Below are 144,179 nucleotides of genomic sequence, written 5' to 3' on the forward strand. Positions count from 1 at the left end.
CTCTGCAGCGGTGGTTGCCCTTAGAGAAAAGTGAGCTGCTTTTCCCACTGCCACAGACACACATGGGGCACATGGGGGCGGGGCGGGGGGGGCAGTGTTAGGGGTGTCGCGTAGGGAACCTGCAGCTCACCAGTGCCAAGACCTGCTCCTGAGCTTACCACCTTCCCTTCAAGGCCGCCCAGAACCCTGCGTGTGGAACGCTGTGCGGAAGCAGGGCGGGTGGAACTGGGGAACAGGACCACCTCGATGATGAGTGAAGAACGAGGTGCGGCGCCTGCAAAGCACGGGGCGCTCCGGGCTCTGGGAAAGCCGTGCGGCTTCCTTGCTGGTTCCAGGCTCACTGTGGACCGTGCTTATGACACAGTGACCACGGAGCTCCATTCCTGCCTGGTATGTTCAAACATGACCTCCGGGGCAGGCAGCGACCCCACTCTTTTGGGTTTTATCACCTCGTAAATGTCAAAAAAACTTTTGGGAATTGACATATATGGTTATCAACTCTTACATCAGGTAAGGACAGTGAAAAAGACTAAAAACTATGATCGTGTCACTAAAACAGGGTTATTTCAATATTCAGGAAGGATAACTTCAGAATTTAAAAACTGCACACAGTGAACTTTAAAAACTCCCCTCCACTGCACGTGGCTGTCTCGCTTTCTGTGGACTGACCCGGGGTCTATCACCAGCTCATCTCTGCAAACCAAGGCTCCCAGGCCTTGAACACAAGGGCGGCCACCCACCTGCACATGTTAATTTCCTCAAAGAAGTGGTTTCAGGGTTTTAAGGGAGCCCTGTGGAATTCAAGTGCAAAAGCCTCTCAATATCTCGCCTCAGCTTCCAGGATTAACAACCGTGTTGAGTCTTGGCCGGTGGCTCGTTGGTTGGAGCAGCATCCCCTACACCAGAAGTTTCGGCTTCCATTCCAGGTCAGGGTGCATGTTTAGGTTGTGGGATCCATTTTCGGGGCACAGACATACAGGAGGCAACTGATGGACGTTTCTCACACCAGTTTTCTCTCTCAAGTACAAATCATATCCTCAGGTGTGGATTAGAAACAAAACAACGTGTGGAGTGCTAGCAGCCAGAAACTATCAGTGCTTTAAAGAGAAGTAAAAACGACATATTGTGGCAAATAGACGCACAAAACTAAACGTGGAAGGTTTTTCAGTAATGATCTCATCCCTGTGGTTTTCAAGCTAGTGCTCCATGGAGCCACAGAGATACTCCTCGAACCTAAAGAGCTCCATTTTAATTGCTTTAAATAGCTTCCAATTAAGTAGAGTTCAACTGCTTAAAAAAATGCTTGAATACCACTAATTCAGTCCCTCTCAAATATCAAGGGGAAACTGAGGCTGAGAGAAGCCCAAGGTTTGCCCGGGGCCACCTGTGTAATTGCCAGAACCTGGTGGCACAACAGTGAGTGGCAGGAAGGACTCGTGTTGTCACCTCAGTGACCTCCAACGTTTGCGATCTCCCACTGCTGCTCTGCCTGCTGGAGCCTTCCGACCGGTTTCTTCTCACACTGGGCCTGTGATAGCGATGACAGACAGACCTTTCGCTGGCAACTGCCGGAAAGTAATTCAAACTCCAGGCCTGTATGTTTGCTCCCATTCTGACTATTTCTGATGACAGTCTCTGTAATAGTATTTTATTATATTTGAAGAGTAGAGAGCTAATATCTTTATGGAATTTCATGATTGTCAGGTCATGTCCATGTACAAAATTTAAGGTATTTTATATTATGAAAGACACACTTTTATTAAAATGCCTCAACTCTACTATCTGTTCTATACACTGAGATGAAGAGGCCTCTATTTGCTTATCTGAGCTCCATGTACCACGGATCGCATGGGGCCGAGAACATTTATGGCAGGTCTAGCACACCGCACACACATTCACTTTGTAGCAAGCACCTGGGTGGTGAAATGTGGCAGATGATAAGTCGACACAACTCAGCTGCAAGTAGCAAAACAAAACAAAACACCCCCCACCCCAAAAAAACACTCTGAAGAAGAAAACTTTACATAACCTACAACAATGATTTTTCAAACTGTGGTTCTCAATCATTAGTGGGTCATGAAATGAATTTTGTGAGTTATGAGCGCACACACACACACACACACACACACACAAATCCATGCACAAGAGCCAAAAGTGCAATAGAGGAGAAAATGCCCAAGTATCCTGCATGCCTCAGGGTAAATATGATTTCATAAACCTTTCCCCTCAGTCATATGTCTGTATGAACACCTATCTCCTACTATGATGTAAAATACATTTCACAGCCCTCAACATTGCCCCAGCAAAAAACATACTCGGCTGCTCAGTCCCTGGAGGAGAGATTTCTTTCTGACTTTCTTTGGTCATTTCTGAGCAGCGGCTCCTCCTCCTGGGTCCTCTGAGGGCCTCTCCCCTCCATACAGTGACAGGGACCCCTGAGCACCACCGCTGCCCGGTTCACCGCCCTTTTCCGGGAACGCCCGCCAATCAGCCTGCGAGCTCAGTGCGGGAAGCTGCTACAGTGCATCTGAATGTGGTCAGAGAAGCTGCGGGTGTCTGCTGCCAGGTGCCAGCCCGGCCAGGCTTCACAGACAGGGTCCCCTCTGTCACCTGGAGCAGCGTCGTAGCTGGACCGCTGCAGCTCCTCGCACAGTCCACTCAGGGGCTGAGCGAATGCTTCCAATGAAGGAATTCAGCAATGAGCACATGCCATTGGGTGTACACAGTATAAGTTAAATCCAACAGGATATAAGTTTCCAATAAAATATTTACTCATTTCTTTATACTTAAGAAATACAAAAGTACTCTACAAAGCTTTACACTGATTAGGTCCTAGTAGTTATATGAAAAGTTGAGACAGTGACATCTGGGGCTAAGGTAATAATCATACTACTTCAGCATCCTATCTCATATGGTAAAGTTATACCTTAGCCCTTTGATTCTGAGCAGTTATAAACTTACTATTTTAACACAATACCACATATTCAGTTCTAGTAATCATTATCACCTAGCAGCGGTTCTCAACCTGTGGGTCGAGACCCCTTTGGGGGTTGAACGACCCTTTCACAGGGGTCGCCTAAGACCATCAGAAAACATATATAATTACATATTGTTTTTGTGATTAATCACTATGCTTTAATTATGTTCAATCATGAGGTCGCGGCATTAGGAAGGTTGAGAACCACTGAAAGTAATTTAACAACAGTAGACATGATACTGAGGGTAAAGGAAAACAGTTAACGTAATAATTTTCAAAATGTTAGTAAGAACATGTCAGTGTACACTTGATTTGGGCAGGGGGTGAACATAATCTGGCCTATGATTTAATGGGATCTGGGAGAGTAAACCAAAGCTTTTTAAACTAGAAGGACGCCCATCTTGATCAAATTCGACCCCTTCATCTTTCACATTGGGAACAGCTGTAGACCAGGTGAGTGACTGATCCAAAGTTACATAATGACTCAGCAAGAGAGATGCCCAGGTCTCCTGGTAAACACAGATTGTTTCTATTGCTTAAGAGGTTTACGGAATAAAATTAATTTTTATTCTATAAATAAAATTACATTTTATAATAAATCACATGAATAAAATCATAACTTTAAAAAGATCAAATAAGATATCAAGGAAAGCAAATACATGATAACATTTTTGACTTAAAAAATAACCCTAGAGCAAGAGTTTAATAAAAATAAATGTTGACAAGCGTGTTCAAGTTAACATAATGAGGCTGAAAGAGTGCTGTAAATGTTGATGGCAGAAATCTGTATGTTTATGTATTATTCTTGCGTTTTGGTTGTGTTTTCATCTGCATCACTTGAATGTACTTTTTTCCACAGAAAGTTCTCGTTTGATTTCCAAAGCGAAGTTTCTGGCTCCCCTGTCCTGGAGGGTGCAGCCAGGGGCACTTTTTCACACAGAGTCTCTATCACCGCCAAGTCGGTGAGTTTGCTGAGGCTGTCGTCATTCTGCTCATTCAGGATGTCCCAGAAATCTTTTGGTCTCTGTTTTGCTTTTTCCATGGGCCCTGAAAGAATTTTCCTTGGCAGTCGTGTGGGACTGTTCCCGTGACTTTTAAAGAGGTCATCAAGAATAGAGGTGTCACCCAGTAAGCCTACCACAGAAATCTTTTCTAACACTGGATTTTTTATCTTTTTGTTTTCCATTTTGAAAAGGGGTTCATTTCTTGAAATGCCCATTCTTGTGAGGCCCTGCTGGTCTTTCATAGTATTTTCTAACCTTCTCTCACATGCTTCAGACTCACTGCTCAGGGAACTGGACGCTGTGGGATCTTTGGATACTTGGCTGTGTTTTTCACTGTCAGTCCCTTGGGGAGAGCTCATAGGTAATTTCGGAGTTTCTGCATTGTTAGAAAGCAGCTCTTCTCTACAGAAACCATGACTTGGAGTCTTAACTGATTTTTCTGTATATCTTTTTGGCCTGCAAATTTGAGAATTTTTTTTGGTAGAATCTTTAAATGACAAAGTTTTGGAATTTGGCAGCTTTCCTTTTATAGAAGACTCTCTCTTTTCAGACTTATTCCTGCCTCTCTTTCCTGCCTCGTGGACAGGTTTAACGAGTTCTGCAGCAGAATCCACAAAAAAATCTTTGACCTCTGGATACTGAGAAGCATAAAAGTCTCTTAGCATTCTCTGTCGTTCTTCTGATGTGGCATTAGTTATATGTTGAGCAAATTCCTTTACAGAAGACAAATTAAAATACGAAGCCATTTCTTCAAATTGCTTTCTGAAGATTTAATGAACAAAACTAGTGGTTATTTTTATTACATTGTATTTCTAAAGAACTTGTCATCATGACATGAAATGTAGAAACAAAACAATCTTATTCCTTTAGTATATATTACCTTAATTCCATAATAAAAGTGCATCTTACACTAGCAGAATGTGACTTCTTTACACTAGTGAAAAAATGTTTTAGCTCATGAAATCACCAACTTTAAAAATTATTCTGATTTATACTATTAGGTATTTCCTGGGAATTATGAGATCCTGGCACGCTCTCTTCCAGTCAGCCAATTTATGACTGACATGAGAATAATAATTCATATAATCTGTATTTGAAAATCTATATTGCATTCAAGTTCCATAAAATAAAATTGTCAAAGAAGGGTCTTAATAAATAGAAAAGAAAACATTCTGAAAAATAAGAAAGGAATTTTTTACTTCCCTGTCCTTTTTCCCCTTCTTCCACACAAATACAACATGGAATTTCACACAACTTTTTGATGAGCCTAAACAAAAGTTCTAAACTTACAAACCTAGATTCTTTCTTCCCCTAATTGGCCCAATTTCAGTATAGACAGCTAAACTAAAAGGTGAGATGCTATTCTTTCCCCCACAGAACTAGGAACAAATAATCCTAAAATGTATATGGAGCCACAAAAGACACTGAATAGCCACAGGAATCTTGAGAAATAAGAACAAAGTTTGAGATATCGCATTACCCGATGACAAACTCTACTAGAAGGTCATAGTAATGAAAACAACATGTTACTAGCATAAAACAGACACATAGATAAATGGAAGAGAATTGAGAGCCCAGAAATGAACCCATGCCTCTATGGTCAATTCATATGTGACAAAGAAGGCAAGAATATACAATGGGGTAAAGACAGTCTATTCAATAAGTGGTGTTGGGAAAACTGGACAAATACATGCAAATAATGAAATGAGACCACTTTCTTATACTGTACACGGAAATAAACTCACAATGGATTGAACACTGAAATGTGATACCTGTAACCATCAAACTCCTAGAAGAAAGCATAGGCAGTAACTCTCTGACATCGCTCATGGCAATAGTTTTTTTGGATATGTCTCCTTGGGCAAGGGAAACAAAATAAAAAATAAACAAATAGAACTACATCAAACTCAAAAGTTTTGCAGAGCAAAGGAAACCATTAATAAAACAAAAAGACAACCTACTGAATGGAAGAAGATATTCGCCAATGATACATCTGATAGGAGTTAATATCCAATATTTATAAAAAACTCATACAACTCAACACCAAAAACCCCCAAATAATCCAATTAAAAATGGGCAGGAGACCCAAATAGATATTTCTCCAAAGAGGACATACAGATGGCAATAGACATATGAAAAGATGCTCAATGTCACTGATCATCAAAGAAATGCAAATTAAAACCACAATGAGCTATTACCTCACACCTGTCAGAATGGTTGTCATCAATAAAGCAACAACAAGTGTTGGTGAGGATATGGAGAAAAGGGAACCCTCCTTCACTGTTGTTGGGATTGCAAACTGGTGTAATCACTATGAAAAACAGTGTGGAGTTTCCTCAAAATATTAAAAAATAGAACTACCTTATGACCCAGCAATTTCACTTCTGGGTATTTATTTGAAGGAATACCAAACACTAATTTTAAGAAATATATGCATCCCTATGTGCACTGCAGCATCCTACATAATAAAAGGCTAATATGCAAATTGGCCAAACGGCAGAATGACCAGTTGCAATGACACGCACTGACCACCAGGGGTCAGATGCTGAATGCAGGAGCTGCCCCCTGGTAGTCAGTGCGCTCCCACAGGGGGAGCACCACTCAGCCAGAGGCTGGGCTCACGGCTGGCGGGTGCAGTGGTGGTGGTGGGAGCCTCTCCTGCCTCCGCAGCAGCGCTAAGGATGTCTGACTGACATCCCCCGAGGGCTCCCGGACTGTGAGAGGGCACAGGCCAGGGTGAGAGCCCCCCCACAAGTGCATGAATTTCATGCACCGGGCCTCTAGTTATTTATAATAGCTAAGATATGGAAGCAACCTAAGTATCCATCAATAGATAACTGGATAAAGAAGATGTGGTACATATAGACAATAGAATATTACTCAGCTATAAAAAAGAATGAAACCTTACCATCTGTAACAATATGGACGGACCTAGGAGGTATTATGCTAAGTGAAATAAGTCACACAGAGAAAGACACATACCAGATGACCTCACTTCTATGTGGAATCTAAAAAACAAAAACAGACAAAACAGAAACAGACTCATAGACACAGAGCACAAACTGATGGTTGCCAGATGGGAGAGGGGCTTTGGGGGCTGGGTGAAAAAGCTGGAGGGACTAAAAAGTACCGACTGGCAGGCACAAGAGTCACAGGGATGTAAAGTACAGCACAGGGAACAGAGTCAGTAACACTTAGGAACTGTGTACGGTGCCAGGTGGGTACTAGACGTACTGGAGATTTCACTTCATAAGTTCTATAAATGTCTAACACTATGCTGTCCACCTGAAACTAATATAATAGTGAATGTCAACTGTAATTGAAAAATAAACACACACACGCAACAATAAAAGTACATATGTCACTTCAAATATTCGGGAAAAATAGACTGGCACTGGGCAAGGCGGTGAGCTGCTATTTGAGGAAGCGAGCTTCACGCTTAGTGTAAGACACTAATTAAAGCTGCTACATGCATGTGTGGGAGATGGGCCTCTGGGGCCCTGGTGGGATGGAGGCGGAAAGGTTGTCTCAGACTCTGCTCCTTTCCCCAGGTGAGGGCGCTGTGGACTGAACTGTGTCTCCCCCCACCCCACAAGTCCTATGGTGAGGCCCGAAGCAGTCCTGTGTGAGTATATTTGGAGACAGAGCCTTTAGGAGGTAACTACGGTTAAATGAGGTCATAAGCAGTCACCAGAGAGCTCTCTGTGTCATGAGAAGACACAGTGAGGAGGTGGCTGCTGGAAGCCAGGAAGAGAGCCCTCACCAGGAACCAAATCAACTGGCACCTTGATCTTGGAGCTCCAAGAACAGAGAGAAATTTCTGCCATTTAAATTCCAGTCCGTGTTAATTTGTTAGGGCGTCCCGAGCAGACTAGGTATGACGGAGGGTATCGCTTTGCTGATGCGGAGTCTGGGCCATGCGTCAAGAGAGCCCAATGTTTGCAAACGTGCCTTTAAACAAAAGCCATAGATGGTATTGCAGCATGTGACTGAAAGTCCCCAAGTTTTAGAATTACATCTATATTTTATATATTATTCCTTAAAACATTCATTTATTCATTCAACAAATGTGTATAGAAGCCTCTGATGTGCCAGGCACTGGGGTAGGAACGTACAACAGCACAAGCCCTAGTTCCCTGTCGTCCAGGGCTTTCTGAAGGTCAAGCCCGAGCAGAGTGGGAAACCCCGTGGTGGGGCCAGTGCCGTGCCCAGAGGGGACCTAACCAGTGACTGGCAGTGGGCACGGCAGGGGGGAGGCTTCTCCGCTGTCCCCGGAGGGCCTTCCAGGGAGAGAGGCCCTGGTGCACAGAAGGGAACAAAGTGCCGAGGACCAGCTGGAAACCGCGAGGGGTCCCTACGCCACTTTCAGTTTGAATTCTGCACAGGACAGAGAATCCTGAGGGTAAGATTTTTAAAAAAATGTGTGTAAGTAGAGCTTATTTTTGCCACTCCCACAGGCTCTATAACGTTTGTTTCCTTTGATTTTAGGAGCAGTCCTCACTGCGCCTCATGGCTGTGGCCTCAGGTGAGCAGCGTGGTTCCATCCTCCCCACCCCGGGCCTTACTGTCCCAAACCCAGGTACGAACTCTGGCTGATCAGCAACCGTGCTCTCGGCCAACAGAATATTTAATAAATGAACATAAGCTTCCAAGTTTCTGCCCTGGAAACTGCTCATGTCCTTGCTGGAAAGCAACAGCATGTTCTTAAAAGGGTCCGGTTTTCACTTCACGTGAAGCAACCACGGTACTATCATTTTGTTTATTAATCGTCTCCAGATCCACTCTCACGGTCTTTCTAATATTTATGTGTGAAGACTGCTGTTTACCCAAGGCTTGGTGGTGCCTCAGCAGCTGCCCCAGGCCATCGCCTTGGCCGCTCGGCCCTCTGGGAGGAGGCTGCTGTGACCGGGATGCAGTCAGTTACGCTGACGGTGTTACTGGAATTGCTCTCAAACGGTGACTCTGCATCGCCCAGGAAGGCTAGTCCCACTAAGCTTGCTTTTCTGCTTTATGAATGATCTCTTTCACAACTTTCCTCTCCCTAAATCTCTCTCCCTCTGAACTGATGACTTTCATTGTCCTTTAACTGAGGAAATATCACTGCATGTGTGCCCATCTTAGCCTCTTCTCTGTTAAGGCCTGGCAAAGACTGCATTTGGCCAGTGGCCTAGATCCTGCCCTCTCCTGCCTCCAGCACTTCACTCTTTTCATTCACTCTGGCATGACCTCTCTTTTCCCGATTAGTCTGTTTCCTGGACACACACAGGTTCTATTATCTTACCAATTTAAAAAAACTTACCCTCGATCCCACAATGCCCTCCCGCTGCGGCTCCGCTTCATATTCCAACTTAAAGAGCTGCCGCGGGTCTGCCCACTCACTGTTTGCCCCCCTCATCCCAGCACTGTCTGCTCAGACTGCTCAGGTCCGAGCAGCCAGGGCGTTCTCTGCTGCCCACTCCAGGGGCGCTTCCCACAACATCTGATCCAGGTAAGAGCTCTCTCCTCTTCAAACTCACTTCTCTCGGACTTCCAGGCCTCACTGTGCCTCCTACTCAAAAGGCCGCCTGGGGCTCCTCCTCTCCTCCGTGCTCCCTTCCTGTGCTCTTCAGTCCCAGGGCTCCAAACACCATTTACAATCTCTACGCAGATTCTAAATTTAGATCCTAGTCTCAAGATCCCAGAAGAGCAATCCATCACCTGTTCAACACTTTCATAGGACCTCAAATGTAATATGAGCCAAAGAGAACTCCTGTTTTGTGTTTTGTTTTGTTTTAAACTCCAAACTTGTTTCTCTCTTAGTTTTCCCCGTTCAGTAAAACCAACTTGTTGCTCAAGACAGAAAGTTGGGAGTTATTCTGTCTTCTCCCTTTCCCAGCAACCAGTCCAACACGAAACACATTCATTTAGCTGTGTCTCCATGGCAACCACCCTATTGCAAACCACCATCACATGTCTAGTTAGTTCCTTCTGGTCTACCCTAGTCCATGCTGCCCTCTTCCACACAGAAGCTGGCACAATGTGTTAGAAACATACATCAGATCCTATCCTGCGTCAACAGCCTTCCACTGCATTTGGAACAAAATCCAAACCTTCCCCACAACCCACCACTCTGCACCCTCCAGCTCCATCTACATCTCTCCCTTCATCGCGTGCCACTCGCTCCTTGGTTTATCATGTACTGAGTGCACTGGTCTTCTCTCGGTTCCTCAACACATCAACCCTCTCCCCTCCGCAGGGATGTTCTAATTCTGGTTCTTGGCCCAGTTATCCCTCGGGTCTCATGGTACATGTCACTCGTGTAGTGCAGTCTTCCATGACCACCCAAGAGAAAGGTAGCTACACCCCTCCCGACCCCATTATTCTCCATCAAGGAGGCCTGACCCTTCCCGTCTCATAACAAGTGTACCATTATGCAATTCCTATGTTATTTTACTTTTGGAATTTATGCGTCAATGCCAACCCCCATCCCACTGAACTATAAACTTTGTCTTTTTTTTTTTTACACTGTAAATGCAGTACCCAGCACAATGCCTGGGTACATATGAGGTGTTCAACAGATATTAAATAAGCGAATGAATATAATGCACTTAAGTATTTCATTTACCTACATAAAGTGATTTCCTTTTTTTTTTTTTTTTTTTTATCAATTCAGAGATTAGCTTTCTAAAAACATCTAAAACATTTGCAATTTATTTTTTTAAATTGTACAAATTCAGATTTTTCTGAAATATTCAGATGCCAGGTATGGCTAACATTAAAATAGTTTGTTTTACTAAGAAGCTGTGTTTCCTTTGACAATCACTCTTAGAGTCCAGTGTTGTCATAGGCGACATACCTGCGAACCCCTCTTGGTGTTTCTCCCAGTATGAAGGTGGTCTGGTCTGTATGGTAGACTTTCTTCTTCTTCTGGCTCACGGGGTGTGCAATGTAAAGGGGACATGAAACGTCTCCTTCACTTGCTTGTTGAACTTCCTGAGCATGTGTCGATGTATCTGCCTTCATTTTGTCTTTATACGTCTGAAAAAAGGGAAGGAAGCAAAACCAAGTCTCAAAAATAGTCATTTTTGGTCAAATGAGGAGACTGTGTTGTTTTCAATAATCAAATATATCATATTCTCCAACTGACATTATTATCAGAAGATGCTAACATAGATATTTAAAAAGACACATCATCAAAACAGGAAAGTAATGGTAATACTATGATGTTTCCATTGTAGCTATGGTTTAAGATATATGTAAAGATATACCTTTCCTAAAGATAAAGTAAAAGTAATGGTAATAATATATTTCTATTGGCAAGACTGGGCATAATGATACACATAGCTGACATTCACTATCCTAAATAAGAATAAAAATTAGTGATTATATAAATAATGGCATAAAAATGGGATATTTAAAATTTTTAATTTGATAATTTTTCTCAAAATTATTAAGAAGACTTTCTCAGTTTTTATGTAATAGTGTAAGTAAGTAGTCAAATTGAAAAAATCATAATCTTTATGTGATAATTAAATAAGAAAACATTTTCACAAATCCCACTTTACCTACTGGGTTATAAAAATATTTAGTGACTTAAAGATGCTAACTACAGTTAATTGAAATTATAGATGGAATCATATTTATTTTACAGACTATGGGTTATTTCGTTAACATAATTGTTAAAAAGAGTGGGCCATTTAAACTATACGGCTGCAATTTCCCTGACGAGATGGTACAGTGAATATGTGGAAAGTTATCATCTTATTCCCCAGAAAGAAATACTGCATACAATTTGACAATAAAATTGTATTTGAGTTTAAAACTAAGAAAGGAAAATCTCTAGGTGCCCAAAACAAAGAAGTAAGATTAGAGTGGTGAGGGGGAGCTGAAGCTCAGTGGCCACCAGGGATAGAGTCTTAAGTTATAGTTTGCAGGACTCCATGTGTGGAGGGGAGATTAAAAAAAATGTTTTAATTCCCCGAATTAAAAAAAACAGCCATCCCAAAAAAATACAGTAGCAGTTAAAATTATATCCAATTTGCAAGTTAAAGCAAGAAAAGCCCAAACTGTAGACAGAGGATAGAAGCAGGCTACCTTCTTACTCTAGACAGAATCACTGGTGAAAAAATGAAATGCCAAGCCTGTGCCATTTGTGGAATCTGACTTTGTAGAACCTAGGTGATATGGAAAATCTAAGTTAAAAACTAACAAAGAAGTAGCCTAGAACCACTGAAAATCAAAAGATCTCAATGAGGAGTAAATACAAAAACATACCAGAGGAAGGCATCAATAATCTAGAGAATGCTTGTGATTCCAATTTAGGATCATGTAAAACCCACCATCATGTAAGTGGCAGATGCAACAAATGTGAGAATATATATCTGAGAAACTATAAGTAAAGCCATCTGAAAGACTTTAAATCATTAGCATGTCCACAAAGAAAAAGAATGAATCCATCAGCAAGAACTGTATATTATACTAGAGGCCCGGTGCATGGATTCATGCAGTGGTGGAGTCCCTTGGCCTGGCCTGTGGGGATCGGGCTGAAACCAGCTCTCTGACATCCACTGAGGGGTCCCAGATTGTGAGAGGGTGTTCTCGGGTGACGCACCCTGGAATTGGGCTCCCTCCTCTCTGGTTCCAGGTGTGTCACCTGAGAACTGCAGATGCCAAGTCACCACAGGTCGGCAGCTCCTGCATTGAGCGTCTTGCCCCCTGGTGGTCAGTGCACGTCATAGCTACAGATCAGACGGTCAAATGGTCACTTAGGCATATATATATATATATATATATATATATATATATATATATATATGCAGATTTGAGAAAGAACCAAATACAATCTCTAGAAAGGAAATATAGTTTTGAAATGAAAAATAAAGATAGAAACACACTCAAAATATGGGTTAAACAACAGACTAAACAGCCCTACTACCTACAATGATAGTTGATAAAATTGAAGAATAAAATTACTCAGAATACAGTACAGAGATTAAATAAGGAGAGAGAAAGAAATTAAGAGACAGAGGACATACCAGAGAGAACAGAGAAAATGGAAGAGAACTAAAGGCATGAATCCTCAAACCAAAAAAGGAGAATCCCTAGTAGAAAAAATAAGTCTGTATCTTATTATATCACAGATAAAAGGAGTATCTTTAAAGTACCAGAAAGAAAAGACAAGATATCCCACCAAGAAATGATAATCAAACTAAAGGCAGACTTCTTATTAACACCACTACCACCACCACCATCACTACCACCACCAGATGATAGAGATAATGCCATCAACACGTAGAGAGAAAAAACTGTCAATCTAGAACTCTATACCCAGTTAAACTATCATTTAAGAAATTTTCCAGACATACAAAAACGATAAGAGTTTACTAGACAAAGATTGTTGATGACATATTATTTTTCTTTTATGGGAGTTCAATGGAATTGAAGTGGCATATATCAATGAATGTGGGTAGGTAATGGCTTTTTTAATTTTACCAATATTTACTAAGTACCTGTTATGATCCTGTCACCATGCTCTGCAATTGAGAACAAAGGTATTTACAAATACAAAGGTACAAAATACCCTTACATAAACATACACAAAATAAGCTTAAGGGACTTAAAATTGACAAGCCTATTTTTTAAAAATATGTTTTTATTAATTTTTAGAGAGAGGAAGGGAGAGATAGAAACATCGACCAGTGCCTCCTGCATCCGCCCCCCCCTCCTCAACCCCCACTGGGGGTGTGTTTTACATCACAAGAAAACAAGAGCCTGCAAACCAGGAATGTGCCCTGACTGGGAATTGAACCAGAGACCTCTTGGTTCATGGGCTGATGCTCATCCACAGAACCACACTGGCTGGGCAACAAGCCTATTTTTTTAAATTTTTTTTTTTGAAGATGGCACATCTAGATTTTTCTTTTAAAAAGAAATCATTTATCTCTTTAACATCTGTTGAGGTTCATTTTACTGAAGTAAACTGAATATAAGACAAAACATCCTATATAATAAAAGCCCAATATGGTAAGTGTCCGACCATTCAACTGTTGACCAGTCGCTAGGATGCACACTGACCACCAGGGTGCAGATGCTCTGACTGGTGGGTTAGCTTGCTGCTGGGGTCCAGCCAATCGGGACTGGGTGAGACAGGCCGGACATGCCCTGGAGCCCTCCCATGATCCCTTCTGGGCCGGCCAACCTCCTGCCGCGGTCCCTCGTCAGCCAGCCGGCCCGATCAGGACTGGGCAAGATGGCCCTGATTAGCTCTGATTGGCCCCAATTGGGACTGGGTAAGATGGACTGGACACACCCTGGAGCCCTACCACAGTCCTTCCCCGGTACCAATTGTGCACCGGTGGGGTCCCTCCACCTGGCCTGTGCCCTCTTGCAATCCAGGACCCCTTGGGGGGTGTCAGAGAGCCGGTTTCGGCCTGATCCCCACAGGCCAGGCCGAGGGACCCCACCGGTGCACGAATCTGTGCACTGAGCCTCTAGTAAGACATAACTATCTGTCCTTTAACAGCAAATCATTTCTAATGAAAATAGATTTCTTTCAAAATCTACTGTGACTCACATGAACAAACACAATGTTGAAAGTACTTTTTCTAAATATAATTTATTAAATCTTTTTTTAATATATTTTATTGATTTTTTACAGAGAGGAAGGGAGAGGGACAGACAGCCAGAAACATCGATGATAGAGAAACACCGATCAGCCGCCTCCTGCACACCCCCCACTGGGGATGTGCCCGCAACCAAGGTACATGCCCTTGACCGGAATCGAACCCGGGACCCTTGAGTCCGCAGCCGACACTCTATCCACTGAGCCAAACTGGTCAGGGCTATAATTTATTAAATCTTAAAAAATTATTGATAAGGAGAGGAAAATGCTGATCTTTAAAGATAAGTTTGAAAGAGACTTGAAGCATTTATTTTACACCACAAGAAAAAAAGATGAATGTTAAAAGTTCCTCATAAAAAGACTCATTATCTTAGATGATCTCCAAGAAAAAATGTTTGCATGAGGATAAAGGGAGTAAACTGAAAGAGAAGGAACTGTGCCAACCAAGAACACTCCCTCCTCATATACTGCAATTTCCGAAGCCATGGAGAAATCATGCCAGGTAATGGCCATTTTTAGTTATTTACATGATTACAATGGGTCTTTTTGACTCTGGAAGCATTACAAAGCTCATATTTTGTGTAGATACATTTTTCATAAATTAATTTTATAGACTCCAGGAAAATTTAGCCTTTCTAACTATACCTATCAGACATGTGGATCTTTTTGTTTTGGCCTGATGCACGAATTTCATGCAAGGGGCTCGGCCCTCGCAGCCCCTTGTAGCCTTGGCCAGCCCTCGCAGCCCCTCGCAGCCCCTCACAGCCCCAGCTTCATCCAGAAGGTCATTCTGCTGTTTGGTCTAATTAGCGTATTAGCTCTTTATTATATAGGATTTTAAAACCTCATTATTTTACACAATAATAAAAAGGAAAAAGCATTCATCTCTCACATGAGCTCAATGGTTCAGATTTCCATTTTAGTAGGTACTTTAACACTTTACTGAAAGGAGGCTGTGAAACATTTTGTTCATCTAATAAACATTTAGTGCTCTTGATATAAAAGTTGGTTTCACTACTTTATAATAAAACTAGAGGCCTGGTGCACGAATTCGTGCACAGGTGGAGTCCCTTGGCCTGGCTGGCAATCAGGGCCGTCTCACCCAGTCCTGATCGGGGCTGTTGGGGGCCAGCCAGCCAGGGAGGAACCGTGGGAGGGCTCCAGGACATGTCTGGCCCTCTTGCCCAGTCCTAATCAGCCAGACCCCAGCAGCAAGCTAACCTACTGGTCAGAGCGTCTGCCCCTGGTGGTCAGTGTGCATCATAGTGACTGGTCAAGCGGTCGACCAAATGGTCAACCAATCTGTTGGACACTTAGCATATTACACTTTTATTATATAGGATAGTATCCTTTACAATGGTATCTATTACAACACAGATGCAATCCTTTATAATAGATTTCTTTACAATCCTTTAAAACTAATATAAGGAAAATAGTGCCATACTGCAATTGCAATTGTAGTGACAGTTGTAATTTATTATAAAGCAAAGCACAAGGCCTGTGGCCAACATGAAAAAATTCTGGTTTTGTGAACTGGACTCAAACTCATTCATTACTACGTATGTCAAAGCTGCAACACTATGATACTGAGGCAACAATATAATGTAGCAACAGCAGTGAAAACTCAAGCAACGAAAAATTCAGTAAAATGAGCTGGATTAGGTATTTAGAAGATGAGTTTGCTTGCTCAAGAAAGCAAAATAAATCTACTCCTCTTCCCCCCAGGGTATAAAATGGCCAAAATCTGGAACACTATGTCTATATTGATAGGAAATTCTGAAATTATAACATGAAGCAGAAATCCCAGTTTTTGCAAAAATCCCCTAATTGTTCTAACTTTTTCCTAAAAAGCTTCTTCAAAATTATCCATCAAGATTTGCCTTGAGAAAGTACCTCTATATTCTGTGATTCTGATGGTTTACTTCTTAAGATTTACAGTTTTAATAATAAGAAATTATGAATACAAGAACTTTGTACAGTATTTGTATAATATAAGTATTTCTGCTAATAAGTATTTTAGAAAGCTTAACACTGTTAGAGTCTAATTTAGTTATTGCTATGTTCATGATTATTTCCATAAGTTATTGGATATTGCTAGGTATTTCTACTATAGTATTTGTATAAAAAAATCAAATTCAACTTATGGAATCTTTATTAAAAAGAAAACAGTAAGTGTAGGAATGCAGTCATAATTTCTAGGTAATATAAACATACAGTTAAAAATTCCATTTGATGATGAGATTTATTTCATGGAAATGGGGGTTACTTACGAAGCTTATTTATCAGAGAATACTGAAGTAATAATTCTAATTTATGAGTAACACATCCTCCTCCTTTGGATATACACATAATATATAAAGCGGTCAGTTGTGAAGTCCATTGTCAAATAGGTCTAAAAGGGTAAAGGGTGGACTATGACCAATTATGTAAATCCTAATTTGACTTATCTAATTAAAAACAAGTATACAATATGTTATCTTTACAAAAGTAATCATTTGCTATTAAAGTAAAATCAGAATATAAAAATTGCTTAAATTAAAACATTAAATATATATTATTTCTATAATTGGTAATTGTTCCAATATATTTTGGCTGAAATAGTCTCCTCATCTACCCACAATTAAATGTTTAACTTGGAAATGGCTCACCTCAAAGACTTCATAAATATCTGCTTTGATTTAATTTTGATAAAGTTATAAAATTATTATTGATTTTTCTGATATATCTGTAAAATGTGTTTGAAAATATATCATAAAAATTACTATTTAAAACTGTATAATATATATTTTATAAAATAAAGCTATGATTATTTTAAGTAATAAAAGACATATAATAAGATTATAATAAATGAGAGGGCACTTTTATAGGAAAAAATTCCTCCTATAGTAGCCAAAGTGTATCCACACTAGACCTAATCAACTGTGCACAATTCTGTACAACTTATTTCTTTTTTTTTAAATTTCATTTTTAAATTACAGTTTACATTCAATAATGTATTAGTTTCAGGTATATAGCATAATAGATAGACAACCATATACTTTACAAAGTCTATTTCACGTACCCACCTGGCACCATATATAGTTACTGCAATATTATTGACTATATTCCCTATGCTGTACATTACATCCCATGACTATTTTCTAACTACCAATTTGTAGTTCTTAATCCTTTCACCTTTTTCACCCTGCTTCCCAACCCCTCCCCTGTATCTATGAGTCTATATACAACTTATTTCTTACTATCAAGTTTTAGGTTTATATTAGTTCTACCAGGAAAGTTTCTTATCTTCAGACCAATAGTATGAAACATTAAAATGATCTTTGATAATATACTTTCTTTTCCATTGATCCACTGTCTATATTTGAAGGCATCAGATCTAAACCTTACATTATTTTCATTGAACTCATCATTTTTGAAAGGCACACTTAAAAAAAGATAAGGTATATATAAATTTTCAATATGAAAGAGTGAGAAAAAATAAACTGACTTAAAAACTTGGCAGATAGTAATCTTTGATGTCAGTGTTCTGAGAAAATGTAAAAGTAAATATTCTTCCCTACCTCACAGCCATATGACTACATTAGCATTTTTCTACTTACTCTTCTATATATGAAATCTATCTTTATATACCAGGAAACTACACTGGGGTAATACAGAGAATGTTTAAGGAAAAGAAAAGCTCTTTCTATTAATAGTCTTTGAAGAAAAACATAATTTTGGAGGTAAATGACTGGAGAACTGTAGAGGACACCTACGTAGGAATAGCAAGGAAGTGAGAAAAGTTGATAGGGATCAATCTTTCCCATACCCACCCTCGCCATAAAACAGGGGGCAAGAAATATTGCAGTCAAGGAGAGTACATTTCAAAAGCAACCATGAACAGTCTCTAGTTCCATTTGGCAGGCGAAATACGACTGTAATCTCTGCCATCTTTCTCAACCTCCTCGAGGCTAATTCCTGGAGACCCATCAATAGCTGGTGTGGATTATGCTGATTTATTCTCTGCTCATCTGTCTCCCATGGAAGGGGGTGGGCTGGTGGGGGGGGGGGGGGAGGGCAGTGCACAATGAAGCAGAACAGCCCGATAGCATGGGCCAGCTGTCCACAGTCAGCTATCAGAAATTACTGAAATGTTTTATTAAGCAAATTTTGGAATGAATCTGTCTGCTGAGCTGGTTTTTCTAGGAAACACTTTACAGACAGAATACACAGAACAAAGGGCAGTGTATATGTAACAGTCATAGGGACTGTTTTCCCTTAACCATAGGACCAGGCTTGATCAGTTACTGAGAAGATTGGAAGCAGGAAGAATATTTTCAAAGGAATGATTAGAAGGTCCTCTGGCTCTGACCCACTGAGAAGCCGGAGTGGAAGGAGCAATGAAAGTTCGGTGCTGAGATCGCCAGAGGACCTGCCTGCCACAGGAAAGCTCTTGGATCAGCACCTTGCTCCTGAGAGTGGAACAGTCTCAGAAGCCACCCTGGGCATCCATGTGGCACAGGCCCTCACACTGATCACAGCAACGCTGCCACCACGCCTAAAAAAGGCAAGCACCCTTCCATTTGTTCCCCTTCATTAAGCCTTAATTAGTGAAGTCTGCAAGGCAGCGATGCTTTTGTTTACACATCTGTTCAAACAAAAAATTTAAAAAGCAGTGTTGGGTAAGGGCCAACACTGTAAACACATAAAAGTCAAACTTGCTTGTCTTTGCAAAGCAGGGAATCAGGGGTACTATACTAGTAAAAACATACAGCACATGCAAATAAATTTATTCAAATGGCATAGGAGAGTCTAACATGACAAAAACTTTTAAGGATCTGTGCACAAGTGTGAAGAAGCCCTTCCTCAAAGTAATCACTCAAGGTATCTGGCGGGAGGTGGGAAGTGTCTCCCAGGACTCAGCAAACCTAAGGCAGCCGAGAGCTGGCCCGGTTGTCTTCTCTCCTAGAGAAAAGCCAGCTGGTTAGAAGACCTACCACAAATATATACGAAAGTCAGGTTTTCTGTACAAGTTAAAAATCACATTCAAATCTGAAAAAAACAACACTTAAATTCAAATAAAAAATGTTTTTGGGGGGAATAGACGGATTAAAGTTTGTAACTATAGCTACAATCTATCTCTATATAGAGGGGTGGGCAAATGTCGGTTTTGAATAATAATCTATATAATATATTACATATATATGTATATGTATGTGTGTTCACATTCAAAGGCTGTTAAATCGCATTGTTTACCCATATCTTCAGAAAAATCACTTCTACTGTCGTGGTAAACAACGTGCTTCCCTATTTATAATGGTCTGGCCCTCTAACAACTTCAGTGCGAAATTATAGCTAATTTGCCTACAAACGTCAGGTGGTCATAATAATCTGCCCACTCAGTGTATATAAAAGCCTAAGTGACCACCCAACTGTCTGACCGTTTGCCCGGTAGCTATGAGGTGCAATGATCACCAGAGGGCAGACGCTTCGACCAGTAGAGGAGGGAGCTATGGGTTAGGTTGCTGCCAGGGCACTGTCGGCTCTGAATCTGCTTCACCTGCACCCCAAACCCAGAGATCAGTTTTGGCCCGATCCCTGCAGGCCAGGCTGAGGGACCCCCACCAGTGCACGAGACCATGTACCGGGCCTCTAGTTGTATTATAACTGTAAACCTACGTTTGCCCACCCCTCTATATTTAATACTACTTTGCTGTCTGAGTGAGCCATGAAAGGACAGCTGTATATTGACTGCCCTGAGCTTAGGTTCCTTTTTATCCACGACAGTCCATTTCTCATCATCCAAGAAGTTTCCCTATTTAAAAGGCAGACCGAAGTGACAGCCGTGGGAAGGACACACACTGCAAATAGAAATGTGTGAGCCCCATCTCCTTGGGACCTAACCTGTAGGCACTGCCATTCATGACCAGTGGTCAACCCGTGGGAAAGAGCCAGGTGAGGCAGTGTCAGTTGCCTTCACCAAAGCCCGCAGATGAGCAACGGGGAGGGTTCACTAATACCCCCAGTCCTCCACGGGCAGGAGGCCAGGGAGAAAAATCCCTCTAATATTCCTACAAAGGCGAGAGAAGGACCGGAGCTGTCTGAGGACTGGGGCGAGGCCTTACCCAGACACTTACTGTAAACCTTGGGGGAGGTTTTCTCTCTTTGAGCCCATCGGGATCCGGAGGGTAGGGGATTTGACCTGGACTCCCACTTGTCTCTTCCATTTTTAAGTCACAATTCTAGCAGTCTGTGAAGAATCTCCACTAAGTGGTAATGGGCAGGTCCTTAGCATCTTATAGCCCTGATCTCAACTCCAATCTTTGTATTGAGTTTTATTACTGTAAACTTTTCTCTAAAGACTCTTTGAAGGTCTTATATCACACTAGGGGCCCAGTGCATGAATTTGTGCACCTTGAAAGGAACTGTGGGCCTCGAGGCTGCAGTAGGCACAGGAGTGGGTCTCGGCCCATCCTCCGCGTCCCTGCCTGGCCCCTCCCGCTGCAGCCCCCGGTCCCCTGTCTGCCAGCAGCCCCGCTCCTGCCACCACTGCTCCTACACGCTGATGGCTCCGACCCCGCTCATGGCATGGAGCGATTGGGGCGGGCGCTGACAGGGGGTGCAAGCGGCAGCTGCTGGCCTGATCGCCCCTCAGGAGCAGGGGGAGGTGGAGAAGCCCTCAGGGGCGATCAGGACCAGCAGCCACCGCTCACACCCACTGATGGCCCCAAGTGACTGGGACCAGCACCGGGCACTGGCAGTGGGTGCGAGTGGTGGCTCTGGCGCTGGCTGTGGGTGCGAGCGGGGCCAGGGCCGGTGCCGGCAGCAGTGCGAGCACCGGGCTGGACCGTGGTGCATGGGAGCAAAGAATTTTCAGTAACCCCCAGAGGCTCGCCCCGATGACAGCGACCGGCGCTCCGCCTTGGTCTGGCGACCCTGCTCACCTGCTACAGTGCCAGGGGTCCTCAAACTACGGCCTGCGGGCCACATGTGGCCCGCCAAAAACATTTATCTCGCCCGCCGGGTGTTTTTGCCGCCGCTCTGTGCATAGGAATTTGTTCATAGTTTTTTTTTAAACTTTAGTCCAGCCCTCCAACGGTCTGAGGGACAGTGAACTGGCCCCCTGTTTAAAAAGTTTGAGTAGACTACACCATTCTGCCATGGCCAACGCCCACCATGTTCTGATCATGCCCCCTGGTGATCAGCGCATGTCATAGCGACCAGTTGTTCAATTGTTCTGTTGTTCCACCGTTTGGTCTATTTGCATATTAGCCTTTTATTATATAGGATAATACTTGTTATATGACAAGATCACAGAAGGGTGGTGCTGATGGGAAAAAAGTTAAAAAGCCTTTCTTGGCAGCACCCGCACCTGCTTGCCTTCCCAGTGGCTGGCACTTCCCACGAGGAGCCTAGCTCCCCATTCCCCTCCTCCATGGCCCCAGACAGAGTAAGTGTAGGCTGACTTGGTCACTAGGCTACCAATGGTTCTCCAGCGGCTAGGGGAGAACATTTCAAGCAACATGCCACAAATGACACTGAGATATTGCAAATAGCTGTGAGATAGAATATAGATTATTATTAGTAACAATAATTACTAATAATCAATAATAAAGCACTTACAACTCTGAATGATTCCCTATAACCACATTATTTCACTCTTCTTATTCTGATACTAGAGGCCCGGTGCATGAAATTCGTGCATGGGCAGGGGGTGTCCCTCAGCCTGGCCTGCACCCTCTCCAATTTGGGACCCCCTGGGGGATGTTCGACTGCCGGTTTAGGCTCGTATCGGGCCTAAACCGGCAGTCGGACATCTCTCTCACAATCTGGGACTGCTGGCTTCTAACTGCTCGCCTGTCTGCCTGCCTGATTCCCCCTAACCACTTCTGCCTGCCAGCCTGATCACCCCCTAACCGCTCCCCTGCCGGCCCGATCGCCCCCAACTGCCCTCCCCTGCAGGCCCGATCACCCCCAAATGCCCTCTCCTACAGGCCCAATCGCCCTCAACTGCCCTCCCCTGTAGGCCCGATTGCCCCCAATTGCCCTCTCCAGCCGGCCCGATCGCCCCCAACTACCCTCTCCTACAGGCCTGATCTCGCCCCCAACTGCCCTCCCCTGCCGGCCATCTTGTGGTGACCATCTTGTGGCAGCCATCTTGTGACAATGTCACGCAACGCCACCTAGGCTTTTATTAGATAGGATGCTTTCTTGAGTCACACAGGAGAGGAAGTAAACATTCACAGAGAAAGATCGCATGATCTGAAATAGCAGTTCTGAAACCTTTTGGTCTGTGGGGTGCAAGAAAACCCCAAAACTTTCCTCCCACCTTCTAATTTCTTCTAGCTAAACTAATAAATGAACAGAGAGAGATAAACAGGAGAACTTGACTAAAATTTATTTTATGGATATGGTACATTTGGGGGTACCATAAGATATGAGACCCAAAGACTCACTGGGCAGTTAAGGTTTGTTTATATGCCATTTTGACAAAGGAGAAGCTGGGCAAGGGTCTGGGATTGCAAAAGGGAAGTAGACAATTCACAGGTAGAGAGGAAAGAACAAGCATGAGGCAAAAAAAATTCTTGCCGGGCCACCCAGAAAGAATGGGGCAGAGAAGGCTTTGCTCCAATCCTTACATCTGCCACACTTGATTCAAATAGGCCAAGGTGAATGTGCTAAGAAGGTTCCCTTCCTGAAGCAGGTTTTTCTATCTGAATTACCTTTAGACAGGAAGGGGGAGGGTCAAAGGTTCTGAGTCTTTTGTTTCTTAATAACCAGCTTAAAATCAACAACCCAAAAGGCCCATTTGGGGTGGAAAAACTCTGGTCCTTCAGATATTAGAACACCATATACTTTAAAGATTATTGAGGACTCCAACGTACTCTCGTTTATGTGGGTTACAGCTATTAAACATTTAAAATCTTTATTAATTCATTAAAAAACAGGTCAAGCCCTGGCCGTGTGGTTCAGTTGGTTGGGTGGCGTCCCATGCACCGATAGGTTGCTGGTTCAATATCCAGTCAGGCCACATGCCTGGGTTGCAGGCTCAGTCCCTGGTAGGGGGCATGCAGCAGGCAGCCGATCCATGTTTTGCTCTTACATTGATGCTTCTCTCTCTCTTCCCTTCTCCCTTCCTTTCTCTCTTAAATGAGTTTTAAAAAAAGTAAATTACATGTTAACTTGATTTTAAAGAGAGAGGAAGGGAGAGAGAGAGAAAAAAAAAAACCCCACATCGATGTAGGAAACATTAGTTAGTTGCTGACCATATACACACCAACTAGGGCTCAAACCCCAACCTAATATGTGCCCTGAATGGGAACTGAACCCACAACCTTTTGGTAGGGACAATGCTCCAACTAACTGAGCCACCCAGCCAGGGCCTAAGTAACTTTTTAATAACAACAAGAAATTTCGTATTATCCAAAGCAAACAAAAAATGAGAGAAAAGAGTAGCTACGTTTTACTTTTTGCAAGCCTCTGTCTAAATAAAAGACAGCTGGATTCTCATATCTACTTCTGCATTCAATCTGTGGCTACAATGTTGTTTTGTTTGGAGCATATGAGGAAAACCAGTCTCGTACAGATATGTAGAAGCCATCAGAATATTTTAATAGCCTTCTCAGACAATTCCTTTCTGATACTATATCAAAACTCTAGGTTAATTCCATGTAAGATATGAAACTATAAAAAGGGGTTAGATGCTAAATCTGACAAGCTCAGGGGAGCCTCACAAACTTAAGAGACATGGGATGGTCTGAAGTGAAAACTTCCTAACTAAAAGCGAGTCATGGCGGGTAGCCATGTCACAGGGTGGTATTTTCCCCTAACAAAGGGCAATCTTCACCTTAACTGAGCCTGTCTGTGGTCTTTTTTTTCATCTACAATAACTTACTTTTGGCATATCAAAGCCATTTCCCCTTCTCTGGACCCCTGGGAGCACAACCATTGCACAGAGACCACAAATCCCCACTGTTACTGTTATCACGTTAATTGCTGACTATTAACTATCTAGCCTATACCCGCCAATGCAAAAGTATGTGTCTATTATTTTACTTTATTATACAATCCCAGAGATTTCCCTACTTTGCTTTCTCCCACCTCCTGATCTATCACCAATGGACTTCCTTATTCCTCCTCCTTTAATTGTAATGTATAAAATAAGGTGCACAACTGCTATTCTCTGGAGCATTTTCCCAATCTGGTGAGATTTTGCTTTGTGGCAATTGTCATGAGTTTGTCTCATATAAATTAAAAAAATATTCTTATAGGTTTAGATGTTTCTTACATTGACATCAGTACATCTTTTATATTGTTAAAATTAAAATTCATTGGTATATCTTAATGGAATTTCACACACACACACACACACACACACATAATTTTGTAGCATTCACTCGTCATTTGAAAAATACTGATGAACTGAGTTATGCAGATCTTCAAAATGTTGACATTCAATTATGCAACACTGTAAAATCGTATTAATTGTTAACAACATCAACTGCCTCACAAAACTCTATGGGGAGGGTTATGGTGGCAAACTAAGTTTTTCAATGTTTTAATTTTCACTTGAAAGCATGAATTTTATCACTGGCAACAAGTACTGTCTGTTGTTTTCCTTGAAGCCACATACTCCGTAAGTTCATTTTAAAGAATGTATCTATTAAATACACAAATAAATAACCACAATTTTGTGGCAGGCAGTTCGACAGACCGGAGTAGAGCAAGGACAATGGGCCAGGTACAGAAGGTCACCAGGGTGAAAAGGCCCGGGTGCCTAGCAACAGGCAAAGCTGGGAACACAAGGACCTCACTTCAAGGGCGACCTTTTCTCCCCCAGCATATTGCTGGCCATGTGGTGTAGACCCCCTGGCCTTTCAGATCGCTGGCCATGCAGTTCGGACCCTCCTCTCACCTTTCCTCCCCTGGTATCTTGCTAGTCACGCAGGTTAGACCCCCTTAGAGGGGGAATGAATAAAGGACTGGCAAATAGCTCTTAAGCATGAAGCCCCCATGACAATGAGGTTCTGACCTGCATCAAATACATCTAGGCCTCAGTTGTGTTTTAGGACCAGGAAAGCAGTAAAACCAGACAAGCGATATCACAGCTGACCTCAAGACTAGCTGCCTTGACTAATGACCTCCTGCCGTGGTGTCAGCCAATCAGTGAGGCCATGACCCTGAAAGGTCACACCTGGAAAGCTGATGCATATTCTACTGAGATCCTCCCTAGGACCTTCCCTGAATCCCCACCTGAAAGGCCCTCAGGCCTGAGAACCCAGTGCACTCTCCCTGGGGCACACCAGTGCCTTTGCCCTTCTTGTAGTGAAAATGGCTGTGGGGATCTGCCCAGGGCGACCCCTGTGTGGGAATTACCAACAATAAACATTTGCTGACCTCCTATTTTGTGCGGCCTACTGCCAGGTGGTGGTGTTTATAGACATGTACTCCATGGCCTGGTCCTTCAGCAGCCTGAAGAGAGAGCAAGCACACGGGGTATGGACTGAATGTAGTGCCACCGTGTCGACAGTGATGACTGGTACAGAAGAGTCTGGAATAGAGTGATCTCTGAAGACTAAGGCTTCATGGAGGAAGTGGAACTTGACTTGGATTCACCTGGGATGAAGAGCAGACAGATGATCTGGCTGGAGTGCAGACTGAGTAAATGTGTCGAAGACATGAATGCCAGGCAAACCTGACAGCACTTCTTATTCAGATAAGAGGGGCTGTTTGCCCTGCTGATAAATATATTGGTTCAGTGTAGACCTGAACAATGTCAAGTTATCCCAGAGAATTTCCAGGAAAACTATGAAAGTTATTCCTGGAAAAGATAGTTTAAACCACTTAAAAATTCTCAGAATATAGTTATGAGGTCCATTTTACCCTAAAAACAACCAAAAACCTATAAATGTATTTTAAAAGTATCAGTATGCAAGACACTATTTTAGGTCTCTGGGGTCATCAAAAGTGATTTAAAGCTATAGCTTGCTCTTTCAAAGTTCAGAGTTTATTAGAAAAGAAGGGAAAATGTGTTCTTAAAGAATTATAATAAAAACTTGGGAATCATCTATAATAATAAAAGTGTAATATGCAAATCGACCAAATGACTGAACAGCAGAATGATTGTCTGGACAACCTTCCGGACGACCACGCTATGACACCCACTGATGCCAGGCCAGTCAAGGCGGGTGCGATGCAATTGGTTGGGGGCTTGGCCATCGCCTCATGATTGCCCTGCAGAGGAAGGCCCAGGCCACCAGCCGGCAGTCTGCGGTGGGTGGGTAGGGCCTCCTTCTGCGGGGGTGATCCATCACAGAGCCCTGGCTGGGTGGGCTGGGCCTACACCTCTTTGTGGTGATCAATCGAGGGCACAGGCCGGGCTGAGGGACATACCTCCTGCCCCCGGAGTGCACGAATTTCAGGCACCAGGCCTCTAGTCTATATAATAAAGAGCCAGGGTCGTAACAACTGATTATGACCAAAGGCTCGACCAGACCAGAAGTCAGTGCTGGGTTGCCATGGCGACCCAGCACTGACTGCTGCGCTGTTGGTGCCCTGACCCAGCACTAACTGCCTAGGGGGTTGCGGATCAGGCCTGGAGAGAGACCTGCAGAGAGAGAGAGGCAGGGTCTGATCCGTAGCCTCTGTGGCAGCTGTTGATCAGAACTTGCCTCTCTTTCTCTCCAGGCCTCCACCTGGGTTGCTGATCAGCCTCGCCTTTTTGATCAGGCCCCATTGATAGGCAAATCTGGGTGATTGTAAGAAGACAATAGCTGCCTAGGAGGTGGAGCTTCTGATGCTGACTGGCATAGAAACTGACCAGTCAGAACCAAATCTGGGTCAACTGTGAGGAGCTAATGGCTGCCTAGGAGGCAGAGCTTTGGATGCTGACTGGCATAGAAACTGACCAATCAGAACCAAAGCTGCGTCAACTGTGAGGAGCCAATGGCTGCCTAGGAGGCGGAGCTTTTGACACTGACTGGCATAGAAACTGACCAATCAGAACCAAATCTGGGTCAACTGTGAGGAGCCAATGGCTGCCTAGGAGGCGGAGATTTTGATGCTGACTGGCATAGAAACTGACCAATCAGAACCAAATTAGCCAGCAGAGGAGGGCAGTTGGGGGCGAGATCTGGCCTGCAGGGGAGGGCAGTTGGGAGCAAGATCAGGCCAGCAGTGAAGGTCAGTTAGGGGTGATCAGGCAGGCAGAGGCAGTTAGGGGTGATCAGGTGAGCAGGGGAGAGCAGTTAGGGGTGAGATCAGGCTGGCAGGGGAGGGCAGTTGGGGGAGAGATCAGGCCGGCAGGGGAGAGCAGTTGGAGGCTCAATCAGGCTGGCAGGGGAGGGCAGTTAGGGGCGATCAGGCAGGCAGGCAGAGGCAATTAGGGGCGACCAGGTAGGCAGGCAAAGGCAGTTAGGGGTGATCAGGCAGGCAGAGGGGTTAAGGGCAATCAGGCAGGTGAGTGGTTAGGAGCCAGCAGTCCCAGATTGTGAAAGTGGTCCCCGATTGGAGTAGGTGCAGGCTGGGCTGAGGGAAAGCCACCTCCCCCCCCCCCCCCCCCAACGAATTTCATGCACCAGGCCTCTAGTACTTTAGAATAACAGGCCACTTAAAGTACTCTTGGGTGAACAGAACACCTGTAAGAGTAAAGATAGCTTACTTCCAGCTCCGGGGCAGGCTTTGTGGAAGAGATGCCACACCTGAGGGAGGTCCTGACAGGCAGAGGAGGACTGGAGATTTGGGAGATTAGAAAAGTAAGGCTATTCCTGGAGAGAAAATGCACAAGTAAAGAGGAAAAGGTAAAATCATCATGCTTTGCCAAAATGTCTTTGGCGGAGTAGATACTGCCAGCAGCCTTGCTGTATCTCTTGAGTTCAGATAGAGCTTTTTAAAAATGTATCTTTATTGTTGAAAGTATTACAGATGTCCCCACAGATAGAGTTTTAATTACCTAAAGTATTTTTTTAAAGGAAAGGATGCACTCAGTACACCTGATTTTAAAAAAAATTTAAATTTCTTATTGTTGAAAGTATTACATATGTTCCCCCCCCATCCCCCGCCACTGACCTCTCTCTGGCCGCTCCCAGCCCCCTACTGTCTGTGTCCATTGGTTATGCTTATATGCACGCATATAAGTCCTTTAGTTAATCTCTTACCCACCCCTCCCACCCTCCCCTGCCTTCCCTCTGAGGTTTAACGGTCTCTACACCTGATTTTTTGTTTGTGTGTTTAATTGTTAAAGTGAAGGTAATTCTTCAGAGGCAAGTTATCTTGAAAAACTAGACTGATTTGTCATATTGGAAAAGTAAAATGGAATAAAAAAACAAAAGTAAAACCTCCCAAACAAAATAGTATCTAGAGTAAATAAGGGATCGATACTCTAGGGATTTAAGGTAACCGCCACGGTGGAGCCTAACAGAAGCCACTTACCCTCTTATTTTTAAAAATCAGTAAAATAAGATGTTGCATTAGTCTCCAGGAATCCTACACATTCTAAAATACTATGATTCCCTAACCTTATAATTTTGCTTTATTCGTCCTATAAAAATTCTGAACTCCTATGTGCAGAGGCAGTGTTTCCAGATGACAGAGGCATAGGTGTTTCCGTTAAGTGTCCAGGTCCAACTGACACCTTGGTCTTCAAAGAGGGAGAAATACAATCTGAAAAGGGCTAAGTGCTTAGTGTGCTTTAAGTCACCAGGTGGAGCCCATCAGAGTTCAATGAGGCCTTATATCTCTAAGCTTTTTTATTGTTACTTAGAAGGCATTATTTGAAGAAATAGTATTTTTTGACTCTTTAGAATCTTCCGGCTATTCTAAACAGAGAAACTGTTCAGAGGCCATGTCTATCTTCTATGCAACTGGAAAGATGAACAGCTACAAGAGTTAGAATCAAACTATTTCCTAATAAGCAAAGACTATTTTTGTCAGTCCAGTCCATTGCCAAATTAGTGTATGATTCCTTTCAAAGACTATGGTTTCCTACAGTATTCTTCATGACAAATCAAGGCAGGTCCTACATCTATAAAATGATATCTAGAGGACTGGGCTAGATATCTTTTATAGTATTCTAACATACTCTACTATTGATACTATTAAAAACAAAAGTAATAACAGGTCATTGTAGAGAATAACAGAGGGAATTCCACTCATCACCTCTGCTGATAAATAATAATCATAATTACAATAATAAAATGTGTTTTATTATGAGTCCTTTTAATGCTTTTCTTTAAAAGAGTTGAATGTGTTATGAACACATCAGTCACACTACTTCACGAATTCTGGTAGCATCACTGTGAGGAAGGATGCCGCAGCTTCTCATGCCACCAGCTAGGAGGGGATAGGTGTACATGTTTATCGTTAACACTGGATTTTCCTTCCTCTGACGAGGTAACAAGTGCTCTTCACAAATGATAAACCATCTTTCTGAATTAACCCTAGTCTTAAAGATAGAAACACAAGAGCCATTTTTTAAGCCAACTCTAGTCACATAAGTTTGTACATACAGAGTGGGGCAAAAGTGGGTTTACAGTTGCAAGTGTGCAAAACAGACTTTATTTTTGTATTATTACTTATTAATTCTTGTATCATTTTCCATACGAACAACTGTAAACCTACTTTTCCCCCACCCTCTCTATACACCCACAATTTAAAAAACCTTGATCTTTACTAAAATTACTTGAAAGAATGACTTTCTGATACAAACACATAAAATCCACATTTAGCTATAGAAAGGAAAATGATAAAACCATAAAAAATCCCACCCAGTAAGAGTTAATTCCATTACATGCTGAAACCGTAAACCTTACTTACTGGACTACTCCATAAAGCAGTCATTTGTGAACAATTACTTTAAGCCATCATGCCATCCACTATCCTGAAAAATACGGTAATGGAATGCTGTATCTCCCCAAAGCCTGCTCGTTGTAAACAGTCCATCCCTCCTCGCTGACTCCGAGAGCTGTATAAACACACTGCAATCAAATCCACCACAGCTCATAGAAATCCTGTCTTTAAGTCATCTACAAAACGCAAGCTAATACAAATACAAGAGAGAGAGGTTCTCACTAACACAGTATTTTGTATTTACAGTACTCCGAACAGTGCTTAAACCTGCACTGGCTGTATGAAAGGCGCTCTCCCCCACGCCACCCGCGCCCCCAGGCTGACAAGCGTGCTTAGTTCTCTCCTTTACACCACACTGCAATAACATAAAGAAGGGTTTACTATTAATCCAGGTTTTACTACAAAGCGACCCGTTATTTCTCTGTCAAATACTGGCGAGAATGCCAAGTGTCTGTCATCCAATTCAGGGGATTAAGTCTTCTTTTATAGTCTGATACTTGTACCAATTTATAAAAATACAGATATAGTTTCTTAGAGTTGGTCACAGTCTATATTTTGGCTTGGAGTCAGGCAGCAGAGGTTGACTATGACAGCTGGCAGGAAACTGAGGGGAGAATACATCCTCCCCCTTTCAGGCACCACATCGCAGTTGCCATAGTGATTAATCCTTAATTGAATGCTGTCTTTGTACATTTCTTTTCAGAAAACTTTAAGTAAACTTAAGTTGAAAACATGCAGTTGATTGAAAAAAAAAATGAGGCACCACATCACAAACAGGTATAGCTACGTTGTGTGACATACTTCCATATATTAAAAGAATGAAGTAACTCTAATAAAGGTATTATCAGTTCCTTCAAATACTTAAAATATTTTTGGGGGGGTTTGAAGCTTAACCCTAAATTATAAAGGTTTTCCCTCTTGTTATCAGACATCTCATTTTAAAAAAAGCTGCCCAGAAATGGTTCTTAAAATATCCAAATACATTTTAATGCAAAATGAGTTATTTTATATTGTTTGTATTACTGTATAACCAAGGTGTAATTAGATTTTAGGAGAGGTAGGTTTTCATTCAAGACATCTATAAAGCGTGTTCTATGAATGGAAATTATTTATAAAAGTATGAACTATAAGAAACCAAAAGATAGATGAAAAAGATAGTATATTAGGCCTTTTCTTAATATAAAGTTGAGTTTGAAAGCAGGTTCCTAGCTTTTGTCATTTTGGTTATCAACAATTATATCAAAAGGACTGAGAACCTCTGAAAGACCAGAGTTTTATCTAGGCTTATGGTAAACATGACCTCTTTGTCAGTTTTCCATTTGGTCTATTTCTGTGCAATTTAGTTAAAGGCTTTCACTTAGACTCAACATAGTATTCCTTGGAAAGTGAAATTCTTGCATGTTGTGATCCCTGTCAGTCGTGTACTGCCGTCACACAAACAGTGAGGCAACACCTCTGCACTGGCTGCAGACACACGTGCACACACAGACCTCACACTCATGCCCACACGTGAGCGTGCGCGCACGCGCACGCGCACACACACACACACACACACACACACACAATCTTTTCAAACACATGTAAAGGTCTCTAATAAAACTTTGGTGACAGACATGAAGCGCCCAGAAGAATTCTCAGTAATCAAAAGATTCTTGATGCACGCAAGCCCCAGATGAAAGATACTGTCCTGTAGGTGGAAGGTCTGGGACTTGGGGAGTCTTCAGAAGCAAGAGGCTTGCAAATCTCTCTAACAATATGGCGGAGTCTCTTTTGTCTTCACCTTGCTTCACTTCCCTTCACCTTAGTTTATTCTTTTCTTCCCATAGCTCTTTTTCCATTTTTTTCAAAACTGCAAATTCACTATTGCCACCCAACCACCATACTACAAGTTGCAAAACCTTTCAGTGAGTGAGATACATGTCTCTAACCAATGTTTCAAAGATTTACTCATTGAAGGTGCTGAAGTAATACTAACCAGATATGGTGAAGTCACTGAATGTAAACATTTTTTTCTTAGATAGAAATTCTGTGGTGTGGCTTTGAAATGTCATCAACATCTCATCTATGTGAAACAGTAGTATCTTAAAATGTCTTTACAAATATTTTAGTAAAGAGAAAAACAACACTACCTTCATTCTATCTCCCTGACATGACTGAAGTAGTATTTAGTTTCCAGAAGAATTATAATGAGGAGGACCAAGATTATTATGTGTAAAGATATTGCAGAAGTAGTCTGCTGGCAGTGATGCCTCCCTCATTTGAATGTCTGTCAGCAATTAAGAAGCAGCCCATCAACTGATGAATCTAAAGAGAAAATAAATCTATCAGCTTTAAAGAGAAAAATTACTAATAACTTTAATTCGAATATAGACTCTCATAAAATAAATCAATATAAATTATAAAGTACTTAGTGGCTTTCTATTTCCATAAGCAAAAACTTAATAGTCACATATAACATTTTGGAAAAATATTCTACCATGAACATTATTAAGTTTTGTTTGTTAGTCTTTTTTTTAAATTGATTTTAGAGGGGAGAGGGGAGAGAGAGAGAAACATGAATGGACCGGGGGCTGAACCCACAGCCTGGGTATGTGCCCTGACAGGCATTGAACCCACCACCTTTTAGTGTATGGGGACAATGCTCCAACCAACGGAGCCACACTGGCCATGGCAAACATTCTTGTGGTTTTCTTAAGGGAGTCCAAAGCCCTAGATTTCCTAGTACCACCCAACCTTTTATTTATAGGTAAATGTAGTTGCTTATAACTATTTATGGATTATTCCTGTGGTTCCCTCAGGGATCAACGCCTCCAGGGGAGTTAAAAGGGGACAGCAGTCTTACCCAGTGGTAGTACTAACAAGAGTAAACCCTCGATTTTGTGGACCTCAATTTAACGGACTTCGGATTTAATGGACAAAATTTCTGGCTTGTATGTCATACATGAACATTAACAACCTCTTGATTTTAAAGAGCTTTTAACCAGGATTTTCTCAAAATTAAATTAAGAGGCTATGTTTTTTGCTATTAATTCACTGTTATTTTTAACAAATTTTAAGCGAATAGGCCATATGTTGGAAAAAACACTGTAGTAATTTTGCCAACATAAATAAATATTACATATCTACAACTATGGCCAAGATACTTAAAGCCAAGAGTCACCGCTGGTAAGCAATGTTGGGGAATGATGAAAATGTGAGAATTGGTTCTGTTGTCATGGGGTGTGTTTCTGCAGCTAAGCCACGCCCCAGCCGGTGTATGTGTTTACTTCAAGGTAACTGATGAATTCACACATTTACTAGACCTACTCAGTAGAAATGTAAAGTTACTGTAATAGATATAGAAAACTTTCCAGTGGAATTAAACTTTTCATACATACTTAATTTTAATTACACAAACATGTCTGTGTAAGTAAAAACAGGTAAATTAACTTGTCATTTTTAAAGATAGGAATTCAGAAAACCTACTTTATTATATAACGGATTTTCAGCTTTGACGGACTCCCCCTCGCCCGAATTAATTAGTCCATTATCTCAAGGTTTTACTGTACTTATTATTTATTGAGTGCTATGTCGTGTCAGGCACTGTTCAGAGCATTTACAGATATTACTTCATTTAGTTTTCATAAAAACCTTTGGCGGTAAGAAGTATAATTGTTTGTATTTTAAACACCAGGAAATTGAGGCACAGAGAAGGTAAGTAACTTCCTCCTGGCCACACCAGGTTATGAGGGAGAGCAGAATTCAGACTCTGACATTCCGAGTGGAGTCCATGTACAGGCTAGTGATAACCACCAAACTCCTCCTGCCTCTGGGAGGCTGCACAGCTCATTAGATTGGAGATGAGACTCATTATATTTATTTACTTACTTATTTTCAATTAAACTAAAATGAGAAAAACACGAGGTATGTCTCAGGGGTTATATTTTATGTCAAAAATACTGTAGCTTTAGTTTTGACATTGGTGAGAAACTAAAAACATCACAAATATATATGATCACTATTTTAACAATTCTGATTATCAAATATCAAGTAAGATCTTTCTTTTTTAATGGTAACTTTATAATGTTGTCCCTGAGTATTTTTGTATATAGGTAATATAACTTTCAAGATGTTAAAAGTACAGCTATATTAATAACCTGATGTATTAAATGGTATAGGTCAGTGATGGTGAACCTATAACACGTGTGTCAGAGGTGACATGCGAACTCATTTTTTTGGTTGATTTTTTTCTTTGTTAAATGGCATTTAAATATATAAAATAAATATCAAAAATATAAGTCTTTGTTTTACTATGGTTGCAAAGATCAAAAAATTTCTATATGTGACACGGCACCAGAGTTAAGTTAGGGTTTTTCAAAATGCTAACACGCTGAGCTCAAAAGGTTCGCCATCACTGGTATAGGTCAAACCTGATGAATTTAATCTTGTTCTGTTGGAATTTCACTGTATCAAGTTTTGATGTACAGAAGCCAGCCACTGAAATGAGCATGTTGAACAGACAGTTCTTGCCTGCTAGCCCTGGTGGCATGAGATTGGACTCCCTGCTTACTGGCTTTAAAACTTGCCTGAATATTTTACACCAACCATGATTTAGTCATGAAACCACACATTTTTTTCCTATTCCCTGAAAAAGATGTACTAAATTGGTCTACATGTCAAGGGGGAGATACATGGTCTCAAAGGGCATATGAGAAATCCTAGGGGATAAATACTCCAATTTGTTTCCTGGTAAGAAATATCCCTCATCATAAGTACCACTGTGAAGACACAAGGTTTCTGATGAGGTTGTGCCGTTTACCTCAAGAATGTTGGTGCCGAGAAAGCTTGAAAACTACTGGTATTGCTAATACAAAGATAAAGAAATTTCCTGCCACTAAAGGCAAAGTATATTTGAAGCATTTTCATTTTTGCAACTTTTCTTGAGAAGGTTCCAAAGGGAGGTTTTCTTGCTTCCATATCTAAGGGGTTGCTTCTCAGGTACATTTTGGGAGAAATTATATGCCTGTAAATTTCTTCTCTGAAAAACATTTAAATAAACTAGTAACTAATATCCAGTTATTTTATTAACAGCTATTACAGAGGTTTGCCAGCTATCTTACCCTTTTCTCATTAAAATTTGTTTGTTTAGGAAAGGGAATGTTTTTTTCTTTTTTAAAGATAATAAAAAATTGGCTGTCTATTTAAAAGATACCAATATGCTCTTCATTCTAATAAAACAAATGCCTGGCAAACCCAGCATACTTCTGCCTATCTTCCCCAGATAGCTTCTACAAGGCAGTCAGACTGCAGAAATGCTGTCTACAGTGTTGGTTGAGAGACAATATATTTCTAGATCAAGTGACAATATAAAAAAGCAGCATACTTGGGTCATGAAAGAATGTTCTCATGAATTGTATTTTGACATTGGGCCTTTTGATTACATTAAAATACTAAAAGCGCCGCGTTTCAAAGTCTGCTATTACATTTACCGAAAGGTATTGTAAGACAACTGACTGTTCACTGGGCCACTCAGTGGTCTTCATTTAAAATCCCGGCGACAAGTTTCCTTTATATGAAATGCTGGGAAAAGCTATTCTCCTCTTCAGAAGAGCTAGTGTTTTTCCGCCGTTAAGGACAACATTTAGCTCAGTGTTGCTCAGCAGGGTGTTATGGCATTTTGGGCAAATCAATTGTTGGCAAGTGGGACGTCCCCCTCCCACCACAGCCATTTAGCACCCTGGCCTCCAGACATTAATGCCAGCCTGGCACTCAGTCACTGTGACCGCCCAAACTGCCCACACACATGATCAAGTGCACGAGTAGAGAACACACTAAATAAATTGCTTACTTGCTTTGTTCTGTCTACCAGGCAACGCAATTAAATTTGTTCTTAAAAAAATATCTGGGTAAGACCATTATGTCCTATATTTCTACATCCTAACTTTCTCCCACTCTTGAACTTCCAATTTAAGTTATATTTCCCTTGGTCCCAAGTTTCACTTTCTATTCTGATTTTATCATTAAGACAATCCAAATTATTTTAGGAGCCCGATGAGGTACAAATAAATGAAGTTCCCTTGGCAGTTCAGAGGCATTACCCCTTTCATTCTTAAAAGTAATGCTAACTTGAAACAAACCACTGGTTTACAAAATATGCATTTTTAACTCCTACACATAAAGTGGTAGAAAAACTACTCCTCAGACACTTAGTTCTTAGGAATTAATAAAGGATAATAAGCCAAAAAGAAGAAAATATTTTTTTAAACCTTTGATGAAAGTTACTATCTGTAAATAAATTTCACATTTATATAAAACTTTATTTCTATATAATATCAATTTTAAGTGAGAAGACCCCACAGACAGTTTTTTTATTACCTTTAACATTATAAAAATCCTTTTACTAAAAAAAATAAATTCTATATGAACCTAGTTTTTGCATGTCTTCATTTTAGATGAAAAATTTTGGAGGAAATTTGGTTTGGGTTCTGATTTAACTGCATGATTCCCTCAGATTCCTCATTGATTGGCAAACTTTTATTGAGGGAAACGATTAAGTAGCTCAATAATTTTAGACATTTAGATATTGATTTGTCTTTTACTATAAAACATCTTCAGTGACTCCAGTGCCCCAAGTAATGTTCTGTTTTTTACACTTATTTGTATGTCACTTATAATCTTAGTAGCTACTTTTGAGGGGTTGCTTAGTGAAGATCTTATTAACTTCTGTGAAAATGAGATAAAAACTGAAGATGACATTATGCTATATGCTTCTTACCTTAGACGTGCAAACAGCTATGTTAGCAGGAAGCTGGGAAAACTGCTTCAGTTCAAATACATCACGTGCTGCCCATCGGCTCATGTGATTCTCAGCTTTGCTTGATCCAATCACATTCTGGTTTGAGTGAATGTAAGCCACTTCCTGAACGCCATCTAGAGGTAATCGATGTTTATTCAGTGGTGTCTCATTAGAAAGCAATATGGTTCCACGTATACTTTAAAAATTATCAGCAATACACTAAAAGTCAGTTACGCTTGTTTTGTTTTTAATCCTCAAGAAAAATATTCAGTTTGTCTGTTAACATCATAATAGTCATTTAAAAAAATTAAAAAGAGAAAGAGTTCAAATATGTTGGTCTAGGTTAACTTGGAAGGACTTTTCCCCTCTCGTCAATATGAGACCTTCTAAGATTAGGTAACAATCTTTTTAGACTTAAACCTGAAATGAGAGTTTTGGCCAACAGAAAAGTGGTGAAGGGTCGTTTCTATGAATTTGTTGTTCCAGTTGATTTAAAAAAAAATGTTTTTATTGATTTCAGAGAGGGAGAGGGAGAGACAGAAACATCAATGAGAGAGAATCATTGATCAGCCTCCTCCTGCACGCCCCCTACTGGGGATTGAGCCCGCAACCTGGGCATGTGCCCTTGACCAGAATCGAACCTGGGACCCTTCAGTCCACAGGCTGATGCTCTATCCACTGAGCCAAACCAGCTAGGGCTCCAGTTGATTTTTAAAAATTGTTTAATAATTTAAGCTCAGTGTTAGCCTCATCTGTTCCTTTCAACATGGACTTGATTACAGTGATGAAGTGGGAGCGAGGGGTTTATGACCAGGGAGTTTCGTTTGGTTGGCTTTGTTCAGTTTTACTGTTTGTATTCTGACTTTTTTGTACATATGCCCAGAGAATGTCAAGATTGGAAGCTTTTTAGGAAATGAAAAAAATTAACTTACAGCTTTTATCTGAAAGAAGTTTAAAAAATGGCTACATTTTTTATTGCTTTGCTTCTAGGCACCTATAATTTACTTTAAACTGTGGTCATAAAAGAGAAGGCTAGAACTAAGGTCTGTAAAAGCTCTCTCCAACAGCTCTGGCAATGAACCTCGATTATGACCTTCAACACTTGTGCTGTTTCAGTCCTGAACTTCTCTCAACCAGACTCGCCAATCATGCGAAAACAAGATGTTAAATAAGATGACTGAAAGAGCAACTAAGATAGTATTCTCAAGTTTCAAAGCACCAGGGAGTGTGTATGGCAATAGTTTAAAACCTTCCAAAGCCCTAGCTGGTTACTCAGTGGTTAGAGCATCGGCCAGTGGACTGAAGGGTCGAGGAATCATTCCAGTCAAGGGCACATACCTGGGTTGCAGGCTCAATCCCTGGCCCCAGTTGGGGCACGTGTGGGAGGCAACTAGTTAATGTAGCTCTCACATTGATGTTTCTCTCCATCTCTCACCCTCCCTTCCACTCTCTCTGAAAAATCAATGGAAAAAAAAAAATATCCTCAGGTGAGGATTAACCAAAAATAAATAAAATAAAACCTTCAAAAGGATTCTTCTGGTAGAAAATTTAATCAGATTTTTCTTAATTTTGATGATAAATTTTATGCCTTACTCAAAATAGCATTAGTTACACACTAGCTCTTCCCATCTTTTGGACAATAAAATCCAAACAAAACAAAAAAACTCAGCTGATTAAAAAAAATAGTTTATGTAATAATTCCTCAAACATAAAATCTAGTTGTAGCACACAAACCAAAGGATAGCCCAGTTATTAGTTCAGCAGTTCTCAACCTGTGGGTCGCGACCCCTTTGGGGGTCGAACGACCCTTTCACAGGGGTCACCTAAGACCACCGGAAAACATATATAATACATATTGTTTTTGTGATTAATCACTATGCTTTAATTATGTTCAATTCGTAACAATGAAAATACATCCTGCATATCAGATATTTACATTGCGGTTCATAACAGTAGCAAAATTACAGTTATGAAGTAGCAATGAAAATAATTTTATGGTTGGGGGTCACCACAACATGAGGAACTGTACTAAAGGGTTGCGACATTAGGAAGGTTGAGAACCACTGAATTAGTTACAAGGGTATCAGAATGTATGCTATCATGAATATTAAATATATTTTTATTGATTTCAGAGAGGAAGGGAGAGGAAGAGAGAAATAGAAACATCAATGATGAGAATCATTGATTGGCTACCTCTTGCACGCCCCCTACTAGGGGTTGAGCCCACAACCCAGTCATGTGCCCTTGATCAGAATCGAACCCGGGACCCTTTAGTCCACAGGCAAATGCTCTATCCACTGAGCAAAACTGGCCAGGCCCATCATGAATTTTAAATGAGACTACTAATAACTGCAAAAGAAAGCCTGCTTTGCAAATAAGTTAATCCCAATGATGAAGGTTTCCACATCACTGTATCCTTGCTTTTACACTAGCTTCGTTCATATAGTTTTTTGGGAACTAACTCTTAAAATCACTAAATAGCTTCCCGGCAGGTGGTGGTGGCAGGGGAAGCAGCTCTTCCATCTCTCTGAATCCCACAGAGAGCAGACAGTAATTAGAGAGCAGAACCCATGCCACAGACAGCACTTACTCCAAAATCAGATGGCCAGATACCCACGTGAGCCCTAAAATACAGGCACGCGGGGAACCACCAACAGCTATACACTCTGCACCGCACCAGGGTCTGTGTGAAGGAAGAAGGAAGCAACAGAATGGCACCTGCTCGATCCGAGAACAGGAGACCACAGAAGAGCCAACAAGTACTCACTGGGAAGCAAAATGGGCCAACTGGAGGTAGCAGCTGATCTGGGAAGGTTCCCACTCTCCAAGGTTGAGTGGGTGCATGGGGCGGAGGCAAGACAGCCTGAGGGCTGGAGCAGGCTAGCAATTAGCAACTTCCCAAACTGACCCACCGGGGCTTCCAGGTCAGGGCCACACAATGAGGAAAAGAGAGGATCCATCAAAGGAGGGGAAAGGGATAGGGACAGGCAATCCCACCACAGTTTTGAAGATTATACAAAAATCACAGATATGGATCTTTGTGAAGTTACATAAATGTTCCCAAACTCTGCCTCATTAAAAAAAATCAGGGAAAATTTTTTATAAGAATAAGGAAAAGGGTCAAATCTCATAAAAATTATGAGAGAAAAGAGAATAAGCAGCAGAATTTATCCCTATAATGAAAACATGCCAGATATATGTGCTCACAAAACAAATTAAAACAGTAACTGATTTCAAAATGAGGTAAAAGAGTTCAAGAAAATGATAAAACACAGGAACCAACGACATAAATCAGAATTAAAATAACTTAGAAATAGGTGGCAGAACTCAGGAAAAACTCAAAATTAAAAAAAAATTATTTCAGCCCGGCCAGTCCGGCTCAGTGGTTGAGTGTTGACCTAAGAACCAGGAGATCACTGCTCGATTCCTGATCAGGGCACATGTCTGGGTTGCAGGCTCAATCCCAAGTAGGGGCCGCGTAGGAGGCAGCTGATCAATGATTCTCATCGTTGACGTTTCTATCTCTCTCTCCCTCTCCCTTCCTCTCTAAAATCAATAAAAAATATTTTTAAAAATTATTTCAGAAATAAACACTAAACTACAAAGAACATAAGATGGAATGAACACAATAGATAAGCAAAAAAAGAAAAGATATAAAAAAGGATTTGAGAGAATGTGACAAATTCAGGTAAAGAGCGAACATTTGAATAACAGGAGTCTCTGAAGAAGAAGGCCAAGCAAACAAATAAAACAAGTAACTAAAAACACTAGCATAAGAAAGCTTTCCTAAAATCAAACCCAAGTTGAAACTATATTATGAGAAAACTGACCAACACTGCTATGGACTGAACGTTCCTCCTCAATTCCTATGTTGAAGTCCTAACCCCAGGGCGATGGAGTTTGCAGTTGGACTTTGGGAAACAATTAGGTCATGAGGATGGGCCCTAAAGAATGGGATTAGTGCCCTTATATGAAGACACAGGAGAGAGATGATTTATCTCTCCACCAGGTGAGACACAGCAACAAGGGAGCCATCAGTAAACCAGGCAAAGGGCCCTAACCAAGAACCTAACCATGTTGGCATTGTGATCTTAGTCACCCAAACTTAGGATTGTGGGAAATAAATGGTAGGCAACTTAATCTATGGTAGCTTATTATGGCAGCCTGAGCTGATTAAGACAAACACCAAAACACAACCTAGTAAAATTACTGGACAATAATGAAAAGAACAAAAAATGCTTTGAACATCTAGAAAAACAAACAAACGAATGGACATGTAACACAGCCTTCATGCCAGAAGAAAATAAAGCTACACATTTAAAATACTTAAGAAAGTGTGAGCCAAGAATTTTATATCTAGCAAAAATGACTTTTAAGTACAAGGGGCACAAAGTGTTATCAACAAGAATCTGAGATTATTCTCATGAGCACTTCCTGAGGGAGCTCCTAGAAAACAAGCTTCAGAAGACCAACATGACTTGAGAACACTGATATAAGGACTAATAGGGAGCGTTAAATGTATAGTTACCTGCAAACCAAGAATAAATTAATTCTAAGAGGGGAGGCTATGCAACACAGTGTCTGCAAGTTCCAACACTGTGGACATAGTATATCTATTTTAAAAGTAGAAAGAAATGGGAGAGCATGTTTTCAGGAATCATAATGTAGTATTATTGGTATTTTTACTTTTATGACTTTTATATAATATGGGATAAAATAAATGAGTAATTATGGAACATTATAATTAAATCATTACCTATATGCTTAAGAACCAGAATTAACATTATAGAGGAAATGGTATACAAATGTAATACATAAGAGGTTTAATAAAAGCTCTATAGTCTCAAATTATCAATATAAATATGGGAGTATCAATACAAATTCATGAAGTATTTAATCATATATAAAATGCACATATATGTATATAAATACATGTATACATAAATACATGTAAATATAAATATATACACATGTAAATATAAACATGTATAAACATATAAACATATGTATAAAAATGTGTGTATATATATATATGTACATACATATAATCTGCCCACAGAAAAGGTCCCAAAATAATAACCAAGCTAGTAGTAGCAATGATCATTCCTAGCATAAGACTGAGATCTTGAAACATGCTTTCTCGCTAGAAGGAACCAAGCCTTCTTGTCTGGGGCAGGAAACGTATGAGATGATCCTGGGACATTTTGTAATATCAGAGAGCAATCCAAGATTACGAGCATCATGACAGAGGGTCTCAGGAACCAAAATGCTCATGTCCAAAGGCTCCCATTGTCCAAAGATGAGACAATTAAGCTTCAATAATGACATTAACTGCAATAGATTGAGACCCATTAAAAGTATTTGAGTCAATTAATTCATGATTTTTAGAAAGACCATTCCTTCTAAGGATGATAGGGATCCATTTATTATACTAAAAACTGATAAGGAAATGAATTAAGTATTTCCCCCTGCCTATCCTATATGAACTATAGCACTGGGTAAGTAACAGCAGATGTAAGTATCTCCTTACAGAAGCATTCTAACTAACAAAACAGAAATGAGAGAAGTAGAAAATAGCATGTTGCTATTCTGAATGAATAAATAGTTATAGGCATTAAGCATCAATGGCCGTTAAGATAATAAAGAGAGACCAAAAAATATTTTGTGCCTCCCATAGTTTTGCCAAACACTAACATTTATCTTGTCAAAAGGGACTGAACCTCAGTTTGATACAGTCTCAGATATGGCTCAGTGGCAGAAAATATTCAGGGCAGAGGAATATGTTCAGCCTCTTTAGAGGGCACAATTAGCAAAATCCAAATTGAGGAAAACTCTATAGATAGCCCAGGTAAATCAACAGATAAATCATAAGGAAATGGAAGGGATGAAAGAAGAATACTATAAAATAAAAGAGATTATATAATTTTTTAAAAATGAGACCAAACTATGTCTAGGGATACACATTTGTGTAATAAAATTGTAAAAAAGTCAAAAAAGTAATTACTATAAAAGTTGGAATAATTAGTATTTATGAGGATGGAGGGGCTGTGATTAAGATGAGGCAATGTAGAGGATTCTGGGGGAGATGACAAAGTTTTCTATCTTGACCTAGGTGGTCTTCCCTTTATCCTGCCACCCACCCACTTTCCCATTTGTGCCTCAATGCCTGACTGTAAAGAGCTATTTCACAAGCTCATTCAAGAATCTCTTACAGAACTATTTAACAAAACAAATAAGTTTTCAGAAAGTATCTGTAGTTACCTAAAAATTTATCCATTGATTCATATATCTGCTCTTGATTGGCAATGCTCTCATTTGAAAATTTCATTGGTTTTCTTGGTACTAAAGTGCTATTTTTCTTATGCCTTGGCAATTCTGAAGAGGAACCAATTTTATCTTTAATAGCATTTGGTCGATGTTTCTGTTTGGAGAAACCAACATGGCTAACAAAAAAGTCATCATCTGAGGATGAAAAATCATCAATAACCTGAGAATTACAATCTTCATCTGTTGCATACAGTTGGTTTGCTTTCTTCATTGTTTTAGAAAAAGTGTCAAGTTCCCTTTTATTTTCCTTTTTTCTCCTGAACCTCAAAGAACTAGTAGTTTTTTGTTTTCTTACTCTTGACTTGGAGGAAATGTCAATGTCATCAGATTCATCACTAATATCACTACTACCTTTTCTTTTCATAATAGACTTCAGGGTCACGCTCTTAGGATTTAATTGTTTTGAAATTAGTCCACTTCCTCTGACATCAGTCTTTCTATCATCACCATCATTTGTTATTTTTATAGGGTTTTCTGTTTCAGAATCTTCAGATCTATCCGCGGGTGGCCTAGACTTTAAACTACTCTGAAGGGGTTTCTGAGTTGTATATTGTGTGGGAAGGATGACATCACTATCTTCTGATTCTGTGACATTCTGTAAAATGCAATGGTGGTCAGTTGTATTTTTAAAATTCTTATCAGACTCAGAAGAAATAGACTGTTCTAAAATCTTTTTACTTTTCTCAAAAACACATTTTTCACTTGGATTTAGGATATTAGCTAATTTCTGATGTTCTGAAGTACCAAGAGGGACTTGATTCTTCTGACAAACAACGTCTTTGGCTTCTGCTGAAAGGCATGGGGGCTGCTCATCAGGACTTTCATTGTCAGATGCAGTATTTTCATCACCGTCATCAACTGCTTTCCATTTTGTCTCGAGCAATTGAGAGAAGCCACACTGGAGTAAGGTGAGCTGTCCAGCAGGACCGGAAGCTTTACTTAGGTCAGATGCTTTGCCTTTGGCAGACTTGACTCTGGAGTTGTCCACCAATTCATCGTCACTGAGGTCGCTGCAGAGACCACATGCATCTTTTGCCGGTGGTTCCGCACCTCTGTGTTCTTGACCGTCAGGCTCTCTAGGCTATGACAGAAATATTAGAAAATGTCAAGAGGATGACATCACTCACATCTATCATACTGGAAAGGAATTAAATTTGGGCAGATAACTTGTACAAGTCCATTACATGGTATTTTGTAAAAGTACACTTAATAAACAATTGTAAAGGATTTAATATTATAGTCTGGTTCACTATTTTCTTTTTTCAAGTTTAACAACTTTCTCAAAATAGAAGTTTAAGCTAGAATACCACATGACCATTCTGGCCTCAGAAAAGAAAAGCACACAACTTATTGCTTACTGTAGCCCAGCAGATGCTTCTCATGGTGCTTTAAGGAGGAGACAAACAGGAGTTAACAAAGAAAAGAATTTGCAACTGGAAAATGGTTCTAATCAATTAAAATTAAAAATAAGATCAAACAGAATCTTGACAACCAGAAGTAAAGGAAATATTGAAGATATTTTGAAGCAAACTTTGCTATAAATTTAAATCCATATTTAATTTTTTCACATCAGTCAGAGCTAAGTGTATCTTTCAGTTTCCTAAAACTGAGGCGTTATTAATCAGCACTTTGGGGAAAGTATTATCTAGCAATACTTCTGTCAACATTTGCTATTCATGTATTTCTATAAATTAAGAAAAATGTTCACCCCACATTTCAAATCATTGGGCTGGTATAAATATATGCCCCTAAAAACAAACAAGAAAAAAACAGCAACAACAATAATTTAAAAATCTACACATAATTTTTACTTTTAAAAGATCCTTTGATAAGAAATATAGATTTTGTATACGTGAGATGACAAACTACTAAAAAGATAGTAAGATCAAGGACTGAAATAATCTACGGAAGAGAATAATTTTGATGTTTGGATTTAATAATCTGAAGTACACTTTGATTGCTATTTTCTCATTTAATTTGTTGTCTAGTAAACATCATTTTAAAAGGAGACTTATGTAATACTTTAAATAATAAAGAATTTAAATTAAAAAAAAAGAATTCACAGGAATAAAACAAAAAATAAAAAAACTATCAACATAAGAAAAATCATTTTAGTTTGGATTGGTCACTTATACAGTGCATTTAATTTTGGACTTACAGTTTTGTTTAGTTAAAATTCCACTGTAGATATAAATGCCCGATGGGTGCTCTTGTTCTTATGATAGAAAATGTTAAATTAGCCTACATTATTAATTTTACTGACGGTCCTAATTTTGTGTTCTTGACTCTTTTTTAAAAGGCATTTTCTTTACACATCGATAAATGAAGGAGAAAGGGGAGAAAACTTAAGCCTGTCACAGTCCATGTTTTCTAGGCGTTCTGGGCTACAGATTCCAACATTGCTTACTGGTTCTCGGTGGTGTTCTTTAGGTTCCTCTTTCAACCACGTTGTGGCTGTCATGACCCCTGCTTCCACTTGGCCTTCTCTCTATAAAGAATGCAAATAACTGTGTAAAATATGGGGTAAAAAACACCCAGATAAACAGCAGCAATGGCATGTGAAAACTTGGCGTTAAGAAAGAGTACAGCTTGCTTTAGCGCTCTTAGTTATTTTTAAATTTGCTAATTAAGGAACTCATATACACTTTATATAACATTTTAAAATACTCTTAATTCTTAGGTAGTGGAGTGGCACAGTGAAAGTATGCTGGGCCCATAAAATACTCTTATTTCTTATTTTATTTTATTTTATTTTTTTAAAAATATATTTTATTGATTTTTTACAGAGAGGAAGGGAGAGGGATAGAGAGTTAGAAACGTCGATGGGAGAGAAACATCGATCAGCTGCCTCCTGCACACCTCCCACTGGGGATGTGCCCGCAACCAAGGTACATGCCCTTGACCAGAATCGAACCTGGGACCTTTCAGTCCGCAGGCCGACGCTCTATCCACTGAGCCAAACCGGTTAGGGCTTATTTCTTATTTTAACGCTTACTTTTTCAGATAGAAAACTAACAGTGCTTTTTAGCCAACTCCATTAAAAACTCTAGTAGGTAAGGGAGGGTGGGAAAATCTTATATGTATACATACAGTAATGACTCCATAATAGCCATATCTATGTAATTATAGTAAGGACATTGTCTACATTTCAAACAGCACAGATAATGTTGAGTACTGAGAACTTGATATTCTAGCCTATATTGCTGTGTATTTATTGTTCATATTTATTAAAATGCTTATTGATTCCTTAGGTATAGTAGTAGGCCTCAAAATGAAAAGGCCCATCCTAGTATGAAACTTAAAAAGGTCTTCATTATATAACAGGTTTGCTATATCTTTTGGGAAATTATCTATAATAATCAAAGTGTAATATGCAAATCGACCGAATAGCAGAACGACCATCCGGATGACCTTCCGGACAATCACACTATGACACGCACTGGCGCCGGGCCAGCCAAGTGATCGCACCCCATGCCTGTCACCCACAGAGGGAGGCGACTGGTGGCGAGGGGGGGAGGGGTAGAGGGGCAGCGCTGCACAGATGGCAAGCAGTGGCAGCAGTGGGGGCGGGGCCAGCTGCCAGCAGCCCAGGGAAAGAAAGCCCTGATAGGCCCTGATTGCTGGCCAGGACTAGGGACCCTACCTGATGGGTCCTGGATTATGAGAGAGCGCAGGGCCGGGCTGATGGACAGCCCCCTCCCTGTGCACGAATTTTGTGTACTGGACCTCTAGTTTATGCATATAAAGCTTTTGGTATATCATTTAACAGAGGTATTTAATTGCCTAAATTCTAGAATATTAAATTTTCTTCAAAAGGAAATTAATATATTTCTCTTTTAAGGCTTTATTTGTTGATAGAATGAGAGAAAATAATACTGCCATCACCAGAGTTTCGAATGTCCAGCTTATGAATACACAGACATACCAATGGCATGGTTGCAGCTACCTGGTATCTGGGCAACAAGTGAGAATTTCCCCTACAGATCTTTAGAGCATGATAAACAGCTCCTAAATTGCCATACTTTCTCTTCCAATGCCTAGAAGCTATTACCGCAAAGGAGTGGGGAGCCTCCTGCCCATGACTGACTTTCATCTTTCCAACAGAGGCGAAACGGCTAAACGGCTCCAACTGGCAGTACAGAAACCCTCAAGCGATCAGAACCCCTCTGTGACAGCAAAAGGCAACTGCAGTTTTCCGCTGCAGTGCAGCCCAGCACCTTGGATTCATGGTTAACTCCTCTGTTTTTCTCCTGCCCTCTGACCCATCACACTATCACCCTGGCCCAAACCACTCCATCTCTGGGCTGATTATTGCATTACCCTCCTGCCTCATTTCTTGCTTCTACTCTTGTACTTCTGCTGTCTAATTCTTAATATTTAACCCAGGTAATGCAGATCAGACGATGTCATTCTTCTGTTCAGAACCCTCTGATTGCTTGTTGGCTCCTCAAAGTCAGAGTCAAAGTTCCTGTAGGTCCCCGCTTCCTGTCAGGTCTCTGGCCCCATCTCGCTCCTTGCCAACTCCACTCCAGCCCCTCGGGCCTCCTGCCATGTGCGTTCTCCTCCCTCAGGGCCTTTGCATTTGTTCCTCTGTCCCAATCACATCTTCTTCCCTGGTCTCTTCAAAGGATAAATGAGTCTCACAGTGAGCTCTGCCCTGGCCACCCCACTTACAATTGAGATGTGGTTTCCTAACAGCCTCCCTCCCTATCTCCCTTCCCGCTCTCACTTTTTTTTATTGAAGTAGTTTACATATAACACTGTACACATTTAAAGTACACGGCATGTTGATGTGATACATTTATACACTACAGTATGATGACCACTGTAGCTTTAGCTAACATCTCTATCATGTCCCATAATGATCACTTTTTGTGTGTGGTGAGAACATTTATGATCTTGTCCCTCAGCAATTTTAAAGTATATAATACAGTAGCATTGACTATAATCACTGTGCTGGGCATTAGATTTCAGAACTTATTCATCTTCTACCTGCTCTATTTTTAGCCTTGGAACCTATCATCATAATATAGTCTAAGCTTCACTTATTTTTTTCTGCTTATTATTTGTCCCCCCACATAGAATTTTTTTTATAGGCAGGAGTTTTTTGGGGGTGTATTTTATTCATTTCTGTATACTTAGCTCTATGAACAGTACTTGACATTTAGTATATATTCAATAAATATTTGTGAAATGAACTCTCAACTCTAATTCTAAAGAGAAACTCTGATGTAGATTTAAAAAGTCAATGAAAAATATAGCTAAATTGCTGAGAAATCATCAGATTAAAAATGTCCTGTAAGTTCTACATCTTAAAACATTTTAAAGGGATTATAGCTTTTAAAAATTAAAATGTATCACTAGAAATGAAATTCATCTTTTATGTTATGATACATGCTTTTATCATAGAGGGCTTAGCATAATAACATTTAAAACACTGTTTGGCCAAAAGCAGCATGAATTGAACCAGGCCTGAATAATTTTAAAATCTGGTTGACAACAAATGAACAATTTTAACTCTATTTAATAACTGAATGCCAATGATGTGCTTAAACAAAATAAGACCTGATAAATAGACACTCCTGGAGAAGAAATAAGATATACTGGGGACACCCAGAGAACAAGAGCAACTTCTACTTAATAACTCGTCATACTGGTATGTCTTACCTAATACTTGTTTAACCAAAGAATAGGTGGCGATTCTCATAAAATAGAGAACTAAACTATGGCAGAAAATGGCATAAGTAATATAATGCTAATATATTTTATAATAATTTCAAATTAGAAACATGAATGTCGGCTGGTATGTTGTTTAGTACTCTGAGATGGAGGCAAGGTCTGAAAGAGCCCAGGAGGCCAAACAGGGATATTCAATAGATGAGAGAAAAGAAATGGGAAAACAAATCTATAACAAGAAACAGCATATTTGAAAACATGAACAAGATCAAAGAAAGGGACTTTAAATGGGCCACTCAATTCAGAATCAGTTACTATAAAATAAAACTCAGCACAGACACCAGCAATGACATACCAGTTGTAATAATCACAGGGTACAAATAATATGCCCCTTCCTGTTAGCCACGCATCAATGTTCACTTACTAGTATTAGGCTAGACCAGTGATGGCGAACCTTTTGAGCTCGGCGTGTCACCTCTGACACACGTGTCATAGGTCCGCCATCACTGGGCTAGAGTCATACCGCTACCTGCTTAACATATGCTTTCTGATGTTACATGTTCACCATGTAAATGTTCTCTCCCACCTCCCACCAAGATGGTCTAAGTTCTTTAAAGATAGGGACCAATTGTTCCTTGAACTGTTTTTACGGTACCTAATGAATAAATGAAATATAGAGTGTTAAGGTTTTATTACAAAGTCCTGAAAATTAAGGAAAATATCCTTAATTCTAAGATTCAGTTTCTTCATCTATATAATGGGGGCAGGGGGGTGGTTTGAAAAAAAATGATAGTCCAGGATTTTATAATACTAAATATCAACTAGAAAATAGGTTAATAGCCTCAGTAGCGTGGTATATTAAAGAATTTAAAAGATTTTTTAAAGGATATAAATATCTCATTTGAAGAATAAGAAACATCTGTATGCTGAGGATGAACACAACTGGGAGAGTTTGAAATATTGGTGTGGAATTTTTACTGGGAACAGAAAACAAAAATCTCCAGGAAGACATGAGAGTGCGTCTCAGGGAATATTTGGTAACTTTTAATCAAAACACATTTTATACTTTTGTTTATTTAGGAAAGTCTCTCTCTCTCTTTTTTTTTTTTCAGTTCCTGACTTCAACAGCTGTTTCAAAATAACAGACTTCTCTTTCCCAGTCTGAAAATGGCGTTGGAGGTCACACTATCTAGTATATGTGTCTGTATTTGTGTGAGTAGATTATTTATTAGTATGCATGGGAAAAATCTTATTATAGAGGTACAATAACTCATTTCTAATTTTTCAAAAAGTAGAAATTGTAAGCATAAGGCATTTTTTATGAATAAACCCACAAATTTCCCTGAAAAGGCACTAGCAATTATATTTCAAGTTTCCTGAGGGAGAAAACGATGTTTAAAACACTGGAAAGGTCAGAGAAGAGTTTCACACCTCCAGGATGTCCTTCGTAAGACAAGACCCTTGGGGCCTCAGTTTGAAGATATTAGAGAGTCCAAAAAGCTCTCCTCGATGTTCTTTTGATCCTTGAACTGCTTCAAAATATCGCTTGGCATTTTCGCTTCCAACCACCACACACTGAAGTTGCTAAAACAAAAAAACACAAGATATTTTTGAAGTGTTTGCTCCAACAATATGTCAGAATTTCCTGGCATTCCATGTATATACACAGCTTTAGCTGGAGCAGGCAGATTCTCCGTAGGGAGGAAATTTTATTTTCCTAGCAGATGTTGCCATTATGGTGAAATAATAATAATCTGGCCAGTCCTATTGAAGAAGACTATTTTATCAATTTCTACCAACTCAGTCAAGATCACATCTCAAAGGACTATCCACCTGACATAAAATGTTTAATAATATAGGCATACATTTGGGTTCACTTTTCTCCTTTCCCGACTATTATTACAATGGGAACTACTAAAACTGATAGAAATAATTACTTCATTACCAAAGTTAAATTATAGTCTGAAGTAATCATATGATAACCATATTAGTGTCAAACTAACTGGCCATGGTTACATTGTCAACTAAGAGCAAGAACCCATTTACTGTTTTGAAACATTGCATCTTTGAAATAATCTATACTAACAAAAGGGTAATATGCTAATTAGACTGGACATCTTCCGGACATCCTTCTGGACAAAGCCATGGTGGTGAGGGCCGAGGCAGAAGTGGTTAGGGGCAATCAGGCTGGCAGAGGAGAGCAATTAGGAGGCGATCAGGCGGGCAGGGGAGAGCAGTTAGGGGTGATCAGGCAGGCAGGCAGGCAGGCGAGCGGTTAGAAGGCAGTGGTCCCGGATTGCAAGAGGGTGCGGGCCGGGGTAAGGGACACCCTCGCTGTGCACGAATTTCGTGCACTGGGCCTCTAGTTTTGCATATATAAAGACTATTAACATGGAAGCCTTAAGGACATATGCCACTTTTGTATCAATATCAATGTGTCTATTTACTGGATATTTTTAATGAATGTAATGTAAATATAATCTGATTAACCCCATGTATGTTTAAATTACTTGAAAGAAACAAAAAAAATGCACAAAATGAAAACAACTTCAGTCTATTGTTGATAGGATTAGTAAGATATCACATGTTATTGTGATTATCAGAGTTGATTTGTACTATAATAAATTACTCTAGGCAACTAAAATTATTCTTAATAATAGCTCCTATTTATCAAACACTTACTACATGTGTAGCATTTTTACATTCTCTCATTTAATCCCTTACAACCCTATAAGACATTAACTCCTGTCTTGGCCGCTGTGGGTGAGTGGTAGAGCATCAGCCCACGCATTGAAGGGTTGAGGGTTTGATTCCCAGTCAAGGACACATACCTGGGTTGCAGGTTCGATCCCTGGTCCTGATCAGGGCTTGTGTAGGAGGCAACCAATCAATGTGTCTTTCTCACATTGATGTTTCTCTCTCTCTCTCTCTCTCTCTCTCTCTCTCTCTCCCCACACACCCCCACCTCCCTTCCACTCTCTTTAAAAATTAATGGGAAAAATATCCTCAGGTGACAATAAACAAAAATGTTTATATATATATATATATATATATATATATATATATATATATATAAAATCTCCTTTTCAGAAATAAAGAAACTGGATTTGCTCTTTTTTAGAAATAAAGAAACTTCCATTTAGGGCAATTAAGTGCCTTGGCCACAGCTACCCAGCTAGGAAGTGTCATTTCTAGAATTTATAGAAATAATATAGGCATACATTTGGGCTGAATCCAAAATTTATTTGTAATAAATAATTTTTCACCTCCAGGATGTTCCTCTTAAAACAAGACTCTTGTGACCTTAGTTTGAAGAAGTTATGGATCAACCTATCAGCTTAATCAATTCAACATCAATATCCCAGAAGCATGGGCTACCCTTCTGGGAATACAGAACCACAATAGCAGTCGATGAACCAGATGGCCTCATTACCGATGATTTTACCCTCGATACTTACTTTACCTTAAACATTGTATTATCAGACTGCAGCACTATTAAATATAATTACCAAAAATAATTTGTAAGCATTAAATCTGAATCTTGTAAGTGTAATACCAAAGTTTTATCACAAAACTTATATAAAAGACATAGTACTTTATACTTAAAATGAGTTTTCCAAAGTGGTTCCAGTAAAAGAAAAGGCAGATGAATCCATCTGTAGGCTAACTATATATATTTTAAACAACACCGGAATTCAAGAGGGTAGGGCAAAAAATAGTAATTGGAAAATGTAGCTTAGTTTCCAGCTTAAGAAAAACTCATATAAGGCAAGAAAATGCTTGGATTTGTTCACAATACAAAAGAAAAGAAGGAATGCTCATCACGTTGAGGATTTCATGACCCCCTCCTCCATTTTTAAGGTCAGCAGAGTGGCATCTTCATGTCCTTCTCTCTGACCCTCTTCTGCCCTCACATCTCCTCTTCTCTGTGTTTGATCCTCCTTCCCTCTCCCCCCATGAGGATCATTGTGATTACATTGGGCCCACCCAGATAATCCAGGTGCTTTCAGGGGATTAGGATGTGGACATCTTTGGGGGACCGCTATTCAGTTCACCACAGTGAGAAGTGCAAAAAGAATTACTAGGCTTGTCAGTCAAAATGACAGATGCCACCTTGATAGGGTTCCCACTGGCCAAAAATGATATAGTTTGAATATCAATATAGTCAATGAGTTGCAATGTTACTAAAGTAGGAGCCCATGAGTCCACACCGATTAAATAAATAGAAGAGAAGGGGAAATAAGCTCTCATGGTAGAATGCCAACAAATTTTTAAAAAGCAGGAATAATGGAAATAGAAAAATCACCATCTGACAACCATCACAGTGGTAGCTGATTCAGGAGGGAATCAGCAGCGAATGCTAAGGCCAATGGGTAGAGGTTTGATGAGAGACAGAACATTAGCATAAACATAGAGATTTTCCCATAAGATATTTATCAATTACAACCAGAAAAAATGGCAACTTGCAGTGGAGAAAGCCAGCAGACACAAACTTGCTTGGTGATTAAGGTTAACATCACCAACACCGGGGCAGGGCACCGCCATGTGCCTTCGGACCACTGCAATGAGCAGAGCACAGAACTGCTTCATACTGTTCATGGCCAGGCTTCTGGGCTTGAGTCTGGGCACGAGGAAACCTCAATGGACTGATAATGAAGGAGATCCTACACAGGGAAGGCCTATTCTTTAAAACTATCAAGAACATGAAAGCCGAGGAAAGCTTATTCCGGGTGTAAGAAAACTAAATAGACACAAAAATAATGTAACCATGATCCTGGTTTGGATCCTGAACCAGTTAGGAAAAAGGAAACATTACTAGGACAATTGGTAAAATCTGAGTGGGTTCTGTGGATTACAAGGTAATGGATCACTGTTAGACTGTTAGTTTCTTGATTTGGATAACTGAGTTTTCGAGAGGACAGTGAGGGGAAAAAGCAAGTTGCAGAACAATATGTAAAACTGAGTGTTTATAATGCATAAAATTATTTTTTTATCCTCATCGGAGGATGTGTTTATTGATATAAAGAGAGGGAGGAAAGGGGGGGGGGGGGGAGAGAGAAAGAGAGAGAGAGAGAGAGACATTGATGTGAGAAACATCAATTGGTTGCTTCACACAGGCACTCTGACTGGGGATCAAACCTTCAACGTAGGTATGTGCCCTGACTGGGAATTGAACCCCCAACTGTTTGGTGCATGGGACAATGCTCCAACCAACTGAGCCAACCAACCAGGGCAAGCATAACACTATTTTTATACGTACACATAAATAGGAGAGTGTCCTTGTTTGGGGAAATCCACACTAGACAATTTAGAGGTGAGAAACCAAATGGTTCAGAAAAAGAAGAAACATCATAGCTGAGAGAAAGAGAAAGCAAATGGGGTGAAATGGGAGTAACTGGGGAATTTGGATGAAGTTAATTCAGAGTTCTTTGTGCTGTTCTCACAACTCTTCTGTAAATAAAAACTTATTTCTAAATACATTTCTGAAGGCCAAACTTTACATTACATGCAATGTTCCAAACCTGAAGGACAGTTGCTGTGGACTTGTTCTCTACCCTTTTTTTTTTTCACTTTGTTGATTTTTCAGAGAGAGCAAGGGGGAAACATCGATGTGTTGTTCCACTTACTTACGCATTCATTGGTTGATTTTTGTATGTGCCCTGACCAGATGGAACCCACAGCCTGGGTGCATTGAGGCAATGCTCGAACCAACTGAGCTGCCCTGCAGGGCTTGTTCTCTACGTTTTACACGTTTCTTTTACTTGGGGCCTCTTCCCTTCTTTTCCTTCTGTTCTCTTCTTCAACGATAAGACTGATAATGGTGGCTAACCACTATGCCAGTACAACTGAAACTAATACAAAATAATACTGAATGTAATCTGTAATTTATTTTTAACATAAAAAAATAAAAAGGCTGATAATGGAACTTCTAGATCTAGCCATCATGTTCCCTAACCTTTCTTTCATGTGTTGTTTCTCTGTCTTTTTGCTCTGTAATGTAGACTTGTGTGGCTTTCTTTTAGAAGAAAACTTTGCTCTTTGCTACTCAGCTTATCTTTGGAGTTTTTCATTGTTTGGGATTATTTTTCCTAGTACTCTGTTGTTTCCAAGGTCCTACAACCTCACTTACTATTTGAATATATTCTTTATATTTCTTTCATATTCTCTTCTATTAATTTTGTTTTCTCTGAGGTTACTTCTTTTTTTGGAGTGCCTGCATTAGTCCCTACTGCTCCTATAATATTATCATAAACTTAGTGGTTTTAAAAAACAGAAATGTATTCTCTTACAGCCTGGAGGCCAGGAGCCTGAAATCCGTGTCACTGGGCTGACAATAAGGTTTTGGCAGGGCCATGCCTTCTCCAGTGGCTCTAGGGGAGAAACCATTCCTTGCCTCTTCCAGCTTCTGGTGGCTGCCAGCATTCCTTAGTTTGTGACTCCATCACTCCAACATCTGCCTCTGTGGTTACGTTGCCTTGTCTTCTGTCTGTGTCAGATTTCCCTTTGATTCTTTCTTAAAAGGCCAATTGTGAGTTAGGCCCCGCCTGGGTAATCCAGGCCAGTGATGGCGAACCTATGACACGTGTGTCAGAGGTGACACGCGAACTCATTTTTTTGGTTGATTTTTCTTTGTTAAATGGCATTTAAATATATAAAATAAATATCAAAAATATAAGTCTTTGTTTTACTATGGTTGCAAAGATCAAAAAATTTCTATATGTGACACGGCACCAGAGTTAAGTTAGGGTTTTTCAAAATGCTGACACGCCGAGCTCAAAAGGTTCGCCATCACTGAATTCTAGGCTAATCTCCCCATCTCAAAATCACGAATTTAACCGTAACTGCAGACACCTTTTCCCATATAAAATAACATTTACAGGCTCCAGGGATTAGGGCCTGATATCTGTGAGGACCATTTTCAGTGTTTATTTTCCTAAATTGTTAATTGTTTTTGTAGGGTGTTCACCTGTCTTCAAATATTATGCTTATCTCACCCCATTACAGTGATTATTCTAAGTGGGGAGGTGCAATTTTCTGGGCACTGGGAGGAATTTTCTTCTTGATTCCAGCAAAATGTTGCTCTGCCTTGCTTCTTTACTCCCACTATTTCTAAAGACTGTCTCTCTCGGGGGCAGACACCTCTGCTGGCTGTAACTCGTGCAACGGGATAATGCTGTGAGGGTTAAACCACCTTGTTAGGTCATCAACAATACCCCAGAGCAGGGGTCCTCAAACTTTTTAAACAGGGGCCAGTTCACTGTCCCTCAGACCGTTGGAGGGCCGGACTATAGTTTAAAAAAAAAACTATGAACAAATTCCTACGCACACTGCACATATCTTATTTTGAAGTAAAAAAACAAAACGGGAACAGATACAATATTTGTATTTGCATGTGGCCCGTGGGCCGTAGTTTGAGGACCCCTGCCCCAGAGAGTGGGTTTCACAGTCACCCCCAAGCGCCCTTATTTTTTAGCATCTGGTAACTCTAAATTTGGAATATCCAGAAGTTACACCTACCCATTTCAGTAGCCGTTCCTGACTGAGTTTAGTTTGGTTTCTTCCTCTAATCTGATCCCATCTGCTTTCTGGTTTTCAGGGTTCCTTATAATTTCTGGACCACAGAGTAAACTTTTCTTGTTTTCCAACATTTTTACAGGTGTTTTTTTTTTCTTTTCTAAAAGTTATTTTTGGATATTTATTTTCCCCCAAAGATCTGAGAAACACGTGGGAGGCTGGTGTGTGTATGCCATATGTAGCCTTGGTTCAAAGTCCAATCAATCTTTTAAATCACATTTAATTTCCTCACATGATTGCCATCTTATATTTACTTGTGCTTACCAAGTTGTATGGCTGAATCTTCCCTAAGTGGCTCACATTTTAAAAGTATTTTACTAAATAACTAGATCCTACAAAGTTCTAAAAACTTAAATTATTCTCATCTTCTGAAGCCTTTTTATTATATAGTATATAATATACATTATATAACAGGCTATTTTATCTCATTATAGTCAGATGAATAGTTAAAAACTATATACAGGGTGGGACAAAATTTGGGCTTATAGTTGCGAGTACATGAAACACAGAATTTATTCTTGTATTATTTATTAATTATTATATTATTTTCCATATGAACAACTGTAAACCTGCTTCTGCCCCACCCTGTACATATGTAGTGGTGGGACTATGAAAAATTACATGATTGAGGAAAGATTCTTACTTGTGATAGGCTAAGATATTATTCTAAAGAACTGCTCCTAAGTTGAAAAAATAATATTCTACTTTTTTCCAAGATTGGTTAAACATGTTTAAAAAAATAATTTTTAAGTAGTTGTACTATACCAGGGAACAAAAAGATGAAAGGCTTCTTATAGAGCTAAATGCTTTAAGAGAAAACAAAAACTGCTGTGTACAGATCTATTTTTAGAATTAAGAAAACAGCATTAATTTAAGATTGGATCATTCTTAGGTTAACTACCACCACATGTGGCAGATGTTTGCTCTTAAAGAAATGCCAACTAAATATATAGGGAGTAATTCAAATTTAACATTTATAATTAAACTTGAACCTCATTCCAAATCTTCTCAAGTCAGCAATTATAAACTAAATAAACCTTGTTTATTTAGAGGCATAACTGGAATAGTAATTGATACCCTAAGGATATTAAAGAATTAATGCAATTTTAGATAAATACTAAAAGCACCAGCGCAGTAGTTAGGGCTCCTGAGTCCTATAATTCTATTTACTGGGGTGGCTCTGGAACCCAGTTTCATGTGTACAACATGAAACAGTTGCATTCGCTATCTCTAAGGCACTTCTCACTTTTTTTCATGTCATGGGTAATATAGAAAATGGCAACATATGTAACATCCGGAGATTTACCTGGAATAAACGGAGGTTGTTACTCAAAGCTGGCGTTGACCATCTTGCTTAGAGTTGTGGGATGGGTGTCCCAGGGCACCTGTATCCCATCTGTGGCATAGCATTATGTCTTGGCCCACAGTCTGGGAAACCGTGACCTCGCTACTCTGTTTGTGCTGTAAACACTAGTTGTATTGGCACTTCTCGGAGCTTGTTAAGAATGAGAACCTTGCCTGGCCGGTGTGGCTCAGTGGTTGAGTATTGACCTATGACCCAGGAGGTCACAGTTTGATTCTGGGTCAGGGTACCTGTCTGGGTTGCGGGCCCAATCCCTGGTGTGGGGTGTGCAAGAGGCACCGATCAGTGCTTCTCTCTCATCATTGATGTTTCTATTTCTCTCTCCCTCTCCTTTCCTCTCTGAAATCAATACAAATATATACTTTTTTAAAATGCAGAATCTTAGGCTCCACCCATACCAACTAAATCAGAAGCTGTGTTTAAGGATCCCCTAGATCAGCGGTTCTCAACCTGTGGGTCGCGACCCCTTTGGGGGTCAAACGACTCTTTCACAGGGGTCGCCTAAGACCATTGGAAAACATATATAATTACATATTGTTTTTGTGATTAATCACTATGCTTTAATTATGTTCAATTTATAACAATGAAAATACATCCTGCATATCTGATATTTACATTATGATTCATAACAGTAGCAAAATTACAGTTATGAAGTAGCAACAAAAATAATTTTATGGCTGGGGGTCACCACAACATGAGGAACTGTATTAAAGGGCTGCGGCATTAGGAAGGTTGAGAACCACTGCCCTAGATGATTCATGTGCACATTAAAGTTTAAGAAGTATTGCTGTAAGAAACTTTCAGCCCTAAAATTCAGTGAACTTAAGAATCTGTTTTATAGAAGTACTAGAGGCCCGGTGCACAGATTCGTGCACATTGAAAGGAAATTAATTAAAAGAAATATTTTAATATTGCTATTTTCCCTCTTTCTATAATAAAAGTGTCAACCAAATACACGATCGACAATGACAGATCAAAACACACGCGTGCGACTGGCGCCAGTGAGAACTTTGTATGTATCGCACATGCACAAGTCAAACTTAGCCTTTTATATGTATAGATAAACTTGCTTAACACGTTAAGCGTCCAGTCAGTCATTGGTGACTGACACTATACTTTCTATCAGAAAGATAAAACAGGCTGGGCACTTAACGTGTTAATTAGACCTGCTTTCTGATTTAGCTAAACATTTTCCAGCCCAGTGAAGCACCCCAACTTCTCTTTCAGGTAATTGTCAGCAACACAGCAGGAAATACCAACATGAAGCAGATTATTATTATAGATCACACAGGGAGAACTAAGGGTAAAATATTTAATTGCAGCAGTTTTTGACTATATTCTGCCCAGTGAGAAAACCTGAAGTCATTTTCAAGTTCCACCATTTCTTATTTCTTTTCAGTCGGGTCAAGTTTCTAAACTTTCTAAATCTCTGTTTTCTGGCTAATGAAGAGGAAATAGGATTCTACCAAGGCTCCTATGTACCTACTCCAGGACTTCTGTGAGGATCAAATGAGATGAGGCACATGAAAACACTTTGCAGACATGTGGTTACAGTGTGAAATGTTTGCACCTGGCTATAAAGCAAGTCGGGTTGCTGGGCTGAAGAAACGCCAAGAAGCTAGTTGCTAGGGAGAGGACACAAGGCATTGCTATGTGATGCCATTACTCAGTGCCCACAGTGACCGTTTCCGGGCTGGGCTGGGTTATGGGCCACATTTTGTGGCATGGGATCTTGGCAGCATTGGGTGCGATTTGGTGGGGTGTCACTCCGGGGTGGTAGTGGGGCCTGTCCCACTTGGGGGAAGCCGAGTGTTGGTTTGTCAGCGCCAGGTCCATGGTGCCATTTATTTTTAAATGGCCAGTGTGCGTCATGGCAGCTCCTGTGTTGAGCATCTCCCCCCTGGTGGTTAGTGCATGTCATAGCTACTGGTCAGAGCGTCTGCCCCCTGGTGGTCATTGCGCATCATAGCTACCAGCCGGAGGTAAGGATGGACACTTAGCCTTTTATATATATATGGATATTCTAGAATATATTTCATAATCTTAACAAATGCCATATTAGAGTTAGAATAAAATTTAAAATATATTTTTACACATATTTGTTTCTAATTTTTTAAAACAGGCAAATGTTTACTTTTTAATTAAAAGAAGGGAAATATATTTACCTGTTTGTATACTTGCCGTAAGTACATGATTTCCTCCACAGTTCCCAAGGATATCAGCCTAAACACTTTGACATCTCTGCATTGCCCAATCCTATATGCTCTGCAAAAATATTAAAAACAAAAGCAAACAAAAATCAGGTGAAACAACTTTGGGTTCAGGCAATATCTTTTGGACATAAAAATGGAAGATTACTGAAATTTTAATTTAAAAAGAAACATTTTATGTTTATGTATGCTATACTATTTAATAATAGTGGAAAATAGAAATTCATATAAAAAGCCCAGTCATGGAAAAGTATTACAGAAAAATGTACATATCGACTTTATTTCTGTTACAAATATTAGCTTTTATTGTCCAAAAATTTTTCTTAAATTCAGATTTTTCTTTTATTGTAATCTTAATCTTAAACTTAAGAATGTTCCCAAATCATTCCATTTATATAAAATTCTCAAAAATGCAAACTAATGATAGAAAGCAGATCACTGGCTGCTTGGGAATAGGGACGTGGGAGGGGCAGGAGAGGGATTATAAAGTAGTGTGGACGAAAGGGGCCACATGCTAACCTGACAAGCTCAGGGGAGGCCTTCATGGTGGTCTTGCAAACTCAAAGACCTAAAGTAACCACAAAGGATGGTCTGAAATTTAACTAAAAGCAGTTATGGTGGGTAGTCACCTCCTGGCCCGGTATCTTCCCTGACAAGGTCGACCTTTACCTTAACTGAGCTTAATAACTTTTTGCATCTATGATAACATATCATTGAAATGTCAGGGTAACTTGTTAACTTCCCTTGTTCCCGGACCCCTCAGGGTACAACCAAATGTCCTGGGCTCCAGGACAGAGACACAAATTCCTTCACTGTTATTGTTATCATGTTAATTGTTGACTATAAACTGTCCTGTACCCACCCACGTAAGGTGTCTATCATTTCACTTGTTATCCAATCCCAGAGGTTTCTGTCCCCCTTTGCTTTCTCCCGCCTCCCTAATCTATAAAACAAGGTGAGAGACAGCCATTCTCTGGAGCATTATCCCAACTGGCTGAGACTCTGCTCCCCCGCAGCTGTTGATAGCGTGGCTCAAATAAGCTCACAAACTTCTTCACAGGTTTGGGTGTTTTTGCATTAACAGTAGCAGAAGGGAAATTTGTGTGTGTGTGGGGGGGTGATGTATAGTCACTATTTCTTAGTGTGGTGATGGTTTCATTTGTCCGCATATATCAAAACTTATCAATTGTACACTTTAAACATGTGCAGTTTATTGTGTATTAATTATATCTCAATGAAACTGTTTTGTTTAAAGAAAAAAAAATCTGGGTAAAAGCAGTTAATCAACTGGTAAGGCTATGAAAGTGCAGATTGGTGGTCCTCATCCAGAGATTTCCCTGGGGGCTGTCTGCCTGAATCACTCAGTTGACTAGTATCCCAGTTGTTTTGGTAGGAACCACAGTGCTAATTAAAACTCTAACCTGACTCACAACACTGGTTAACTATGGTTCTAGTCCCTGCAGGTTCTCCCAGGTGGAGCTTTAACAGATGCTCTGAATGAGGTCATCTGCTCCTAAATACCTGTTACAGTCCCGGGCGGGGGGGGGGGGGTGTCATGTGCCAGGCCATACTGTCTCATGCTTGAAAATGTTACAATTTGGGGGTATATGATTTTGACCTTGTAAAGTTACTGTGTTGTTATAGTTGGTGGTCCTTGTGCCTCCTTCACCCCCTCGTCCTCAGAGAAAGGCTTTACAAGAGGGTATCATGGGTTCCAAAAATCTTATACCTCCACAGGGGAATGGGGGCTCCTGTGACACAGCTCAGAGAATGGTAGGTGACTGCAGTTCCACTTCCATCCTGCAGCCTAGACACAGAGAGGTTCACAATCCCTTTCTCTCCCACCATGGATCTAGGGTCTAAAATTTTTTTAAATAGATTTAAGGAAAGTCTTTTGGGTGTACGGCCATCTAATTATTATCCAATTGTTTGGTGAATGGGATAAACTGTTAGAGTACATACTAGAGGACCGGTGCATGAAATTTGTGCACTGGGGGGAGGGGGGGCCCTCAGCCTGGTCCGTGCTGTGCTCTCTCTCAGTCCGGGACCCCTCAGGGGATAGCTGGCAGTCAGACATCCCTCTCGAAGTCTGGGACCCCTTACTCCTTACTGCCCACCTGCAGCGGAGGCGCGAGAGGCTCCCGCCACTGCCGCTGTACTCACCAGCTGTAAGCCCAGCTTCTGGCTGAGCGGCGCTTCCCATGTGGGAGTGCACTGGCCACCAGAGGGCAGCTCCTGTGTTGAGCGTCTGCCCCCTGGTGGTCAGTGTGTGTCATAGTGATTGGTAGTTCCACCATTTGGTCGATTTGCATATCAGCCTTTTATTATATAGGATGCCACAAATTATTGCTCTATTGTATCATATACCCATTAACATAAATTTCTTTGTTGATAAACTATTTCATATTTTTGTCTTTATTTTTATAAATAATTTTATCTCCTTCTTTCTCACTCTGGCATCTTTTGGCATTTCTCTTTATCTTTGGAACGCATAAATATCACGAAGATGTAGCTCTGTATGTTTTCTCTCCTGTCCAGGTCATTATTTATGTTCTAAAATATTCATTTTTTTCCTCTGTGTTCTCTGTCAACTTTGGACTGTGGTTTTACTCTGCTGGTTTCTTGATCACACAGATTCTGTTTTCATTCTCTATTTCAGGAGTTTCTCAAAACTTCTAATCTACTAGCAGTGACCGCTCCTATTTTCCTGAAGTACTGTGGACGTATTCTTTCTTCGTAAATCAATTCTGACATAATAATGGGACTTTGAGATGAATGGAAAATAAATAGCTATCAGCCTGCCAGTTGGATTCAGAAATCCATGGTTATCTTAAATAGAAGTTTTTTAAAAACAAGGTTTTCCCTATCTTCTAATCACAGTCATATGATAAGCAACCTAAACAATTCAGAAAAGAGGTTAGGTTAAAAGTATTTTTAGGTCAGTTTACATTTTGTCAGTATTATACCTGTCAATGGCCTGAAGATCATTGGCTGGATTCCATGTAGGATCAAATAATACAACAACATTGGCACCAACAAAATTGAGGCCTAGTCCACCAGCCCTGGAGGAAACAGAAAGAACATATTAAAACAGCAAAATAGTAATTGTTGTTCTAGAACTCAACTGTGCCAGATTTCTACAACAAATCAACACAGTATTACACTCACATCATAAAAGGTGATTAAAACACAAATATTCCACAAATGAAATAGCTATGAAATATTATTTTTCTACCACTCTAGAATATCCCTAAAAAATTTGACCATTACAGTCCATGTAAGTAGACTATGCTGTTTATAATCAAATATTATTTCTGAAAGGTTTTCCTAACATAATTTTAAAAAACTATCAGTATATTGCAGCTAAGTAAAGTAATATACACATTTTTAAAAATCAAGCCAGGAGTAGATATACTTTGTCTTTTTCTTCCCACTGTGTGCAAACCCTGGATATTATATATAAAATAAACATAAGACAGTGAAGAGTAGAGAGAGCACAGACTGCTTAGGAACTACAAAACATGAGGAATGACATGACAGTGAGTTTCCTGTGTGTGGTTTTTTTCCCTGCCTAATATATCCCAGACTGGGTTCTGGAGAAGCTAGTGAACTGGAAATGCCAACAGTCACAGACCAAAAAGGCCCCAAGTAAATCCTTCTTCCTTTAGCTAAAGAACCAGGAAAGATGTATCCCTTTAAGACAGAAATATGTTAGACAATAACCAGCCTATTCCTGTAAACACCCTGGGGAAAAATCTGTGGCCCCACCCTCAACTTGGCCAGTAAAGGCTAAGTGAGGAGACTAAACTTCCACCCTTGCTTGAATGTAATGAAGCACCTTTAGCCCCCTGAGGGGTGGTATCAGAGAAGACTGATTAAGAAGCTGGGACTTTCATTTCTTCTTAACCAGGCCCTCCTCTGAAGTATCAGTGGGGGTCAACTAGAAAATATTAATGAGCCACCTCACTCTCAGGATGTTAACAGAGGCCAAGTAGAAAACATGGACTTCCATCCCTATGTGGCTGGTATGGTATCTGGGTAAAACAGATTTAAATATCACATATAGTTTTAGAACATAATACAAAGAATGCCCAGCATATAATAAAAAATTACTGGTTATATCAAGATCCAAGACAATCTCAATGTGAAAAGGAGATAAACAACAGATGACAACAATGAATCAGATGTTGGAATTATCTAACAAGAATTTCAATGCAATCATAATAAAAATGCTTTGATAAGAAATTACAAATAATGCTTGAAAAAAGTAAAAATACAAAGTCTCAGCAAAGAAAGAAAGGATATAAAGAAAAACCAAGTGAAAATTTTAGAACTGAAAAATAACTGAATTCCAAAATCTTGTCAAATTTAGCTCAAAAAATGTATTTCTCTAGTTCCTTCTACATTTCTATTTTCCCTGCCCTATTTCAAGCCCTTATTATATCTCACCTGTAAGTATTATTTCATTGGCTTCTTAACTGTCTTCCCTTACCTCAGATCTTAAATCCATTCTCATTATTACATAAAATTATTTTAAGCACAGAATATAAAAAGCTAGGTATGCCACTCCTCTGTTTTTTTTTTTTTTATTTTTATTTTTTATTTTTTTTTTTTATTAAATCTTTATTGTTCAGATTATTACATTTGTTCCTCTTTTTTCCCCCCATAACTCCCCTCCTTCCAGCTCCCACCCCACCCTCCACCCTCACTCCCCACCCACTGTGTTCATCCATAGGTGCATGATTTTTGTCCAGTCACTTCCCGCATCTCCCACCCCCCTTTTCCCCCCAAGAATAGTCAGTCTATTCCCTTTCTATGTCCCTGATTCTATTATAATCACCAGTTCATTCTGTACATCAGGTTATTTATTCACTTGATTCTTAGATTCATTTGTTGATAGATGCATGTTTGTTGTTCATAATTTGTATCTTTACCTTTTTCTTCTTCTTCCTCTTCTTAAAGGATACCTTTCAGCATTTCATATAATACTGGTTTGGCGGTGATGAACTCCTTTAGCTTTTCCTTATCTGTGAAGCTCTTTATCTGACCTTCAATTCTGAATGATAGCTTTGCTGGATAAAGTAATCTTGGTTGTAGGTTCTTGGTATTCAGCACTTTGAATATTTCTTGCCATTCCCTTCTGGCCTGCAAAGTTTCTGTTGAGAAATCAGCTGACAGTCGTATGGGTATTCCCTTGTAGGTAATTGAGCCTCTTTCTCTTGCTGCTTTTAAGATTTTCTCTTTGTCTTTTGCTCTTGGCATTTTAATGATGATGTGTCTTGGTGTGGTCCTCTTTGGATTCCTTTTGTTTGGGGTTCTCTTCGCTTCTTGGACCTGTAAGTCCATTTCTTTCTCCAGATGGGGGAAGTTTTCTGCCATTATTTCTTGAAATAGGTTTTCAATATCTTGCTGTCTCTCATCTTCTGGCACTCCAATGACTCTGATATTAGTCCGCTTAAAGCTGTCCCAGAGGCTCCTTACACTATCTTCACACTTTCGGATTCTTTTTTCATTTTGCTTTTCCAATTGGGTGTTTTTTGTCGAATCTTTGGTTTGATTATTGTGCTCCTCTGGTCTGCTATTGGGTATAATATTCTTTATTTCAGTCCGTGTATGCTTACTTTCTAATTTCTTTATCGTAGCATCAAGGGTCTCATTAGTTTTCGTGAGGCTCTGCACAAATTTATGGCAAGCCCTCAAAATTGCGATTCTTAGCTCCATATCCTCCATTTCTGTCATGTTTTTTTGTCTCCGCATCTTTTATGCTTTCTTGGTGCACCCCCTTGTGGTCTTTGTGCGCAGTCTTGTTCTAGCCAAGCCTTAATTGTTGTAGTTAACACTAGAGGGGTTTGACCCCCAGGCCGACTGGCTATAGGAAACAGCTGTGTGGAAAACGTCTGCCTTCTGGGGAGGCGCTAATCCAGCCTTTGCCTGAGGCGATCGGCAAATGGCTGTGCGCAGGGTTTGGGCGGGGCGGGATAAACAGGGCGGGCGGAGGGAGCAGTTATGGCCACGCTCAGTCCCGTTCCCAGAGGCTCTGCTTCTCAGAACCCCGGCAGCCGCTGCAAACCTCGGAGAGAAAGCTGCCCTCAGGTTCCAACTGATGCCGGACAATCCCGCTTCTCCCGTTTGAGTCTGGGTCCCTAGAGACTCGCCCGGATCTGGAGCCCAGAGTCTGAGACTCACTCCCGACAGAAAACGACAACCGCGCCCTCAGCCACCAGCGCGCTTTGCGCGCGCACCTCGGTACCTTTGTATTTTCCACACTGCGCCGCCTCTGAGCCTCGATTTGCTGTTCTCTTTCCTTCTAGTTGTAGAGTCTCTCTTCAGCCAGCCTTCCTGTGGTTCTGGGTGATGTCCGTTCCGTCTTTTAGTTGTATTTTTGAAATGGTTGTTTGCAGCAGCGGTCTCCGGTGTTTACCTACGCCGCCATCTTGGTCTCCTCCCCACTCCTCTGTTTTAACCCCCCAATTCTTATTCACCAGAGACCAACTCTTGTATTCTTAGACTTTATCTCCCAGAACTACCACTATATTTAAAGTTGTCTCCATACCCTACTTGTGATTTTCTTTGCTCTCTTCTTTGCCTGGCTAATTTCTACTTGTCCTTCAGCATTGCTAAGGAAGGATGAACTAAATATTTCTCCTTTGTGCTTCCTCTGATTGGCATTTAGCACACTATATTGAAACCACCCTTTCACATATTTCTTAACTATTCTCTCTATCTTCATGTTTTTTTAACTAAACTTTAAAAGAGCTGAGTCAGAACCTTTTACATCTTTTCTTCTCCAGGACCTGTCACAGAACACTCAGTTAAATTAACTAATAATTCCTCCTATTTAGTCACATACTCAGGTCTTCCCTCCATGTATCCTAAGCTCTAACCATTTAAATTCCCTGGTCATTTTTGTACTAATGCTATTATCTCTGCCTGAAATGCCCTTTATTTAAACCTGCTTTCCCTTCTAATGAAATCTTATCTATAAGAGGCCAGTTTAAACATCACCATCCTTTTATGCTCTTTCTTGACATGCCTATTCTTTAAATGCTCATGGAACTTTACACATAACTCCAGTAAAGCATTTATTGCTCATAATGCTCTATAGAGGCAAAAAAAAAAAAATCTGTTATTTTTCTTATCCTATATTAAGTAAGGATCAACGAAGACAACTGAATTGAACAAAGGGGTATGAGAATAGTTAGACAACATAACAAAATACAAATTAGGAGCAGTTTTTTGCATCTATTTATATAAAACCCTAATATGCAAATTGACCAAATGGTGGAATGACTGGTCACTATGACATGCACTGACCACCAGGGGGCAGATGCTCAAAAAAGGAGCTGCCCCCAGCCCGCAGGCCCCAACCAGCGGCAGCGGCGGGGGGGCTGGCAAGTGGGAAGCGCCAAGTCAGCCAAGGTGGGTGCAAACGGGGGCTCTGATCACCCCGCCAGTTGCCCCACAGATCAGCCCTGATCGCCAGCCAGGCCTAGGGACCCTACGGTGATGCACCGGCCTCTAGTAGTTATATGATTCTAATGACTTATTGGAGTAGTGGTTTAGAATCTCTTTCTTTTTGAACATTTAACAAAAAAAAAACCATCATCTTTCTGAGGAAGTTGAGATAGTTTTCTGGAATGAGGTTAAGAGAAATACGAAATTACTTTTCTCAAAAGTCTTTCAAACTATGGTTCATGGGATTGGAATAATTAGGGGCACCTAAAAATTGCCTGACAAACCCAAAGTATCCTGACTTTTTAAAGTTATGTGTCCAATAGAAAATGAATTGTATCCTTTGGAAAATTACTTATAGAGGTGAGAGCATACAGATATCACAGATGTTCTTGAACTCAAAGAAAAGAGTGAGTTGGGACAGTGAGAAAGTTTTGGAAAGAATTTAAAAATGGGTAAATTAGTGGAGTGGGTGGGACTTAGACACAAAATAAGCAAAACAGAAGTTAAAAGTTTATCTAGTATTGTGATGGAAAAAAGTGAAGAAACAAGGTTAATAAGATTATATTATTAGATAATTATAAGAAAAATCAACAAGATACATCCAAAATAAAAATTTAAATTAAGAAATATTTTCTAACATTTAAATGAACAACACCAACAATAAATGCAACCAACTGTTTCAGTTAGTTTCTTGAAAGTAAGGTTTGACATGAATTTATCTCAGATGCCCTATATAAGCCGCAGGAAGGGCTCTACCAGTTGAGGTAGCAATCTCCCAAGAGATTCTGAAGGTGTAACTGAAGGCTGGCTGGGTTACAGCAGAGGCAAAGCTCCTTCACCTAAAAAAAATCTCTAAACTCTACCTCTGGAGATGAGATGATTCTGTTTCATGATAATGCAACTCAGAATCCTAAACTTTAAAATCTGTAACTCTGTTGTTATATGACTAAAAGAAAAGGTCTACTCCTTAAGCAAGAAAACAAAATATAGACCTTTTCAAGCTGAGGAATGGTATTAATACAGACCCATAATGAGCATGAAGGCTAATCATGCCTTAGATCTTTCTATTTTCACATCAAGTAAGTATATAAAAAATTATACTTTAACTATATGTTAATATTCCATAAAAATGCCTTCAGTGAATTAAGTTTTATTGTTAGGTGTTAACTATTATAAAAAGTGAAATGAAATATTCACTTGAATAATATTTATGTGAAAATCTAAATAAATGTAGAGATACTATGTTCATGAATAGGAAGGCTCAATATCATAAAAATGCCAATTTTTTAAAGTAATTTATAAATTCAGTGATTCCAAAAAAAATTCTAACCCAAGGGAAATTGCCAGATGACCCTTCTCTAATTAACTGAATGAGATGATTATAAAAAACTAGGCTTTGAGGTACTGATATTCCAGAATAAAGATAATTTAGAGAACAAAAGAGCTTGGAAAGCAAGAAAATTTTTAGTTGAAAAATTATTTCAAGTAAAATAATCAGATTTAAAAAAAAGATTGGAAAATGACATTTCGCAGAATATAGAGCAAAAAGATAACAAAATGAAACATGGATGAAAAGTTCAGAGATTTAAATAATCCATATGGGAGCTCTAAGATCTGACAACCTGGAATGCGAGAGGAAGAGAGATACTGGGAAAATAGAAGAGACGCCATCGACAAAGAAATAATCTAAGAGAATTTTCCAGAGTTGAAAAAGAAAACAAGCCTTCAGATTGTGCCAGCACAAGAAATGAACAAAGATCCACACCAAGACTCAAATATCACTATAAAATTTCAGAATACCACAGATGAAAAGGAACTCTTGTGAGTTACCAAAAAAGAATGAGAGTAAGATTGGTCTTAGACATCTATTAAGCAACATTAAATACCTGAAAAAGTGCTTTAATAACCTTCCATAACCAGTCAGGAAATTATTTTCAATTTAGAACTTAGTTGGCCAAAGCAGCAATTAAGTGAGAGGGCACATAAAAGACATTTTCAGATATTCAAAGATGCAGAAAATTTACTTATTTTCTATAATCCTGACTTACAAAATTAATTGAAGATATTCTCCAGTGAAACAAGGAGGCAAACCAAGAATGAAAATGGCATAAAATTCAGGAAAAGTGGATCCATGCAAAAAAGCAGTGAAAGAAAACTTCAAGATAACAGTTCTTTATCAGGACTAGAGGACAATCAGTCCAGATTAAAACCAGAGCACAAAAGACTTCAGGAGCAAGTTCTTCAGGATACAGAGGAGTCAACAGAAGAAAAAGTGTGATGGTGAACTAGTAATATATCGAAGACTATTATTACTATAAAAGGCAAAAATATACGGAAGGTAAAGCATTAAGAAAATTAGGATTAAAATATGAAGTACACTGAACTGTGTAAACATAAGATGATGATGGAAGTGTTAGAACAGAGAACTCATTTGAGGTTGATGTTAAGACTGTTCTCCTTGAACTGGCCAAGAGGTCACAAACATTCAGAGAAATTACCTTAGCACTCTGTGGTCCAGCATTAAACAATGTTTACAAAATCATAATAATGTAAATGCTATTTTTTAGCCTCTAAATTTTAGAGGCAATCTATGGGTAGAGCATGAAAGACTTAGTTATTTTTGCAGGACTCTGAAAATTTCTAATATCTCTGATGAGGTAACAGTTAAAATAGTTGACAGATAATATGAATAGGTGACAAAAGTAGAAGAAATGGTAGATGCGTGCTAATGCTAATACCACCCATTACAAACATTTAGAAGATACTGTAGGAAGTAGATGGACTAAAACATTAAAAATTAAGGAACATTATTTAAAGTTACTAAAGTATTTATAGACATACTAGAGGCCTGGTGCACGAAAATTGTGCACTGGAGGGGGGGGAGGTCCCTCAGCCTGGCCTGTGCCCTCTCGCAGTCCAGGACCCCTCAGGGGATGTCCACCTGCCGGCTTAGGCCCGATCCCCACAACGCCCCCGCCACCGGGATCGGGCCTAAGCCAGCAGTCAGACATCCCTCTTGCAGTCTGGGGCTCTCGAAGTCCGGAACCCCTCACTCCTTACTGCCTGCCTGCAGCCGAGGTGGGAGAGGCTCCCGCCACCGCTGCTGTGCTTGCTGCGCTCACCAGCTGTGAGCCTGGCTTCTGGCTAAGCGGCGCTCTCCCTATGGGAGTGCACTGACCACCAGGGGGCAGCTCCTGCGTGGGGCCAGGGAGGGATGCAGAGGTTGGCCAGCCGGGGAGGAACTGCAGGAGGGCTCCAGGGCGTGTCCAGCCCGTCCCACTCAGTCCCAATCAGCCGGACCCCAGCAGCAAGCTAACCTACCGATTGGAGCGTCTGCCCCCTGGTGGTCAGTGCATGTCATAGCGACTGGTCGACCGGTCAACTGTCTGCCCCCTGGTGGTTAGTGCACATCATAGCGAGTGGTTGAGCGGCCTTAGCATTATCATTAGCATATTACGCTTTGATTGGTTGAATGGCCAACCGGATACTTAGCATATTAGGCTTTTATTATATAGGATAATAAAAATAATAAGGACTTTGTTAAAGGTGAGGAAAGGGTAGCATAAGCAGACCAAGTCCTCCTCTTTCATAAAGAATCCAAGCTGTGTAATGTTGATAAATGAAAAGAAAATGAAGACTTAGTATTCTGGCAAAATAATGGAATAAGCTAATGTGATAATTCTGCTACACATCTAGAAATTAAATATAAACTATTGCAAAATGAGAAAAACAAAAAAAAACTGAGCTTATTTATGTCTTTTGCAAAACACAGCTGAAGAATGTATTTATTATGTTATGTAAGATTCTTTACTGTGTAAACACTTATGCAACGAATTACTCCTTGAATTCAGTCACAGGAAAACAGGAATCTAGAACTCTTCCCTTCCCTTAGTTGGGATGCCAAGCAGAAGTCAAAGCAAAACCACAGCAGTGGAAAACTCCAACCAAAGGATTTCCAAAGAGGAAAAAGACCCACTGACGATAAGCTCAAAATAAAAAATTTGAAAATTTGTGAAGATGCCATCTACCATAAGCAAGAGCCAGAGGAAACATCAAATAGGAGGATTGGCACCTCCAAGTACAGGAGTTAACAGAGCAAAAATGCCATTCAAAAGGAATTTTTTCAAAAAAGATTAAAATTACTAAAGAATTAAAAGAAAGGCTAGAAACCATAAAGAACAAAATATGAGTAAAAATAATCAGGCAGATTTGAAAAATATCAAATAGAACTAAACATAAAAAGTACAGTCTTTAAAAATTCAATGGATGGATTAAATAGCAATTTCTAATACAGTTGAAGAGATAATTAGGAGTTTATGGCAGATGACATCAAATTAGATTGAGGGTGAGCTGACTGAGAGATGACTGCTTACAAATAGTTCTGTACTATTTGAACTGTTGAAAGCATTTATTACTTTGAAAAACGTTACTTATAAATTAATATGCATTTTTTAATTTAAATTAACTGAAGACAGTATTCTATGTCATTTATTGCTTTGAAAGAACTCGGGTGAGAAATTATAACTTGAATTCATTCACAGGAAATTGGGAATCCAGAGCTTATCTCCTTTTGCCTTAGTTGCAAGAATTCAAGAATTATTTTAGTCCTCAACAGTAAGTAGCTCACTCATCATATGTAAAATTTTCTTCATCATTTAAGTAATTTTTTACTTATTTTTACTTTTTACATTTTATATAAATTTATTTTTAAAACCCCTTAAAATTCTTTCTGAAAGACAATGGGAGTAAATCTATAAAATACTACAAGAGATACCAATAGTTACGGATTTGTTACCCACCAAAAGATGAATTTTACTTAGGCAAGTTTATATTGCCTTTACTCTTCCTCTTAAGTGTGTATATTCTTGAAAAGGTTTTCATTAGAGATTTGTAAGCAGGTGTTAGACCTGCTTTAACTTTAATAAAACCTAGAATGGGAGTTGCTCTGGCTGATTGTAGGTAGAGACAAAGTAGGGAAAAGCCTGGCCCATGGCCCTGTGAGCTCCCTAAGGCTCCTTGAGCACAGTTTGCAAACCATTGCTACAACTGATTTTCTGTTATTTGATAACTCCATTATTTAATTAAGTTTCATTCTGACTATGGACATGAGACAAAACACTACTGCAGAAAATTCCTTTAAAAATCTATTTTTTGGAGTACTACCTTTACATATGCAGACATAGAAAGGAGAATTCAGTGATGATAAAGGAATTGAGAGAACAGGTTAGGTAAAATTCAAGAAATCATTAGTCCCTCATAATTAATAGCATTTTTGCTGCTTCTCCTTAAAGTCAAATAAAACAAAGCAAAATAAGCCTAACCACTAAAAAATCAGTCATAGTTTTAAAATTACCCTAAATCTTAAAAGCAATTAGATAAAAATCAAGTTATCAAATTTTATTTTCTTACATTGTGGAGACAAGGCAAATGTTGACATCTTGAGTACTGTTGAACTCTTTCACGATCTTGATTCTTTCTTCTGATTTTGTACTGCCATCGAGTCGTCGGTAATCAAGCCCAGATGCCATACAGTATTGCTGCAGCACATCAAGCAGCTAGAGGGAAGGTAGAAAGACGGGCAAAGGTGAATTCACGGTTCAATAAGCTTCATACCATACAGAGAGAAAACTGACTAAGTATTAATTATGACTGCTCACAATTTCTTTCTTATAATTAGAGCAACAGATAGTTTTCTGACTTCTGACCCATATATTTCATTATCCTGAAACTGACTTTAACCTTAACAACCTTCCTTTAAAAAAAAAAAATCAATCTTCTAAGAAAAAAATCAATCTTGAATTTTTAAAAGTAAAACCAAGTAAAAAGAAAACGATTGGCCAAATCATTTATGTAAATATATTTCATTTATTTATGCTATTTTCTACATTTTAAAATCTCTTAAATGTTTTAAAGAACATTTTAATTATCAACAAAAACATCAACAGAAAATTAAAAATCTATTTTTGAGTTTGCTACATGACAGTATCCCTGATGTAATTGAGATTTATGTCTCCTCCCTCACTACCATTTCCTACAGTATGTCTAAGACAGAAAAGATGGCTGGATGCCAGTGTGTATTTGAGGCTTTCTGCTTCAGGAGTTAAGGCTGGGCCACTCAAGAATGCACTGCAGACCAAACTCACCTTGGTGGAGAAGGAGAAAAGAAGAACTTTATCTTTGTTTTTCCTGCAGTGATTTAAAAGCTGCTGAAGGACCTGGAAATGAACCACAGAACATCAGTGAACCAGTTCCAATTAAGAGTACACTTTGTATCGCTGGGCATCTCTCCTGAGATTTGTAAGGTGTGACTTTGAGCCCTAAGTTTGCAAATGGCTGTCAGTGTCAGAAGCATTTCATGCTGTCCGCATGTGAATGTCCACAGCTTTCCTCCTAAGGCTTTTGGGCCACATCACGGAGCCTAAGCTGACCTGGGTCCTTCTCTGCCCAAGGATGCACAGGCTTAGTATAGGCTACGTCTGACCCGATTTTACCTGGCAAGCATTTGTTCTTTTTCTGACTGTTTTCCTGTAAAAATTATACACCCCATCAAATCCTCTACTGGGTAAATATTTTCAAACAATGCAGCTCTATTATTCTGCTCCTCAAAGAATGTAGTTTGAAATTTTCTCATTTTTGTCGTAGAGACCATAATTGCCATTGTATTACTAATACCGCAACATGAAATTAAAGGTGCCCAACTGCTTAAAAAAACACAATCAGCCATCATACCGTAACTGGGCAAAGGCAGAAGCAGAGGGGTGAGAGGGGGCACAGGCACGAACGAGCCCAGTCCATGTGAGCGAAGACAAGGAATCGCAGGGATGTGCGTCCTGCACTCTCGCTGCACATTTGCTGCTGTGTGTGTGCGTCTTTCTTACCTGTCCTTGGTTTTCTTCACCTGTATTCCAAGGACCTCGTGCCCTGGGTTTTTAGGTGTCTAAAATGTTAAGATCTGCTTCAATAGAGCAACGAACAATGGGCCTCTTAAAAGCTGTGTTTGAGAGCGTTCCCTGAATGCACAGGGGCCCTCAACGAGCCTGTTTTCAGCAAGAGAGATGTGTGCAACGTTTCACTTGGTTTTGTACTTGATTTGATATCTTCATTAAATGCTAAGATGCAATATCGTTCACTTAGAGTGGGGAAAATGCAAAATTGACTTTCTTTATATTTTTCTTTATTGTTTTTCTTTACTCCTTAAACGTGCTTTTAAAATGTGTTCTAAATGGTTTTTTATTCCGTATCACTGCTTTGGCCAGGAGGCTCTCATGACGTGCAGTGTCCCAGAGTCTCAGCTCCAAACGTGGGGAGGAGGAGCTCTGGACTGACAGTGAGAATTTGTTCCAGGAACGCACTACTGCTTCATTCTCATTTTTAATTTTATGCCATCTGTGTATGTTCAGAGATGCACAGTCATACAAATATTAAGTTATTACATGTTTTCAAATGAGCATTTTTCATCCTAAATTTGTTTGCAAATATATTTTTAACACTTGGAGTGGGGGAAACGAGTTAAGTCGGCTCGCGTGAATTGCGCGTACTCCGCGGGAGCCGTCTTAACTCGGTTCATATAGATTTGCGGTGGAGTGCGGGAAACGTGTAAACTCGGGCCGATTGTAACTGCGTATTACCAAATATTTGTTTGTTTGCCGTTCACAAAGATACCTACCTGCGTATGCGAACCGTTTCATACCCATTGGGGTAATAGGTATCATAAAAATCCCTGATTTTGCACGGGAAACCTAAATAATTGCCTGCGCCATCTTATATTTTGGCGGGAAATTCACCCCACACCGGAGTGTTAATAAAAGTTCAAAACCAAATTTTATCACCTAAAAAAAGAGTATACTTCGTACATATAAATATCACTTGAGAATTTCTTAAAAAGTATTTTTATATAATATAACCTCAGTCATATTTCCTAATTCCTTTCATTTTTGGCAAGTTAGAGAAATAAAGTATTAGATATTACATGAAGTGTTAGTCATCATCACATGGTGAAAAATGAGGTAAAGTTCCCAAAGACTTTTATTCTATCTCATGTTGTTTTAATAAAAAGGAAGCACTTTAGATTATGGGACTCATTTAAATGGATTAATTTAATTTCTAAAATATACTTTCTTTATACCTACAATATGTTCATAGAGCATATTGTACAGAGCAGCATTCCTTTTAGGAAGTATTTTAATTTCTCCTAGAAGAGGTAATGAAATGTGTTTAATTACATCTAGGTTCTAAAAGTCTTGATATTTATTTTTTTTAAATAGTCAGTCAGATATATACCTCTTCTCATTTTCTCCTCTCTGTTTCTCTATTTATAGTAAGACCTGACTTCCAGATTTGATTTTGACCTCAAAATGCCAATAATCTGCCCGACACACAGTGCTTTTAGGGAGGAAGCAAATAATCCAAAGCCTGTTTGTAATAGCAACACTATTATTTTAAAAGCAGGCATTTCCACATCTGGCAATGACAGCTCTAGAACACTGTGGAAAAGCAGCCCAGGAAGGAAAGAAAAGGAATTTTCTGAACAAAGTCCAAGGTTTTTTTTGAACTTTACAATAAACAGTAATTTTATTTATTCAATTATGTATAAACATTTAATCTTTTAAATAAAAAATTTAAACTCAATATAGCACTCTTTTAATATTTGAGCAAGAGAAGACATTGTCCTAACTCTGACCTCTACCCTGCAATCCCTCAAAAAAAAAGCTAAGAAGTTAAATGAAAAGTCTACTCAGATAACCAATCAAATTGTGAGTAAAAATGTCAGAGGTAAGGTAAAATTATTTTAATACTTGGAGAACATATACTAGTAAAGTAGTTTTATTGACATTTAACGTTATCCTATATAATAAAAGGCTAATATGCAAATTGTCCCCTTGGCCAGGAGTTTGACCAAGAGTTCGACCAGGGGCAGGGCCGGCTGGCCAACCACCCGTGGCCCCTCCCCCTGGCTGCCAGGCCCTAATCAGCCCGATCAGGGGTGGGCGGGCCTGCCGGATCCCACCTGTGCACGAATTCGTGCACTGGACCTCTAGTTTTTTAATAAAATAAATGATTCTATATAAAGTATATGCATTTCATTTCACATAATACATTAACTTTTTAAATTAATACTTTATTTTTTAGAGCAAAGAATTGAGCAGAATATACAGAGGAGTCCCGTAGACTCCCTCTTCCACCCATTCCCACCCCTTCTCTACACAGCTTCCTCTATTAACATCTTATATTAGGGTAGTGTATTTACAACAACTAATGAATGAACGCTGATAAATTATCAACTAAGGTTTATAGTTCACATTAAGGTTCACTCATTGTGTTGAACACTTCTATGGGTTTTGACAAAGGTATGATCACATCTATCTACTCTAACAGTATGATACAGAACAGTTTCACTACCCTAAAACTTCCCCATGCTCCTGCTATTCCTCCCTTCCTACAAACCTCTGATCATTCTATTTTCTCTCTAGTTTTGCCTTTTCCAGAATGCCACATACACGGAATCATACAGTATGTAGCCTTTTCAGACTGGCTTCTTTCACTGAGCAACATGCATTTAAAGGTGCCTCTGTGTTTTCTGTAGCTTGAATGATCGTTTCTTTCTATTGTTAATACTCCGTTGTCTGGACAGACCCCAGTCTGCTGATCCATGTACCTACTACTGAAGGATATCTTTACTAGTATTGCTTGCAAGTTCTGGCAATTGTGAATAAAGTTGCTTTAAATATCTATAGGCAGGCTCTTGTGTGACACTAAGTTTTTAACTCACTTGAGTAAATACCAATGAGTGTGATTGCTGGATCTTATGCTCAGAGTTTAATTAGCTTTATTAGAAAATGCAAACTGTCGCCCTAACCGGTTTGGCTCAGTGGATAGAGCATCGGCCTGTGGACTCAAGGGTCCCAGGTTCGATTCCGGTCAAGGGCATGTACCTTGGTTGCGGGCACATCCCCAGTGGGGAGTGTGCAGGAGGCAGCTAATTGATGTTTCTCTCTCATCGATGTTTCTAACTCTCTATCTCTCTCCCTTCCTCTCTGTAAAAAATCAATAAAATATATTTTTTTAAAAAAGAAAGAAAATGGAAACTGTCTTCCAAAGTGGCTGTACCATTTTGCATTCTCATCAGCAACAAACGAGTCCCTATTGCTCATATGCTAGCATTTGGTATTGTCAATATGTGGGGTTCAGCCATTCAAATAGATATGTAGTGGTATCTCACTGTTGTTTTACTTTATAATTCTTTAATGACATATGACATTGAGCATCTTTGCATCTGCTTATTTGCCAGCTGTATCTCTTCTGTGTGAGGTATCTGTTCAGGTCTTTTGCCCATTTTTTAATTGAATTGTTTTCTTATTGTTGAGTTTTAAGAGTTCTATGTATATTTTAGATACCAGTCTCTTATTGTTTTGCAAATATTTTCTCCCAGTCTGTGGCTTGACTTTTCATTCTCTTAAAGACATCAATATTTTAAGTCAAGGATATATTGCACAGAAATCCACTCTGATTACTATTGCATTTTTTCAGGCATTCTTGAATATCTTACAGTAAAAACAAGTAATAAGAAAAGCGAATGCTTTTGGACTGGAGGTCTTTATTAGGCTAGTTCAAAAAATAAAAAACAGAGTCATTAACTAAATGAATAACTATAAACTAATATCCCTTTTAGAAATTTCATAAATGTCAGTGTAGTCTCTTTAGTTTGGAGTCTTAACAATACAGACCCAATGTTTTACCGCTCACTTATTCTTTACAGACCAGGGCAATCCACCTAAAAAGGAATCTTAAATTTGGGGATATTCACAGCTAAGGAGTCTTGCTTCTAACTTTTCTCAAATTAGTCAGGCATAGAGATTAACATGATCCTTGTATGATTCCAGCAGCACTAAACTTGGTTTCCTAGTCTTTTCCCCCACTCCCCACAGTAAGTGGCTTTGTGGCATTTCTCAAGGGAAAGAAAAATGAGGACTTTTATCAGGGTAATGAGTGCAATGTGTGACCATCCTCTTGAATAGTAGTTGAGGTCAAAAGACCTTGACACTTAAGAGAAAGAGCTGGAATTCATGAGTGCAGCTTTGAGGCTATGAAGGTACAGTGGGCATTATGTCCACAAATAAATTGCACCTGCAGGCTAACCTATAAGAGAAATAGAATGAGGACATTTTACTACCTGAATTAAAGAAGTACATGCAACTTGGAGTTCTTAACCCCGTAGGCAATAATTCCTTAATAAGCCTATGGGTTTTCAATCACTAAATCACCACATGAAGTTGTTAATCAAATGATGAAACACAGTCTTAAAAATATAACCCAGTCTCTTTCACAACACAAGTAAATTACATGCTTCCTTCACATATAAAGGCACCCAGCCTCCAGCAACAATTTATGCTTGGTTTTACCCTTTTAAAAGTCTTAATAAAATATAAATACAATAATTATCTTAATCAGACACTACTTTTCCTAATTATATAACTCTAATTAACAGTATGTTTTAAAGCATATATTTAATGGATATATAAGAAAGTGCAGAGCTATAAATTTTCATTTAATTTCAAAAGTAGTAACTTTTTAGTAGAGTCACAATGAATAGCATTTAAATAAATAGCAATAGATAATGCAGTTTTCAATGAAGGCCATAATTTTTAGAAATAATCTACTGGCTTAAGTTATGGGAAAATTAGTACTCAGTCCTAAATTAATGGGGATTTCATATTTTTTAATTTAAAATAATAAAAGTCAATAAAATTGGTGACAAAATAGATTTACCATTGTTAGAAAATATTATTTGAAATATATCTTATTAATCATAGAATATTCTCACCAGGACAAACATATATACACATATGTATTTTTTAAAGATTTTTTATTGCTTTTTAGAGAGGAAGGCAGAGGGAGAGAGAGCAAGAAACATCAATTTGAGAGTGAAACGTCGATTGGCTGCCTCCTGCACGTCCCCTACCAGGGATAGAGGCCAAAACCTGGGCATATGCCACCCTGATCAGGAACTGAACTGGCACCCTTGCAGTGCATGGGGCAACACCCAACCAACTGAACCACACTGGCTAGGGCCAAACATATTTATTTTAAAAACAGATAACTCTCAAGAATGGGGATTGGGTATAGAGGGACATACCTCAACATAATAAAGCCCATATGTAACAATCCCACAGCTAACATGCTTAATGGTGAAAAACTGAAAGCTTATCTTCTAAAATCAGGAACAATATAAGAATGCCCACTCTTGCCTGGCTGGGATGGCTCCGTGGTTGAGCATCAACCTATGAACCAGGAGGTCACTGTTCAATTCCTGGGTTGCAGGTTCAATCCCCAGTAGGGGGCAAACAGGAGGCAGCTGATCAATGATTTGCTCTCATCATTGATGCTTCTCTCTGTCCCTTTTCCTTTCTCTCTGCAATCAATAAAAAAATATATATATTTTTAAAAAAGAATGCCCAGTCTTGTCACTTTTTGTTGTTGTTGTTAATCCTCATTCATGGATATTTTTTCCATTGATTTTTTTTTTAGAGAGAATGGAAGGGAGGGAGGACATTAGGGAGGGAAAGAAAGAGAGGAAGAGAGAAAGTTAGGGAGACACATTGATTGGTTACCTCCTGCACATACCGACCAGGGACCCAAACAACCCTGCAACTCAGGTAGCCCCCTTGACCAGGAATCAAACCTGCTACCTTTAGGTGCATGGGCTGAAGCTCTAACCACTTAGACACACTGGCCAAGGCACTCTTGCCACTTTTGTTCAATATAATACTAACCATCCTAGCCAGAACAATTAGGAAAAAGGAGGAGGAGGGGGAGGGGGAAAGAAAAGAAAAAAGAATAAAGGGCATCCAAATTAGAAAAAAGCAAAACTACCTCTATTTTTAGACTACATATTATATATAGGAAAACCCTGAAGACTCAACAAAAAATCAAAAGCTGTTAGAACTAACATACAAATTCAGTATACAGGGGTGGGCAAAGGTAGGTTTACAACTGTTCATTTGGAAAATAATACAATCATTTATAAATAATAATACAAGAATAGACTGTTTCACATACCCTTAACTGTAAACCTACTTTTGCCCCACCTTGTGGTTGCAGGAAAAAAATCAATATACAAAAATCAGTTGCATTTCTATACACTAATAGGAACTATCAGAAAAAGAAATTAAGAAAACAATCCCATTTTCAACTGCATCAAAAATAATAAAATACCTAGGAATAAATTAACCAAGGAGATGAAAAAGACATGTACTCTGAAAACTTTAAGTCATGATGCAAGAAATTGAAGGCGAAACAATAAATGGAAAGATGTTCTGTGCTCATGGATTAAATTAATGTTGCTAAAATGTTCAAACTACCTGAAGCTGTCTACAGATTCAATGTAATCCCTATCAAAATTCCAATGGCATTTTTCACAGAAATAGAACAATCCTAAAATTTGAATGGAAGCACAAAAGACCCAAATAGCCAGAGCAATCTTGAGAAAGAACAAAGCTGAAGGCATCATACTTTCTGATTTCAAATTATATTACAGAACAATAATAATCAAAACAGTATAGTATTGGCATAAAAGCAGATACATAGATCAATGGAACAGAATAGAGAGCCCAGAAATGAAATCATACATATATGGCCAATTAATTTACAACAAAGGAGGCAAGAATTTAAAATGGGGAAAGGGCAGTCTCTTAAAAACTAGAGTCATATGCAAAAGAATAAAATGAATCTCAAAAAGATATCAACACCCCCATGTTCACTGCAGCACTATTTCCAAAATCAAGACATGGAAACAACATAAATGTCTGTCAATAGATGAATGGATAAAGAAGATGTGATATACACACACACACACTAGAGGCCCAGTGCACAAAAATTTGTGCACTCGGGGGGGTCCCTCAGCCCGGCCTGTGCCCTCTCGCAGTCTGGGACCCCTTGGGGGATGAACACCTGCTGGCTTAGGCACACTCCCCAGGGGATCGGGCCTAAGGTGGCATTCAGACATCCCTCTGGCAGCCCAGGAGCTCTCAGGGGATGTCCACTTGCCAGCGGGGACCAGGCCTAAGCTGCAGTAGGACATCCTTAGCGCTGCTGAGGAGGTGGGAGAGGCTCCCGCCATCACTACTGTGCTGGCAGCCGTCAGCCTGGTTTGTGGCTGAGCAGAGCTCCCCCTGTGGGAGCACACTGACCACCAGAGGGCAGCTCCTGCATTGAGCATCTGCCCCCTGGTGGTCAGTGTGTGTCATAGTGACTAGTCATTCCTAGTCGTTCTGCTGTTAGGGTCAATTTGCATATTACCCTTTTATTATATGCCTGGTGCATGGGTGGGGGCTGGCTGGTTTGCCCTGAAGGGTGTCCCGGATCAGGGTGGGGGTCCAGCTGGGGTGCCTGACCAGCCTGGGAGAGGGGCTGAGGGCCATTTTCAGACTGGCCACACCCTTTTTAGGGTAGGGTCCCTGCTGGAGTGCCTGGCCAGCATGGGTGAGGGGCTGAGGGCCATTTTCAGGTTGGCCACACCACCTTCTGGGAGGGGGTTCATGCTGGGGTGCCTGGCCAGCCTGGGTGAGGGGCTGAGGGCTGTTTTCAGGCTGGCCATACCCCCTGCAGGGTGGGGGTCCTGCTGGGGTGCCTGGCTAGCCTGGGTGAGTGGCTGATGGCTGTTTGCAGGCTGCCAAGCCCCCCAGCGGGGACCCTCACCCCATGAGGGTGTGGCCAGCCTGGGTGAGGGGCTGATGGCTGTTTGCAGGCTGGCCACAGCCCCTTCAGGGTGGGGGTCCCCGCTGGGGTGCCTGGCCAGCCTGGGTGAGGGGCTGATGGCTGTTTGCAGGCTGGCCACAGCCCCTTCAGGGTGGAGGCCCCCTGGGGTGCCTGGCCAACCTGGGTGAGGGGCTGATGGCTGTTTGCAGGCTGGCCACGGCCTCCAGCCACCTAAGCTCCCAGTGGAAGCTGGCAGGAAGCAGGTATCTGTGGTTTATTCATCTTCCATAATTGAAACTTTGTTGCCTTTAGCGGAGGCCACAGCCGGCCAGGGCAGGCGGGAAGCTTGGCTTCCTCCATCGCTGGGGCAACCAAGCCTCCTGCTTACTCCGGCTCCGTGGCTGCTGGCCGCCATCTTGGTTGGGTTAATTTGCATATAGTCTCTCTGATTGGCTGGTGGGTGTTGCTTGGGGGCGTAGTGAAGGTACGGTCAATTTGTATTTTTCTCTTGTATTAGATACACACACACACACACACACACACACACACACACACATATATACGATAAAATATTATTCAGCCACAAAAAAGACGGCAATCCTGTCATTTGAGACAACATAGATAGACCTTGAGGGAATTATGTGAAGTGAAATAAGTCAGACAAAGACAAATAGCATATGATCTCACTTACATGTGGAATCTTAAAACAAAACAAAACATCAAACTCGTAGGTATAGAGAACAGATTAGTGGTCCCAAAGGCAGGGGTATGGAACAGATGAAATGGGTGAAGGTAGTCAAAGGATACACGCTTCTCTAAGATAAATCCTGGGGAAATATTGTACAGCATAGTATCTGTAGTTAACAATACCATACTGTATATTTAGGAGGGAATAGATTTTAAAAGTTCTTATCACAAGAAAAGAATTGTACTTATGTGAGGTGATGGATGTTAACTAGACTTATTGTGGTGTGGTAATCATTTCAAAATATTTGCATTTATCAAATCATTATGTTGCATACATAAATTAATACAATGTTACAGTCAATTATGTCTCACTTAAAAAAAATACACTCACAAGGTTTTAAGGTAATCTTCCTAGTTTACATATTATACTACTGAAATTAGAGATCCAGGCAAACTAAACTAGGTGAACTTATGTAGATTAACTGCTAAAAATATTTCCAGGATTTCAAAGAAAAAAAACCCTACCTTCATTACTTTCTTTTTATTTTTATGCCAAAAGAAATAACTTACTTTTTGCTAATTAAAACATAAAGTTGGAAATCATTCTGTAAAAATCTTTGAATCCATAAATAAAGATTCTCGATAGTTATGAAGGGGTTAAACAATTGAATTCTGCTACAGGAGGCTAGAAACTATCAGTATTTCATGCATCCGTGACAGGCAATGCCCAGAGGACTGGGTCATGGTTGGGAAACCTGGCTTTACTTTTGAGACCCTCCCTCAGTAATTCCTTACCAAAAGCACACCTCCAGGTCAGTTTCCCAGTCTACAACAATGCTCCCTTGCACAAATGAGATACAGCACCTTGCAATTTAGGTTGGCAAGTAAAATCAAGAGACAGGAAATTCAGTCTAGAATAAAGGCCTTGAAAACCCTTAGAGTTCTCATAGAGAACAAAGAGAACTCTTCAAGAAGCTTCTTTCTCTTATTCTGAGCTCCCACCTATTCTCATCCTCCCATTTGGCATTACCATTTATAGATCTGGTAAATTACCTCCTTAAAAATTTGAAGACAAATTATTATACATGTGGCAACAGCATACATTTTTAAGAGGATATGAATCCAATACAATAGTAAAGTTTGAAGTATATTTAATAAAACTACTTCTAATTGAGAACACACCAGATGCAGGTTCATAGTGAGCTACTAAATACACATACAACTAGACCATTTGTCTGAGGCCACCATCTCTTCTGAATGACTGGGCATCTGTTCTGATTAGCTGGTGTCCCTGTCATACCATTTGATAAATATTTTGTATATCATCCTTGTGTATATGAAAACTGAAAGAAGAGCACTTACCTTCATTTTTCCACTGTATTTTGGGTCAGAAAGTGTTTCAAAGGCTGCATCTTTGCTTTTCTGCACAAAATCTGGGAATCTGGAAAATACCTGATCACATATCCTTTTGATGAGTGTTTCCTTAAAAGGAATAGGTAGATGAAGAGAAATATCAACTTAGCACATTTAAACCTGTATAAATTGAATATAAAATTTGAAGAAAGACTTATTTAACTTGTTTAAAATTTCTCACTTTGATTAAAAACTTAAGTGCATATACTTCTTTGGCACATAATTTAAAAATGAGCAAGTCAGTTTCCTCTTAAATTTCATACAAAAATGAAGATATTTGGTTGGAAATTTCATATAAAATATAAAGTATTTATATAGATAGCATCACAGACATTTTAAAAGGCAACCCAAACCTGCTGTTTGGAGGTGCTAGCAGCCTGCAGTAGTGAGACGTGGTTAGCTACCTTCTGAAGGACTGCAAGGTAGCTGAAATACAAGGTTTTCACTGTTTCACCATGTGAATTGGTCTGCAACCAGAGAAACACAGAAAATAAAAACAAGCAAAGGACTAATGTGACTATGTTACTACATCACAAAATATATCACTTACAATATTTATTACTGGGTTACTATTGGCACAATATATTCTGAGAAAATGATGGTCAATTATTTATACAAAATATACATAAATCGCTAATGTGGAATCATACTTTTGGTGAATCACAACAGTGATTTTTTTAAAAAAATTGATTGCAGAGAGGCAGAGAGAGAGAGAGAGAGAGAGAGAGAGAGAGAGAGAGAGAGAGAGAAACATCTATATGAGAGAGAAACATTGATCAGTTATCTCTCATATGGGCTCCAGTTGGGGATTGAACCCACAACCTGGGTATGTGTCCTGACCAGGAATCGAACTCACCACCTTTTGGTGTATGGGATGACACTCTATAAAACAATACAGTGATGTTTTTAACAAAAGAGGGGAGAATGACCTCATTCTAGAAAGTATTTATCCTCCTGATACAGTCATAAAAATGCTGCTGTAAGAGATAATAAAACTATAGGGTAAGGTGGCAGTGTTGTATAGACCAGCGGTCACAAACCGGTGCTCCATGGACCACTGGTGGTCTGTGAGATCCAAAAGGTTGGCGACCGCTGGTATAGAGCCCTTTACTCTCGCCTCTCATTTATATTGCAAGGTTTCCTAGGAATCTGAGCTATTACAAAAAAACTGAAGTGGTTAAAAACAGCAAAATGAGAGATTACAATAAATATCAATCTAGATAAATATTTATCTAGGTCCCTCTATGTATGAAGTTATGTGACAGGTAACTTGATAATAAAATAGAGGTGAAAAAGAGGCAGGAAATATAGATAGAAGGTAAAAAAAATATGTTTCTAAATAAAAATAAAATACTTTCTATATTATACACTATTTCTATTAAAAAAATACTACATCTCACATCAGAATGAGGTTTTAAGCCTGTAATGAAACAGTAAGTTTACTATTAGTGGATAATAGATTTCCTGAAAATGAAGTAAGATTTTAAGATGAAAGTAGAATATTTCCCAATGAAAGCTAAAAAGGAGGATATCAAATTGAAGCTTTCAAACACCAGCTTTTAAAAAACATATTTGAATCTTGTATTTTGCTGTGATCACTATTTGATATTATAAAATACTAGTAACCCAGTGCACGAAATTCGTGCACATTAAAAGGGAATTAATTAGAGGAAATATTTCAATATTGCTATTTGCCCTTTCTCTATAAGTGTGAGAGATGGAAGGAAATTATTAAAATGTATATGAAAATAATATATAAATGTATTAATAAGTAAACAGTAACAAAAGGATATAACAATAGAGGCGTGATATAAAACGACAAAAACATGATATGAAAACAACAAAAACATGACATAAAAACAACAAAAACATGATATAAAAACAACAGTGATGCAAACAATGACTGATAAATTGATTAAACTTATTCTAATATCTCCCTGTACACCACATTGAGTAAAAACACTTTCAGAGTGCTTGACTAATTTCCCTTGTACTGAAGTATTTAGAACTTTAACTTTAACGTCACATGCTCTTCGAACTCGAGAGAAAGTAACATATAACTGACCATGTGCGAAAACAGGTTCAGGTAGGAATATGCCTACTGTCTAGAGCAGTGAGTGGTTCTCAACCTTCCTAATGCCGTGACCCTTTAATACAGTTCCTCATGTTGTGGTGACCCCCAATTTCATTGTTACAAATTGAACATAATTAAAGCATAGTGATTAATCACAAAAACAATATGTAATTATATATGTGTTTTCCAATGGTCTTAGGCAACCCCTATGAAAGGGTCGTTCGATCCCCAAAGCGTCGTGACCCACAGGTTGAGAACCGCTGGTCTAGAGTTTGTCCTTGTGATTTATTAAGTCATCACAAATGCTGGCATCACAGGAAACTGTCGTTGAATCAATTTAAATTGGAGGCCAGTGTCAGATGGGACAAATTAATTCTTGGAATCAGAACAACCTCTCCCTCTGCAGATCCTGTTAATACTTCAGCTCCCATAATGTTAGGTCGTAATCTTTTGATAATAAATCTGGTACCATTACAAAGACCCCATTTACTATTGAGATTTCTCAATAGCATGATGATTGCACCCACTTTCAATTTTAATTATGACACAGCATTCCCAAAGGAGTAATACTATTAAGAAATTCGATGGGAAAATTTTCCTTTTCAGCATCATCTGTGGAATCAATGGAATCATCACTCAAATATATGTGAAAATCTCCATCTAGTATATCCAAAATTTCTTCATTTACTTTTTTTTATAAGATTTTAAAAATATATATATTTTATTGATTTTTTACAGAAAGGAAGGGAGAGGGATAGAGAGTTAGAAACATTGATGAGAGAGAAGCATCGATTAGCCGCCTCCTGCACACCCCCTACTGGGGATGTGCCTGCAACCAAGGTACATGCCCTTGACCGGAATTGAACCCAGGACTCTTCAGTCCCCAGGCTGACGCTCTACCCAGTGAGCCAAACCGGCCAGGGCTTCATTTACTTTTTGAACGTGCTCATTTTTTGGACAAAGAATTGCACGTTTAGATATATTTTTAATATTATCTATAGATATAGTATTTCCAAAGGTAGCTTCAATAATAGATCCATTACAAATCATTTCAAAGGGGATTTCAATAATACTCATTCCTAAATGAAAACTGCTATCAAGTTTGCCATCTCCAAGTTTTACTAACCATTCACTATAAGCAGAATCCTCTGATCTCATATTTGTTGTACGAGACAACTTTCTGAAACATCCCCAAACATTGCAGTACTTTAAACTCGTTTGTACTATGGCCGATTGCATAGCATGCAGTAAAATACTGAGACATTGTCGAAAATTCCCTCCAAGAAGGAGAACTTTCCCACCAAATACAACATTCAAATTTCTCTTAGTAATCTGTCTATGGCATTTACAGCATGACTGGATGCCATGGTGCATTCATCAATAATGAGAAGTTGGGCCTTTTTAATAGTTTTAGCAACTTCACTGTTTATATCGAGTCTAGAAATTGAAGTTTCATTTAGTGGAATGGGTAATTTATATTGGGAATGAAAGGTACTTCCACCGAGAAGTAAATTTGCAGCAATTCCTGTAGACGCTGTGGGTAAAACAGTACTACCATGACCTCTAATATAATGTATTAAAACTTTATAAAGATATGCCTCCATGCTCCGATGGCCGGTTCCTGCCTCAAACCTCACCCTTACTGGAAACAGCTCAGGGAGGGCGCAGCTGTTGCTAAGAGGACTCAGGACTCAGTGCGGCCATGCTCCGAGGGCGGTTTCCTGCCTCAAACCTCGCTGCCCTCATGGGAAACAGCTCGGGGAGGGTGCAGCCATTTCCAAGACGACCCCTGCAGGACTGACTTCCTTCCCGTTGGTCGAGCCTCAGTTGTGATGTTACACCCAGGGTTTTTATATAAATAGATTTTTTAAAGCTATTCCTTTTTATTAACTTACTAGAGGCCCGGTGCATGGATTCATGCACTGGTAGGGTCCCTTGGCCTGGCCTGTGCCCTCTCGCAATCCGGGACCCCTCGGGATGTCAGAGGCCTGGTGCACGGATTCGGCCCGATCCCTGCAGTCCAGGCCGAGGGACTCCACCGGTGCACAAATCCATGCACTGGGCCTCTAGTATGCATATAAGATCTTTGGTTAATCTCTTCCTACCCTCCCCCCTACCCCCTTCCCTCTGAGATTCATCAGTCTGTTCCATGTTTCCATGCCTGTGCGTTGAGCATCTGCCCCCTGGTGGTCAGTGCGTGTCATAGCTACGGGTCGAACAGTCAGACATTTAGCATATTAGCCTTTTATATATATATATATACACTAGAGGCCCGGTGCACAAAATCATGCATGGGTAGGGTCCTTAGTCCTGGCTGGCGATCAGGGCCAATCTGTGGGGTGACCAGTGGAGCAATCAGGGGGCCGCCGCTGGCACCTGCCTTGGTCGACCTGGCGCCACCTGCTCGCTGGCCCCACCCCCCACCGGTTGCTTCCCTCACAGGGCGACCGGCAGGGCAATCAGGGGGCCCTGACTGGCTCCTGCCTTGGCCGGCCTGGCACTGCCCACTCACCAGCCCCACCTCCAATCGCCCCACTGCCGCTACAGGTAGCCTACCTCTACGGAGTGACCAGCGGGGCGATAGGGGGGCCCCTGCTGGCACCTGCCTTGGCTGGCCTGGAGCCTGCAAGCTGGGGGAAGCTCCTGCGTTGAGTGTCTTCCCCCTGGTGGTCAGTGAGTTCATTGAAATTGGTCGTTCCGCCGTTGGGTCGATTTGCATATTAGGCTTTAATTATATAGGATGGCTTCTAAAGTAAAGAAATGTCTGGGAAAGCTGCTACTTACAATAGAGTACTATGTAATCAAAACAGGATAGTAAAGATATCAAACTGAAATGCTTGCCTTATAACAACAATTTCTCCTTTTTCGACCACTGCTGCAGGTACATGGCTCAGAAGATTGAAGTATCAAAGTCACATCTTCTGTTTCTAATACTGTCTGGTAGACAGCTTTCTGAAAATCTGTCAGAGAACAATACACCATCTACCAAGAAAAACACAAGGTAATTATTAGTATTTTTTCTATAGCAATAATAATCACAATGCACATAAAATTTCATAGATTACAATAGTGAAAATTGCACATAAACCATGTTTTTTTCTAGATACATGATTATAACAATTTCTCCAATTCTCCCAAATTCTTTATTAGCACCCTACCCTAAACTATACGAATTATAATTTTATTTTAAAATAAACCTCCAAGAATTTGTTTTTTAATTAAAAGAAATCAAAATGTGAAAAAAAACAACTTGTGAGATTTCCTTATACAGTCAAATCTCGTTTCTCCAATGTCTCCCATCTCAAACAACTTGGTTCTCTACCAAGTTGTTCATAGAAAAAATGTCTCAGTTGTTGACCAAAACTTCAGTTTTCAACCTGACAACCCTTCCTGCTGATACCTCAGCATGACAAAAAGCATCTCTCAGGCTATAAGTAAACAAAAGACAAAAAGCTTTTGTTGCTGGCAGAAATGGAAGATTAGCACAATTTTAAAACATAAAGAGGCATCAAAAATGCTAATGTTGCTAAGGGTGTGAAAGTGCTCACAAAATCAACAATCACAGGCAAATGAATAGGCAGAAAAACTGTTGTTGATTGGATAAACTGAAAGCAGCAGGTGACAGCATTTCAGAGGCAGTGATATATGAAAAATTCATTTAAGGCTAGTAGCCTGTGGTCTGATAAACTTAAGAAAAGAAGTCTATATTTATAAACAGTATATTAGACATGTACTGTATATAAGAAAGGTAAAAACAGGGAATCATTTGGGGGTCTGGAATGGGTTGATTCAACTTACATTATTTCTAATGGGGAAAAATGATTCAGTTTGCAAACAAATTAGCACCCTACCCCAAACTATACAAATTATAACTTTATTTTAAAATAAACCTCCAAGAGTTTGTTTTTTAATTAAAAGAAATCAAAATGTGGAAGCTTCTCGAACAGCCTTCCAGAACAAATTAAGTTCCAGAACCTAGGTTCTACTGTATAGGGTGGGGCAAAAGTAGTTTCAAAGTTGTGAGTATGCAAAATAGTTTGTTCTTGTATTATTATTTATTAATTACTGTATTATTTTCCATATGAACAATGTAAACCTACTTTTACCTCACCATGTAGGGTTCTACATGATCAGCCTATCATGCAAATAAATGATTAAAATTTAGGTCAATAAAAAAACTAGATAAGAAACAATGGAAAATTTTAGAACAATGGCATGAATTATAATTACAAAATTACTTGGAAAACTTAGAAAAATATAAAAAACTTCATATTACTGAAAACAAGCTAAAGTATTTGAATTTAATATCTTCATATAAATCCATAATATTAGTAATAATAAGAGTTAAGTAAATACCCATGAAAGCAACTATAAGTTGCTATTTTGTGCCCAAATTAAAAAAGAAAAAAAAATCCTATATAATAAAAGCCCAGCAACTGAAATGGCGGAACAACTAGAGACCAGAACGACCACGACCCTCACCCAGGCTGGCAGCCCCCCCAGCGAGCATTTAGGGGCAATCAGACAGGCAGGTGAGCAATTAGGGGAGATCAGGGAGACAGGCAGAGTGCTTAGGGGCAATCAGGCAGGCAGAGGTGGTTAGAGGCGATCAGGCAGGCAGGCAGGCGAGAGGTTAGGGGCAATCAGGCAGGCAGGCGAGCAGTTAGGGGCCAGTGGTCCTGGATTGCGAGAGGGATGTCCGACTGCCGGTTTAGGCCTGATCTGCAGGGATCCGCAGGAATTGGGTCTATATCGGCAGTCAGACAGCCCCCAAGGGATCTCAGATTTCAAGAGGGTGCAGGCCGGGCTGAGGGAACACCCCCATGCATGAATTTCGTGCACCGGGCCTCTAGTTTATTTATAAATATTTATATGTGTATATCACACTACAATAGAATATTACCATAAAAATAAGACAAAAATGTGCATCTGAGCAAATACAGGAATGTCCACATAAAACAGTGCTAGATTTAAAAATACTATACATAAAATATTAGCTATATCTTGACTCTACTTGAATACAAAGGTACATATAAGAATGAAGAGAATACAAAAAGAAGGTGGGGAGTCAATGATTAAGATGTGGAGGGAATTTTGAGTTATTATTTTTCCCACTTTTGTTGACATATAACATTGTGTAAGTTTAAGGTATATAATGTAATAACTTCATACATATTCATATTACAAAATTATTACAACAATAAGGTTAGTTAACACATCCATTACTTCACATAATGGTGTTTTAATATTTTTTGTTAGAACATTTAAAATATATTTTCTTGGCAACTTTTGAGTATAGACTATAGAACAGTTAACAAAAGTCATGATATTATGCATTAAATCCCCAAAACTTATTCATCTCATGAAAGTTTGTATCCTTTGACTAATATTTCTCCATTTTTCCTGACCCTTAGCCCCTGGCAACTACTATTCTACTCTTTTTCTAATAGTGTGGCTTTTTAAAAGAAATATTCTACATATAAGAGAGAACATACAATATTTTCTTTCTCTGTCTGAATTATTTCATTAGCATAATGTCTTCAAGATCCATCCATGTTGTCACAAATGACAGATTTCCTTCCTTTTTATGGCTGAATAATGTTCCATATCTAAATCGATGTATCACAAATTCTTTATCCATTCATCTGTCAACAGACAGGTTGTTTCCATGTCTTCACTACTGTGAATGATGTAGCAATGAACATGGAAGTTCTGTCCCTATGAGGGCAATTTCATTTCCTTCGGATATATAATCAGAAGTGGGACTTGCTGGACCATATGGTAGTTCTAGTTTTAATTTGGGGAGTAACTACCATACTGTTTTCCATAGTAGTTCTGCCAATTTATATCCCTACAAACAGTGCACCAGTGCTCCCTTTTCTTCACATCATTGCCGACACTGCTATCACTGGTCTTTTTGGTAATTGCCATTTTAACTGGCATCAAGTAATGCCAGAATTGTGGTTTTGCTTTGCATTTCCCTGATGATTAGTGGTATTGAGCATCTTTTCATAAACCTGTTGGCCATTTGTATGTCTTCTTTGGGAAAATGTCAATTCAGATCAGATCAATATTTAATCAGGTTATTATTGTTGCAATTGAATTAAGTCTCTTATATATTTTGGTTATTAACTTACCAGATAGATGGTTTGCAAATATTATCTCCTATTCCGTAGGTTGCCTCTTCACTCTGATTGTTTCTTTTACTATACAAAAAGTACTTAGTTTGACAGTCCCACTTGTTAATTTTTGCTTTTGTTGCTTGTGCTTTTGGTGTCTTATAAAAAAAAATCACCTCCAAGACCAATGTCAAGGAGCTCTTTCCCTATGTTTTCTTCTGGGAGTTTTATGGTTTCAGGTCTTATAGTTAAGTCTTCAATCATTTCAAGGTAATTGTTTGCAAGTGGTGTAAATAGGACTTAGTTTCATTCTATCACATGTGAATACCCAATTTTCCCAAAATATTTATTAAAAGACTACCTTTTCTCCACTGAATATTCTTGGCTCCATTGTCAAACATTAGTTGACTGTGGCTTTGTAGTATAGTTTGAAATCATTTTAACAATATTAATTCTTCCAATCCACAAACATGATATATCTTTCCATTTATTTGTGTCTTCTTCGATTTCTTTAATCAATGTCTTATAGATTTTAGTGTACAGGTCTTTCACCTCTTTGGTTAAATTTATTCCTAAGTCTTTTATTGTTGAGTTGGTGTTATTAAAACATGTAGTAACATTTACTGAACACTTCTTACAAATCACATATTTTAGAGCAACCATATGAGGCAGGCACTGTTCTCATCATTCCCATGTACCAGATAAAGAAACCAGGGTTTGAAAGACTTAGCAAGGTCATAAAACTCATAAGTCAGGGAGTAAGGATTCAAACCTATGATATTTTATTTCAAAGCCCAATCTCTAAACTTCTATGCACAACTTTCTTTTCATAGTTTTATGGTATTGTTCTTACTAGATAGACAACTGACAACTAAATAATATATATTAAAATGCACAAAACATTTTTAAAAAGTGGAAGTTCATGAAGTTTTCCAATTAAATATTTGCTTGAGGTAAAAAGTCAAATGTTATATCAATTTCCCCAACTTGTAAATCAGTATCATATTTTTCTTTCAATTCTATCTTTTTAAAGTAATAATCAACAGGATATCTTAAGACTAAAGGGTATTTGTTAGAATTGCCCTTATTTGAGACAACATTAGTTAGATTTAGTTCCTAGCAATTTATAGAACCTTTATTGCATTGTCTGAGCTAGAAGATCCATACAATTAAAAACCATAAAAGAGAACTACTATATTAAAAAAAATCCTCTTAAAGTCAACTCCTCAAATTATCTTAAACAATTAATATAATTGTACTTTTTCTACAAAGTTGTAAAATTAGGTTAGTTGTGTCACTAAAAATAGCATTTTATAATAAACAAATGTATAATAACAAAAAGTTTTTAACCATTTTGGTCTTGTAGCTAGAGTTAAGGTACCCAAGAATATACTGAATTATAGATAGTAGACACTGTAGGAATTACAAAATATGAACAGAAAACACATTAGGGAGAGAAGCTCTTCTTTCTTCATTGAGGAAGAATTATATAAAAAGTATTTTTGTTCTAAATAAGAGATATTAGTTCAATGTATAGTAATAATACACCTGTTAGCTGACAGGTTAGTAAAGTTAGTAAGGAAAATGATTGGGCTCAATGAATGTTTTCTGAAACTCTACATAAAGCAATTTTTTTTCACACCATATAAAAAGCAAAAATTACATTAAAAATTATAATAGATTTCCTCTTAAAAATAATTTTAAAAAAACACACTCATGTACAACTTTAGACAATAAATTATTTTAAAAAGCACACACACAATTAGAAATTAATAATATATTCAAATGCAGTTCTCACCCGGTCTTCCTTCTTAGGCAACTGATCCTTGATTAGAGTCTTGGTACGCCTAAGAAACCATCCAGACATCTTTTTTGCGAGCCGTTGCATGGCCTTTCGGCCAGTAGCCAGTTCTCTTTTTGTTGCTGTGTGCCTCTGACCATGTTCTACTGGATCAGAAAACTGCTTCTTGAAGTGGGTCCTGCTACCTAAAAGTCCTGGCACAGCCCTTCGTAAAGGCAATAAGAAAAATATCAGTGCTCTATTAAATTATCTAGAAGGAAAGACATTGGCTTATTTTTGCTTCTAAGAAATAGAGTAAGTCACTTGTTTGTAATGACAGCAATAACAAAAGGCAAGTAACAGTCTTTATGAGTTTTTCAGTAAATAACTGTAATATGATGACAAATTGGTAAATTAGTTCAGACATTTATTTCAGGAACCAAGAATAATATATAAAGATAGGTTTTCATGGGACTCTATTCTGTATTATATGTTTGGGATCAAATACTTCTGTAAACAAATAATTGTGATTTTTCCCCTCAGAAGCTAATAATTTGCAAACAAGATAACATTAAGTTAAAGATGTATTAAATAATTTTCCAAAACATAAAGTGTTTTCACTCACCAGTCCATAACACACCACAGTTCTTTCATGTTGTTCTGAAGAATGGTTCCAGTGAGGCCAATGCGAACATTACACTTTAAAGCTTTCATAACTTCTGTTACTCTAGCCTTTGGATTCTTGATTCTATGAGCTTCATCCACAATAACAGCTGACCATTCCAAACTATTAAGTGAAAAAAAAAAAAAGGGAGGGGGGAGGTTGGGAAAATGTCCCTTGGTTAGCTTATATAATTTTTAGAAAGCAGCTTTCTCTATCAAAATTTTGGAATTTTTCCCCTCTTTACTCTTTGATGATCCCATAACGATCTCACCTAGTTAGTTAAACGGTCACAGGTTTGGACAGGCCATAAAAATAAAATGCATATGGAGACAAAAAGATAAAGAGATTCTGTGTAATGATGGTGGAATAAAAAACACTCATTTTCACATAACTAAAATGACAAAATGAAATTTTAAAGTAATAAACAAGATAAATAAATATAAAATATAGGAAGCAATACTGATAATGTTAAATCTGAATGAAAAAATCAATATAAACTCATGACTTTAAAAGTTGTATTATATAGCTTTATCTGCTAAAAAGGTTTAGAATCAATTGTTACCTAGCAGCAATGTGCACCTATAGCAGTCAATCCACTAAAAGGAACCAGAGCCCCGGAGAAACAGTTGATTTCAAGTGTGCAGTAGGGGAAATAATGAAGAACCAGAAAGCACAGATGTCCAAAGACATCTCCCAAGGATCCAGGCTAATCGGAAATGTGAGCATCATTAAGAATGGCTATGACGGAGTATAAAACACTGAATAAGTAAAACCCAGGAAGTTCTATGGAAGAAAAATAATTTGGGCTTTTACCTCTGAGGGGAACCAAAGTATGCCTTTGGGATATTGATTTTAAACTGATTATTAAGAAACAAAATACTTAGAAGAACACATGACCCTCCCCTTTCCTGCCTAAAGGAATTCAGATAGAAAAACCACTTCAGGAAGGGAATCTTCTTAGCATATTCACCTTAGCATAATCATCTTAGCACACACAGAGCAGATATGACCATCAGGGAGGATCCAACAAAACTCTATTTGCCAAATTCCCTGTGTCCGTGTGGCCCAGACAACATTTGTTTACCAAATTTGCTATTTCTTGTCTCCCTGTAAATTACCTACTTTCCCTCTGAAATCCCAGCCCCCTGCCCTCTTCCTTTGTGCAAAATGGCATATAAACCTCAACTGCCCAACGAGTCTTCAAATCTCCTATCTATGGCACCCACAAATGTATATCCATAATAAATTTTGGACATTTCCTCTTGTTAATCTGTCGCATATCAATTTGATTATTAGTCCAGATAGAAGAACTTAGAAGGTGAGAGGAAAGATATCTTTTGCACCCCCACATCTCACATACATAAAAACTATCTCAAAATAGATAATAGAACTAAGCATAAGAGCTAAAATTATAAAATGTAAGAAAAAAAATCTTGTGGCTCTGAGTTACGATACATTTCTCAGATATGAACACCAAAAAAATTGATAAGTTGGACTTCATCAAAGTTAAAAACTTTGCTCTTGGTCTATAGACACCATTAAGAAAATGACAAGACATACTGCAGACTAGGAGAAAGTAGTTGCGTATCATAGCCTAGTAAAGAACCTGTACACAGAAAGTATAAAAAACTGTTACAACTCAACAAGGCTAAAACAATCCAATTTTAAAAGCTGGGTAACAATTTTACTAGATATTTTACCAACAAAGATATACAGATGACAAATAAGCACATAGAAGTTCTCAACATCACTAGTCATTAGAGATGTTCAAATTAAAACCATAAGACACCACTATAAAACCATTTGAATGGCTATAATTTAAAGACAGACAATATCAAGTGTTGACAAGGATATATGAAACTGGAACAGTGGTTCTCAATATGTGTATGTAATTTTTGCTACTCATTCACACAACAGATTCACCTAATTAAAATAATTCATGAAAATGACTGTCTTAGTATTGAGGCACCACATGCATAAAAGGTTGTACATAAGATTTAGCACAAGTCTTAACATTCTTTAGCAGATATTTTTGGAGAAGTTATAGAGGAAATAGAATAAGAAACTGGAAAATCTGATGCAGCGTTTTCCTTTTTAGAAAATAATTATTATAGACTGCCAATATCAATGATACTGAAATGAAAATAAATCATGCTAAAGAATATTTACAGCTTTTTAAAAAATTATAACATAAAGGTACAAATACAATTGAGGTAAGCAGAATACAATCATTCCCATTATTGCCATTACCTGTTAAGCTCCTCCAGACATAAGCGCAGTGTTTCATAAGTTGTTAGAGCAATTTCACACTTCCTCTGCTTTACGCGAATCAGCTCACTGTCTTTTTTGTTACCATGTAAAATAGTGACTCTGAAATACCCCCAGGTATCCAATTCATCCCTCCAGTTGTAGAGGACAGAAAGAGGAGCAACTATTAAGAACATCTAAAAGAAGAAGAAAAAATTTGATTTTCTAAAAATTTCATATTTCCTCAAAATGAAAAAGAACCTCAAAGTGAAATCCAGATTATCAATAGCCTTATTTTTTTATTTTTGACACTGTAGTTAATAATAATAAATACAACTGAGAAATTGGGTATATCTGGAGGTAGAAGACCACACACACAATAAAAACACTTTACTATTTCATTAGTTTTTATTAGGACTAAATAGATAGTTAACCTTTCCAAAAAAACCCAGCTATTTTTTATTTCCCCACCAAAAAAGGAGTTGACAAGGGAGAGGTAATTTTACAAAACAGAAAAGAGGTATGATCAGGATTCCAGTAACAACTTCAAGGAGGACTTCATTTACCTAGTCTATTTCCTCTCCTCCTCTTCCAGGTACTGTCAGTTGAAGACCTGGAAAATTTACTGGAAAAATCAAAGCAATTGGAGGAAAACCTTGGAAATTCCAGTCAAGATGGCAGAGGAGGTAGACGCTGTGCTCGATTCCTCCCACAACCACATCACAGTAACAACTAAGCTACAGAACAACCATCATCGAGAACTACCTAAAGTCTAGCTGAACAGAAGTCCTACACCTAAGGATATACGGAAGAAACCAGTTGGTAGGAAGGGCAGATGCTGAACAGGTTGGTCCCACACCCACGTGTGCATGTTAAAAATCAGTAGGGATATCTGGGTTGAGGAGGTTCCCCCTGAGGAGCAAGGGGTCCCACCCCCACACCAGGTTCCCCAGTCCAGGGTTCCAGTTCCAGGAAAAGAATTCCCATAACTTCTCACTATGAAAAACTGTGAAGATTATGGGGGAAAGAAGAGAGAGAGAGAGAGAGAGAGAGAGAGAGAGAGAGAGAGAGAGAGAGAGAGAGAGAGAGAGAGAGAGAGAAGGAGGGACGGGGAAGAAGGTAGGGGTGAAAGGCAACCATTAGTGTCAATTAAGGTGGCTACTAGTATATTTTACCACACCACCAAATGGATCTTTCTTTACTTCTCTCTTCTCCCATTCTTCTTCTTTCTAAGATATTTTAAAATATTTAAAGTATTGCTTTCCCTAGTTTTTCTCTCCCCACTGTCTGCTAAATGTCACAAGCGATACATAAGAGACATGTAAGTTCATCACTGACATTTAGAACCGAAGAACAACTGAATCCAGGGCTAAAAACAGCACCTGGACTCTTGGAGAATTAAAACACATTAAGAACCATAATGTTCTTTTAGGATCAAATTTAATTTGATGCTCAGGATCCATTTATGCTATTAAATATAATAAAGAGAATTTAAAGTAATAATAATTACCTTAAGCCAATACTTTGCAAAAGTTTGCACTGAAAAGTCCCTAATGATACACAAAAGTAAACCAGGACTTTTCAGCAATCTATAATAATAATATGCTAATTAGACCAGACGGCCTTCCAGATGACCTTCTGGACGAAGCCAGGGCTGCGAGGGAAGCCTGGGTCCCGGGTGCCAGAGGGAAACTGGTACAGGCAGCTGGAGGAAGGAAGGCCTACTCTTACATGTATTTCATGCATCAGGTCCCTAGTCATATATGACAGAATCTTTTAAAACTTGTGGAAAGTGGTTCATTACCATAATATAATAAAGACTTCATAAAATCACTCTCTTCATCTCTATCCAGTTTCCTGGATGCTGAGAAATATATAAGTCAGACACATAAATATAGTATACTTTTTTTTTGCATTTCATTACTTTGTTAGAAATATTTTTTATAAAATCATGTGTAAGATATTTAAAAACATACATCAACAAAGGAGAAAGCTGACATATGGACATGAATAGTACTCATAGTCCCATGGTCAGAGAGACAGAGACCAGCCTAGACCTTAGTCTTTCTAATTCCACCTTCAATGTTCCTTATATAAGAAGAATTCATTTCATATTTTGGGAATGTAGTCTTCTAAGCAATTTTAAATATCAATGACACCCCTTTGCTACCAATATCTACAACTGTATCATTTTCATTCTCACATAAATACAAACAGTACATGAACTCCAACTAACTTTGCATGCACATTCATGAATATTTAACAAATTAATCAAACTAAATCATATAAATCTAGCCAAGCAAAAGATTGAAACCCTAAAACAAGTTCAAGCTGAAATTGTATTTTGCCATTTTGAGAGTTAATCATATTTAACTTGAGAATAAAACTGCTAATCCTTCAAAAATTAGGTTTACAAAACAAATATTCTAATAATGTTTTAAAAGTCTTGTTTTAAAGTTTCTTTGTGCTTTTGTAATATCAGACTCATGAGTTGTATACTCCTAGGTATCTTACCTTTCTTGCTATAGAAGAAGGGGGTTCCTTTTTCAGACTTCTTAGTAAAAACTCTGGCATATTATTTTCAATATCCTCACGAGTTCCCTTTTTATGCAAAATGGCAGCCAAAAATGAAATAACCTGGAGAAAAAACACCTTTTTCAATCAATGTGTATAATGTATCATGATGGACAATATTTTACTGCTTACATAACTACCTACCTACTTAGTAACAAACACGCGTTGGCTTTATTTGTATTAACAAGGATAATATGCATGTTATCCTTGAAAACAGTAAAGGAATTCTCACATTGCCTCTCCTCCATGATAAGTTCTACCCACTCAATGAATTATTTCTTGATTTCGTCAGTTGGGACATTATTTTCTTATTTGCTTTGATCCATAAAAACGAATTGTTCTATTAGGACAAACTGCATATATTCTTTTTTCCTTGTAAAATGTAAACTCACTGGGATAATATTTAGCTCATAAATTTGTGTACTTGTTTATCCAATAAATATAGGTGAAATGACACAATGGTATTTTAAGATAAACTAAGATAATTCATCAATATACATACCATTCTAAAAACCAAGTGAAAAAGATAGACATAGAAAAAAAGAAATATAACTTTATATAATGAAGAGCAAGAAATAATCAATTGTACTTTAGTTGCTTGGCAGCTATGTGAATTTGGGCCAGTTAGTTAACCTCTTTGAATAACTGTAAAAATATGTGAAAATAGCAAAAACAATATTGGCAGGGTGTTTTAGAGATTTAAGGGAAAGTATGATCTACTCAGATGGGGGAAAAGAAGTTACTATTACTTTAGAAAAATAAATTATAAAACCTAAAAAAAGAGAGAATTAGCAAAGCTATAGGAAAATAGAATTTTTAGTATGAGTGTAGATATTTATACTCTGAATCCCAAGTAATAGAAAAACTGAAGTATTTGAAAAGATAAAAGCTGAAAACTTTAAAAATGTGACCAAAAAATAAATAAAATAAAAATCAAGTCATATAGCCCATATCCACTAAGAACATCAGGCCAAAAATATAAATAAAAATTTTTAAATCCAAAAGTTTAGGTGCTTCATAAAAAACTGTTCAAACCTTGAAACACTGAAAATAAATCTTAAAAATATTCAGAGCAACAAGTCCACAAATAACTGAGCTTGCAGCAAAAACAATGAAAGACACTATAAATAGAATACTTTCAAAGTGTGAAAGAAAATAAATCAATCTAGTTTTATAACTAGTGAAATTATCATTCAAGTGTGAAGATATTTTCAGACAAACAAAACCTGAGACAATGCATTACCAAAAGAGTCACACCAAAGAGAATAACTAAAGGATGTTTTCCGGACAAAGAAAATGATTCTATTTAGAGCAGGGAAAACTTAAGAGCAACAAAAATAATAAATACATAGAAAATATAAATGTATATTGACATTATGAAACAATAATAAAATATTTTGTTGGGATTAAATAACAGAAGAATTAAAAGATATGACAACAATATACATGAGTTAGAAAGGGCACAACTGCAGTTACTATATTCAGAGGTCTTTAATGCTATCTGGTCATTTCAAATCATTGCTACTTTCTTCCACCAAATTTCACTCCTCCTTCCTCTGAGTCTAGCCCAATTTTTGTAAATGTTCTGCATACAAATTGGTTGTTACAGAATAGTCATGGAGATTTAAAGTATGGCCTAGGGAATATAGTCAATAATCCTATCTAATAAAAGACAAAAAGGGTAATTAACCGTACCTCCGCTACGCTTCCCATTGGCTAATCAGGGCGATATGCAAATTAACTGCCAAGAAAGATGGCGGCCGGCAGCCACGCAGCTGAAGCGAGCAGGAGATTTGCTTGCTCCAGTGATGGAGGAAGCCAAGGTTCCCGGCGTGCCGCGACTCGGCTCTGAGCCCGAAAGCAACAATGTTTCAATTATAGAAGCTAAACAAACCCCAGATACCTGCTTTCAGCCAGCCATGGCCTCAGAGCTGGAAGCGTCAGTGAAGGCAACAGAGTTTCAATTATAGAAGGTAAATAAATCTCAGAATTAAAAAAAAAAAAAAAAAAAGGAGAGGCTGGGAGCTTCAGTCGCTGGCCAGCCTGAAAACATCCCTCAGCCCCTCACCCAGACTAGTCAGGCACCCCAGTGGGGACCCCCACCCTAAAGGGGGTGTGGCCAGCCTGAAAACAGCCATCAGCCCCTCACCCAGGCTGGCCAGGCACCCCAGCGGGACCCCCCACCCTGATCCAGGACACCCTTCAGGGCAAACCAGCCGACCCCCACTGGTGCACCAGGCCTCTATCCTATATAGTAAATGGCTAATATGCAAACTGACCCTAACAGCAGAAAGACTGGGAATGACTGGTCACTATGACACACACTGACTACCAGGGGGCAGACGCTCAATGCAGGAGCTGCCCTCTGGTGGTCAATGCGCTCCCACATGGGGGAGCTCTGCTCAGCCACAAGCCAGGCTGATGGCTGCCAGTACATCGGTGGTGGTGGGAGCCTCTCCTGCCTCCTCAGCAGCGCTAAGGATGTCTGACTGCAGCTTAGGCCTGGTCCCCGCTGGCAAGTGGACATCCCCCAAGGGCTGCCGGGCTGCCAGAGGGATGTCTGATTGCCATCTTAGGCCCAATCCCCCGGGGAGCAGGCCTAAGCCAGCAGGTGGTCATCCCCCGAGGGGTCTCAGACTGCGAGAGGGCACAGGCCGGGCTGAGGGACCCCCCATCCCCAAGTGCACAAATTTTTATGCATCAGGTCTCTAGTATTCTAATAATTATGTATGGTGTCAGATGAGTGCGAGATTTATCATAATGATCACTTAGTACGTTATATAATGTCTAATCACTGGGGTGTACACCTCAAACTAATATAATAGTGTACGTCAAGTGTAACTGAAAATTAAAAAATGACAAAAATAATAGAGTAAAATAAAATACTTAAAAAAAGATAATCTGACAAGAATATTACAATATGTACATTAAAATTAACAGGTCAATTTCTCTTACTCATATAGAAACAAAACTCCTAAAATATTAGGAAATGGAACACAGAAATATTTTTAAAAGGCATATATACCAAAACCAAGTTTAGTTGATTCTGAAAATATAGTTTGGTTTCACCTTCAAAATTTAGATATTAGGTGATAGGTAGGTATCATTGGTAGTATACTTAGCTTTCTTAACTCTTAACTTCCTTAAAATACAAATAGGATGACCTATTTCATTACAATATACCTACATGCTACATAAAGTGGTACATTAAGTCTTAGTACTGTGAAAAGTTAAATATGTATATTTTCATCACTTAAGCAACCATCCAAAAAAAAATTCAAATAAGAATAGTTAAAAAGTCTGCCGAAACCGGTTTGGCTCAGTGGATAGAGCGTCAGCCTGCGGACTGAGAGGTCCCGGGTTCGATTCCGGTCAAGGGCATGTACCTGGGTTGCGGGCACATCCGGTGGGGGATGTGCAAGAGGCAGCTGATCGAAGTTTCTCTCTCATCAATGTTTCTAACTCTCTCTATCTCTCTCCCTTCCTCTCTGTGAAAAATCAATAAAATATATTAAAAAAAAAAAATAGTTAAAAAGTCAATAGAAGAATTAAAGTGGCATTCTAAAACTATCCTATTAACACAAAGAAAGGCAGGAAAGGAGAAATAGTAAAACAGTAAGCAGTCTGTTCAAACAGAAAAACAAAGAATAAAATGGTATATCCAAATTAAATAAAACAGGAATTACATTAAATATAAATGGCTAAACACTCCAATTAAATATCAAATTGTCCAGATGGATAAGAGCTGTGTATAAGAGATATACTATAAATACATATAAAGACACTGACAGCTTGAAATAGAGGGTTTGAAAAGATTTACCATGCAATCAGGAAACATAAGCATACTGGAGTGGCCATCTCCATATCAGATAAAATAGATAATATTACCAATAGTATTACCAGAAATAGACATTTCATAATGATGAAAGGGTTGGTTCATTGAGAAGACATAACAGTCATAAAGGTTTATGATCCCAATAACAGAGCCTCAAAATACATGAAGACAAAGTGGTTAGAATTAAAGGGTAGACAAACCTACAATCATATTCATAGTGGGAGACTTTAACTTCCCTAAAAAAATCTGAACATTATCAAACACCCTGACATGATAACTCATGTTTGTAGACCTTATCCATCTGCAGACTACATATTCTTTTGAAATGCACATAGTATGTTCAATAAAACGGGCTACTAAAAAACTCAATAAATTTTTCAAAATACTAAAATATTACAGACTAGCTATTATGAAATTAGAAAACATTAATGAAGAGATATCTAGGAAAAATAGATAAACATTGCCAAATCAAATATACACTTGTAAATAACCCCAAAGATCAAAAAAAAGAATCACACATAAAAATCAGAAAATCCTCTCAATTACATGAAAATATAACACATAAAATTTGTGGGATGCAGATAAAGCAATGCTTGAACATAAATTTGGAGCATAAAAAGGTAGATATGAAATTAATGACCTAAGGTTCTATTTAACAAACTAGCAAATGAAGATGAAATATATTCACAGTAAGGAGAAGGAAAATAATGGAGATAACAGCAGGAATCAAAGAAATACCAAACAAATGAACAACAGAGAAAATTAACAAAGCTAAAAGCTGGTTCTTTGAAAAGATAAACAAAATCAGTAAACCTGAAGTTGGGTGAATCAAGAATAAAACAGAGAGTATACAAAGTATCCATAAGAATACAGAGAGATATCACGCAGATCCTACAAACATTAAAATAATAATAAAGAAATATCATGAATAATTTTATGCTAGTCAATATGACAATTTAAATGAAATGGATAAATTCTTTGAAAAATATAATTTATCAAAACCAATGTAAGAAAAAATATAAATAGCCCCATATCTATTAAAGTAACTGAATCCATTATAAAAATTAATGATAAAAATAAAATCTTTCTTTAAAGAAAACGCCAGGTCCAAAAAATTTCACTAGTGAATTCCATCAAATATTTAAGGAGAAAATAACACAAACTCTTTCAGAAAAGAGAGGAGAAAGAAACACTTCCCAATTTATTCAATGAGGCCTGCATAACCTTGCTATTAAAACCAGACAAACACATTATTTGTAATAAATATAATTCCAAAAATTCTTAAAATATTAGCTAACTGAATCCAGCAATATATAAAAATAAAACCTCATTACCAAATTGGATTTATCCCAGGAATACAATATTGGTTAAACTTAAAAAAAAACAATCAATATAAATCAGATTGATTTATATACTATAATACATTAACAGAATAAAGGAGAAAAATGTGATTATCTAAATTGAAGCAGAAAAGTATTAGAAAAAATTTAATACACATCCTATATAAGAAGTAATATGCAAATTAACCCTCATGCTCTCACAACATGGCTGCCTACGACCAGGCCGGCAGGGGGGTTAGTGAGGGACGACCAAACGACTGAACAAGCAGGCTGCATGGGGTGACCAGACCAGCAGAGGGGTTAGTGAGGGACAACCAAACAACTGAACAGCAGGCTGCGTGGGGCAACTAGGCTGGCGGGGGTGCCATGAGGTGCGACCAGGTCGGCCGGGAGGGGGGATGGGGGGGGCATTTGGGGGCGACCAGGCCGGCAGGTGGGAGGGGTGCAATTGGGGGTGAGCAGGCCGATGAGAGGGTAGTTGGGGGCGATTAGGCTGGAAGGGGGGCAGTTGGGGACGACCAGGTAGGCAGACAGGTGAACAATTAGGAGCCAGTGGTCCAGGATTGTGAGAGGGGTCCCGGATTGGAGAGGGTGCAGGCTGGGCTGAGGGGACCCCCTCCATGCACGAATTTCATGCACCAGGCCTCTAGTTTCAGATAAAATATCACTCTGAGAAAGCATTCTGTTTGTACAGGCATTCCTTTCTAAATGTCAGGCAAACATTTTTATAGGCCATTTTCGTCATATACAGACAGCACATGATATACAGAATAAATCAGAGGCCAAAAAAGAAAAGTGCTTTAATCTTTAAAACATGAGGACATTTTTGTTTCTTCTTTAAAGGATCTGTGGCTCTGCAGGTTAATTAGTCCCTCACAATGGATATTATGGGATCTTATCCATGAAACACAGCCAATATTACTTTTTCTCATTACTATATTCTTAAATGAATGACATAACTTGTAATCCTAAGAACTTTTAAATTTTAGTATAGTTCTTGAATCTCAGATCATATTATCCAAAAGATGGTGTTGACAATAGCCTAAGAAAGCTGTAATTATCAGCAACCCCACCATATCTCTCAGGATTGAGGTTTACTATACATGTCTTTTTTAAACAATAGCTTTCAGAGGTAACATCTTTGATTATGTAATATCTAATAATATAAAAGCAAAGATTCAAAGAAAATCTTTATAGTTTCCAAATTTCTCCTCTGCTGCTCAAAAAGTATTAACACCATCTTTTTCACATAGTAGATAGGGAAACAAACTTGTGAAGCACATATTGTACATATTTAATAGTTTTTAAGCCTGTGCCTATTAAAGTTAATTACCAAATTAAGATTAAAAAATAATTTTGATTCAATGAGTGAGATTTTCTTTTATGATAAACCTTTCAAATACTGTACTAGAGCTATGCCCTTCAATGAAAAAGCGAGAAAACACACAAACCTTTAATGTCCTAATTGATATCACTCAAATTAGTTCAAAATTTTGGTGGGTTTTCAAAAGCAAACCCAACACAAAGCAAACCCAACACAAAGAACAAAAATACCAATTTCTGTGTAAAGCCTCCCCTGACACCCACAGGCAGGCCTGCTCTTCCTCCCATCCACTTGCAAGACGGGCTGAAGACCCTTTGGCTTCATTTCTTTTGATCACCATTTGTGAACTCTGTAAGTACAGTGATTGTGTCCATTTATACTAGGTTCTTCAGAACCTAAACCGCATTAGGTGCTTAATAAATGTCAGCTCATTGAATGAATGCAGTTCATTAAAAGCTAAATAGAAGACTGCAAGATACAGGCAGTAAAGAGTAGAGAGAGGGAAAAAAAGAATAGTGAATGGAAATGAAAATAGTTACTTCCTGTATATGAACTTAGATAGGGAATTCATTCAGTACTGTTGTCTCAGTTTCTTCATTTATTAAAAAAGCTGAACAAGATTATCTCTAATATCTATTTTTAAATTTTTTTAAGTAAAATGATCATCATTCTATGTATAAATATTCTCATAGACTAAACACTCTCTTAACCAACCTTCACTGAACCAAATCACCAAATTAACCAAAGTTTTCTACCACTCCGAAAAACAATACTCTGAGCAAAGGTTGTCAAACTTCAGTGGGCCTCAAACAATCTGTTAAAACAGGGACTGCTGAGTCCCACCTCCGGAGCTTCTGATTCGCTAAGTCTGGGTTAAGATCCATGAAGTTACAATGCTAACAAGTTCCCAGCTGATGCTGATGCTTTTGGTCCAGAGATCACACGTTTGAGAAAGCACTGCTATATAGTAAGTGCCCTTTCTATCCCCCTTCTATCAGTTGAGCTATTTGATTAGCAAAGGTCAGTTTCCCAAACCTATATAGTCCAGTTGAAATTGTTTATTATAGTTAAATAGCTAATTAAATATTATGTAAATGTATAGAGGGGTGTCATTTTCAAATTACCTATTGCATTAGATGTGAGAATCCTGAAAAATATTAGGAAATTCTCATAAAAATTTAGGGTTTTACATCTCTTCTCACTATAATTTTTTAGTCAAATTAAAAACTAAAAGTAAAAGTAGTAGATGATAAATCATTGGTGTTGACCATATCATGGGCACAAATGAACATGAAGAAACTTTTGGGGTGATAGATATGTTCATTATCTTGAGTATGGAAATGTAGTGATCATTTCCTGAGTGTATATATGCAAAATTTATCAAATTATATACTGTAAAATTATGTAGTTTATTGCATGTCAATTACACCTCAATAAAGTATATAAACAACACACAAGCAAACACATACATACATACCTAACCAAACTGCTAAAATTAATAAGACCGACCAAACCAAGTTTTATGAGGACATGAAACAACCATAATTCTCATATATTCTTGGTAGGAATGCAAAATGGTCTGAACACTCTGATAAAAGGTTTGGCAATTTCTTATAAAACTAAACACACATCAGCTCTATGACCAAGTAATTCCATTCCTTATTATTTACCCAAAAGAAATGAAAACACAAGAGATTGTTCAAGAAAGTTGTAAATAGTTTTATTCATAATAGCTAAACTGGAAACAGTCTGTAAGCAGGGGGATGGATAAACAAAATGAAGCATCTATTTCTATACGATGGAGCACTGAAAAGGCAAAGCTAATCTCTTTCGTAAGAAGCAGAACAATGATTGCCTCTTGGGGCTGTACAGAACGAGAAATGAAGACATTTTCTGAAGTAATGATATAATATTCTATATCTTGAGAGGGTTTATTTTACTTAACAGAGATGTACATTTGTCAAAATTCATAGAATGGTGAGTATACTTAAGATTTGTGCATTTCATTGTAAATTTTATTTCAAAAGGGATAAAATAATTATAAATAAATTTTGAACTCTAATGACATGAGAGCTCAAGTATTTGGGGATAGAATATACTAATATCTGCTACTTTAAAATGCATCCAAAAGATGGCTTGATGGATGGTCAGATATGTGATAAAGGCATATGTAAAGAAACAGAAAATTAACAGAATCTAAGTGGTGAGTATTCATTGTACAATTCTTCCCACTCTTCTTTATGTTTGAAAAGTTTCATAATAAGATTTTTATTTTGGGGGGGGGGTCAGCTTGTAAGATAGTAGTGATTCCACTTTTTGCATATTTATGTATGTCTATGTGTTCATGGACATGCATATATGAATTATATGTTATGCATATATTTATGTATGTTGTACCATGCTCACTGTCAATCAGATCCTTCCAATTCACTTAAAAAAACAACACACAAGTTCCTCCTATTCCTTATTGATACAAAACAAACAAAAAAGAAACTCCCTCAAAATCCCATCCTCTTCAGCTACTAGTAAGTCTCTTTTGTTTCCTTTCAAAGCCGTATTTCTTAAAGAGGTGAGGCTACTCGCTGTGTCCAAGTCTTCACCTACTTCTTCCTGGCTTGTAACTCTAAAATTCCAGCAAAACGTCTTTTGCTCAGATAACAATTATTTCCATGTCACTAGATTAAATAAACATTTTTTAATCCTCATCCCTTGAAGAATGAAAAATATTAAATTTGCCTACTTTTAAGTTTGAAATGAGGGAGGCAAATTTTATTTGGTATATAAAGCAAGCTTTTTTTGAAGAAGAAGAACACAATTTCATATTAAGGCCAAGTTAGAATGTAAGATGGGGAAACTTAAGGGATGATAACAAAAAAATGAAAAAGGAAAAAAATAAAGAAGATAATACTATAGTTCAAACAGTAAATGTCAATGGTCTATTTTCACGGACCTAATTCTACTGCATTTTTAAATACTAGTGACCTCATTAACATCACGTTTCTTCAACAGTTCACTAGTATATACACTGAGTGGCCAGATTATTTGACCACCTGACGTTTGTAGGCAAATTAGCCGTACACTACATCATATGGGATATGGAAGCCAAAGGCCTGTTCGAACACCTTTGCTGTCTGCAGTTACCAAGATAAAACGTCTCCAATTCGCACAGGAACACAAGGAGTCGAGCATTGGAAAAAAGTCATATGATCCGATGAATCACGTTTCCAGTTGCATCATGCAGATGGCAGAGTGAGAATTTGGCGGAAACAGCATGAAAGCATGCACCCCACATGCATGAATACAACTGTTCAAACTGGTGGGGGCAGTGTTATGGTTTGGGGCATGTTTTCCTGGCATGATTTGGGCCCTTTAATTCGTGTGGAACAACGTCTGAGGAGATGGCTTCTTCCAACAAGACAATGCGCCATGCCATGGTGCTCGTATTGTGCAGGAGTGCTTTCAAGAACATGAGGGAGACTTTACCTTGCTTAGCTGGCCCCCACAATCACCAGATCTCAATCCAATTGAGTATTTGTGGGACGAAGTTAAAAGAGCCATCAGGCAGCTGGTTCCACAACCATCAAATCTCACAGAACTGGACAGTGCTATTCATCAGGCATGGTGTCAGATTCCTTGCATCACCTTTCAACATCTTGTGGAGTCAATGGCGAGAAGAATCGCCGCAGTATTGAAGGCAAAAGGTGGCCCAACAAAGTACTGATGGGGTGGTCATAATAATCTGGCCACTCACGTTCAAATATATCCCACGTTCAAAGGCTGTTAAATCGCATTGTTTACCCATATCTTCAGAAAAAAATCACTTCTACTGTCGTGGTAAACAACCTGCTTCCCTATTTATAATGGTCTGGCCTTCTAGCAACTTCAGCGTGAAATTATAGCTAATTTGCCTACAAATGTCAGGTGGTCATAATAATCTGGCCACTCAGTGTATAGTCATTACATCTCTAGACTCTATCTTATACGGGTCTCCCAAACTTCCTATTTATGTAGAAATTATTCTCTGAATTATGAGAACCAGAGAACTAGGTCCCCAAGGATCGGACAATCCAGCTAAGAATCAAAATTAGTACAGAAACTACTTCCTAATCTTCAGGAGATGAACTCACAAAGACTTTCACAGCATATAATACAACTCAGAGCCTTCCAATGATTTCAGTGTGTCAGGTAACACAAAATCATATAGTGAAATCACTTTAAAAATTATTCTATGAAGTATAAAATATAGGGAATTTCTTTGTAACATGGGCTTCACAGATGTAAACTAAACTTGAGCCTAAAACTTGCAGAAGAATTTTCACTGTACTTAAATAGTTTTAAGGTAGGGTGCCCAAACTGCAGGTCACTTTTTGTAGCACCCTCACCTTTCTGATGTGGAAGATGAACAAGCATTGGCTAGACAAAGAAGTGTGAGAAAGAACATTCTAGCGTGGGCAAAAGCAGTAAAAGTGTATGTAAAGAGTTACAAAAGGGCTTTATGGTTTATTTACCTCTAGTATCTATCTATATATCTTAGTCACAGACAGTAGTTTCTAAAAGGCATTCTTTATTCTTGCCACCTGTTCTGAGAAAGCAAATTCATTTATTCCAGGAAGTGGGTGCTCCCTACTCCAAGGGAGGACTGCAGCATCACGAGAGAAAGAGACAGATGACCCAGATAAACTGTACCTGAATTTGTGACCCACAAAAACTACAATATGATAAATGTGCACCATTTTTAAGCTACCAAATTTTGGTGTAATTTGTTTTGCAGCAATAGATAACTAATATAGATCCTCTCAGCAGAAAAGCATGTATAGTACATGTAAATTCTAGCACACATTTTAGGGAAATGTCTACCAATAGAACTCCTAGTGGCCCAGGGATCCCAGGCTAGGAAACTTCTAATGCAATGGGCACAAAAGGCCTGTAAGAATCAATTTAACAATGCTATCCAGCTCAATAAATATCAGACCACTTTCCTTCCATCAAGTATTACTAAGAAAGTTAAACTAATACAATTGATATCTTACTACTAGTATTACCAAAGGTAAAATCAAGCCAAAACATTATGTTGAATAATATATTTCATAAATACTAAGTACTACTAAGTAAGTTCTGAGGATAAAATAATGACTAAGGCACTGTCCTTAACTTTAAGGACTTTACTGTCAGGTGGGTGACACATACACACACTAGCTATCGTAAGAACTGAGAGTAAAAACAAGAGATTTCCATATGGTACCTACTCATGTTTATAATAAAATGACTTTATGGAATATTAATTATAAAGTAATTAAAGGAATTACCTGTACTGTTTTTCCAAGTCCCATATCATCACCAAGAATACACCCTCTTCCTTGGATGAAGTGTCCATAAAGAAACTGGGCTCCTTCCCTTTGGTAGTCTCTCAAATACCTATTAATAGTGTAAGGAATAGAGTCTCCATCTTCAGATAACTGAAAAGCAACTGCAGATGATGGAAATTTTCGGTCTGGGAAATAAGGCTTTTCTAAATCTTCATCATCAAATATGAAATTCCTGGAGCAATCTTTAACAGATTTTACTTCTTGAAGTCTTTTAAGAGGTACTTTCCTTTCTTGAAAATCTGAATATAAGATGATTGCAAATGACTTCCCATTTTCATCCACGATGATAGATTTTATACTTGCTTCACAAAGTTTTTCATTATCTGGAGAAGGGACAAGACATCTTTCTCCTGGGTGCCATATGTCTGTAATAATAAAGAAGGAAATAAAGTTTCCAAATCTAGCTTATAAAAGTACCACCTCATTCATCCTGCTATGAGAAAAAAATACCTCACATAAATACTCTTTCTAAATAACTGAAACAAGATAAATTATACATATAACATGTATAAATATTTTTCTTAAATATATCATCAGATGTTCTATACAAAGGAGAATAAAGGGTACATAATCTATTTTCAGTCGTTCTCACCCTGGTTGCATCATAATCTCCTCAAACATGCTTGGACATTACCCCTGTCTATTCTGATTCAGTGGATATAGGCCATGGACATCCGGTTTTATTACTTTGTTTGATGGTTATTGTTGAATTCAAAAGTTGATTCTGCTCCACAGCCAGGGCTGAGAACCACTGATTTAAATATCCATGATGACTCATTAACATCATATATATTATTCATGATATGGTAGAGTAATAGAGAATAGGACTTAGTAAGGAGTAAGCTAAAATCCTCTGGACAGCAATGCTTTTGTAATTCTTCTATCTTCTTTTTCATACTTACTCCATCTTCTTTCTCTAAAGACAGCTGTTTCTTCTCATTGTCAATACTGCTGCTTCTAAACTGTTGTTTTATGTGTACGTATACAACTAACCAAGAGAACCCCAAATTCAGTGATGTGTACCAGCTTTGTCAAGGTTTTTTCCCTTCTAGGTTTTGAAGAGTTAAGAGTATTAAAAGAAAGATAAATTCTAAGATCTCTTTTTGCTCATATTCTATTATTTTTTGGAAAGTCTGAACTCTATATACATGAATTTATTCTGTACTTAACTGTAGAGATGTTATAATTTCTATTCGGAAAATATAGCACTGTGATTGGGGAGAGGAGTCTCTATAGAGCAGGGGTCCTCAAACTGCGGCCCGCCGAAAACATTTATCCGGCCCGCCGGGTGTTTTTGCCTCCACTGCCTGTTGCTTAGCAGCCGACTAGTTTTTTTAAAAACTATAGTCCAGCCCTCCAATGGTCTGAGGGACAGCGAACTGGCCCCCTGTTTAAAAAGTTTGAGGACCCCTGCTATAGAGTATACTATTGGTACAATTAAAAAGTACCAAATAGAGGAAATTAAGTAAAAATAATTCTACAAATGAAATTTCTTATAGCAAGAACCCCAGAGAAATTATTTGGCTACAATGGTAAGAACAGTAAGAATTACTTTTCTCACACATTTCTCAGTGAGATCGGATGACCACTGCTAGTTTTCTAGGTCTTCTTAATGATTTCAAGTTAGGTTTTGATGACATTTATGATTATAATATGACTGGTATGTCTATAGTCTCTCAAGAATAGCTCATTATGCTATTTCTCATCAGTTGTTCTTTAAAAGTAAAACCATTATTCCCACTAACTCTGGTGAGACTGTTTTGCATAACAATCAGAAGTACACAGAAAAAATTTGTTCTCCCACTCTAATATTGGATCCAAACTATTTGAGAACTGCTACGCTATTCTAAAAGACGAAGTTTCAATGTGAATCTAAAACTTTGATCCACCGTACAGGAAACAACACCTAGATCAATAGGCCCTATTTTCAAAATAGTAACTCTTTGGACCTTAAAACATAAATTAACCCTTATAGCAATTCTTAATACATTATTTCTGTTTCACATGATTTGTTTGTCTACTCAGCAAATGCCTTCTAATTTTTAAAGACCTAAAACTCATTATTTTTTTTTATTATTCAACATCTATGACTTGACACCAATTACTAACTAGATACTAATCAAAATGATGGGTACAAAATTTTAAAAACCAACGTAAAAAATTATAATGATGTGGCACACCCTCCCTGGAGCGCCTGTGCCTTTCCCTGCCCCCTCCCCCAGACATGCATCTCCTAAACTCTAAACAGCCAGGGCAGCAATGGGCAGGGGCAGTTCATCCCGGGCCAAACCCCTGTACCTGAGCCCCAGGCTCCCTTTTCTGACGTCTCAGTGAACCAAAGCAGACCCGCCGAGGCTCACTTCCCCACCTAGTCCCTCTCCTGTTTTCGTTGGCCCTTCCTTGTTTCACTGTCTCAGCTTTAATAATCATCCTTTAAAATTAAGAAAAAATTATAGTGATTAAACCTTGCTAAGAACCAGACTTTCTGAATCTCATTAAATGGCATCATCGTGTAACCAACTTTTCAGGGTTTAAAACCTTCAGTCTGCCCTTACTCCTCTTTTTATATTACTCCCTACATCCAATCCATCAGAATGTCTTGCTGTTTCTACCTCAAAAATGTATTACTTTTCTCCATGAAACCACTGTTGCCAAACTATTCTGTAGAGTCCGATTTTAGCTACTTGTTATTTTAGATCTTGCAGGCCTTGCCCTTGTAATGTAAAAGAGGCCAGACAACACATTAAATGCTTGGCTATGGCTGTGTTCCAATAAGACTTTATCTACAAAAACAAGTGTTCCAGATTTGGTCCACAACCATGGTTTGCTGACTTCTGCACTGAAGTATGCCAGCTTTGGCTTTCTCCTCGATTACTGCCATAGGCTCCCAACCATTCTCTCTGCAGCCACTATTTCCCCTACAATCCATCTTCCATATAGCAGCAATATTGACTATTTAAAAATGCAAATTATTAGCAAATCTTTACCTTAAAATCTTTCAATAACCATCCGTGGTACATAAGTCCCTGTATGATCTGTCTGTACTTACTTCTCCAACTTACCCTTGATTCAAACATGCTAACCATGTCTTCTCTCAGCTGTTTTTATGTCATCTCCTTGGAGATTTTGTCTCTGACCACCTTATTTAAAGTAGGGTACTCCATTATTCTCTAGCTCACTATTTTATTGCCTCCACAGTACTTAACACAATGTTTCTCATGTTTACTTGTTTTTATCTGTCTTTCCCACTAGAAAATAACTTCTTTTCAAAGAAAATGTCTATATTGTTCTAAATTTTATCCCCAGGACCAGCACACAGTAGGCATTCAATAAACATGTGCTGAATTTATTAACGTAAACACATCCTTGATCTCACAGATCCTTGATATTTCCTGAGGGAGACAGCTACTGAAATTTTACAAACATGAAATTGTCCTAAGTGTTCTGGAAGAGGAGAACAGTGTGCTATAAGAAAGAAGTATCGAGGAAACCAGAGGAAAAGGTCTAAGAGGAGTTTGTCAGTCAGAGGGTACAGCATGGGCAGAAGCCTTATGGGCCTCACACAAAAAATTATGGAATACTACTTGGTTCCTGAGTTTGGCTAATTTCTAAAAGTAAATAGTTAAGTTTGAGCTCAGGCTGGGATCCTTCAGGATTCAAACTCCAGAATAAATCGCTTAAATTGGGAGGATTTCATGTTGGATTGAATGGTGTGTGTGTGTGGTGGTGTTGCGGGGGGAGGGAGTGACAGTAAGGCTCCTTATGATCTGGTCTGTTTTCCTCTTTAACGTCATTTCCTACCAGCTCTCCCTCTTGCATTCCAAACGGGCCTCCTTGCTATTCCTCACCTTGGCAAGCATGCTCCCACCGCAGGGCTCTTGGGCTTTCTGTTTCTTCACCAACACCCTCCCTGAATACCAGAGTGACTGATGCTTTCACTTCATTCAGCTCTCTGCTCTAAATGGCATCTCCTCAGAGGTGTCTTCTCTGACCACAAATCTAAACTAGAAGTCCCTGCCCTTCTCTCTTCCTTTACCCTGCTTTATTCCGTTTTCAGAGAAAAATATTACATATCTGTTATTGTTTATCTCCTCAACTTAAACATACGTTCCCTAGAGCAGGGCTTAATTTGTGTTCACCGCTATCTCCTGGGCACCTAGAACAATATCTGAAGCTCAAATACGTGTAGAATGAACAACTATTGACATATAGCCAGCATCTGAAGGCTTTGTGTGTGCCAGCATGTGCTTCAGATGTAGTAACTCATTTAAGCCTCCCAACCACCCTTGCATTACTTCAGGTAAGCAACATCATCAGTTCCATTTTACAAGTGTGGCAACAGATAAAGGTTAGCCGACTTGCCCATGGTCACACAGCTGGAAAGAGACAGAGCCTAGTATGAACCACGGCATCTGATCTGCAAGCTCGTGCTGTACCAGCTCACACATGACTGACCACTTGGTAGGAGTAGCCCCTACTCCTGTGAACTGAGGCACGAGCATCCCAGTCACTATAATCTCCACTCAACAGCTTCATCTATTTATTTCACCTGCCAGGGCTCTTCAGGTATTGATATTTGTGCTCCCTGGGTTACAATATTAATTCTGGCCTTCAGTTTTGACTTGTTACATAAACCTCTTTGAATTTTAGCTCTGAATTCATCTATTTAATGAGATCATGACCGTCCCCAAAGGAAAGCATGTAGACAAACATTGGGCATGTTGCTGTTGTTATATCGCTATAATGAAAGCTATTAATTCGGGGGCGGTAAGGTATCTCTGATGACTTATGGCAGATAACTAAATCCTATTTAAACCCCCTCTTGGTGATTCTTTAAAACTGTACTATAAGGCCCTGGCTCAATACATTATATATTAAGCTCTTTGTGTTATAAGCTAAACTAAAAGTCTCTGCGTTTTTCATCAACTTAACAACAAACTTCTACCATGAATAAGAACCAGGATGTACCAGGATAAAGAATAAAAAATATCAAACATAGACTGAGCGCTTATTATGGGCCAGACCCTGGGTCACAAGTGCTTTGTATACACCGTCTCATTTAATAATCACAAGAACTCAGACAGGATCTCAGTTCTTCGTGCCCAAAGTTGCTCAGCAAGGAACTGTCAGAGCCAGTACTCATCCTAGGGCAGTGTGACTGCAGGGTCCGGTTCTCAGCGCCGAACCGCAAGGCAGTGAGCCCAGCCTTGGAGGGATTCGCGCCTCCAGCTGTCACTCAGGGGCGCCACCGGGTCAAATCCCAGCCCCGGGGGACCGGCAGGAACAGGTCCACCCGGCGCAGCACAGACGGGTGTCAGCGGAGTGGCAAGCTCGGAGCTTATACCTTTGACGGCGGTTTCCACGCGGGGCTTCGGGGCGGAGGGATCCATCTGGCCCGGGGGCGGGGCCTGGCAGCCTCGAGGACGGCGGGGAGGAGGCGAGCCCGCAGACCGCGGCCAACACCACCTCCCGCCCCGCTCCGTGCATCGCCCCCCTAAACCCTGACGCCACCGGCAAGAGGGAGCAAAAGTGCAGCCTGATGCGGTCCGGGGAGAAGGGGCGGTGGCGTCCGAGGCAGGGGCAGAGCCGAAGAGCGCTGTGGAGGCTTGCGGGGCGGCGCTCACCTAGTCGTCTGGGGCTCCGCCGCAGAAGAGAGGACAGCCCATATGCATGGCGATCACCTGGCCCTCCCTCTTAGGGCGGGCCCCCCTCTACCGCCCACCACAACTTCCCGCCCCGACTCGGAAAATCCCGCGAGATCGGGCTTCCGAACTGTCATCGGGATCTCGCGAGAACAAAATCTTGGTTTACAGGGGCGGAGCCACTCTCCTGCGCTCTTTTCTCCCCGGAGAGCTGGAACACAAAAGTTCGCGATAGTTGGAAATGTCGCGAGGTTAGATACCGCTCGCTCACGTGGTGCAGGACCTGCCGCTCCGGGAGCCTGGGAGAGGCTCGCGGGCTGTCTCCTGCTGTGGTCTTTTAAGGGCGGGTAAGAAGGGTGGCGGCCGGGCAGCGGACGGTCGTCCCCAGGACCTGGCTGATATTTGGCGTTTGGTTTCCTTGTTCCACCTGCAAACCCAGGAGCTCTTGGAGGCGAGCGCTTCCTTCCCGGGTGCTGCTGCAGCCCCGTGGGACGCCCACGCCCCGGGACCCCCGCGAAAGGCCGAGGGAACTTAGCGCGTTTTTCTTGTCAGACACTAAGATACAGCAAGTCATAAAAATCCTAATGGGAGTACAAAACCAGCAGCACGTGCCACACATAGAAGGCAGAGGTAAAAATGCCATGAAAATCTAGTGTTTGCGTGTGTAGCTCGAGTTGCCAGTGGTTGTAGGGCACAGCGCGTCTAGCCTGTTTTTTAAAGCATCTCCAGGGCAGCCTTCCGCCCATCAGTCAGTCAAACGGGAACTGCGCACGTGACACGGTTCCAGGCCGAAGGCATTCGGGTTAACGCAGAAAGGCGCCCTTCACTCGTTGGGATGCTTTTGTAAACTGTAGTTTGTTGAACTGGGCTAGCCTGAGTGGACCTGTATTCGTTTCCTGAGGCTGCTGCACAAGTCACCACAGACTTAAACAGCACAGAAGTGTAGCCTTATAGAGTATAGACAACAGATTTATCATCTTACAGGTCGGCACGGCAGAAGTCTTACGCGGGTCCCATTAGGCCAGCTCATTCTTTGGAGGCTCCAAGGAAAAGCCCTTTTCCAGCTTCTAGAGTCTAGACATCATTGGCTCCTGGGCCCTTCCTCTGGCCTCGGAGCCAGCGATGTTGCATCCTCTGGCCCTTCCTGCCGCAGCTAGGAAAGATTCTTTGATTTTTAAGGGCTCGTATAAGATCGGATCCACCTGAACAATCCAGGATAATGCTCCCACTTCAAGGACTGTACCCTTAGTCACGTTAACAAAGTCTCTTTCCAATGAAGAGTAGCATTCATGGGCTTCTAAGATGAGGATGCGAACATCTTTTGGGGGTGGGAGGTGGGGATTAGTATATTCTGCCTCCCACAGGGTCCTAATGAGGAAAACTGTATGGCTCTTTGCTCCATCAGTATCAGCTTTCATAAAATTTACCAGCAGATAAAAACTTCCTATCTCAGAGAAACATCGAGCTCACCCACTAATTATGTGTAAGGTGTTCACTTTCACACATCATTAAGAAGTTGTTTATAAAGCCTCACTGCTTCAGTGTCCTGACCCATGACAGCAAAGAGGCTAATAATAGTAATCTACCTAAAGAGGGTTATTGTAAGAGATAAATATACCTAAAATAGTACCTGGTCATAGTAAGGAATATATGCATTGCTATTACCATTGTTATCAATGGAAAGTTGTATTCTGCATAGGCTTTGCTTCAGTTTAGTATTTTTGGCTAATAGTTGGTACTAACATTCTAACTTAGATTAGACTTTTGGACTAGATTCTAATTTAAAACACCATGGATTGTAAGGCATATTATTTAGGTACAGCTTCTAAAGTGGGGGGTGTGGGGCGGGGGGGGGGGGAGGGGTTGGAACCTACTGATTATAATTGTAATTCTTGATTTTAATATGCACCCTAATATTGGAAAATTTTAAATGTAGGAAAAATATCTGCTTCTTACAATTGATGAAATATCTGTTTTACTTAAACCCTTTTCACATTGTTTCTAAAACCAATGGTAAAGGGAAATTTTAATCAAGCTTACTTTTTTCTACAACTACCAGAGAAGTTTGATTTATTTTATCCCACTGAAATGGCTAGTTGTGTAACATAGCCTTATTTTTCTGGAGGTCCACTGATTTATGATGTTGATCCTTAAAAAGTTGACCTCTAAATAGAAGTCAAGACAAATTTAGAAGTAAAATTTGGTTTAAATGAAAGAAATCATCTAGTGGAAGGAATACCCTTTTGACTTACAGAAGAGGAGGAGGCTTCATTTTTCTGAGTATTTATCATTTAACATCACCACCATGGCTGTGATGCATAGTGAAGCATCATGACATAAAAGTATGTTTCAGTGAATTAGATGCCTCACAAATTAGACATCCTCAAACATTCTCCCCTATTACATCTCCCCTCCTGCTCTCCTACTTAACAGTGGCTTTAATCTGTGCCCATAGCAAGAACATCCTTGTTTAGGTGCTGATGTTGTAAACATCCAACACTATGATGCTAGTCACCGCAAAATGAAATTGAGTCTTACAAAATATTCAGGAATTCCTGAGATGAGTATAAGTAATGTTGAATAACTAAATCACATGCAAAGTCATTGGCACAGAAGGATCTAGAAAAAATAAGCCTATTAAAACTACAAAAGGGGGGGAAAACAGATGATGATAGCATAGGGGAGGAAAGGAATAAGAGATGAGTAAGGACAGGGTAGAAATGGTAAAAATAGAAGTGTCGCCTTAACTGGTTTGGCTCAGTGGATAGAGCATCGGCCTGCGGACTGAAAGGTCCCAGGTTCGATTCCGGTCAAGGGCATGTACCTTGGTTGTGGGCACATCCCCAGTGGGAGGTGTGCAGGAGGCAGCTGATCGATGTTTTTCTCCCATCGATGTTTCTAACTTTCTATCCCTCTCCCTTCCTCTCTGTAAAAAAATCAATAAAATATATTTTTTTAAAAAATAGAAATGTCCTTTTATTACAATAAGTAATCTAAACCTTGAAGTTTAAAAGTCAAGGTTGCACAAGAATGAATATACTTAACATTATTGAATGGTACACTTAAAAATGGTTAAGATGGTAAATTTTATGTTGTTTTTTAACTAAAATTAAAACAACTCTGGTCAACAAAAAGACAATTTGAGGCTTAAGCCAGGTATAGTGAAAGATAGATAATCAATGACAAGTTAGTGTTAGGAATATGATGAGTATTATTACATCTTGAACCTTCACCAATGCTGTTTTTACTTCAGACTCTCATCCAGTACTCTAATTTAGAGGTGATAAAATAGTTTGAGAAATATTAGGGGTTTACCAGGGTCACAAAATCAGAACTAGAACATGATTCCTGATTCTAATTCTAATATGGGTGTATAAAAATATCTCACAGAAGATAGTTTTAAATTTGAAAAATTAAAATCTGTGATTCTGTTTCATATACTATTTTGTATCTCACATCAGGTAATAAGCCTAAAAGTCCTTCAGCAAAACGCCCAAGAACTTCAGGTGGAAATGCTTTTAGGAAAATACTCAAAATGCAAAAAAGTATGTAAAATACTCAGAGGCCAAACATAGAGAAGGAGCTGAAAACTAACTTATTAAGTGCCAGTCACTGCTGTCCTGGAGGCATTTGCCTATCTCAGTTACCAAAAGCTCCAAGTTTTAACAGTCTTATGGGGACAGAAGACATGGTCTTAAGCTCTCATAAGGTCCCAAGTTGGAACTGAGATTCTCATTTGATATCAGAAACCTTGAAAGGTATAAGTTAAAGAAAATGTAATCAAACCAAGGCAGGAAAGGAGAAAAATAAAGCAAAAAACATGATTAATGAAAGCACAAATTAGTAACGATCTATATATTTATGCAAAAGCAATAAATGTATTAAGCAGATTAATTTTCTTGGTATAGGTTCTCTCAGATTGGATAAAAACTAAATACAGCTGTATGTTATTATAAGATATACACCTGAAAAATAAAGGCAATAAAGATTGAAAGTAAAGCAAAAAGATATAATGGGAAAATAGTAAAGAAAAAAATACTTATAATAGTTCAAAATATTAATACCAGACAAAACAAGCTTTAATGTAAAAAGCCTCAAGGATAAAGAAATTAACCACATAAATGTAAAAGGCACCTCCTGCACCTCCTCCTGCTCCTGAGGGGTGATCAGGGCCAGCAGCCACCACTCACAGCTGCTGCCAGAGCTAGAGCTGCTGCTCGTACCCACTGCCGGTGCCTGGCACAGGTCCTGATAGCTCTGTGCCATCAGCGGGTGTGAGCGGCAGCTGCCAGCTCCGATCGCCCCTGAGGGCTTCTTCACCTCCCCCTGCTCCTGAGGGGCGATCAGGACAGCAGCTGCCGCTCGCACCCGCTGCTGGTGCTGACCCCAATTGCTCTACACCGTCAGCGGGTGCGAACAGGGCCAGCACTGTCAGCACATGAGAGCAGCGGGAGCGGGGATGCGGCAAGAGGGGTCGGGCGGGGGCACGGAGGATGGGCCAAGACCCGCCCCTGTGCCCACCGCAGCCTCACTGCCCACAGTTCTTTCAAGATGCACGAATTCATGCACTGGGCCCCTAGTTCTATATATATAAAAGGCTAAGTTGACTCGCCCATGCACGATACATATAAAGCTCTCGCTGGCGCCAATCGCATGCATGTGTTTCGATCTGTCATTGTCAATCATGAATTAGGTTGATACTTTATTATAGAGAAAGGGCAAATAGTGATATTAAAATATTTCTTATAATTAATTTCCTTTCAGTGTTCATGAGTCCATGCACTGGGCCACTAATAAAAAATAATAAAATACTTAGGAATTAACTTAACCAAGGAGATGAAAGTCTCGTACACTGAAAATTAGAAACATTTCTAAAAGAAATTAAAGAAGACACAAATAGATGGAAACACAGCTCATGTTCATGGATTGGAAAATTTAATATTAAGATGTCCATACTACTCAAAGTGATCTACAGTCAATCTAATTCTTATCAAAATCCCAATGACTATTTGAAGGGGGGGCAGGGATTGTAAAACCCACCCCAAAATTCATATAGAATTTCCAGGTACCCAGAATAGCCAAAATCAATCTTGAAAAAGAAGAACAAGTCTGGAAGACTCATACTTTCTGATTTCAACCATTATTACAAAGCTATAATAATTAAAACAGTGCAGTACCAGCATAAAAACAGACACATAGAGCAATGGAATAGAATAGAGGGACTAAAAATAAACCCTCACATGGTCAAATGATTTTTTAAAAATATGTTTTTATTGATTTCAGAGAGGAAGGGAGAGGGAGAGATAGAAACATCAATGATGAGAGAGAATCATTGATCGGCTGCCTCCTGCACACCCCCTACTGGGGATCAAGCCCACAACCCAGGCATATGCCCTTGACGGGACTCTAACCTGCAATCCTTCAGTCCGCAGGCCGATGCTCTATCCACTGAGCCACGCCGGCTAGGGCTGGTCAAGTGATTTTTAACAAGGTGGCAGGACCATTCAATAGGGGAAAGGACAGTCTCTTCAACAAATGGTGCTAGGAAAAGGAAGTCCACATGCAAAAGAATGAAGTCGGACCCTTATCTAACACCATATACAAAAATCCACTCAAAATGGACCAAATAACTAAATTTAAGACCTATTACACTAAAACTCTTACAAGAAAACAGAACAAAAGCTTCATAGCATTGGTTTTGGCAATACTTTCTTGGATATGACACCAAAGGTATAAGTAACAAAAGAAAAAATAGACAAATTGAACTTAATGAAAATTTGAAAATTTTGTGCATCGAAAGACACTATTCACAGACTAAAAGGGCAACCAACAGAATGAGAGAAAATATTTGCAAATCATATATCTAATAAATAATTTATACTCAGAAAATATAAGGAACTTGTAAAACTTTACAACAGAAAAAACAGCCAGATAAAAAATGGGCAAAGGCCTAAATAGACATTTCTCCAAAGAAGATATATGAATGGCCAATAAACACATGGAAGGATGCTCAACATCACTAAGCATTATAGAAATGCAAATCAAAATTGAGGTGCCACCTCATACCCATTAGGATTATTATTTTTTTAAATATATTTTTATTGATTTCAGAGAGAAAGGCAGAGGGAGAGAGATAGAAACATCAATGATGAGAGAGAATTATAGGTCTGCTGCCTCCTGCACACCCACAACTGAGGATTGAGCCTGCAACCTGGGCATGTGCCCTGACCAGGATCCCAACTGTGACCTCTTAGTTCATAGGTCGATGCCATGCTAGCCAGGCCCATTAGAATTATTTACTATCAAAAAAATAATAATATTTGGAGAGAATGTGAAGAATGTAACCCTTGAGTACTGTTGGTGGGAATTAAAAATGGTACACCCATATTCATAGCAACATTATGGACAATAGCTAAAATGCGGAAGCAACCCAAGTTCTATTAACCAATGAATAGGTTGTAAAATATGATATATACATACAATGGAATATTATTCCACCTTAAAGAGGAAGAAAATTCTCCAATATGCTACATATTGATAAACCTGAGGACATTATGCTAAGTGAAATAAGCCAGTTATAAAAAGACAAATACACTATGAGTCCATTTATATGAGGTTCTTAGAGTAGTCAGAATCATAAAGACAAAGTGGAACCGTGATTGCCAGGGGCTACGGGAAGAGGAAAATGAGCTATTGTTTATAGGTATAGAATTTCAGTTTTATATGATGAAGTTATAGGGATGGATAGTGAACTGTACACTGAATTGTACATTTAAAAATGGTTAAGGTGGGCCCAGCTAGTGTGGCTCAGTTAGTTAAGCATCAAGCCATCGACCAGGAGATCACAGTTTGATTCCTGGTCAGGGTACATGCTCCAATTGTGGGCTCAATCCCCAGTGTGGGATATGCAGAAGGCAGCCCATTGATAATTCTCTCTCATCATTCATGTTCTTATCTCTCTCCCTCTTCCTCTCTCTCAAATCAATAAAAACATTTTTTTAAAAAAATGGTTAAGGTGGTAAATTTTATGTTATGTGTATTTTGCCACAATAAGAAAAAGGGGAAAAACTGTTATTTACCAACAATATGAGCATTCAAATAAAATTGCAAGAATATGCAGATAAATCTTTAGAATAAGATAATTCAACAAGGCTTGTAGGTGCAAGTACAGTTTGTAAAAGTCAACCGCATTGCTATACACTAGCAACACAAATTAGAAAATATAATTTTAAAAAGAAACTATATAACAACAACTAATCTTTTAAAATATATGCAATAAATTTGTAGAGGGAATAATAAGACTTTATTGGAAATTTACCTAAAAGGAGGTATATACTATGTTCATGGTGTGAAAATTTAATACAATAAAGATGTAAATTTTCCCAAAATTAATCTATAGATTCAATGTGATTCCCTTTGTAATTACTGGCAGGTTTTTCTCACTGGTCCTTGACAAGAAAATTGTAAAGGGAAATTGTAAAGTGCCAAGAATAATCAAGACAATTGTGGGACGAGATCAGAAGTAAAGGAGCAACTATTTAATAAATAACTTAAAAACTTGATTTTTTTCATAGAGGAGAGAAATGGAGTTAAATTTCTATTTAACACAACGTGCAAAATTAAATTTCAAATAAGTGCAAAACCAAATGTAAAATGCAAAACTTTAAAATTTTTAGAAAGATTTAAATGTAGAAAGAAAATATAAAACACCAACACCAGTTTGGCTCAGTGGATAGAGTGTCAGCCTATGGACCAAAGGGTCCCAGGTTCAATTCCTGTTAAGGGTATGTACCTCGGTTGCAGGCTTTTCCCCAGCCCGGGGCCTGGTTGGGGCTCTTTCAGGAGGCAACCAATCAATGTTTTTCTCTCACATGGAATTTTCTCTCTGTCTTTTCCTCTCTCTCTTCCAATATCCTCGGGTGAGGATTAAAAAATAAATAAACCAAGAGAGCAGGTTCTTTTCTCATATTCAAAATTCTTAGTCAGCCCAGCACAGCTATCAAATACTAAGTGTATGGTAAAGTAATAGGATGGTGAAGGAAGTAGTATAATTATAGCATTTGTAGGAAGATATACAAGGCAGTTGCCTTTCTAAATATATATTTTGTGTCTTTAAATGCCTAGGACTGTATTTGTTGCTTGTATGTTAAAATTTGCATGTTAATGATACATATGTGGTTATGTTGGAAGTATTTCTTTTAGCATAATTTAACATAAGATTTTAATTTTATGGCAATCAAATGAAAAAGTTAGGAACATACAACATTGATAAGAGGTATGTATTACATATGATTAATTTATTATGAAATCTATCAGCATAAAACAGTATCCATATAAGAATATGCTACTCAACTTTAAGTTAGCATTATAGAAATGAAGCAGGTTAAAAGTTATATGTAAATCAGCAGGTTATTATTGCTTTAATCAATATACCAAATACAGGCTTAATTACAATGATATTTTAGAATGCCCAAACTATCTTTGAAAAACTAAATACTAATGAAGGTGTATTTTTCCAAGAAGTTAAGTAAACTCCAAAAATTTATTACATATTAATAAGAGAATCTCCTCCCCCCCCCCAAAGGATCCAGTTAAAGTAATGATGAGAATTAATATATGACCCTACATGCTTTATATATGCTTGTACTAAGCAGTATAGAAACAGTAATATCTGGATCACATAAAAAATTACAGGGTGAAAATGTTTTCAGTTCTTACCGTGGCTCCTCTAATAGTCTTCAGATTATATGATCTATGGGGTCCATTTCAAGACTGAGATTCTATGTGATTACTGTTAAAGATAACTTTTCCCTAAGGTATTTTAGACCACATCATTTCCTGAATTTTCATTGCTTAAATTCTTCAAACAAGGCAAATGTTTCAAAAAAGAAGCTATATACACATGGGTTAAAATGTTAAAGTTCAAATTTTGAAGAATGCCTATATACTTTGTAAAGGTTGTCGCCACAGGTTTACATTTCAAATGTGTTCTCAAAAGAAGCAATACCATAGGAGCCATGAAACAACATAGTTATTATAGGATGTGCAGACTTGAATAAGAGTTTATTCTGAAAGCAAATATAATATTATGCTTCCTTCATAAGAATCATTTTATCACATTGCCCTATATTCATCAAAATATTTGAGTGAGATGGCATGAGCTGGGAATTGATAGTATTTGGTTAATAAGTTAACGTGAGGAACTAATTAAGACAGGGAAATATGAAAACCATGTAAAAGTTAAATGAGTTTATTTTTAAACTGGATACTGTTTTTCTTTATTATTATAAAGCAACTCTTTCATGGGGACTGCTCTCTCCAATTTATGCATAGATTATTTGGCAGACTAGTTGAAATATTCCACACCACTTTTGCTTAGTAGAAATGCAAAACCCAATGAATTCATATTTTCAAGACTGTTAGCACCTTCTCAAATTTCAATAAATCATTCAATTTCTGTAGAAAAACATGGGCTTTATTTTTCTTACTATTAGTTATTTATATAATTCAGTTTCATAAACAGATTCTCAATATCTAAAGCCTGCAAGAATTATACCAGCCAGAGCACGTCTGTTTGCATTTATCAATGTTGTTACAATAATGCCTCTTACAGACATGAATTGTCCTGAGGATTTCTATATTCACAACAGGAGAGGATCCATCTTTTCTTTTTCTATCAACCTTTTTATTACTAGAGGCCTGTTGCACGAATTTGTGCATGGGTGGGGTCCAGCTGCCCCACCCCAATGGGGGCCCATCGGGCCAGGCCAGTGTGGGGAGGGGCTGTGGGTGGTTGGCTGGTCAGCCCTGCCCCCAATCAGGGTGGGGGGGGGGCTGATTGGGGTGGAGCCAGCCGGGGGGAGGAGCTGCAGGCAGTTGGCCGCTTCCCCCCTCCCCCAATCAGGGTTTTGGGGGCCATTCGGGCCCGGATAAGGCTGGTTGGTTGCCACAGTGTGGGTCATAGCCACCGGTTGTTCCAGTTGTTCTGGTCATCCCGCCATTCCGGTCACTGGGCTTTTATATATATAGACTAGAGGCCTGGTGCACAAAAATTTGTGCACTCGGGGGGGAAGGAGAGGTCCCTCAGCCCGGCCTGTGCCCTCTCGCAGTCTGGGACCCCTCAGGAGATAACGACCTGCTGGCTTAGGCCTGCTCCTGGATGGCAGAGGGCAGGCCCAATCCCTAGGTGCAGCCCCTGGTCAGGCTCAGAGCAGGGCTGATTGGGGGGTTGGGGCACCGCCCCCTATCACACTCAAGGCAGGGTCAATGGGGAGGTTGCGGCGCCACCCCCTGTGGATGCACAGAGCAGGGCCAATCAGGGGGTTGGGGCACTGCCCCTGTCACTCACAGAGCAGGGCCAATCGGGGGTTGGGGCGCTGCCCCCCTGTCACTCACAGAGCAGGGCCCATCAGAGGGGTTGGGGAGCTCCTCCCTGTCACTCACAGAGTAGGGCCGATAGGGGAGTTGGGGCACCGCCCCCTGTCACACACAGAGCTGGGCGGATCAGGGGGTTGGGGCACTGCACCCTGTCACACTCAGGGCAGGGCCAATGGAGAGGTTATGGCTCTACCCTGTCAAACACAGAGCAAGGCCCGTGGAGGGGGGTTGGGGCGCCACCCTCTATCACCCACAGAGCAGGGCCGATCAGGGGGATGGGACGCCACCGCTGTCACACTCGGTGCAGGGCTGATGGAGAGGTTATGGCTCTACCCTGTCACTCACAGAGCAGGGCCCATGGGTGCGGTGGGGGGGAGGGGGGCGTTGGGGCACCGCACCCTGTCACACACAGAGCAGGGCCGATCAGGGGATTGGGGAGCTCCCCCCTATCAGGCACAGAGCAGGGCCCGTGGGGGGGGGGGGGGGGGTTGGGGTGCCACACCCTGTCATGAACAGAGCAGGGCGGATAGGGAGGTTGTGGCCCCGCCCCCTGTCACACACAGAGCCGCAGGGCGATCAGGGGGTTTGGGCACTGCCCCCTGTCACGCTGATCCCGGTGCCGGGAGGCATATTACCCTTTTACTATATAGGATAGAGGCCTGGTGCACGGGTGGGGGCCGGCTGGTTTGCCCTGAAGGGTGTCCTGGATCAGGGTGGGGGTCCCCACTGGGGTGCCTGGCCAGGCTGGCTGAGGGGCTGAGGGCTGTTTTCCAGGTGGCAGTTGACTAAAAGCTCCCAACCGCTCCTTGTTTTCTTTTTTTTTTTTTTTTTATTCTGGGCCAGCTTTAGCTCTGAGGCCTCGGCTGCTGAAAACATCGATACAATGTTGCTAAAGCCCGGCTGAATGAAAGCCGGTTTCTGGTGTTTTGTTTATCTTCTTATTTGCAACATAGTACATAGTTTCTTAGAGTTGTAGCTCAGAGGCTAGCTAGTGAGGCGGGGAAGGTTGGAGTTCGCAGCAAGCAAGCCTCGTGTTTGCTTCCAGCTGCCTGGCTGCCGGCCGCCATCTTGGCTGACAGTTAATTTGCATATACGCACTGATTAGCCAATGGGAAGGGTAGCAGTCGTACGCCAATTACCATGTTTCTCTTTTATTAGTGTAGATAGCTACGATTCTGTACATTGTGAACTATAGTCATTATGGTTTCCACTTAGGATATTCTTAACAGAAAAAAGAAAAATTGCCACTTCTTTCCACTACTAAGTATTTTAATTATTGTATAGTGACTTTTAAGTATTTTATTTATTATGTAGTGGTATGTATACTAGTCTAAAGGAGTACTGTACAAATTTTGTCATCTATATTATTTATTCAAAAACAGATGGTCCTTCTGAGTTGGTCACAGTTTAGTAGAGGAGAAAGGGCTACACAGGCCAACAGTGTGAGAAGTGACATGTACAAAGAGATGCTTCATTTTTACTGAGAATATCTTTCAGGCTCCAGATATGTGTATAAATCAATGATAATTTGCATGATTCCTTTCCAAACTATTTATTTTCTTATATTTAATATAATCCATAGATCATTAAATAGAACTAACTCAGTATATGTTAAGTTCTATTAGATGTCTATTTCTTGTTTCCTACAAAAACTCCCTAGCTATTGAAACAGATTACAAAAAAAAATATTAATTTTATAGACTCTTAGAAAAATTGTCAGTTCCTTTAATGTGTATTTATTTAGTCATTCATTCATTCAACAAATTTTATTTAGTGCACTTATCATATGCTAGGAACTATTTTAGGCACCAAAGATATAACTATGAAACAGAAGGAGATGGTCCCAGCCCTCATAAAACTCAAAGTCAATAACGTCCAAGTGTGTTAGCTAAAACAGAGAGATTATATAGACCAGCAGTCGCCAACTGGTGGTCCACGAACCACTGCTGGTCTGTGAAGTCTGAAAGGTTGGTGACCACTGGTCTAAGGAAACCTTTGAAGCAGTGGTCGCCAACTGGTGGTCCACGAACCCCTGGTGGTCCATGAGGTCCAAAAGGTTGGCAACCACTGGTATAGACTGTCCCACAGTTAAATAAGACAGGTTGCTATTATTGGAATAATTTTCATACTTAGACCAATTATACTAAAATTTAAGAATATAAAAAAAATGAAGAAACTTCCAGAGAGAAACAGCAGATCACTCACAAGTAAATAGGTAACATACTCATTTTTTAGACACTTCACAAACTTCTGCAAGGCAACTAAGTTGTATTTTTTTAGTATTGAAGAAAAATCTGAAGATAGAATTTTATATTTATCCAAATTGTCATCCTATCTAATAAAAGAGAAACATGGTAATTAGCCGTACCTCCGCTACCCTTCCCATTGGCTAATCAGCATATCCTTATGCAAATTAACTGCCAGCCAAGATGGCAGCCGGCAGCCAGGCAGCTGACGTGAACAGGGAGACTTGCTTGCTCCAGTGACGGAGGAAGCCAGGTTCCCCGCCTGCTGCTGCCGGCCTCTGAGCTGCAACTCTAAGAAACATTGTAACAAATATAGAAGCTAAACAAAACCCCAGAAACCTGCTTTAGTCAGCCGGGCTTCAGCCAGCAGGATCGCAACATTGTTTCAAATACAGAAGGTAAACAAAGGCCAGAAACCTGCTTTCAGCAGCAGAGGCCTCATAGGTGGAGCCGAGCCTCAGAGCTAAAGCTGGCCCAGAATAAAAAAAAAAAGGAAAAAAGGAGCGATTGGGAGCTTCAGTCACCCGCCAGCCTGAAAAAGGCCCTCAGCCCCTCACCCAGACTGGCCAGGCACCCCAGTGGGGACCCCCACCCTGAAGGGGGTGTGAGCAGATGCAAATAGCCATCATCCCCTCACCCAGGCTGGCCAGGCACCCCAGTGGGGACCCCCACCCTGATCCAGGACACCCTTCAGGGCAAACCAGCTGGCCCCCACCCATGCACCAGGCCTCTATCCTATATAGTAAAAGGGTAATATGCCTCCCAGCACTGGGATCAGCATGACGGGGCAGCGCCCAAACCCCCTGATCGCCCTGCAGCTCTGTGTGTGACAAAGTGCGGCACCCCAATCCCCCCCCCCCCCCGACGGGCCCTGCTCTGTGTGTGATGGGGTAGAGCCATAACCTCCCCATTGGCCCTGCCCTGAGTGTGACAGGGTGCGGAGCCCCAACCCCCTGATCCGCCCTGCTCTGTGGGTGATAGAGGCGGCGCCCCAACCCCCTGATCCACCCTGCTCTGTGTGTGACAGGGTACGGAGCCCCAACCCCCGTGATGGGCCCTGCTCTGTGAGTGACAGGGGGCAGCGCCCCAACCCCCCAATTGGCCCTACCCTGAGCGTGACTAAGGGTGGCATCGCAACCTCCCGATCCGCCCTGCTCTGTGCATGACAGGGGGCGGCACCCCAACTCCCTAATCGGCCCTGCTCTGAGCCCGACCAGGGGCTGCACCTAGGGATTGGGCCTGCCCTCTGCCACCTGGGAGCAGGCCTAAGCCAGCAGGTCGTTATCTCCTGAGGGGTCCCAGACTGCGAGAGGGCACAGGCCGGGCTGAGGGACCCCCCCTTCTCCCCGAGTGCACAAATTTTTGTGCACCGGGCCTCTAGTCCTATATAATAAAAGCCTAATATGCTAAGTGTCCGGTCGGCTGTTCAACCAATCAAAGTGTGATATGCTAATGATATGCTGCGCTTGCTATGACGTGCACTGACCACCAGGGGGCAGACACTCCAACTGATAGGTTAGCTTGCTGCTGGGGTCTGGCCAATCGGGACTGAGTGAGAGGGGCCAGACACGCCCTGGAGCCCTCCCATGGTCCCTACCTGGTTGGCCAACCTCCCATATTCCCCGGCCCTGATTGTGCAACAGAGGGGTACCTCAGCCTGGCTTGCACCCTCTCGCAATCTGGGACCCTTCAGGGGATGTCGGGGAGCTGGTTTTGGCCCGACCCTGCAGGCCAGGCCGAGGGACCCCACTGGTGCATGAATTTGTGCACTGGCCCTCTAGTTTAAATATAAGAGTACAATAACAAATAATATCAGCCATTTCAGGCCTCAGAAACTTTGGCACACAAAGACTCTTTAAAAACAAACAAAATAAAAATCCTCTTGCTTACAATATTAGTAAGAGACTTAATACCCCACTTTTTTTTTTTTTTTTTTAAATAATTTTTATTTCTTAAAGTATTACAAAGAGTATTACATATGTCTCCTTTTTCCCCCCCATGACATTCCCCCGGCCCCTACCCCCCGCCCCCCCCCCGCCCCGTGTCTTGTGTCCATTGGTTAATCTTATATGCATGCATATAAGTCCTTCAGTTGGTCTCTTAATCCCCCCCCCAACCCTCCCCAGGCTCCCCATTGTAGTTTAACATTCTGTTCAATGTTGCTCTGCTTCTGTATCTACACCTGTTCATCAGTCCATACTGGTCCCCTTTATTTGTCCCAACCTCACTGGAGTAGTCTCAACCTCACCAGGGCCGTCTGAGCCTCACCAGGGCCGTTTCAACCTCACCGGGGTCGTCCCTACCTCACGGGGGCCGTTTCAACCTCACCGGGGTCGTCCCTACCTCACCAGGGCCGTTTCAACCTGACTGGGGTTGTCGCTACCACACCGGGACTGTTTCAACCTGACCGGGGTTGTCCCTACCACACCGGGGCCTTTCGACCTGACTGGGGTCGTCCCTACCTCACGGGGGCCGTTTCAACCTGACCGGGGTTGTCCCTACCACGCCGGGGCCGTTTCGACCTGACTGGGGTCGTCCCTACCTCGCGGGGGCTGTTTCAACCTCACCGGGGTCGTCCCTACCTCACGGGGGCTGTTTCAACCTGACCGGGGTTGTCCCTACCACGCCGGGGCCGTTTCGACCTGACTGGGGTCGTCCCTACCTCACGGGGGCTGTTTCAACCTCACCGGGGTCGTCCCTACCTCACGGGGGCCGTTTCAACCTGACCGGTGTTGTCCCTACCACGCCGGGGCCGTTTCGACCTGACTGGGGTCGTCCCTACCTCACGGGGGCCGTTTCAACCTCACCGGGGTTGTCCCTACCACACCGGGGCTGTTTCAACCTGACCGGAGTTGTCCCTACCACACCGGGGCTGTTTCGACCTGACTGGGGTCGTCCCTACCTCACGGGGGCCGTTTCAACCTGACCGGGGTTGTCCCTACCACGCCGGGGCCGTTTCGACCTGACTGGGGTCGTCCCTACCTCGCGGGGGCTGTTTCAACCTCACCGGGGTCGTCCCTACCTCACGGGGGCCGTTTCAACCTGACCGGTGTTGTCCCTACCACGCCGGGGCCGTTTCGACCTGACTGGGGTCGTCCCTACCTCACGGGGGCTGTTTCAATCTCACCGGGGTCGTCCCTACCACACCGGGGCCGTTTCGACCTGACTGGGGTCGTCCCTACCTCACGGGGGCCGTTTCAACCTCACCGGGGTCGTCCCTACCTCACGGGGGCCGTTTCAACCTGACCGGGGTTGTCCCTACCACGCCGGGGCCGTTTCGACCTGACTGGGGTCGTCCCTACCTCACGGGGGCTGTTTCAACCTCACCGGGGTCGTCCCTACCACACCGGGGCCGTTTCGACCTGACTGGGGTCGTCCCTACCTCACGGGGGCCGTTTCAACCTCACCGGGGTTGTCCCTACCACACCGGGGCTGTTTCAACCTGACCGGGGTTGTCCCTACCACACCGGGGCCGTTTCAACCTGACCGGGGTTGTCCCTACCACGCCGGGGCCGTTTCGACCTGACTGGGGTCGTCCCTACCTCACGGGAGCCGTTTCAACCTCACCGGGGTTGTCCCTACCACACCGGGGCTGTTTCAACCTGACCGGGGTTGTCCCTACCACGCCGGGGCCGTTTCGACCTGACTGGGGTCGTCCCTACCTCACGGGGGCTGTTTCAACCTCACCGGGGTCGTCCCTACCTCACGGGGGCCGTTTCAACCTGACTGGGGTTGTCCCTACCACGCCGGGGCCGTTTCGACCTGACTGGGGTCGTCCCTACCTCACGGGGGCTGTTTCAACCTCACCGGGGTCGTCCCTACCTCACGGGGGCCGTTTCAACCTCACCGGGGTTGTCCCTACCACACCGGGGCTGTTTCAACCTGACCGGGGTTGTCCCTACCACGCCGGGGCCGTTTCGACCTGACTGGGGTTGTCCCTACCACGCCGGGGCCGTTTCGACCTGACTGGGGTCGTCCCTACCTCACGGGGGCTGTTTCAACCTCACTGGGGTTGTCCCTACCACGCCGGGGCCGTTTCGACCTGACTGGGGTCGTCCCTACCTCACGGGGGCTGTTTCAACCTCACCGGGGTCGTCCCTACCTCACGGGGGCCGTTTCAACCTGACCGGGGTTGTCCCTACCACGCCGGGGCCGTTTCGACCTGACTGGGGTCGTCCCTACCTCACGGGGGCTGTTTCAACCTCACCGGGGTCGTCCCTACCTCACGGGGGCCGTTTCAACCTGACCGGGGTTGTCCCTACCACGCCGGGGCCGTTTCGACCTGACTGGGGTCGTCCCTACCTCGCGGGGGCTGTTTCAACCTCACCGGGGTCGTCCCTACCTCACGGGGGCCGTTTCAACCAGACCGGGGTTGTCCCTACCACGCCGGGGCCGTTTCGACCTGACTGGGGTCGTCCCTACCTCACGGGGGCTGTTTCAACCTCACCGGGGTCGTCCCTACCTCACGGGGGCCGTTTCAACCTGACCGGTGTTGTCCCTACCACGCCGGGGCCGTTTCGACCTGACTGGGGTCGTCCCTACCTCACGGGGGCCGTTTCAACCTCACCGGGGTTGTCCCTACCACACCGGGGCTGTTTCAACCTGACCGGAGTTGTCCCTACCACACCGGGGCTGTTTCGACCTGACTGGGGTCGTCCCTACCTCACGGGGGCCGTTTCAACCTGACCGGGGTTGTCCCTACCACGCCGGGGCCGTTTCGACCTGACTGGGGTCGTCCCTACCTCGCGGGGGCTGTTTCAACCTCACCGGGGTCGTCCCTACCTCACGGGGGCCGTTTCAACCTGACCGGTGTTGTCCCTACCACGCCGGGGCCGTTTCGACCTGACTGGGGTCGTCCCTACCTCACGGGGGCTGTTTCAATCTCACCGGGGTCGTCCCTACCACACCGGGGCCGTTTCGACCTGACTGGGGTCGTCCCTACCTCGCGGGGGCTGTTTCAACCTCACCGGGGTCGTCCCTACCTAACGGGGGCCGTTTCAACCTGACCGGGGTTGTCCCTACCACGCCGGGGCCGTTTCGACCTGACTGGGGTCGTCCCTACCTCACGGGGGCTGTTTCAACCTCACCGGGGTCGTCCCTACCACACCGGGGCCGTTTCGACCTGACTGGGGTCGTCCCTACCTCACGGGGGCTGTTTCAACCTCACCGGGGTCGTCCCTACCACACCGGGGCCGTTTCGACCTGACTGGGGTCGTCCCTACCTCACGGGGGCCGTTTCAACCTCACCGGGGTTGTCCCTACCACACCGGGGCTGTTTCAACCTGACCGGGGTTGTCCCTACCACACCGGGGCCGTTTCAACCTGACCGGGGTTGTCCCTACCACGCCGGGGCCGTTTCGACCTGACTGGGGTCGTCCCTACCTCACGGGGGCTGTTTCAACCTCACCGGGGTCGTCCCTACCTCACGGGGGCCGTTTCAACCTGACCGGGGTTGTCCCTACCACGCCGGGGCCGTTTCGACCTGACTGGGGTCGTCCCTACCTCACGGGGGCCGTTTCAACCTCACCGGGGTTGTCCCTACCACACCGGGGCTGTTTCAACCTGACCGGGGTTGTCCCTACCACGCCGGGGCCGTTTCGACCTGACTGGGGTCGTCCCTACCTCACGGGGGCTGTTTCAACCTCACCGGGGTCGTCCCTACCTCACGGGGGCCGTTTCAACCTGACTGGGGTTGTCCCTACCACGCCGGGGCCGTTTCGACCTGACTGGGGTCGTCCCTACCTCACGGGGGCTGTTTCAACCTCACCGGGGTCGTCCCTACCTCACGGGGGCCGTTTCAACCTCACCGGGGTTGTCCCTACCACACCGGGGCTGTTTCAACCTGACCGGGGTTGTCCCTACCACGCCGGGGCCGTTTCGACCTGACTGGGGTTGTCCCTACCACGCCGGGGCCGTTTCGACCTGACTGGGGTCGTCCCTACCTCACGGGGGCTGTTTCAACCTCACTGGGGTTGTCCCTACCACGCCGGGGCCGTTTCGACCTGACTGGGGTCGTCCCTACCTCACGGGGGCTGTTTCAACCTCACCGGGGTCGTCCCTACCTCACGGGGGCCGTTTCAACCTGACCGGGGTTGTCCCTACCACGCCGGGGCCGTTTCGACCTGACTGGGGTCGTCCCTACCTCACGGGGGCTGTTTCAACCTCACCGGGGTCGTCCCTACCTCACGGGGGCCGTTTCAACCTGACCGGGGTTGTCCCTACCACGCCGGGGCCGTTTCGACCTGACTGGGGTCGTCCCTACCTCGCGGGGGCTGTTTCAACCTCACCGGGGTCGTCCCTACCTCACGGGGGCCGTTTCAACCTGACCGGTGTTGTCCCTACCACGCCGGGGCCGTTTCGACCTGACTGGGGTCGTCCCTACCTCACGGGGGCCGTTTCAACCTCACCGGGGTTGTCCCTACCACACCAGGGCCGTTTCAACCTCACCGGGGTCGTCCCTACCTCACCAGGGCCGTTTCAACCTGACTGGGGTTGTCGCTACCACACCGGGACTGTTTCAACCTGACCGGGGTTGTCCCTACCACACCGGGGCCTTTCGACCTGACTGGGGTCGTCCCTACCTCACGGGGGCCGTTTCAACCTGACCGGGGTTGTCCCTACCACGCCGGGGCCGTTTCGACCTGACTGGGGTCGTCCCTACCTCGCGGGGGCTGTTTCAACCTCACCGGGGTCGTCCCTACCTCACGGGGGCCGTTTCAACCTGACCGGGGTTGTCCCTACCACGCCGGGGCCGTTTTGACCTGACTGGGGTCGTCCCTACCTCACGGGGGCTGTTTCAACCTCACCGGGGTCGTCCCTACCTCACGGGGGCCGTTTCAACCTGACCGGTGTTGTCCCTACCACGCCGGTAATACCCCACTTTTGATAATGGATAAAACAATTAGAAAATCAATAAGGAAAGAGTGGACTTGAAAAACACTATAGATAAATGTGACCTAACAGACATATCAGAACCCTCCTCCTAGCAACAGCATAGTACAAATTTTCTCAAGCACACAGGAACATTTTTCAGAATAGACCCTATGTTAGGCCACAAAACAAACCTTAATAAATTTTTAAAGATTGAAATTATACAAAGTTTCTTGTAATTACAGCGTAATGACATGAAATCAACATCAGAAAGGACACTAGAAAATTCACAAATCTGTACACATTAAGCAACACACACTTAAATAACCAATAAGTCAAAAAAGAAATTAGAACGGAAATTTAAAACATCTTGAGAAAAATTAAAGTAACACAACAAAGTTAAACTTGTGGGATGCAGCACAAGTTTACTAAGTGGGAAGTTTATAGCTGTACACACATTAGAAAGAAGAAAGGTCTCAAATCAACAACCTAATTTAAGGAACTAGTCAAAGAAATGAAATCCAAAGACAGTAAAAGGAAGGAAATAAAGATTAGAGCAAACCCACAGTCAACATTATACTCAATGGGCAAAAACTAAAAGCATTTCCCTTAAGATAGGAATAAGACAGTCTTCTTTCACCACTCTTATTCAGCATGGTACTGAAAGTACTAGGCACAACAATCAGACAAGAAAAAATAAAAATCATCCAAATTGGAAAAGAGGAAGTAAAACTCATTTGCAGATGACATGATTTGTATATAGAAATCCTTCAAGACTCCAACAAATAACTACTAGATCAAATAAATGAATTTGGTAAAGTAGCAGTTTACAAAATTAATATTCAAAAACCAATGGCATTTTTTTACACCAATAATGAACAATCAGAAAGAGAAATTAAGAAAACATCCCCATTTGCTATTGCAACAACAACAAAATATAAGGTACCTGGGAATAAATTTAATCAAGGAGGTAAAAGACCTGTACTTGGAAAATTATAAGGTACTAAAGAAAGAAATTGAGGAAGATATAAATAAGTGGAAGCATATACCATATTCATGGATAGGAAAAATTAACATCACTAAAATATTCATACTACCCAAAGCAATCTACAGACTCAGTGCAATTCCTATTTAAATACGAATGGCATAGCTCTCAGATCTAGAAAAAATGTTCCAAAAATTTATATGGAACCACAAAAGACCCTGAGTAGCCTCAGCAATATTGAGAAAGAAGAACAAAGATGGAGGTATCACACTACCTGATATCAAACTATACTACAAGACCATATTAAAAAAAAACAGCATGGTATTGGCACAAGAACACACATATAGATCAATGGAACAGAATAGAGAAAGAGCACAGAAATAAAAGTCAATTAATATTTGACAAAGGAGGCAAGAACATACAATGGGGTAAGTCTCTTCAATAAATGGTGTTGAGAAAATTGGACAGTTATATGAAAAAAAAAAAAGAAACTAGACCACCAAATTACACCATACATGAGAATATACTCAAAATGGGTTAAAGACTTAAATGTAAGTCACAAAACCATAAAAATCCTAGAAGAAAACATAGGCAATAAAATTTCAGGCATTTCTCATAGCAATATTTTTGCAGTTATAGCTCCTAGGGCCAGAAAAACAAAGGACAAAAAGTTTTTTAATGGGACTACAAACTAAAAAGCTTTTGCACAGCAAAGGAAACCATCCACAAAATGAGAAGAGAACCCACTGGGTAGGATAACATATTTGCCAATCAGACATCTGATAAGAGGTTAATTTCCAAAATATACAAAGAATTATACAACTCAACAGCAAGAAGACAACCCAATTAAAAAATGGGCAAAGGACCTGAATAGACACTTCTCCAAAGTGGCCAATAGACATATGAAAAAAGTGCTCAACATCACTATTCATCAGAGAGATGCAAATTAAAACCACAATAAGCCCAGCCAGTGTGGCACAGAAGTTAAGCATCAACCCATGAACCAAGGGGCTGCTGGTTCTATTCCTGGTCAGGGCACATGCCCAGGTTTTGGGCTCGATCCCCAGTAGGGGACATGTGGGAAGCAGCCAATCTATGTTTCCATCTCACCATCTTTCTCCCTTCCTCTTTAAGATTAATAAAAACATATTTAAAAAACAATAAAATAAAACCACAATAAATGCCACCTCACACCTGTCAGAATGGCTATCATCAATAAATCAACAAACAACAAGTATTGGTCAGGATGTGGAGAAAAAGGAACTTTAGTACACTGTTGATGGGCATGCAGACTGGTGCAGCCACTGTGGAAACCAGTAGGAGTTTCCTCAAAATATTAAATATGAAAATGGCTTTGACCCAGTGGTCTCACTTATATCCAAAGAAACTCAAAACACTAATTCTAAAGAATATATGCATCTCTATGTTCATTGCAGTGTTAGTTAAAATAGCCAACATCTGGACACAGCCCCAGTGCCCATTAGTAAATGAGTGGATTAAAAAGCTGTGGTACATCTACCCAATGGAATACTACTCAGCTGTGAAAAGGAAGGAAATCTTACCCTTTGGGACAGCATGGATGGACCTGGAGATTATTATTCTAAGTGAAATAAGCCAGTCAGAGAAAGACAAATACCATATAACCTCACATGTTGAATGTAATGAACAAAAAAACCCTGACAAAATTGAAACAGGAATGGATACATGGAACAGGCTGACAGCTATCAGAAGGGAAGGGGGTTGTGGGGCTGGATGAAAGAAGGTGAAGGGATTAAGCATAATAATAATAATAATAATAATAATAATAAAAACACACACACACACAGGCAGTCCTCGGGTTATGTCAGACTCGACATACCTTGTTTTGTGGTTTTGTCACCATCTCCCATTTATTTATAAAAAATAAGTTCCTTCATTTCAATGTATGTACATATGTGCTTTATGTTTTTTATTATTTATTTACCACAAGTAAAGGTCAGGAATTGTTATCTTTCTTTTAGATTTTTTTTGTTTCACTTCATTACTGCTGTGTATGTGCTCCATGTGAGTGACTTAGGTGCTTATATAGGTGGGTTCCGACTTACGGTGAAAATTGCATTATGTCGCACTGTAGGAACGGATCTACGATGTAACCTGAGGACCTACTGTATACACACATACACACACACACACACACACACACACACACTTCACATAGACACAGACAACAGTGTGGTGATAGCCAGAGGGAAAAGGTGGGTGGGGGTGGGGGTAGGTGGAGGTGGGCAAAGGAGGGATGAATGGGGATAGGAAAAAGACATTGTTTTGGGCAATGGTTGCACAATGCAGTGTGTAGATGATGTTTTATGAAACAACTAGAGGCCCAGTGCACAGATTTGTGCACCGGTGGGGCCCCTCGGCCTGGCCTGCAGGGATCAGTGGACCTCTGTGCTGCCACAGCCCGGCCTTACCTGCCAGCTCGTCGGGCTCCAGCTGCTGTCTGTGTTGATCCCACACAGCACGAAGTAGTGTGCGAAGCAGCAGGTGGTCGGGGAGGAGCCTGAACCCAGTCTGGGGGCTGTGCCACTCCCGCTCATTCTGGCCCCACTGTGCCTGCTGCTAGGGTGTGCAGGGGAAGTGTCCACGGGAGAGGCTCGTGCTGCCGCAGCTACACTCACCAGCTGTGATCTTGGCGTCTGGTGCCCATTGGTCAGCTGAGTAGCACTCCCGCTGTGGGAGTGCACTGACCACCAGGGGGCAGACACTCAAGCTGCCCCCTGGTGGTCAATGCGTGTCGTAGGTACCGGCTGGTCATCCAGTCATCCAGTTGCTTAGGCGTTTATATATATAGATGTCACCCCAATAAATTCAATTATAAAGAATAGATTCTTTTTCTTGGAAGTGTACCATTGAATTTAGATTTCTCATTTGTCTTCCTTTTCTTTCACTCTGTCACTCTTTTTTCCTGCCTTTTCTCCTTTATCCCTTCTCTCTCCCTTAAATACTAAGAATACTATATGCTTTTAAATGGCTTGTATAATGTAAGTGAAGAAACTAATCACCATAAGAAAAAAAATACAGTGGCCATTTTTCTACTCCTACACTTATCTATATTAATAAAAGGTTAATAAGCTAATTAAACTGGACATCTTCCAGACGTCCTTCTGGACAAAGCCACGGTGGTGGGGGCTGAGGCAGAGGCAGTTAGAGGCAACAAGGCTGGCAGGGGTGAGCAGTAAGGGGTGACCAGGCCGGCAGACAGAGTGGTTAGGGGCAATCAGGCAGGCAGTCTGGTGAGCAGTTAGGAGCCAGTGGTCCCAGATTATGAGAAGGATGTCTGACTGCCAGTTTAAATCAGCAGTCAGACCTCCCCTGAGAGGTCCCGGAATGGAAAAGGTGCGGGCTGGGCTGAGGGACCCCCCTCCCGTGCATGAATTTCATGCATTGGGCCTCTAGTCTATATATATAAAACCCTAATATGCAAATAGACTGAATGGCGGAACAACCAAGCAACTGGTCACTATGACGTGCGCTGACCACCAGGGGGCACACATAGAACATTGTGGGCATTGGCAGCAGGCTGCGGAGCGCAGAACATGGCGGGCATCAGCCATGGCAGATGGTGGAGCAGGTGAGCGGGGGCACCAGACCAAGAAGGGGTGCCGGTTGCTGTCATTGGGGCAAGCCTCTGGTGGTTACTGAAAATTCCTTGCTCCCACACACCATGGTCCCACCCAGCACTCGCACCTGCTGCTGGTGCCGGCCCACTTGCACCCACTGCCAGCACCGATTCGCCACTCACACCCTCTGCCAGTGCCCAGCGCTGGTCCCAATTACTTGGCGCCATCAGCAGGTGTGAGCAGTGGCTGCTGCCCCAATTGCCCCTGAGGGCTTCTCCACCTCCCCTTCTTCTTGAGGGGTGATCGGGGCAGCAGCTGCTGCTTGCACCCACTGATGGTGCTGGCCCCGCTTGCACCCGCTGCTGCTGCCAGCCCCAATCACTGCACCATTAGTAGGTGTGAGCAGGGCCTGGGAGCAGTGGTAGTGGGAGCAGGGCTGCTGGCAGACAGGGAACCAAGGACCATGGCGGGAGGGGCCAGATGGGGGAATGAAGGATGGGCTGAGACCCGCCTTTGCCCACCGTGGCCCACAATTCCTTTCAAGGTGCACTAATTTGTGCACTGGGCCCCTAGTTACATTATAAATTGTCTATAAAGTCTTATTACTTCAAAACTCACCCTCATCATTAAATAATATGTGCATGGCCCTGACAGTCACTTTTCATGTACTTTCTTTTTCTAAATAAAAGGGAAAACTATGCTTGAAGAATTAAAAATATATATATTAGAGCAGATATAAATAGAAATAATAAAAAAGATAACACTATGGACACAGACAATAGTGTGGTGAAGACGTGGGGAGGGTGGGGATGGGAGCAGGGTGGAGGGGGTCAATGGGGAAAAAGGGGGACATCTGTAATACTTTCAACAATAAAGATAAGTTTTTTTATAAAGATAAAGGAAATTGGCAAACCTTTAGCTATATTGATCAGGGCAAAATAGAAAAGACTAAAATAAAATCAGAAATAAAAAAGGGGACTTACTGATTTTACAGGAATAAAAATATAAAAGAGTACTATAAACAATTGTATATCAACAAACTGGATAAAATAGATGAAATGGACAAATTCCTACCAAGACTAAATCATGAAGAAATAAAAAAATCTGTAAGGAGATCAGTACTCAAAACTGTTAATAAACAAAATCCCAGAACCAGATTACTTCACTGGTAAATTCTATCAAATATTTAAAGAAGAATTAATACCAGTCTTTCTCAAACTCTTCCAAAAAATAAAAAATAAATAAAGAGCAACATTCCTTAACTTATTTTATGAGGCCAGCATTACCCTTATACCAAAGCAAAACAAAGAAAACTACCAACCAATATTACTTATAAATATTCATGCAGAAGTCCTCAACAAAATATTAGCAAACCAAATTCAACAGCATGTTAAAAGGGTTATACACCATGACCAAGTGGGATTTATTCCTGGAATGCAAGAATGATACAATATACAAAAATAAAGCAAAATAGCACCACATGAACAGAATGAAAAAAAAACAAAACGATCATCTCGATACAGAAAAGGCATTTGATAGAATTCAACACACTTTCGTGATAAGAACACTCAACAAGCTACGTATTGAAGAAAACTGCCTTAACGTAATAAAGCTCATTTGTGGAAAACCCATAGCTAACATATTCAATAGTAAAAGATTGAATGCTTTCCTCTAAGATCAGGAACAAGGCGAGGATGCCTGCTTTCAGTCAGCATAGTACTGGAAGTCCTAGCTAGAACAATTAGGCAAGAAAAAAAAAAAGGCATACAAATTGGAAAGGAAGAAGTAAAATTATCTGCAGATGATATGATCTTATATGTAGAAATCTCTAAAGACTTCACAAAAATGGTTTTAGAACTAATAAATGAAATCAGAAAGTAGCAGGATGCAAAGTCAATATGCCAAAATCATTGCATTTTCATTCACTAACAAAGAACAATCTGAAAACAACCCAATTCAAAAATGGGCAAAAGACTTTTCATAAACATTTATTCAAAGACAGTATGTAAATGATCAATAAGCACATGAAAAGATCACTTAAAAATCACTAATCATTATAAAAATGTAAGTCAAAATCACATGTGTTGGTGAGCACGCGAGATTTGGTTGGAAAGTTTGTAAGGAGGACATTCTGAGAAAAAGGGAAAGTTGCCTGCCCTGTTTATTGGAATTCTGACTTAGGGGAGTGCCAAAGGCGGTGCCCCTAATTATTCCTTGACCCCCAGGTGTTTACTGGAATTCTTATGCTTAATCTTTTGGGTGTCCTTGCTTAAAAGACACTACAAACACATGTATCCTCCCAAGATTACTTAACCTGCTGATTGTATCTAAAAGATAAACTTTATCTCAAACTGCTGTTACAATAAAACGAGGCAGGCAATTGAGGCTGTCTGGTTCCTTTAGCCAGGCAGCCTCTTAGCCCTCTCTCTCACAGCAAACAGTTGTGTCTGAGTAATCCATTCATCCGCAGCTCAGGGTCTGCTGGTCAGCCCTGGCACCAATGAAGTACAATGGAATCTCATTTCTTGAACTTAGTTAGTTCCAAAAGACTGTTCA

At 40.4% G+C, this 144,179-nt stretch overlaps 1 protein-coding gene across 2 annotated transcripts; it reads right to left on the reverse strand.

Annotated features, from left to right (window-relative positions):
• Positions 1 to 2,765: 2,765 nt before the first annotated feature.
• On the reverse strand, positions 2,766 to 117,514 carry ERCC6L2 (ERCC excision repair 6 like 2). Of its 2 annotated transcripts, none has more exons than XM_070400815.1 (19): positions 117,249 to 117,514; positions 111,845 to 112,269; positions 99,980 to 100,102; positions 97,469 to 97,662; positions 95,180 to 95,341; positions 94,573 to 94,780; positions 89,497 to 89,637; positions 84,935 to 85,048; positions 84,531 to 84,650; positions 73,931 to 74,002; positions 73,197 to 73,342; positions 63,299 to 63,394; positions 60,288 to 60,387; positions 50,616 to 50,768; positions 45,916 to 45,996; positions 43,443 to 44,589; positions 37,161 to 37,315; positions 10,817 to 10,998; positions 2,766 to 4,743 (listed from the first exon to the last, which is right to left on the reverse strand). In XM_070400815.1, exons 1-19 carry the CDS (start codon positions 117,292 to 117,294, stop codon positions 3,777 to 3,779), a joined length of 4,632 nt encoding a protein of 1,543 aa, XP_070256916.1. In that variant the 5' UTR covers positions 117,295 to 117,514; the 3' UTR covers positions 2,766 to 3,776. The 2 variants fall into 2 exon arrangements, 1 of the variants encoding a protein (XP_070256916.1); XR_011469270.1 differs by lacking the exon at positions 2,766 to 4,743 and adding an exon at positions 32,536 to 32,710 and having other exon boundaries at positions 10,911 to 10,998; positions 117,249 to 117,382.
• Between the last annotated feature and the right edge of the window lie 26,665 nt (positions 117,515 to 144,179).

This window comes from Myotis yumanensis, unplaced genomic scaffold, assembly GCF_028538775.1.
Source record: "Myotis yumanensis isolate MYYU_CA2020_CCGP unplaced genomic scaffold, mMyoYum1.0.hap1 SCAF_21, whole genome shotgun sequence".
NCBI classification, from domain to species: Eukaryota; Metazoa; Chordata; class Mammalia; order Chiroptera; family Vespertilionidae; genus Myotis; species Myotis yumanensis.

Coding starts and splice junctions, on each gene's coding strand:
- ERCC6L2 (XM_070400815.1), bottom strand. CDS start 117,294: ATGGATCCCTCCGCCCCGAAGCCCCGCGTGGAAACCGCCGTCAAAG. Junction 73,343..73,930: donor TTTTCTCCTTCTCCACCAAG/GTGAGTTTGGTC, acceptor CCTTCCCTCTAG/CTGCTTGATGTGCTGCAGCA. Junction 63,395..73,196: donor ATTTGCCTTGTCTCCACAAT/GTAAGAAAATAA, acceptor TGTTTCCTCCAG/GGCTGGTGGACTAGGCCTCA.